The 144,179-nt window shown below is 35.1% G+C and overlaps 5 protein-coding genes, 1 non-coding gene and 2 pseudogenes across 6 annotated transcripts; 5 read left to right on the top strand and 3 right to left on the bottom strand.

Moving 5' to 3' along the window:
- Positions 1-16,884: 16,884 nt before the first annotated feature.
- Positions 16,885-16,957, bottom strand: TRNAR-ACG (transfer RNA arginine (anticodon ACG)). The gene has a single exon. It is a non-coding gene; the product is annotated as a tRNA-Arg (tRNA).
- A 5,861-nt stretch (positions 16,958-22,818) lies between these two features.
- Positions 22,819-36,704, top strand: LOC149495666 (UPF0481 protein At3g47200-like; annotated as a pseudogene).
- Positions 36,705-37,668: 964 nt separating this feature from the next.
- On the bottom strand, positions 37,669-40,491 carry LOC149495667 (mitochondrial fission 1 protein A-like). The gene is made up of 5 exons (XM_089723552.1): positions 40,332-40,491; positions 39,135-39,273; positions 38,786-38,907; positions 38,066-38,129; positions 37,669-37,949 (listed from the first exon to the last, which is right to left on the bottom strand). The coding sequence occupies exons 1-5, from the start codon at positions 40,422-40,424 to the stop codon at positions 37,867-37,869; spliced, it is 501 nt and encodes a 166-aa protein (XP_089579678.1). The 5' UTR covers positions 40,425-40,491; the 3' UTR covers positions 37,669-37,866.
- Positions 40,492-55,453: 14,962 nt separating this feature from the next.
- LOC105628631 (uncharacterized) lies at positions 55,454-60,678 on the top strand. The gene is made up of 8 exons (XM_012210073.4): positions 55,454-55,802; positions 55,910-55,998; positions 56,095-56,151; positions 56,268-56,330; positions 56,424-56,489; positions 57,675-57,761; positions 59,682-59,775; positions 59,962-60,678. Exons 1-8 carry the CDS (start codon positions 55,475-55,477, stop codon positions 60,471-60,473), a joined length of 1,296 nt encoding a protein of 431 aa, XP_012065463.3. The 5' UTR covers positions 55,454-55,474; the 3' UTR covers positions 60,474-60,678.
- A 520-nt stretch (positions 60,679-61,198) lies between these two features.
- Positions 61,199-62,638, top strand: LOC149495668 (F-box protein At4g18380-like; annotated as a pseudogene).
- Positions 62,639-109,692: 47,054 nt separating this feature from the next.
- Positions 109,693-113,911, bottom strand: LOC105628633 (cationic amino acid transporter 7, chloroplastic). The gene is made up of 5 exons (XM_012210075.3): positions 113,298-113,911; positions 112,984-113,203; positions 112,545-112,893; positions 112,207-112,441; positions 109,693-110,578 (listed from the first exon to the last, which is right to left on the bottom strand). The coding sequence occupies exons 1-5, from the start codon at positions 113,713-113,715 to the stop codon at positions 109,995-109,997; spliced, it is 1,806 nt and encodes a 601-aa protein (XP_012065465.2). The 5' UTR covers positions 113,716-113,911; the 3' UTR covers positions 109,693-109,994.
- A 2,743-nt stretch (positions 113,912-116,654) lies between these two features.
- LOC105628639 (acetylajmalan esterase 1-like) lies at positions 116,655-120,749 on the top strand. Its single transcript, XM_037635306.2, has 5 exons — positions 116,655-116,961; positions 118,299-118,511; positions 119,868-120,016; positions 120,099-120,387; positions 120,480-120,749. Exons 1-4 carry the CDS (start codon positions 116,688-116,690, stop codon positions 120,243-120,245), a joined length of 783 nt encoding a protein of 260 aa, XP_037491234.2. The 5' UTR covers positions 116,655-116,687; the 3' UTR covers positions 120,246-120,387; positions 120,480-120,749.
- Positions 120,750-135,514: 14,765 nt separating this feature from the next.
- LOC119369222 (acetylajmalan esterase 2-like) lies at positions 135,515-138,991 on the top strand. Its single transcript, XM_089723130.1, has 5 exons — positions 135,515-135,824; positions 137,162-137,374; positions 138,028-138,176; positions 138,259-138,532; positions 138,625-138,991. The coding sequence occupies exons 1-5, from the start codon at positions 135,551-135,553 to the stop codon at positions 138,843-138,845; spliced, it is 1,131 nt and encodes a 376-aa protein (XP_089579256.1). The 5' UTR covers positions 135,515-135,550; the 3' UTR covers positions 138,846-138,991.
- Positions 138,992-144,179: the final 5,188 nt, after the last annotated feature.

Here is a 144,179-nt window from a genome sequence, read left to right on the forward strand (position 1 = left end):
ACAAAGATCGACTCATTTAGTGTGAAGCGCCTTAGCCATTGGTCTTGCTTAAATATTGAATAAAAAAAAAGACATTGATCAGAGGAACGAGTACCATTTTCTCAGCGATTTCCCTAGAAGGATCAACAAAACCATGAATAAACCTTAGCACTTGTATTAGTTCATGCATACATAGAGGAGTTACATTTGTTATTGTTGATTTGTGCAGGTTATAAACAGTCACTTCATTCTTTATTGTTCACAAGCATAAGTTCCTGTGTTTACAGAATAATTTTTACTTTATTGAGTTTTCATTTATTAACCCAAGGGCAAGAGGCCCGAATAACTAACACGACAAATAATTTCGAAAGAAAAGTTTTGTTGTCTTTCATTGTTCATGTGTGCAGGAAGTAATAAAGACAGAATCAGTGAATTCATTAATTCAAAGAAAGCAGATATATTAAATAGCAGCTCAAAGCTCGAGCTCAAAAGAAGACAGAGAAAGTAATAACAACATTTATTGCAGTAAGGGCTACCATCAGATACCGATCCTTGCAAGAACTTAACGTCATCACGGAGCAAAAAACCAGTTCACATACTCAGGTGTCACAGTGTCCTACATCACTCCTTCACCTAGGTACCTGGTGTTTCGGTTTCTCCAACGGTCAGCCAAATTGGTCAGCAGATGCAGTGTTATTTGACCGCTCTCAAAGTTATGGATCCTGGGAACACGTTGAACTGTTCCATATTGACGGCTAATCCTGTCGGGAAAATAGGCCATGGAACGGTCTAGACTGGCGTACAATACATAGTTGAGGTTCATGCTTCCAGTAGTGACCAGTCTGATCCTCCACCAAGGACAGGTCCACCGAATAGTAGGGTTATCACCAAAATCGAAGCGTCTCCGAGACCGAGATTGAAAAACGGCAGGTCCATAAGTTGGAATCAAGCAAGTTGGAACCGGAGGAATCAGGCTTAATTTATCCAGAGCCCAGGCTTGCAATAGTAACGGACAACCGCGATGATGAACATTGAAGTCAGTAATGTGAAGGGCAATATCTCTGGCCCAACACATTGTTTCCCCCATGATCATCATGAAGACGGTACGATGGTACAATTGCATGTCACGAACAACAGCCAGAAGTCGAAAATCTCCGATTCCGGGTTGACGATTCTTCATGGCATACACATTCAGTAGCAAGAAGCAACAAGCTCGGATCCAAGGCAGATCTAGATCGATGGACAAAACTTTGTTCAAGAAAGGTTCCAAAGGTAGACCTTGATCCGTGTTTATCCCATCAGGGAGATAAACCGGACACAAGGCCGTAATCTCAGCTAAATCATACCTAGGACCCGAGGGCAAGGCCGGAGTTTCGTTTTGCTCAGGATGATGATCCATCAAGGCGCACATTTCCTCATAGGTCGGAGTCACCTCAGAGTCTTCAAACCGAAAAACCATGGTGTCCGGATTGAAATGAGAAATGAGCCAAGACAGGAAGCCATGGTTAGGTTTCAGGTCTTTGAAATATCTTAACCAGGCTAGTTGATCCAAAGGAGAAACTTGCCATAGGTCGCCAGAAATGGATTGGACGAAAGATGAGACTTGACTCTTGAAGGCCATGGAAGAAAATCACTTAAGAAATCGACGTGCTTGGAACACTGGATGGGAAGGAGGTATGAAGCGGAACTTATATTTATAGGAAAATGGAGAAACCGATGGGCGAAACATCACCATCACTCAATTTAATAATCATTGTCAGAGGTAGTTGAAAGGAAAATCCTGAATAGTCCATTCGGGTCGGTGAGCATTCAAACCTGCATTGATAAAAAAGAAGGACGACCCGTACAACAAGGAAGTCGAGTCTTTATGATTGCATTAATCGAGAAAGGGCAGTTGAGCCATTACGTCCGCATTCACTGAGTAGACCGCCCTATCAGGTAAGTACTACGCTATGCTCTCTGTTTGGAAAGTGATTCTTGATCATGTTCCATGTTAAGTTCATTACTTTATTTACTTTATTTTATTTTTATCTTATTTCATTTATTCATTTACAATAAGTCGATTTACTGACCGCTGATGAGGTGAACCATTCTTGTGAATAAATGGTACATCGCTATTTTGTATTTGGTATTGTGTTTGTGTTTTGTTTTTACAGGAACAAGACTTCACAGTTGCAAAACATAAACACACATGATAAAGTAAAAAAAAAAAAAAGAAAAAGAGAGAGAAAACCAAGTGTTGTAAAAAAATGTAAATAATATCATAAGATGATGATATAACTGTACAATCAAAAAAAAATATAATAAAAATAAAAATAAAAATAAATAAATAGAAAATTAATAAAAATTCAAAATGTTTAAAGTGTCCAAAAATGGAGGAGACGTGTAGCAGGACTACCGCCGCCTACGGCTAGGACCAGCGACAGTCGAAGGGGGTGGCGATGGTGGCCCGTCGTCAGAAGAAGAGCCATCCTCATCCTCATCAGAAGAGTCAAGCGGGATGCCCTCAACCTCTAGCCTCGTCCGAAGCCGCTCCACCTCCGCCTGAAGCCGGCTCACAGCACTGGACTGACGGGACTGATGCCTCCGTAGCCTCCCGTTCTCCAGCTCCTGCAAAGACAAGCAGGTGTAAGAAAGGTCATCAAAATAATAAGAAGCAAAAAGGTAAAAATATGTAAAATTCATACCAGCTCATGTCGCTCGGAGTAGAGCCGGCCGATGTAGGATCGGGCAAAGCCGAACCGCTGGCAGATCTCCTGGTATCTCTGAGCCGGCACCTGCAAACAATAAAAAATAATATATCCATTAAAAAGGATATTCAGGTAAAATACTTCTAACTTTGTACATTCGGCTTATGACTTACATGTGTAGTGTGCTCAGGATCCAGCTGTACCGGAGGAGGAGCCTGCCGCAGGTCTGCAGGAATAATGATGCCAGATCCCAGGCCAAGGCCAGGATCCAACACCACCTCCATACCTGGCGAAAACGGGACATCGCCCAGTACAACACCGACTGGTCCGGTCGGAGCTGCCACGCCACCCGCCTCAGCTGCTGCCTCAGCCCGGTAATGAGCTGCGGTCTTGTGTGTCTTCCGCTCCTGCATTCAGTTACAAAGAAAGTAATACCATCAGTAAGTTGAGACAAAAAGAGGAGTAGTGACAGTGAATGAAGATTGAAGGTCAGATGAGTTACCTGAATGTACTCGAGAACCTCTGGAAGTCGAGCCTGCATCCGAGAGGCAAAGTAAGCAGGAAAATCACCGGCGGACAGGAAATCGTTCGCCGAGAAACCTCTGTACTCTACCTCCAGGTCCTCTCGGGTCAAACCCTCCAGCAGACACATATGCCGGGGAGGGGCATGAGGCACTCTCCGTCGTGCTGGAGCTATCGGAGTGTCAAAAACCCGCTCTCCAAGGAAGTACCAGTTGGCCCAGTAGCCTCGCAGCAGCAGCCTCGACCGGGTATGCAACTCAGCCACCTCCCGGCCCGGATAGGTCCTCCAGGCCTCACAGTCCCATGGCTCTAAAGATAGCTGCAAAAATGATAAGAAATCAGCATTGATAGTATGTCAGAATGAAGAGAGAGACAAGCTACAGATTCAGAGATTCTTTCTGCTCTCACATCGGACAACTCCCGATCGTTAAGGAAGCTCCGCCAGTACTCCGGATCCTCGCCACTGGCATAAGTGTGATGGCAGTGGGCCAGGTAGCGAGGAATCCTCCTAGACTCGACGGGTGAGTCACCGCTAGGACTGCCAGGATAAATGCAGTACTCGTAAGCCCACACCTGTAGTAGAGACAGAAAATGACATCAGTTAATTGAACAGTTGAGAGTGATGGATATAAAAAGTCAAGAGAGAAAGTGTGTTACCTCCAAAGGCCGGATGAATAGCCAGTTCGACTCACCGCTACCACGGGTCCAGACATCCAGACCGTGATAGAGGTGAGCCAAACCAAGTGTGGCCCAGTCGAAGGATCCGACCTGGCTCAGATCCCGAAGACACGCCAGCACCGCGGGATCTCCCTTATTCTGGGAGGTGCACAGCAGCTGGGATGAAATGATATAGAATAAGAAGGACCGAGCAACCTGGTCCCTCTCCTCGCGAGTATACGCAGGGGCAGCAAGTCGGACATCCTTCGGCAACTCCCTCCAAGCCTCCAACCGGGTCCTAATCCTCTCGGCCCAGAACCGGAAGACCATCTCGTAGGACATACATCCCTGCACGGTGTACCGAGTCTGTAAAGTAACACCGAGCAAGGAGCGCACAAGCTGAGCTCCAATGGCAGCCGTCTGATATCGAGCATCTAGTGGAGGAACCGGGCCAGTGAAGCGTAAGCCGGTAATGGCAGCGTAATCCACGGGAGTGAGGGTCATCTCTCCAAACCCGAACACGAAAGTGTGCGTGCAGTCGTTCCACCGCTCCATCAGTGCATATCGCATAGCGGGAGGGAAACGAGGCTGTGTGCAGCGCAATCCAGCGGCATAGTCCCCGAAACCTGCAGCGACAACCCGTGCTCGCATAGGAGGGTCCAGCAGATCCCAGAAGGCAGAAGCATCAGTAGCCGATCCGCCTGAACGGGCCTTGCCCAGATTAACCTGTAAGAAAATTTCAATTTCAATAAATATAAGACTGATAATTGTTAATTTTCTTCTATGACAGGATAAATAAAAGACTCGAGTTTTGGTTGGAACCATAGCTACGTCACGCAGCTCCCAGTCGCGTCACGCGTCTACAAAGTCGCGCCACGCAGCTTTACCCAAATTACGCAATCAGAAGCATAGCTGCGTAGCGCACCCTAGCACCCGCGTCACGCCACCCTACAGTCGCGACACGCAACTGTTCAACATGTGTGGCCCCAGGAACAGATGCGTCACGCGACCACAAAGTCGCGCCACGCATCTCTCTAGCCGCGTCGCGCAACTGTTCAAGATCTCATTCATTAACGAACAGTCGCGTCACGCAACTGTTCTTCCTAAGAACAGCTGTGTGACGCAACTGTCAAAGGTACGCAGCAGTTTAATTTTAAATTTTTTACTACGATTATACTATTTTTGTGCAATTACAGGGCAAAATCAAACCATCTAGAGTTATCAACAATCAAAAGTTAACAAATCAAGGTCTAAACACAGCCAAGAAGAGATTAATCTTAAGGTTCAAGGCAAGTTAGGGTTTTTGGCGTCTCGAACAGCCGCATCACGCAACTGTTCTAGCAAGAACAGCTGCGTCACGCAACTGTTCATGGAAGAACAGCCACGCCACGCAACTCCTACCTGCGTGACGCGACTGCCGACGCAAGCGCAAACAATGAAAAATAATCCTATTACTACAGTTACAGATCAAAAGCAGTAAAAACAGAAAATTGAAGAAATTTTGTACTTACCTCGGATCGAAAGCCACGCATCTGACTCGTTTCGTACCGGACTGGAAATTCCAAACCCGGCAACGGAAGGAGCTGCAATGGTCGCGTCCCGGGGGTTAGCGGGTTCCGGCTCACCGGCACCGGCTCATCGTCAAACGTAGGAATATCAGGCAGGGCCCCGAGAATCTCCATCTCCGGAGTATAGGCAGAAGCAGGAATCTCTGAGATTTGAGACATCTTTTCGGTTGAACAGTTCAGAGAATTTCCAGTTGCTTAGGGTTTGTGAATAAGTGAAATTGAATCGACTGAGAAGGAAGCTACTTATAGTAAGACCAGATGGGTCGAAGCTCGTTCAACTGGGCCCGACAAGAGCAATGGGCCCATTATCCTTTTTGACCCCGACAGGCCCACAAGGCCCATTTCAAAAGCTCACGACGACCCGTTCCAGCGACATGACGTTGATGTACGGCTTGTATACGACTGCAAACTTTCATCAACTCACCGCACCGGGGTCAGGAGCATTAAATTGTCCATATTACCCTCAGGTAAATTCCTTTCTAAACACTATATCATAAAGGATATACTTGAAAATACAGGCAACAGCTTTTGTTAAGCCTTTCCTGCCAAAATTTTTGGTAAAAATTTTCACAAAAATAATAATAATGCGTTTGTAAAAAGTGAATGCTTTTGGTTCTAGGCTGGGATTCCGGACTGGGGGCAAAAGTATGACCTTCTGTCTTAATAAGAATTTCTGCTTGGGAACATGTGATGTTCCAATACTTTTCTAACAGAAAGTAAAGTCTGTTCGTACACGGACAATGCTCGTCTTTTTCTTGTGAACAATTTCTTTCAGGCCAACCGGTGATGGTTTTTCGAAGCCGATAGGTCCCGCTGATTAGTGATGGTGCATTGCGAAGCTAGTCAGGACAATTTCAAAACAGTGATGATGTATTACGAAGCTGTCTAAAATCTTCTTCCCCAGTCAATGATGTTGAGTTGCGAAGTTGACCAGGGTAAAACCGACATCTTTCGGGCCAATCAAACCGAGCCTCAAGGATGCCTTTTTCTAAACCGACTGGAGTCGACAAAGCCGACCAAACCGAGCTGAGTAGGTGGCCAGATCAAAGCTCTTCAAGCCGATCAAACCGAGCTTCGAAGACTTTGCCATCAAATCAACATCTTTCGAGCCGATCAAACCGAGCTTCGAGGATGCCCCCTTCAGATTCCATGGGAACCAACGAAGCCGATCAAACCGAGCTGAGAAGGTGACCAAACATTCAAAGTCCTTCAGGCCGATCAAACCGAGCCCCGAAGGTGTCTTCCAAGCCGATCAAACCGAGCTTTGAAGTCATTCACATGTTGGATGGAAACCGACGAAGCTGATCAAACCGAGCTTAGGAGGTGACCAGATGATCAATTCAACATCTTTCCAAGCCGATCAAACCGAGCTTCAGAGATGATTGCCTGATAGAAGGCGCGTCAATGGACCACTTTAACATTAATCGTTTATACAATTAATGATAAAGTGGGGGGGCAAACTGTTGACGCGTAATTTTATGCCTCCACCTGACCCGATGATGATATGAGGACAAAGGATGAGGCTTCACAATAAACCAGAGGTGTCTGAATCAAAAATCGAACCAAACCGCCCAAAGGAGCCTGACCCATGTTAGGGCTGCGTCACGTAGCTATCACCTGCGTGACTCCACTTTTAGCTGCGTCACGCAGCTCTAACGGGTCTGACACCCTTGGCGCGCCCCCGTGCAGTGGCCTGCACTGTTTGTATGGATACGCGGCAACTGTACGAAAAGTAAGTCGCATCACGAAGGCTTACGGGTGCGTCACGCAGCTCCTACCTGTGTGACGCGACTGTCCTGTCGCCCTAACCAGATAAATACTGCATTACACAGCAAAAACGAGACCTTTTTAGAGACTTTGAAAACTCTTCTTATTTTCTCTCAAAAAAGACTAAGGGATTGAGACAAAAAAAAAAAAAACGACTGTGGCTGGGGTTTTCCTCAAAGACTCCAGTAAGTAACCTTGAGGAAGATCAAGCTATTAGGCACATAGATTGAAAACTTAAAAAAAAAAGACATAAAAAAGAGTAAGAGAGAAAGAAGAGAAAAGAAAGGTTTTTATTGTTAAGATTGGACGTTGAATCTTTCTGGAATCGTGAAGCTTCATCCTTAGATCGGCCATATCGTATGCAATCCTCAAATCTGAGGGTTAGGTAATCATCTAAACCCTTTTGTTTGCACTTTTCTTTAACTAGTTATTTATTTGTGAAAATCCCATTTTTTTAGTATTTTAGTTAGTTTGGTTTTGATTAAACCACATTTCGCCCATATTTGAGTATTTCTGAATCATATTAAATCTATGTTAGCAAGAAAGAAACGTAAAAAAGAACAGTTTGAATGGTAGTTGTGGACCAGAGCAGCCGCGTCACGCAGCTACTACCTGCGTGACGCGACTGTTCATGTCCAAAAGTCTTTAATATGGATTGGACTACCTGCGTAACGCAGCTATTCGCAAACCCAGGATACTTTTGTATTTAATGTGATATTTCGGAAGAATAATCAATAAAACTGAGAATATTAATAAGTCGCGAATAGTTCTGTCACGCAGCTAGGAGTTCCGTCACGCGACTGTTCTTCATAGAACAGCCGCGTGACGCAACTGTTCCAATTTCCAGTAGCACAATAAGAGTTGCGCCACGCGAGTGTTCTTCATAGATTACCCGCGTGACGCGACTGTTCTAAAAGTTCTAGGATGAATGAAGGGAGTCGCGTCACGCGACTGTTCCTTATGGGACACCTGCGTGACACAACTGTCTCATGATTTCAGTGTATTTTACTTATTCCACCGTAATTTCATACAATTAAACAGATTTTAATTTTAACTCAGAAAATGATCAAACATGGGCAAATTAAGATTTAATCAAATCAAATCAACTAATTATTAATGATTTTGAGGTTTTAGGATTTACTTCTTTTTACTTATTGCTTATCATATTATCAAATTCGGTTTGTGGCCCGCCTTTAACCATAAGGCAAGAGCGGGTCTTTTCTTTTATTTTAGTACGTGTTATGGATGGTGGATGATATATCTTATTTGTTATGAATGCAATGGATGAAATTAATTGGGACGGTTAATTAATTTTCCACATAGGAGCTCGGTTCGATTTATTCGGGTTGGGTTTAAATAATTGGCTTTTCTAAAATAAAATCAAATTAGAAATCGTAGGTTAAAAGAGGCCGGTTTTTCCGGGCGTCGGCTTCCAACGGGCCGACGTACCCAATTCCCTTACCTAGAATCTCATAGGTTCGCCTGACCAGTTTTCTAAAACAAAAGGCCTTGAATAAAATGGGTTAAAAATGGAGTCACTTTTGTAAAATAAAATCAAAAACGGTCCCATTGCCGAAATAATGGGTGGCGACTAAAAAACAATTTATAAAACCGATTCATCGGCATCACACATCCAAAAGGGTTTTATCACTTTTTTTAATAAAGTATTCAATTACACCAAAGAAAAATCTTCGATCTTTCTCCGGGGGGAAAACAGCTTGTATTGTGGAGGCATGGTGAAGGAGAGAGGTGAAGAAATTTGGTGTTTGGTGAGTTTGGGTTGAGAGAAAAAGAGAGAAAACTGAAGAGATGGAGGAGGTGGCAAGGGCGTGCGATTTGGGAAATGAATGAAATGAGGGCGTGCTCTTTAAATAGAGGTGCGTTTTAATGCATAGTCTGAATGTGGCATGACCGTGCTACTCGGCACAATCAAGGCGATGGCGGGCACGGGCGTGTGCGCCTCTGACCTGCAGAAGAAAATTTTTGCTTACCTAGTACGGGCGTGCTGGAAGGCACGGTCAGGGCATGTGTATTGGTCCTCTTTGAGGCAGTGGCAGGTATGGGAGTGCGTATTGGCACGTTTCGGGCGTGCTCGCCTTTGACCTGCAAAAGAAAAAATTTTTTTTACTTACCTAGCACGGGCGTGCTAGCAGGCACGGTCAGGGCGTGTTCACTTCTGTCTCTTTGAGGCGGTGGCGGGCACGTGCGTGCATATTGGCACGTCTGGGGCGTGCGCGCCTCTAACATGCAGAAGAAAATTTTTTTTGCTTGCCTGGCACGGGCGTGCTCGAAACACGGTGCGGGTGTGCAAGGCTCTGACTTTCGAAACGATTTTCTCTTTTCTTGACGCACGGGCGTGTCATTGAGCATGGCTTTGGACATGCAACCTGCAAAAATCATGCCTTATATTAGCACGGGCATGCTATATAGCACGGTCAGGGCGTGCTAGCCCCTGACCTTCAAGAATGATTTCCACCTCTTTGAGGCATGGCCGTGCTGATGAGCATGGTCAGGGTGTGCTAAACTCTGACCTTTGAGAGTGATTTCCACCTCTTGAAAGCATGACCGTGTTGATGAGGACAGCTAGGTCGTGCTATCTCTTGGACCTCTACTTGTACCTGAAAGAATTTGACTGAAACAAAAGAATAATTATGGAGAAAATTTTGGGAAATTTATAATAAAAATAAATAAAATAAATTGAAATAAGAAGGTTCAGGAAAATAATATGGGTTGTCTCCCACAAGCGCTTTTGTTTAACGTCGTTAAGCTCGACGCAGTAAACCCGATTTAGGCAAAACAAGACTGATGGTGTTTTTGACTGGTTCAAAGTTTCCATTTTGGTAAACCTTTAAGCGTTGAGCATTGACTTTGAAACTCCAATCACCATCCACTATTTAAATGGCCCCATATGGAAAATTTTCTTTGATCGTGAATGTGCCAGACCATCTAGAGCGTAACTTACCTAGAAAGAGATGGAGTTTTGTGTTATAGAGTAATACCTATTAACCTACCTTTAGATTCCTTAGGATAATGTGCTTATCATGCTATTGTTTGGTGCAGTCTTTATAGATTTTGGCATTCTCATAAGCATGGAATCGCATTTCATCCATCATATTCAATTGAAGCAACCGTTTTTGACCAACTTCCTAAGCATTAAAGTTAAGAAATTGGATTGCCCAATATATGCCTTATGTTCCAACTCAATAGGAAGGTGACAAGCCTTACCATAGAGCATAGAACATCATCGAGTTTCTTAGACCAATCCTTCCTAGATTATCCAACTGTGGTCTCCAGAATCTTTTTGACTTTTCTATTAGTGACTTCCACTTGTCCACTTGTTTGAAGGTGATATGGAGTACCTATATGATGCATAACACCATATTTTTTCGCAAGTGTACAAAAATCGCAACAAGTAATATAGAATGAGTAGAATATCGTTTCTACAGGGATTGTATACCAAGTACCAAAATTATGTTAACCTATTATTATTTAAACGGCAATAAAGAGGAATTATTTTAAGAAATTTAAAATAAATAATTAAAAGAGAAAAGAAATAAATCAAGCAACAGTATTTGAAGAAAAGAAATCAAGAATTTAAAGCTACTGGGGATTTTGATTTCACTTAACTCTATCCAATTTATTTTACTAGTTCGTTAATCAATTTTAATTATTCAAGTCGGGGAAACAACCCTAAAATCACTAACAAGCTCTCCTGATGTTTTGTTAGCTATTTTAATCCAATCTAATTACCTATCTTCCAATAGCGCAATCAAATATGAATTAAATCATTAAGTTTTATGGTTTGTTTTGTGAATTCATAACCTAAGGTCATTAACTTATGAAACCCCCCCCCCCTCCCCATGAGTCAAACCATATAGCTTTCGCTTCAAATTATTATTCTCATATCATTTATTACCTTTTTCATATCAAAAACCCTTCTCCCGATAATGATTAATGAAATAAATCAATCCAGGGGAGAAACTCTGCCTGGAAGCATTAAGTTCAATAATAAATTATACTTTGAACAAAGAAAAACAAATCTAATATTATAAATTGGAAAAGAAATTAAGCTACATCAAATCTCTAGTATGAGAATTTAGTTTGACATAGTAATTAAATAAAACTCAATAATGCTTGAATAAAATTCCATAATCAATCAGAATAATAAAAGAATAAAACAAGTTTAAGAGTTTAGAGATAAAAACCAGGCAACAAATAATGTGGACAGCTTCCTTGAATCTTGGCACAAATCTTGAATGCTTGAACTCTTTGAGAGAGAGAGAAACAATAGAACAAGAATTATCAAAAACTGGAGATGTCTCTACAATGAATGGCTCCTCTCTTTATCTAGACTTCATAGGAGAAAATCCAACTTCGTTTAGGAAATAAAATCATTATTATGTAAGAAATCTTTTTGGAGATAGGAAACTGTTTAGGCTTTGGATTTCTTCTCAATTAGGACTTTTCCATCTTCCTAAATAGGATTAGATCTTGATTTGCACGTCAGGAAAATATCTGAGGTGGGCCCATGTAAGTTATAAAAACTGGCTGGCGTTCTCGATTTAAGACAGCACCTAATTTGTAGAACGGTCGTGCTGTTTTGCACGGTCTAGGCATGCCAAAGTTTGAGTTCTAAGGATGGTTCAGCACGAGCCGTGCTCAGCGACACGTCCATAGAAAAATATGTGGCACGGGCGTGCCCCATAGCACAGCTTGGGCGTGCTAGGCTCTGAGTCTCCAGGATGAAATGCATCACGGGCGTGCTTAAGTAAGCACGCCTTTAGGTTCTCTTAGGCACGGGCGTGCCAGATAGCACGGTATGGGTGTGCTAGGGTCTGAGTCTCCGCTTGAATTTTCTTGAATCTAGCATGGGTGTGCTGGATTGCACGGGAAGGGTGTGCTAGAGCCTGAGTGAGTTGGCTTTATTTTGTTCTTTTCTGTGCCAAAACCTACAAATTTTCTTAACTTCAAGTAAATTATGATTCAAGGAAGCTTTAAAAAAAACATAAATAAAATTAAATAAAACTAATTAAAGTAATTAAAACTACTAAAATTTCTAATGAAAACTATATTAAAAATACTATAAAAATAACACCTATCAAAGATCGTAAAGAGGAAGGGACTGGCGAAGAAGAATCCCAATGTTGCTTAACAAAAGCTAGAAACTCCAAATGAGAGAGCCATACAGCTTGAAATCGAAAAATGTTATGCCGAGGCTAGGGGGGAGCCTGTAACCGAACAAGATTTAAGTCAAGTTGGATGCAAAAAACTTTCTTTCCAATCCAACGAGCAAAGAACCCTATCAAGCCTAGCACCCTTAGCAGTTGAAGAGGATAGACCACGATTTCATGTGAAAGGAACCTCTTAAAATCCCAAATCAATCAAACTCTGGGTAAAAATCCACTCATTAAAATCCTTGATGCTTGCCACCGGAAAAGACATGTACCCATATTGCTCCTCCTCGAAAATAATGGCATTAAAGTTCCCCTTTAGCAAACATTTAGAAGAAGAGTCAATAGAAAGTAAGTTCAAATCCTGCTAAAGAATCTTCCTGAGATTAATCGAAGGACTGCCACAAACAATAACGAGCTTCCAAGGCTCCCTAGTACCCCATACAATTCTACAGACCAAAAATTGTGCATGGGTGTGGATCACTTCCACTCTAAAACCACGGTCATGCCACAACATCCAGATGCCGCCACTAAACCCGAATGCCTCAATTATTACCCAGTGATCAAAACCCAATGAAGAGCAAACTTGGTTCGCTTGGAAACCACCAGTCTTAGTTTCAAGCAAACAGGCTATATCCGGATTGAACTACTTCTGGTATTCCAAAAAAGCTCTTTTAAAAGAAGGGGAAATAGTCCCCTGGCAATTCCAATACAATAAAATCATAAAAACAAAAAGGCGAAATGAGGAGAGGCCCACAAAACCAAACACACAACGACACCTCAATTGATGGTCCCCTTCTCAGGAAGAGGTTGTCTTGCCGCTTGAAACACAAGAGCCGTAAAAGCATTCGGCTCCTGTTGCAATTGATTACTAGGTGCAGCTGGGACCACATCCATCCCCTCCTCATTCTCAATGGGATCCAAATCGAAGGAGGGAATATTCGGAGCAGGGAGACGAGGGACAGATGGATCTTGAAAATGAGCCAGTGAGAGCAACAGATTCCCATCCCCAAGTATACCAAGCTCGCCATCCTCTCTAGACACAACCCTTCTAATGTCCTCCAAATTATCCTTCCCTCCAAAATGACTACCACATGCTGAGATTCAGCATCTGCACGACGGGAAAGATGAGGTGAAACCTCATGGGCAATGGACCCCCCTTCTACCATGGTTGGAACTACCTGAGAAGTCGATTAACATGCTTACCAACTGCAATAGGTTGTGTATGGGTTAAAGAGATTCCCTGATTACGTCTCCCTTTATGGGTACTGTTCTTTGCATGGACAATAGTACGTGGACGTGCATGATTATCATGCGAGACAGGCTCACCATGTAATGCCCTATTCACTTCCTGTGGTCACATACTATGCTAGTTCTCAGTCCTGTCCTCAATAGTATCCAGAATATCAAAGCGAGATCTCGAGGCCATGGAGTCCCCCAATCCTGCAGGTCTGCCAGGGCCTCTCCTATTCACCCCAAACTTCCCTTTGCCAACCGATTGCATGTTATTTGGGCTTTTCTTTTGTTTAACTAGCATCCATTCCCCATAATCTTCCACCACCAACTGGATTAATGAGTTGCTTCTCTGGGGTAACAGGGATATTAGAGTGGGGAATATCTGTCACACCACCATCAGAGGTCATTGGTGGCTCTGCATTCTCAGCCAGCTGGCACTGATCTATAACATGACCATAACAACCACAAGAAAAAACATACTAAATAAAGTCCCTCATATGCAACCCTTCTAACTCGCCATTGAAAGCGAAATTTTGCAATAAGGGGTTTAATGAGATCAATTTCCACACACATGTGAGCAAATAGACCTCTACTTACCAAACTAGTGTTTGAATCCACCCGAATCGGGACCAAGCTTATTTACCACTTTCATTATAAAGGTAGTATCATAATATTCAACTGGAAGGCAAGGGAAGCGAACCCAAACCGTAAGCCTTTCCAATGCAGCAGTAAAAGGGTGAAAATCAGCATGCCACTTGCGGACAGATAAGTAATGCCCAGGAATCATCCAAGGCCCCCACATCGATTGGTGAAACCGAACGCCAAAGCATGATCAAAATCATCCGAAGATTTGAACTTGAACAAAAAAAAAAAAAAAGGTTCTCTAAGGCCAACACATCGATTGGTGAAACCGAACGCCAAAGTTCCTTAATACGCCTAGTCAAGAAATTGTATCCAATAGCTTTACCAATCAATTTAATTATTAAAGAGAAATGCCAAGGAAATCTAAGTCGTTGTTTCTCCTCCTTCAAAACCCATATAGTAAGACACAGAACATCATCATCATCCTCCCCATCCGCGTCAGAATCAAAAATAGCATCCTCAGGTTCCGCATCAGTGTCAGACTCTGTATCCTTTTCCATATCATTGCCTTGAGGTCCATTGAGAAGGGTATCTCTAAACGAAAGTGCACTACCTTGCTTTCTTATTCCTTGGGTCAGTTCCCACGTCAAGATCCTCCTCTTCATTCATTCCCGATCCATCCTTATGTTTCTTACGTACAATCCAATGAAGCTGGTCAGCCTCCTCTCGTGAGGAAGCAGAAACCCTATGAGAGAGAGCAGACATATACAATTTTTATTGAATAATATAAAAGTTTTTCTTTGACAATACTAAAAGTACTTTTGTTCTTAAAAAAAATAAAAGAAAAATTTATTGAATCCTGTTTCGAGATACCTGTACTACCATTTGAAAAAAGAAAAAGAAATTATGATAAAAATTAAGTATATTTAAAAGCAATTTGAAAAAAAATGATCAATCAAGTAACCTGTTATAATACCTTTCAAAAAAAAAAAAAAAGTAACCTACTATAGCAGGTTCATTTGCGATATGTCATTGAATGATAGAATCTGTATCTATACAAAAAAAACTAATTTCTCTATTGTAGTAAAACCCATTAATTAAGGTAGTATTCATCCTAGTGGTCAAGTATTTGCATACCTGTCTGCTCGTTTAATAAATAATAATTTGATCTTTTAACAAAATGTTGATAGATTTATAATGGTGGGAAGAAGGGCAAGTGTTATGTGGTTACCGGCCTATCAAACTATTACAAGTTTAGCCCTTTGCAGGCTCCAAAATGACCTTAGATTTAGGGAATTTTGAGCATCCTTCAAAAAATAATAAAACTGACTTTAAAAAAACTTTTATCAATATTTGTGGTGTGCAAAATAGTACTCCGTATAAAATTGAATTGAATCGAAATAAATCAAATAAACTAAGTTTTTCAAACAAAATAATTGAATTAAACTGGTTTGGACTAGTTCGGTTTTACTTTTTTTTTTTTTTACAATTTTAGATTTATTTTTTGAGCTTCATAAAAATCGAATCGAATTGAATCGGAAAAAATTTTAATTTTTATCCATAACAACTAAACCAAGTCAAAGTAAACTAATGTAATTCAATCAGTTCATTAGATTTAAGTGAAGTGGTACACTCAAAAATATAGTTCTCAAACCAAAAGTCAATACGTTGAATACGTGTGTATATTGTTGGAAAAAAAAAATAATAGATATAATTTACAATGACTTTAAACATGACTACTTGTTACTGGGTTATTAAACGAGGAATACTGAACAACATTCTTAAGTCAATCAATACGTTGATTGATTTTTAAAACTTTAAAAACTCTTCAACTTCCTTATATTATTTTTATGTGGGAGAACTTAAACTTATCATTAACTATATAACATATATTATTTACGTGCTGCCTCGATCTCTTTAGCCCATTACCATTCCAGCAGTCATGTGCTCATTAGCATCCCAGCATTCATATGCTTCCTTAGTCTCTGCTCCATTAAAATGCTTGTTCTGTTATTTTTGATTCCTTCACATGTTGACTTTATTGTCTACATTTAGATCTGCCCTTTTTGTTTCTAGCAATGAGGTGGAGTCATTTTATTCCTATGGGATTTTTCTTCCAATGGAGATTTCAGATTTACCGTCAATGATAGTAATTTTTCGGGCCAATTTCTTCAGATCGAGATTATGGGTGAGTTGAATGTGAAATTCTATCGTTTTGTTTTTACATTGTGCAATTTCTAGGATTTTGGTTGGAATCTTCATCCTCATTTCAACATGGCTTCTAGGAAATTTTTAAGTTTAACTTACTGTACTGCTTGTTTTGTCAACAAGAAATTGCATTCTCTTGGTTGTTTTATTGAGAATTTTTAAAATTCTTTTTTTTTTTTTGTCAAAGAATGCAAAATGTCGACATTTGATTTACATTTGTATTAATCATTGTTAACAAAATCTATATTTTTCTATTACCAAAAAAAAAAATAATGAAATTGATTAGCTCTGTGATATTAAAATTTGCTGCTTCATTTTGGAGATTGTTTGTGTTTTTTATATTTTGTTTTCCTTTTGTTTTTTGTACTGTGTATAACGGGCCGGATGTTGCTTAGAAATAGATGGAGGTGTGAAGGTTTTGTTTCACGTTAATTAGTACAAAAAAATGCAGGGTCTGAATGATAATTAAACCTCAACTTTCTAAAAAGAAAATATTCAATCAGACGACTCTGCTGGGGATCGAACCTAGAATCTCTAGTTCCGTAGACCAGCGCCTTATCCATTGGGCCACAGAGTCATATACTTTCGAATTAGTTATGCTCCATTCTGACCCATTTACTAAGAAATGAATTATAGCTCATATTTAAAATGCTATTATAGAAATATAAGCTATATGCTATGTATATTTACGCTCTGCTAGGATTAAACCAAGAATTTCTAGTTCTGTAGAACAGCGCCTTATCCATTGCGGCACAAAGTGATCTATTATTTTGCTTATAAACTAATATTATTATATATTAAAAAAAAAATTACATATTCACAGTGTTATTGGAAACAATAGACCAAACATTGTGACTTTGAAAATATAGTATTTGCAAATTGAGTCAAATCTCAAAAACTAACCATAGAAATTGTTGGTTTTTGGGGAAAAAAGTGAAGAGAGAGAATGAACAAGAAGGGAAATGAAGAGAAAGGCACAATTAATAAAAGGGCATTTTAGTCTTATTTTCTTTAAATTTAACAGTAAAAAATGAATATATTTGACAGAAGGACGAAATCAATATATGGGGATAAACTAATGTATTCTTAAAAAATATGAGACAAAATAGTTAATTTGGCATAATATCAAGACAAATTTATAATTTTCCTTTCTGTTATCGCAACTCTTATGGTTCTCTCACTATTACACAAACAATGTCTTTAACATTGTACAATTTTTAAAAACAAGTTTTTCTTGCTCATGATTGTTGAATACTCACCTATATATAAAGAAAGAAATGTAGTGGATACCCTTGATTTCAACTACACATACTCAAACCTGTTTAGAATTTAATCACATGTATTCATTTCAAAATCTTTTAAGTACTTATACTTGCCCCATAGAAAATCTTTGCATGCCAACTTAACGGGTTTAAAAATATAATAGGTTGGGTTGAGTTGGATCAAGACTTACTAGTAAATTTGGTTAAAAAATTGTAATTTTTTCCCGACTTCAAGATAATATCAAGCTGAGTCAAAAAGTCTTAATCCTATTAGTTATGGCGTATTGAAGACTTAAATTGAAAGATTTTCGGAGATTTTTACATATTCTACTAGAATTCTAGATAGAGTTTTATGGAATTAGTGATACTTTTTTTTATAGATTTTGATTGACTTTGATGGAATGACAATGATTTTTATATATCTAATGAAAATTAATTTGAAGACCTAATTGAACAAATTAAAAAGTTTTGGAGCCCAATGAAAACTAAAAAATAATGACGGACTAAAAAGCAAAATGCGTCATCTTCTCCAAAATTATTTCTTTTCTTTATTAAAAACTTACCGTCGCTGACAGTGAAAGACCTGCAATGGCTAACGTCGTCGATGGCCATCTTGCGCTACCATTAACTGCTATGTTAAACGGGTTCGGTAGTGGGTACACATTATTAGTAAAAAATTGTATTTTAAGTAAGTCTGAAATTTGGATAGTTAAAGATTCGCGAATATCCTACCCATTTAAGATGTACTTTCAATGGATTTTGGACAGATACAGGTAATAAATATTTAAATGGGTTCGAATACGGATACTTAAATATGTATTTAAATGGATTTAAAATGGATACGGATAATAAAATTTTAAACGGATACATATAAATGTAGTTTAAAATTCGTGAACACCCACCTCGCTTTCGTTCTATTAAGGGGTGTATTGGATTAAAACACTCTTAGATTTTAAAAGATTTTTGATATTTTTGAGATAGAGGATGAATTTGTGAATAACATCCAACGAAATCAATAATTTTATAGAATCTTTTTAAATCAGCAATTGTTTGAATACCATCAAATTTGTATTTTAACAAGTCATAATTGAACATTATCAGATTTATATGGATTTTATAAGAGTATATACTGAATAACACAAAATTTTAAAGGACTCCAAAAAAATCTAGATTTAATACCATTAGAATTTTAAAATCTTTTAAACTCTGACAAAGTCTTAATCTATAAATACACCCTTAGTGTTTCTGATTGACTAATAGATTATGATTTATTATTTATTTTTCCTTTATTTCTATTATTTTCCAATTCAAAAAATTAAAAGAAAAATCTTGTGGAGTTTTCTAACAAAAAACAGTATATTATTGTGGAAAGGAAAAGAAATATCTATCCAAAACCACTTTCACATCACAATTAATACAAATTAAAAAAAAAAAAAAACATTATATGTTCTAAAGAGTCTCTAATAAGTCAAGACTCTAGAGAAAAATTTTCGATCAAGAATTAGGCAATCTCTCTTAATTGTTTATGAAAAAAATTAAATTCCAATAAAAAGAATTCCTACTTAGTCTATGTAGATTTAATGTGGGAAAATATTTTTCTGTGTTTGATTCATCAATAGGGACACATATATATACACATACAAGATACTATAAACCTATTAAGAATCTAACTCCTAATAGAGTTCTATTTACAACTCCTAATAGAGTTCTATTTACAACTAATCCTTAACACTCCCCCTCAAGTTGGAGCATAGATATTAATCATGCCTAACTTGTTACAAAGATAGTCAACCCGGGGTCCGTTTAGAGCTTTTGTAAAGATATCCCCTAACTGTTCACTTGTTTTAACGTGTCCTGTAGAGATAACACCCTGTTGTATCTTTTCACGAATGAAATGACAATCAATCTCGATATGTTTTGTTCGTTCATGGAATACTGGATTTGATGCAATGTGAAGAGCAGCTTGATTATCACACCATAACTTTGCAGGCAAGGATGACTTGAAGCCAATTTCCTCTAACAACTGACGAATCCAAATTAATTCACAAGCAGATTGTGCCATAGCTCGATATTCTGATTCAGCACTCGATCGTGAGACTACATTTTGTTTCTTGCTCCTCCATGATATCAAGTTTCCACCTACAAAGACACAATATCCTGAAGTTGATCTTCTATCAACCTTCGAACCTGCCCAATCCGCATCTGAAAAACATTCAATGTTCAAATGCCTATGATTACTGTAAAGCAGGCCACGACCTGGATTACCTTTCAAGTAGCACAAAATCTATCCCAAAGCTTCCCAATGGATAACAGTAGGAGAAGACATAAACTGGCTCAAGACGCTCACAGAGTAAGCAATATCTGGACGTGTTACGGTAAGATAATTCAATTTGCCCACTAACCTTCTATACATCTCAGGATCATCAAATAGCTCACCACCAATTGAAAGTTGCATATTTGGAGTCATTGGAGCACTGCATGGCTTGGCACCCAACTTTCCGGTTTCCTTCAGTAAGTCAAGGACATACTTCCTTTGAGATAAGAAGATGCCTCTCTTACACCTAGATACTTCAATACCCAAAAAATACTTCAACAAGCCTAAGTCTTTTGTCTGGAACTGGGTCTGGAGAAATGATTTGAGTGATGTAATGCCGGCTGAATCACTCCCTGTAATAACAATGTCATCAACATAAACCACAAGTAGAATCAAACCAGTCTTAGTACTTCTGAAAAATATAGAATGATCAGAAGTACTCTTCTGCATGCCAAATTGATGTACCACATTGCAAAATCTACCAAACCAAGCTCGAGGACTCTGTTTTAGGCCATAAAGAGATTTTCGAAGTTTACACACTTTACCCGACTCCCCCTGAGCAACAAAGCCTGGTGGTTGCTCCATGTAAACTTCCTCCTGAAGATCCCCATGAAAAAAGGCATTCTTAACGTCCAGCTGATGTAAAGGCCAGTCAAAAGTAGCTGCTAATGAAATAAATAAACGAACAGAAGACAATTTGGCAACAGGAGAAAAAGTATCAGAATAATCAAGGCCATAGATCTGAGAATAACCCTTTGCAACTAATCGAGCCTTGAGACGAGCAACAGTCCCATCAGGATTCACTTTAACGGTGAAAACCCACTTACAACCAATAGCTTTCTTACCTGCCGGGAGAGGCACAAGATCCCAAGTACCATTAGTATCTAAGGCAGCCATCTCCTCTTTCATTGCTACACACCAACCAGGATGGGACAAGGCTTGGACAACAGTTTTAGGAATAGAGACAGAGTCTAAGTTACTTACAAAACAACGAGATGAAGAAGAAAGATGATCATAACTAACAAAACAGGAAATAGGGTAGGTACACTTGCGTTTACCTTTTCTAAGAGCAATGGGAAGGTCAAGGTCTGACTGGGGAGTGGATGGCACAGGCTCAGGTTGAGTGGAGAGAACCGGATCTTCTGTTGAAACGGCAGGTGGAGGAAGTGAGTCAAGAGTTCCTGGTCTCCTGGAATAAACCTGTTCAAAACGAGGGCGTGTAGATGCTGGTGCAGGAGCGGGAATAGGAGCAGCAGACACTGGAGTAGGAGCAGGAGCAAGGTCAGGAATACGAGCAGGAGCAGGAGAGTTATGAACTTGCTGGATAGCATAGACTAAAAGGTCATCATCCTCCCTCTCACTCTTATATATAGAAGAAGGAAAAAATGGAGTATTCTCAAAAAATGTGACATCTGCAGAAATAAGATAACGGTCAAGATCGGGAGAGAAACAACGATACCCTTTTTGATGCCGAGAATACCCAAGGAAAACACAACGAAGGGACTTTGGATCTAATTTGGAAACCTGTGGACGAACATCATGAACAAAATAAGTACAACCAAAAATACGAGGTTCAATGGGGAATAGAAGTTTAGAAGGAAACAAGACATTATAAGGAATTGCACCATTAAGCACAGAAGAAGGCATGCGATTAATCAAAAAACATGCAGTAGAGACAGCATCAGCCCAAAAATGTTTAGGGACTTTCATTTGGAATAAAAGTGCCCTAGCAACTTCAAGAAGATGTCGATTCTTTCTTTCTGCAACCCCATTTTGAGAAGGAGTATCAACACAAGATGTTTGATGGAGAATACCATTTTGTGACATATAAGATTGGAAGGAACTAGATAGGTATTCTTTAGCATTATCACTGTGCAATATGCGAATAGAAGTATTAAATTGAGTTTTAATTTCAGCACAAAAAGAACAGAAAATAGAGAATATCTCAGAACGAGTTTTCATTAAAAATAACCAAGTAACACGAGAATAATCATCCACAAAAGTTACAAAATACCGAAAGCCAGTTTTAGAAATAACAGGACATGGACCCCAAACATCAGAATGAACTAACTCAAAAGGGGATGAAACCCGTTTATTGACTCGAGGAACTAAAGGTAAACGATGATGTTTGGCAAATTGACAAGATTCACATTCTAAACTTGATACAGACTGAAACTGCGGACACAACTTCTTTAAAGTAGACAATGATGGATGACCCAAACGACAATGAACCTTAAGAGGAGATAGAGCACCAGCACAAGCTAGAGATAATGAAACGTGTTCATCCAGAAGATAAAGGCCACCAGACTCACGTCCTCTACCAATAATCCGCTTCGTCAAAAGATCCTGAAACACACAATATGTAGGATAAAATTTGACACAACAATTCAGCATACGAGTAATTTTGCTAACAGATAATAGATTAAACGAAAAACGAGGCAAACAAAAAACAGAAGACAATGGAAGAGATGGAATGGGATTGGCAGTGCCAATACATTTGACAGGAGATGTGGACCCATCAGCTAGAGTAACATGACGATTAAATTGTTTAGGTTCTTTTAATGAGGATAAGAGACTAGGGTTACCTGTCATGTGATCGGTGCAACCAGAATCAATGACCCACTCTGATGAGGTAGACATAAGACAAGAAGGAGGAGTACCTGAGTTGGCAGCAGCAGCAATTGAGGAATTAGTAGACTTAGAGGAACGGTATCTAGAGAGCTCAGCATACTCCGCAGCAGAAATTGTTACATTGTTGTCAGAAGAAGTAACTGCATAATCTTTATGTGCCATATTTACCCTTAGTGGCTTATTTATTAGTGTCTTGCAATACCGTTTAGTGTGACCAGGTTCATGACAATAATGACAGATAAGAATGCTTGTCTCTCGAGTGATTGGTCCATTACCACGGTTATTTCCTCCTCTTCCTCTGTTTCTTGGCTGTCTAGCTACCTGATTATGACTCACAAGAGCACTATTATCAGATGGGGAAGGTGTATGAGAACCTTCAGTACGGAGCAATCTAGCAAAAGTCTCCTGAAGAGAGGTAACATCACTGCCTGAAAGAACTTGTCATTTGGCAGTTTCAAAAACTGGAGCAAGGCCTGCAAGAAAACTCATTACAGCCATTTGTTCTCGCTGCGTTTGTTGAACCTTAACATCGGGACTAAAAGGCAATAAAACATTAAGTTCCTCGTAAATCTTTTTAAATTCCATGAAATAAGCTGTAAGGGTCATATCTCGCTGGTTAGCCCGATAAAATCCTTTGCAGACCTCATACATACGAGACAGATTACCTTTTCCCGAATACAAGAATTCAAGATATTCATTCTTTAACAAACTCACAATGATTGATTAATCCAACCACTTCACTGTCAATAGAATTGCGAATCAGTAGGAATAACTTAGCATCTTCCCTGAGCCAACGTTGCCTAGTGTCATCAGTTGGTGGATCATCAATTAAATGATCATCTTTTTTCAACGCTTCGCAAATAAACTCGAATTGTCTTACTCCAATCTAAATAATTAGTTCCTTTCAATTTATGTTCTGTGATCTTATTCATTGCTGGGATTAATTCAGTAATAGTAGTTTTAGAATCTGTAGTTGGAGGATCCATTATTAACAAAAACTAAACACCCTACCAGCAACCCAGAAAGAGATCCAAAAAAAAATAGCCTTTCAAAAGCAAACAGGAGCAAACAGTAACCTGAAAACGCCAAATTGACAAAAATTGAGAACGCCCCTACCAAAACTTCGCCGAATCGGAAAAACAACCACCTGAGTAGATTGCTGAAGTTGAAATGAAGCCAGGGAACTATTTCCGATCGCCGGAAATAGCCGGACGCGCCGCCACGCGCCGGCGCGTGGTACTGTAGCAGAAACACAAAAGCGGAGCGTGGGGCCCACGCGCAGGGAATCCGGTGACCGGATTTGGAGGGAACGCCGATCGGCAGCTGGGGAACCTTCTGAGGTAGGTGGTGAGACAAAACGGTGACCCTAGAACTGTCACCGAGACCGACAGCCGCTGGAATTTCAACGCAAACGGAAAAAAAAAAAAAAAAAAAGGTTTAACGAGCCAAAGGCTCTGATACCATGTAGATTTAATGTGGGAAAATATTTTTCTGTGTTTGATTCAACAATAGGGACACATATATATACACATACAAGATACTATAAACCTATTAAGAATCTAACTCCTAATAGAGTTCTATTTACAACTCCTAATAAAGTTCTATTTACAACTAATCCTTAACAGTCTACAAGTAACTATTCACAAATCTAGTTAATTAAAGCCATTGAGAAATGACAATTTATTCTTTATTTTTAAAAAATTGCAAGACATTATTAATATCAAATCAATCAAAATTCATATTATAATAATGAATATTGTTAATTTCACACTTGAGATTTATTTAATTTAACTGTTTGTGATAGCTGGCAGTTATTGATGGTCATGACTAATGGTTGTTAGCTAATAAATATTGGTTGGTTAGAAATTTTAATAATTGTTGTTGTTAAAATGTAAATGACTAATAAAGATATAAATATTTTATATGTTACCATGTCCAAAAGGTTTTGGCTGAGTGTATGAGAATAGCAGCTCACATGATCAATTGATTACTTCAAGCAAGACTAGAGTTTATCTCACTTTTTCAAAATATTTTAGTATATGATGCTCTCAATAAGTCACTTCAAAGTCTTTGGTTGTGTTTGCTACATGTTAATAACGAGAGAGTTATGTAGCAAGAAAGCAATAAGGTGTAACTTTGTGAGTTATAATAGTAAAAGAAAATTATGGAGACAATGTAATTGTACAAATAGTCTATGTACATCAAGGAATATCGTATATACATGATGCAACATCTTCTTTGTGGTCTCCATAGGAAGTAGCTCTTCAAGACTCAAAACAAAAGGATGAAAAGCCATAATAAAAGCTAGTTTTGAAAGAAGACCAATTCATATCATGGACACCTAGTGTCTATTGACCAAGAAGAAAAGGAAGCATCATAAAAGAGCTGCAAGCCCATGGCAAATTGGAGTGTATTAAAGAACTACTAAAGATGCACAACTGAGTCAACAAGAGATTGATGATAAATATGGAACAAAACAACAATTAAGGCTTTAAAAGGAATATTAAAGGAAAATCCAAATTTGCCAATGCTACTCTTGTTGAAGAAAAGGAACCAACAAACTTTAACAAAGTGGTCCAAAAGTTGAATAGAGAAAAGTTACAAGAGTTTCAATCATATTGAAGGAAAACGAATATAGGAGCTAGTATTAAATCCTAAAGGCGTACAAAGTATTTCATGTAAATGGGTATACAAAGTGAAGACTATAGCTGATGATTGTATTTCTTAGGAGATGATGAACAAGAGATTCATCAAACTAGAACAAATCTTTAACTGCAATCACAAATGAAGGAACATAATGAATTAAGCATTGCCTTGGATTACAGATTAAGTCCATGAAAGAAAGCTTATTTCTAGAAATATAAGTATGCAATAGATCTTGTAAAAGTTTGAAATGCTTGAATGCAAGACAATAATAACTCTAATGAAAGTTAATGTGAGGATGTGCTTAGTTGAAGGCAAAGATCTTGAAGATGTCATAATGTAAGGGAAGCTCATTGGATGTTTGATCTATATCACCTTAACTCGACCTGATATATCATATGTTGTCGTAGTAGTTAGTCAATTTATTAGAATCCTAAGAAGTCTCACTTATTATAAACAACATGAAGTATTCTAAGGTATGTGAAAGATGTATTATGTGAAGTAGTTGGTCATTGTGACGACGATTATACTGAAGATCATGATACAAGACACTCCACTATAAGATACGTATTTAATACAAGTTTAGGAGCAGTTTCTTCGTGCAGACTTTCTAGCATGGAAGTAGAATATTGAGCAGTGATAATGGCAGCTCAAAAATATTCATGGTTGATACTATTATTGAAACTTGAAAGATTTAAATCAATCCACATATTATACAATAGAGTTATATTATAATAATCAATCTACAATTCAACTGCTTGAGAATCATGCTTTTCATGTAAGAAGAAAACATGTGGAGAGCAAAATAGGTGGTGGGAGTATATTTGTGCGTATACAAGCATTGGAGTGAGAGGGAAGAATTAGTGTGTGAGGATAATAATACTTAAAGTTGTATGATTATAATTTGGTCCTTATGTATAAAAGTTATTTGCAACTGAGTCCATTTTTCTTGATTAGATCCAATACTATTTTTTATCTCCTCAAATTAGAAAATTAACTATCAAAATTTTCATTGGCTCAACACCTAGGAGGCTCAATAAATTGGAATAACATTGTGAGTTACATTACAGAAATGACCCTTCCATTTAAATAACACTTAGAAATAGGGAAATTTATTATTTAGTCCCTTAGGTTTTACAAAATTAACAACTAATCTAAGGTTTTGCCAAAATATCTAGCCAGTCCCTCAGGTTTAACTCCGTCTAATTAAAAGATCCTTCCGTCCGAAAAGTTGGTTTTTTTTGTTAATTATAGACTAAAAGACTAAAACACCCCTCCCTAGCTGACGTGGACCATAATGGAAAATTATTATCTAGTCCCTCAGGTTTTACATAATTATCTAACTAATCCCAAGTTTTGCGCAAATATCTAACTAGTCCCTCAGGTTTAACTCCGTCTAATTGAAAGGTCCTTCTATCCGAAAAGTAAGTTTTTTTCCGTTAATTGAAGACTAAAAGACTAAAATACCTCTCCCTAGCTGACGTGGACCAGTATGAAGCGATAAGGGAGGGAATTGTATAAACTAAAAGACTAAATAATAATTTTCCCTATAATTTTATGCACATGTAGAATTGTATAGACTAAGCTTAATTACACGAGTAGAAAAATTAGCTTTGCTAAATTTAAAAATGAAAATTGAAGAGTTTCATATAAAGTCGATGGAGACATAATCATTTTTCTCTCTTAAATGTACGGTTTAGTTTTAGATTATGAATATTTGCAAATCGAAAACCATTAAATATAATTATGTCTCTAAAATATTACTATCTTCATTCTATAATATTTGTCACATTTAGAATTTCATGTCTTTTAAAAAATTATTAAATTTGTATAAATTATAATAAATTATTGAATAAATTTTGACAATCTTACTCTTAATTTAATATTAATCTCTAAGAAAATCATTAAATTGAAGTAATAATTATTAATCATACACATTAATATTCTAAAAAAAAAGATATATTATTAAATTTAATATAAATAAGGATAAAATTGAAAAAAAATTAATTACTCATTAATATTATAAAAAAAAGATATTTGCGGAGAAAACACCGGCTCTAAAATAACAGTTATTTATAGATAAAAAATAATTATTATTGCCACCTATATTATTATAATTTCATAACTTTGAATATGAATATTAATATTTAATGCAAGGTTATCTGTGCAAAAGATAAACTAGGTATATCATTATGGTATGGAAGAAACAAAAGGGAAACAAACTAGGTATATCATTATCGCTTCATACTGGTCCACGTCAGCTAGAGAGGGGTGTTTTAGTTTTTTAGTCTTCAATTAACGGAAAAAAACTAAGTTTTCGGACGGAAGGACCTTTCAATTAGACGGAGTTAAACCTGAGGGACTAGTTAGATATTTGCGCAAAACTTGGGATTAGTTAGATAATTATGTAAAACCTGAGGGACTAGATAATAATTTTCCCTTATGGTCCACGTCAGCTAGGGAGGGGTGTTTTAGTCTTTTAGTCTATAATTAACGGAAAAAAACCAACTTCTTGGACGGAAGGACCTTTTAATTAGACGGAGTTAAACCTAAGGGACTAGCTAGATATTTTGGCAAAACCTTGGATTAGTTGGTTAATTTTGTAAAACCTGAGGAACTAAATAATAAATTACCCCTTAGAAATATGACTATTATCTAAATTTAAGTGGACGTGTGAGACCATTATTTAATTTATTCTTAAGTTAGTATAGATATATGAAAATAAAATTTATCAATCCATCAAATATATGTTATATACAATTGCAATTGAATTTATGAAATGAGTTCAATTAGCCAAAATAAAAAATATGAAATAAAATCACAAAATTCAAAATAAAATTAATCCATCAATTATCTTCTGCATGCTTTTTATATAAGTCTCGGTCTATGCAACTTGCACATAATTCAAAACTGTTTAGCATAATTTTTCAAGATAAAAATGAAACTAACGTTAATGATTGCACTTCTTCTGTTACCCAATTTGAAAAGACTTACTGCCAAATTATTATTGAGATATTTAAAATGTTTTCTATAGATAAAAAATATTGATATTTCTAATTGGCCAATTTAGATTTATTATTTATTTTTCCTTCATTGGTACTATTTTTTCATATTTATTTTCAATTTATAATTTAAAAGATTATAAAAAAATTCATAAGAGTGGATAATGACTCAAGTAATAAGACATGTTTAAACTCAAGCAACGGCTTTTATAAAATCAAGGGTTCAATAGTGAGAAAAACACTTATAGGAAATGGTAGCCACAAGCCTCGAATGATATTAGTCTCATATCCAAAAAGGTATGATAATACTTATGGAAAATCCAATTAATGTACAATACTATGAATTTAAGGCTTTGTTATTTTGAAAAATAATTTGTTACAAAAAAAATTTTCTAGATTTTTCGATGCTTGGGGTACTTAAGTAAATCAGTCAATGCTAAATATTTTTCTGGTCAAAGGAAACTAACCATTTTCAAGGAAAATGAATTCATGTTTTCAAGAAAGGAAAATATTTTTTAGAAATTAATAAACTTAATTTTTTTTTTGAACTGAGAAACTACTAAACTTATTATCACCTTAGACATATACATTAATGTATTAATCACCATTAGTCATCACAACCGGTCACCGATCACTATCGACCACCAACCACTATCGGCCCCCATACTTGTCACCAACAACTATGACAATTTATTTATTGTTTTTTGTACATTTTTCTCATATTTAATAATAAAATTTTAAGATATGGAATTCTTATAATTATAAATATATTTATGGTTTTATAAGTTAAAATTTTTAATATTTTTTTAACTAGTTTTCAATATTGCAACCAAATAATAGAAATGAGTTATTTGGAAAATATTTTTGCTGAAAAATATTTTTCAAAGAAAAATTATTTTATGAAAACAAATGGAACCTAAATCCTAACAAAAAAAATTCTCTTTCTTTGTAGAACATATAATTTATCTTGTCAACAAAAGTAATTATTTAGTATCTTTTTATTATGTTTTATAAATTTAAACCAAATATATAAAAAAAATAAAAAAAATGCCTTGAGGAATCTTCGTAGATAGAACAATGTATAATTGTGAAAAGAAACAAGAGATATCTATCCAAATTCACATCACAATCAATCCAAAGAAAAGAGAAGTGATAGAAGTTATTGTACGTATCAAGACCCTTAATTGTTTAATGAAAAATTAAAATCGAATAAAAAATTTCAACTTATTCTACCTGCAAAGATTCGTTCTTTTGTTTTTTTTTTAAAAATAATTTAATACATTTTTGTAATACCCCGAATTTTTATTTTCAAAACTTTTTGAATTTTTATTAAATCAAAAATCGCAAATTTTGACCTCGTGGGCTGCAAATATAATATAATCTCGATTCGAGCCCAAATTTTTGAATTGGGCCCAAGCCCAAAAGAGAACATGCAAAAATTTTCGATTTGAGAACAATTAAATTTTCCAGAAATAATATGAAACACCAGCGATTAATCTATTAAAAATATATATAAGTTAATTATTCTAAAATCAAATATCATTACTATTACTATTTTTATTATTATTGAGTAAATGAAGGGAATGTTTTCTAACCTAACTAAATAATTAAAATAAATCAAACCGAACTCGGTAATCAAAACGATTTTTCAAAAACCACACGAATAATCTGAAAACCAAATGAAAAACCTGCAAGCCGAACAAAAATCGAGCTAAATCGTTGAGTTCGACCAAACCAGTTCGAATCGAACCGGAATGGCCTAGAAGCCTCTCGACCTCACCTCTCTTCTTTTTCTCTCTTCTTCTTCGCGCGCGCAAGGAGCAGCACCGCTCCTCCTCCCTCTCCTTCGATCTCCGTCCTCCGGCCACCAAATCCGGCAATTGAATACTCTAAAAACATCTACTCAACGCAAGGAAGAAGATTCTTGCTTTGATTTGAACTGAAACTGCGTCTATTTTGAAGGGGAAGAGCTTGAAGTTTTGGCCACCGTAGTGACACCTTTCTCTGGCGATTCACGCCGTTTCAGGCAAGCCTTGGGCGCAAGGTGAGTACCAAATGACTCCTCTCTTCTTCCTCTTTCATTTGGTGGCCTCCTTGTTGACTGTAGTAGCCGGAATCGGAAAACCCAAAATGGGTATCACCGAACCTTTCCGGTCAATTTCAGGCCAAATAGTTCACACCCACTTTGATTTGAATACATATTAGTGATCCTCTCATTGAAAACGAATAAAATGATGTATTGTTTGTCAATTTTGGTGAAGATTTAACTTTTCCGGCAACCGTGCACGGCGGCGACGGCGGTGGTCCGGCGAGGCTACAAGAGGTAGAATGCTCTCCTCTTCGCGCGGATCACGGAAATGAAATCTGATTGTCGATCGGTACACTCTAAGACTCAAATCGCGATTTTTGGTATAAATCCCGAACTAAATAATTAACGAATTAATTGAGTATTTAAGTGAATTAACTTGAACATTGTCAAATATAGTTCTTGAATATTAGTTATAAGATTGATTGTGAAATAAGAATTCTAGCTAATAATTATATAAGCGAATTTACGGAATCTTAAGAAGTATAAATAGGAGGAATTATAATTTATGGTATAAACAGGTAATTAATGGTATTATAGAAATATGATTGTAGGTTCATATCAAGGGAAATTTAATTGATATTATTATTAGTATTATTATTATCATTAGTCTCATGATAAAATACTACTTAATGAACAGTATTCTTAATGATTATTATTATTAGTATTATAATTAGAATATTTATTGAAAAGGTATAAATTAGAATACATAAATAAATAAGAAAATAGTATATAGATATGTACAGTGTAGTTTGACAAGTTAGTTAAGTAACTAGAAACCAAAAACTAATAAATGAATGTGAAAACATTTTTTGAATTAGAATTCTTATTTAGAACTTTTTTATTATTTTAGATGCTTATAAGGTTCTGGAATATGAAGACAAAAGCTAAAAGCGTGCAGTAATAAAGATAGTCCTCTGAAGGACAATAAAGAACTGTGAGTAGTGTTAGATAACTAGTATCATCCGCCTGCATTCATGCATTCACGACTAAATGTTATCATGCATTATTTTATTAAATTGCCATATCGTGCTGCACTATTTGTTGATATTAAAAATTGCTTGATTACCTGTGATGTCATATTGCTGTGCCTTGTTTGTGTAGAATTAGGATGAAGTGGGTCACCATGGGTTTGTGAGACCGTTACTGTTATATGGATCCTGATTCTGATTACTGTTACCGTTATATACTGTTACTGTCATATGGATCCAGATTACCGTTAGCCGGGTAAATGGGAGATCGGCGCCCCCATGTGCACCTACCGTTACCGTTACCGTTAACCACAGGATAGCCTCTCGTCGTTGCGCACCTGATAGTCTAGTTTTGATTGCAGCCCGCAGGGTGGCCTCCTGTTGTGAGCGCCTGATGATCTAGATTAGATGGAGACTACCGGGTTGCCTCCTGTTGGTATGGAAAAGAAAAGAGAGAATGGAAAAAAAATGAGAGGGCTGGTCAAGTGAGGATTAGACCGGTCGGCCAGTATGGGGGATCGGCTCCCTGGTGCACACGTGAGAGGATGGGCCATGTGGGAGGACGGCTCATCAGGGGTTTCGGTGACTCCACTGACTAATTTCCACGTGATGTGATTATATGAAGGTGATAATACTTGTGATTGCTGTTGTATTGTCATTTGTGTGACAAACTGCATGATCATATAATTAAACGGTAACCGGATAAAAATATTTTAGCATTTGTGTGATTGTGTGGGGTGAGAGGGTTATCTAACCCTACTCATTGAGTTTGGCGCTCACCCCTGCCTACTATTTTTTTTTTTCAAGTAATCGAAAGAAAGGAAAGCCCTATGGAGTTGAGACACTTATTGTAGAAGACTGTTAATGATAGAAATAACTATGTAAATATAAAGATAGAGTTCCGCAATTGTATTCCAGTTGGGTTGTAAATAAATAATAAAAATCCATATTAAATATATGAACTGTATTTTGGATGCATATGTATAATAAGTTAATGGGCCTGAATCCATAATTATAAATAGAATGTGAGATTTAAATAAGTTAGGCTTACTACGGGCTTCGAGGGCCTTAAGTCCACCCAGGTCCTAGTGTCGGTCCGACCCATGGAAATGGGTCGTGACAATTTTAAATAAATCCAAACTTATGATAATACAACGTATTAACAATTTCATACTTGAGATTTATTTAGTTTTTTTTTTTTTTTAATTCATTATATGCTTTTATGAGTCGAAATAACATTGCGGTCTATATAACAGGATAGCTCTCTCCTTGGCTCATTAAATTGATGAAAATAATTGCGGTCGAGAATACCTCACTCTCTACATAAGTGAAAAGATCAACTAGACCACCACCTGATTGGCTATTTAGTTTATTTATTTGCAATAACTAGTAGACTTTGAACAAATATTCGATTTAATTTCTCATATTTGCCCTTATTGATAGTTTTTGAGTGTTTTTATAATCTTATAATGGGAGTTTATTGTGCTATCTCTTCCTTTTTATAATATGAATTATTTTTACTTTTGATTGAAAACCTCATATATTAAAATTTAAAATTTAGTAATGGTGTTATTTAATTAACATGATTAAATTAAATTAACGCCAAAGGACACAAAATTTTAACTAACAAGCTATATACGCAGAATGAATATAAAATTAGTAAGCTAATTAGTTTCAAATTAAATAATCAAATTAAACTATATATATTTAATTAGTGATGAACAATAAATCTTTGTATGTGTGAACAAACTCAAGTTATTAAATGAAAAAATATTTTTAAATATGGGGGGAATATCTTAATATTGTAAGGGTATTTTAGTAATATTGTCATAGGCAATTAATTCTCTTTACAAACATGCAAATAGTCAAATAGACAAATCAACATGTTTTTATATTTACTTTTATTTCTCTCTTATTTATTTTATTCTCATCTTCCATTCATTTTAAGAATCAGCATAAAAAAATATATTATTTTTCCTTTTCAATTTATTAAAAAAGAATATATATGAACAAAGGTATATAAGGAATTGTACTGCCCACTCTACGCATGTATATTAATTTCTTTTTTTTTATTGAAAAATTATAAAATAGAATTTCTGCAATTTTATTTTTAGGAAAAAAGGTATCTGGTTCTGGTTGGCGTAAGTGAAAACGAAATACGGAATTCATTTGCATATAAAATTCATTTGCAACTTATAAAATTTTTCAAAGTAAAATTTAATTAATTAAATACTTATTGAATAGTTAAAAAATATAAAAATTATAGTTCTAAAAGTTATAATAACCACATATCAAATTAATATTTTAAACATAAAAATTGAAAATACCAAAACATTATTGTTGTTAGTGCAGAGAAGTGTGCAATATTACTAAAATTCATATTTTCAAGGGCACAATAAGTCCATCGAAAAATCGAATGTGATACAAGATTTTTTTATAAAGTACAAAGATATATTTATACATTTAGCCTATTTTCTATATTAAACAAGAGTTAATTGCTTGGCCAAATGTATGAATTGATACTTGAATTTTATAAGAAAAATCTAATATTATCCATAATTTTCATGTCAATTCATTGAATTTCTCAATTACTAAAATTATATATATTGAATACTTAACTCATTAAACGTTAATAATTAGAGTAATTAAATGTAAAAATCATTGTTTAATAATCTTTATTAAAAGATATATAACCACTCACCCAAAACAATATCTTACCTGATAATCGGATAATAGTAAATTGGAGTTTAATATATGTTATTTAAGTTGAAATATTCTAATAATTATAATTTTAATAAATCGAAGATCCATCGAGTAAACTTAAAAATTAAGAGTATCATTAGGTTTTTCTTACAAAGTCCATACATTAACCTATATAATGAAACTTAATTATTATCTGCTTATTATATGTAATAGTTAAGGATTAAAGATGCTTAATGATAAGTTGTTTCAGGTAAATTATTAAGCTCAAATATTGCATTATCTTTAAGGACATGTTGGCTAGATTATGCATAACAAAAGCGAAAAGAAACTTGATAATTAATTAATCCACATAAACTTACCTTTATTACTTTAGAGTTGTTCAGATAATCAAAATATAGACTAAAATAAACATGTTTGTAATATAAGAATAGAGTCCTTCTACATGGGACCATTTGTGCCTGACACAAATTTAAACTCAATAAACAAAATTAATAATGTAACTTTACACATTTACATTTTCTCTCCTGATCACATTTCCCTATTACTAATAGAAAAAACTTACATAGACTGAGCCTATGTCCTAGTTATGAACCAAACAGATGAAATTAAAAATTTTTAAAAAGTGTTCCGATTTTATTTATTTTTTTTTTTTCAAGTGTCCGGTTAGAAATACATTGTTTCGATAAGAATCCTTAATTTTATTGGTTTGATATATAAGTGAGGTCATGGACCTAGTTTGGATAAGTTTTTTCCTTAAGTAATAGGGTCAATATTATCCTTTCAATTGAAATTTTTATGTTTTGTCAAAATTAACTTCGAGTGAAAAGATCTAATATTATATTTTTTTTGAGTTTTAATTTTATTATTCAAAAGGATATGAATTCATTTGTTCGTGTTAAAAGATCAACGAACTCTATTGGCTACTAATAGTAAAATTCTATGTCTAGTCTATATATTTATTTGTAATTCTTGATATTATTATTAATGAATTACATTTTCAAAAAAAAAAAAAAATCATAGAAAAACAAGCATAAAGCTAGTCTTCCACATCAATGACACTAACTAGGAACTACTTCTAAATATTTGTGCTAAAATCATCCTTGATTCATATTATTAACTCTTGAAAATGGAGTCTTTACCAAATACTTAAAGACAATATCATTTATTAAAATAATATTTTATTACACTACTATAATCCTTACAAACTCTACAGCATACACCTAACAACATTTGGATTGAAATAAAATATAATTAGTGTATAAGAAAAACAATAAATTTTATTAAAATTTTGTATTAATGAATTTGTATATGCTAAATACATCCTAACAGAAATTAAAATAATATTCTCACTACAATATTAAAACTAGCAACTCATGAACTCGTTACACATAAATATAAATTGCTGGAGATATAAGCAATTATTGCTTAATATTCGTTTAATATATTTTGATTATCCATTATTTTAATTTTCTCTTTTTCGGACAGATGGAAAACACAAGTCACGTTTGCTTAATATTAACGAGTTAGCAACAAAAATAAGACATAACTTGGAAATTTTGCATCCTTTATCAGATGAATGTTGCATCTATAGAGTGCCTGATCGACTGCGTCAATTAAACGACAAAGCGTACACACCTCGTGTAGTCTCTGTTGGACCATTTCACCGGGCCCAAAAAAATTTAGAAGCAATGGAAGAACACAAGTTTAGATACTTGCAAAATTTTCTTCAACTTAGCGAGGTACGTTTAGAAGACTATTAAATTTATTGGAGAAAATGAAGATAGATTACGAAATTGTTATGTAGAAAATATCAGTTCAGTAATGATTTTGAGGAGATGATATTGCTGGATTCAATCTTCATTATTATGATTTTACTAAAGTTTTCATTTGTAGAATTGCGAAATAAAAGTGATCGCATATATAATAAACCATGGATGATTCGGAATATAAAGTTCGATTTCTTGTTGCTTGAGAATTCATTCTTGAAGACTTATTTATGATATCTAATATGCATACCCACCTCGGAGAAATTTCTAATCTAAAGCTCGTCTACGAATTATTCAAAGATAGATGGGATTCATGGGCAATGGATTATATTTTGGAGATAAAAAATTCTTCTTCTAATCAGATAAAACACATACTTGATTTGATAAGAAAGTGTCAAAAGCCACTGGAGCTATTGCAGCCACATAAGGACATAAAAATGCTAGTAATACCAAGTATAATAGAGCTCTACCAAGCTGGAGTTAAGTTTCCAGCGAATTCAAGCAAAAATATTCACGACATAAAATTTACAAATGAGATTTTGGAAATTCCTCAATTTCGAATACAGAAAGTTTATTGAGAAATCTACAAAATGTAATTGCTTAGATAATTATGTTGATGACTATATTGCCCTGATGGCTAAACTTGTGAATGCTTCAAAGGATGTGGAAACACCTGTCAAAAATGGAATTACAGAAAATGGATTGCAGGGAAATGAAGCCTTGGCAATTCTTTTTCCTAACATTGACAAAGAAAATATTATCTTCCCAAATAAGTTCTATTTTCTTGCTTTAATTGAAGATTTGAATGTCTATTGCAAAACTTCTTGGCATAAATGGAAGGCAAATTTGAAACAATACTCCATGGGCTGGAATTTCTGATATTGGAGCTGTTATTCTACTTTTACTTACTGTTATACAAACAGTGTGTTCTTTACTACAGGTTTGAAAACATAAATATTAGTTGTAATATTTATAATTTGCTAAATTTTTTTAATTATAAGTAATATAATTGGCATGCATGTATCTGAAACGGAAATCAAATTAAAATTAAACTTCTCTTTGAGTTCTAATCTCTTTATTGTAATATATTGAGGTTAGAGCTTTTCTTTTACTCTATATGACTTTATGATCATCCTAGAGTGGTGAGTTATTCTAACTTCATATTTTGAGGTAGTGATGATCTACATGCTTAAGGTGTACGGTGGAGCAGGAATCAAACTCAGGGGGCAAAAAAATCTTTTCAAAAATTTAGAGGGCCAAATAAAAATAATAATTTCTTCAAGCCAAAGATTAAAAAAAAAAAAAAATTCGGGGCAAAAATAAAAAAGTTGGAACCATCTTCAGAGATGGTTTCCCAGTTGAAACTTAAATTTGGCTGCTGAGGCAAGAATTTCTCGGGCCAATTAATAATTGTTATTGATATACAGAAATTGCCATCCAAAATGAAACTTACGCTCCACCAAATATATAAATTCACCCTTGTACACAAACTATGTAACTTTAACTTCAAACTTTGTGAATGACCTATCATGTATTGAACTTGCAAATTTTAACAACATTACACACTCTTCTGCACTAACTCTTGAAACAATAAATTTTACATTTTTTTAACTATTTAATAAGTGTTTAATTGATCTAATTTTATAAATTGGAATATTCATAAAACGATTTTGCAAGTTGAAGTTTTTAATAAATTGTATTTTATAAGTTGAAACATTTGATAAGTCAAACTAGAAATTGAGAGAGTCATAAGGTTAAAATAACAAAACTCAAAAGTAAATTTATATATTCAACTATCACAAAACTTCTGTCTTTTTAAAGCTTTGCATGCAAAGTTCTCATATGCATATGTGAATTCAATGTTAAAGAGCTCTCCAAAGGGATATATATACAAACAAATACATAAAATCTCAAGAGGAACAGTACGCACTTGTAACCATTTAAAGAAGAAACTCTGTTAATTCTGGGAGCAAAACTGCAAAAATATATACACAATGCAAAGAACAAAAGAACAATGTATTCAACAAATATTTTTTTCTGACTTCCACATCAAGGATGTGCTTAGTGCACTGCTTCTGCACATTGGAGGAATTGAAAGGAATAGTCAGTTACCTTCGTGCCAAAGCTGCAGCAAGCCCGCCAGCAACCAGTCCCACAGCTGTAGCAGCAATGCCTATACCAATCAAACCATCTGTGCAAAAACAACAAATGCAGAGGGAAAACCATTTAATTGTCTTCAAAAGAACACATCATCGTAATTATTTTGGGTAGGGAGGAAGGGGTAAGTGACTGATTGTTTTTTGTTACCTTTTCTAATCTGGCCTTCAATTGCTTTCTTAAGGTAGTGCGCCTGTCTCCACTCAGGTTCAGCCTTAAAAAAAAAAAAAAAAATACCACGCCATTGTAATACAACTAAATATAGAATGATGTCATGAGTTGGACATTACATTCAGAAGTTCGAGTTCTCAGTGATCATGTAGCTTCAGGGAAAATTATCGTTTTACAGCAAATACATTTTATCAAATGCATCAACATACAACACATTGCTCAGTTGGAAGCTCATGAGCCTAGTCATACTTCACCACAGACAATGAAGCCTCAATATTGACTTAACTCATAACTCACTTCTTTATGGGCGTAAGTTCAGTGTATTTCTATATAATAACTTGTAATATATTTATAGAATAGAATAATACTCTAGTATTATTTAATTATTCAATCGTAACATTATTATTTACTTTACTACAATTTATTATTATTTTTTTACCTCTTCCTCCAAGTACAGGAGAACCTCAAGGAGTTGAGGGTTTCCTTTTACCAACTGGGGCCTCCACCACCCTATGGTAATTGTCTACAACGTCATAAGTATTTCTTTTTACTACAGGACACTTAAGAGCCACAAATCACTGGAAACAGAACATATGTTTTTTAAATAAACCAAAAGACAATTGTATGCAATATAAGGAAGCAGCCACCGATAACTTAATGATAAGTAAGTTAAAAGATTAATGAATGAGGACACCATACCCTCAAACATTCTTCCACCAGCTTCCTGCTCTTTGTATAGTCGCTGCTCCTATAATAGCCAACAGCTAGAAGATAAAGCTTCTCTCTTAATTTCAGAGGGCTGCCAGTGCTGTCAAGAGAAGCTGCAAATGCGAATCAGTTGCAAGTCCTATTAACACTTTGTGGCAATATAACCATAATAGATAATCCAGATGAGTACACAAGTTTGCAGATTAGTAGTTCACCGGCACTTGGCCAAACACACATCTTTAACTAGTAAATGAAAGCAAAAACTTTGTATGTTTGCATGCCGAGAGAGAGAGAGAGAGAGAAGGGAGTGGGAGAGATGAGTATGAATTTATATATTTACATTCAAGCATTGCTATGCCACGTTGTACATCTTCTGGTTGTCTAGAGTGCACAAGAGCCCACGATAAACGCATGATGCATTCATTCTTCAACACATCATTGGAACCCTTTTGAGCTTCAAGAACCTCTTGCTCACAGCCCTGTGGATAACAAGTTAAAAAAGAAACATATCGAATATCACACAACTATCACTAAAGACTGGGCACACAAAGCAACCAAATGCAGAAAAGAAAATAAATATGATTTCTTGACAATAAGCAAAGCAACAGAGCTCATTTAGCAAAAGGAAAGAACTCCAGAACCATAAAGAGCAGCTTCTAAGTGCATATAGACAAAAGCACACAGGGCACCAAGGGTTTCCAGAACAAATTCAATAAAATTCAGAAACTATGATAAAAAAGAGACAAAGGAAATCATTTATGGCTATTTCATGAAGACATCACAAGTAAATGATATTGTCTTTTGAAAGTAAAAAGACAATAGAGAAAATTAAAAATTACATCAATCACAGCACAAATTAAAAAATTCATCTACAAAATAATATAGAGGTCAGTATAGAGTTGTGCAATTGAGAAATACAAGAAAACTAAGGAATTCAAATATAATCATATGAGCAAAAACATGAAATAGCAACACAGAACCTTCAAAAGTCTACAACTATGTATCTATACATTCAATTCCTTCACTTTAACAAAAGTTGTGAACAGAAAATCTAGCATCAATTATCAATAATTCTTCAGAAACTAAAAAAGAAAACAAGAATCAATAGCTCCTACACAGTCAACCGCATATTCATTCCAAAAAAATTATAAGGCATTTTATCCTACAGCATCAAACGAAAGAAACTACCATTGGATGATTCTCAGTTAGGAAAAAAATATATATATGTAGAAAGCTTATTTTCATAGCCTCTAAACCTCATGTAACCAGACAGCAAAATTGCTAAAATCCCTTATGGTGTAATTCTCACAACCATCATATAAAAAACGCCAACGATGGGTTAATTAAATCAAAGATAAATCCTAAAATAACAACTGCTAACTAATAATAAAGGAATATGCAATTTGACCGAAACCCTAATTGCAATCATCAGTAAAACTTATATTCTGTATATATGTTGCATACCAAACAGAGAAATTTAATTTGATAAAAAAATATATAATTCTCAAACATTGAGGAGAGCAAGCAAAGAACTTACAGCGATGATGTCCCGGTCGCACCAAGGGATCTGATCGGTGCCGTTGATGAAGTCGGCAACGGACTCGAAGAATTTGCCTATTTTTGCTTCCATGGTATCAGTATGCTCCGTTTCTCTCTTTTTCGTAATTCCAAAGCAACTAGCGAATACTTCTATACAGGACCCGATAAAATAAATTAAAATTTACTGAAACCAGGTAAACTTTGTGCCAGTCGGGTCAATTTCGGATCCAGTAGCGGGTCAAAAGAAATTGACAAATGTCGGTAGATTGGCCAGTTGGTTTGCTGTTTTTTCTTCGAATAAAATTCAATTTGGCATCCGCTTGTTTTGTGTGATTAAAAAGATCATATTTGATATTTTTTTTGGCCAATTAACGTTCAAAAATATGCGATACATGTTGTTACTCTTTAAACATATTCGTTAAAATAATTATTTATACTTTATTTTGTTATATATTTTTTTATTAATATTTACAAAGAGTATATAAAAATTTAATATTTTTAGTTATAATTATTATATGTACAAAAATAGGTGCAAAACATTATCATACATATCTAGTATTTATTCTATGAATTTATTTAAAATAGGCCTAATGACAAAAAAAAAAAAAAATAAATAAACTTTGGTCTTTTTAACAAATTTAGCCAATTCTTTTAATTATTACAATCGACACCGCGAAGTAATGTTTTTAATGATTGTGGCCTCTCATCAATCGTTACTCCTCCCTTTCATTAGCATTGATATTAACACTATGAAGATCACTAGTTTCTTATACATTATTAACATATTGAGGCACCTCATGCAATTGTTCAATATTTACTTCATGAATATTAACAACAACATTCTCACCTTCTCTGTGTTCATCCAGACTCTCCATGTACAAACTAATTTCTCTATTCCTTTTACCACATTCAGCAAATTTAAAACATCACAGTCATTTGCTATTAATCGTATAGACCTAGGACCTGTAGAATTAGGGACCTTATAAGCCATTTTTACAAAATCTGTGTATCCAAGATAACTTATCGGCATTACAATTATAAAAAAGAAAAAAAAAAACACTTACTTGCCTAGTATTTGTGTTGGGTTCGTGGACTTCTTGGTGGCTATGACTTGTTTCATCTTAGTTGTTGCTTCTGTTAATAATATCCTGATTTGTAGGACTTCAATTTTGATTTGATTTATCTATTTCTTTAACTGTTTACCATATCTCTAGGCTATGTGGTAGCTCTATTTTTCTGCAATTTGTTTTTGTAAGACTTGTATAAAGCCATAGCTTCTATTCTTGAATAAATGAGACTTTGAACTCTCAGTCTCTTTGTGCTGTTTAATTAGAGCTTGAGAGCATAACAAATCGGTACCAAAACCCTATCATGGGGCCTGATTGTGAGAAAGAAAAAAAAAAAAGGGAAATCGACAGTTTCTTAAGAAGAGAAAGAGTGAGAAGAGAGAATTGAAGTATGGCAGCTGAAAATAACTTCGTTCTGCAATACCTAAGTTTGATGGCCACTACGATCGTTAGTCCATGCTTATGGAAAATTTTCTTTGCTCAAAGGAGTATTGGAGCTTGGTAGAGACTGGAGTTCCTGCTGCAACAGAAGGAGTGGAGCTTACTGACGCACAACATAAATCAATTGTAGGCCAGAAGCTGAAAGACATGAAGGTCAAAAATTATTTGTTCCAAGCCATTGATCGAACCATTATGGAAACAATTCTCAATAGAGACATTGCCAAACACATCTGGGACTCTATGAAGCAGAAGTACCAGGGTTCCACAAGAGTTAAAAGAGCACAGCTCCAAGCTCTTCGTAAGGAGTTTGAGATTCTCCAGATGAAAGAGGGTGAAAGTATTGATGTGTACTTTGCTCAAACACTCACAATAGCAAACAAGATGAAGATTCATAGTGAAAATAGGTAGCAAGTGGTGATCATTGAAAAGATTCTGAGATCAATGACCTCAAAGTTTGACTATATTGTGTGTTCAATTGAGGAGTCTAATAACTTGACACCTTTACTATTGATGAGTTGCAGAGTAGCTTATTGGTACATGAGCGAAGGATGAACGGGCATAGAGAAGATCAGTAAGCATTAAAGGTAACCTATGATGTTAGAATAGGAGGAAGAGGAGGCAGTCGAGCTCGTGGAATTTTTCGAGGAAGAAGCTAAGGAAGAGGAAGACAAACATTCAACAAGGCTCTTGTTGCGTGTTATAAGTGTCATCAATTAGGGCATTTTCAATATGAGTGTCCTAGTTTAGGAAAGGAAGCTAATTATACTGAATTAAATGAAGAACAAGAGATGTTGCTGATGGCTCATGTGGATCTTCACAAATCTAAGAGAGAAGTAGTGTGGTTCTTGGACTCGGGTTGCAGCAACCATATGATTGGAAATAAGCAATGGTTTCTCCATCTAGATGAGACTTTCAGACAGGTTGTCAATTTGGGAATGTCACGCCCCGACTCTAATCACTATAAACATCATATGGTCTGCCTGGAGCTGGCTGTGTCAAAACTGGAGCCTCAGTAAGCATCCTCTGGTGATTAGAGTCGGGCGTGACAGGGAAATAATAGCAAAATGGCAGTAATAGGGAAAAGAAGCATCAAGCTACGAGTCAACAGATCAAGTCAGGTGATTACTGAAGTATTTTATTGTCCTGAGCTTAAAAATAATTTACTTAGCATTGGCCAACTGCAAGAACGAAATCTAACTATTCTAATACAACATGGAGTATGCAAGATTTATCATCATAAACGAGGATTGATTATGCTGACTCAAATGTCTGCTAATCGAATGTTTATTCCCCTTACTGAAATGGAAACACAAGTGCAAGCTCAAGCCCCTGCTCCTGCATGCTTTAAGATGACATCCGAAGATCAAATAGACTTGTGGCAGCGTAGATTTGGGCACTTAAATTTCAAGGGCTTGAGAAACTTGTCCTAGAAGAAGATGGTGAAAAATATGCCCCCTCTCAATGCTTCCCCTAAAGTACGCACAATATGTATGATAGGCAAGCAACATTGGGAGGCTATTCCTAAGAAGAATTTGTGGAGAGCTATTCAGAACCTGCAACTTGTACATGCCGACATCTGTGGTCCCATCACAACCAAATCAAACAGTCATAAAAGGTACATAATCACATTCATTGATGATTATAGCAGAAAACTATGGACTTATCCTTTGAATCTTAAGTCAGAAGCATTTATTGTGTTCAAAAACTTTAGAAGTTCGGTAGAGAAAGAAATTGGAAATGTTATATGTTGTCTTCAAACTGACAAAGGTGGGGAGTTTACCTCACTGGAATTTAATGAGTATTGCATCTCAAATGGTATTGCTAGGCAACTCATTGCGGCCTATACCCCACAATAAAATGGGGTTACAGAGCAAAAGAACCGGATGGTCATGAACATGATACGATGCATGTTGACAGAGACGTCTGTCCCTAAAGAATTCTGGCCAGAAGCAGTCAACTGGACTGTTCACTTGCTCAATCGATGCCCTACTCTCGCTGTGAAGGATAAAACCCCAGAGGAAGCCTGGTGTGGCTTCAAACCCTCAGTGAAGCACTTTAAAGTGTTTGGTTGCATCGGACATTTGCACATTTCAGACAAGAAGAGGTAGAAGCTTGACGATAAAAGTCTCCAGTGTGTCTTCCTGGGCGTAAGCAAGGAATCTAAAAACTATAGAATGTATGATCCTATGTTAAAATAAATAATTATAAGCAGGGATGTTATGTTTTGAAGAGGATAAGACGTGGGATTTGAATAAAACATTAAAGAAGCTTGTTGTGTGATTCTTGATTGGGGAGATGAAGATAAGCTGTAAGGGTATGAAGAAGAAGAAGAAGAATAGGTTGAAGATGGTGCTACTGGTTCGTTATCAAGTGAAGCTACTACATCTGGTTCTTCTTCAAGTGAAGAAGCTGCACACAACCTACAAGTTCTGTTCAAGGGAAGATAAGAAGGGCACCAACTTGGATGGAAGAATATGTAAGTGGGGCAGAATTTTCTGAACAAGAAGAGAATAATTTGATGATGTGTACTGCCTCTAGTGATCCTATGTCTTTTGAAGAAGCTATTAAGAGCTCAAAGTAGAAAGAAGCAATGGACTTAGAAATCAAAGCCATTGAGAAGAATGGGACTTGGGAATTGACTACACCTCCAATTGGAGTAAAAAGGATAGGAGTGAAATGGGTATTTAAGACCAAGCTAAATGAGAATGGAGAAGTGGATAAATACAAAGCAAGGCATGTGGCCTAAGGGTACTCAGAGCAGTTTGGGATAGACTACACTGAAGTTTTTGCACCTATTGCTCGTTGGGATACCATTCGAATGATTTTAGCTCTTGTTGCTACCAAAAGTTGGACTGTGTACCAGCTTGATGTAAAGAGTGCTTTCTTGCATGGAGACTTGAACGAGGCAGTGTTTGTCGAGCAACCTCGAGGCTATAAAGTGAAGGGAGAAGAGGACAAGGTTTATAAACTCAAGAAAGCCCTATACGGATGATAGTGATTTTCGCAAGTATACGAAATCGTAGTAGGTAATATAGAGTGAGTAGAGTATCGTCTCCACAGGGATTGTATATCAAATACCAAAATTATGTTAACCTATTATTATTTAAACGGCAATAAAGGAGAATTATTGTAAGAAAAATAAATACTTAAAAGAGAACAAAAATAAATCAAGCAACAGTATTTGAAGGAAAGAAATCAAAGATTTAAAACTACTAAGGATTTTGATTTCACTTAACTCTATCCAATTTATTTTATTAGTTTGTTAATCAACTTTAATTGTTCAAGTCGGGGAAACAACCCTAAAATCACTAACAAGCTCTCCTGATGTTTTGTTAGCTATTTTAATCCAATCTAATTACCTATCTTCCAATAGCGTAATCAAACATGAATTAAATCATTAAGTTTTGTGGTTTGTTTTGTGAATTCATAATTTAAGGTCCTTAACTTATAAAAACCCCCATGAGTCAAATCATATATCTTCTGCATCAAGTTATTATTCTCATGTAATTTATTACCTTTTTCATATCAAAAACCCTTCTCCCGATAGTGATTAATGAAATAAATCAATCCAGGGGAAAAACTCTGCCTGGAAGCATTAAGTTCAATAATAAATTAAACTTTGAACAAAGAAAAACAAATCTAATATTATAAATTGAAAAAGAATTCAAGGTACATCAAATCCTTAGTATGATGATTTAGTTCGACATAGTAATTAAATAAAACTGAATAATACTTGAATAAAATTTCATAATCAATGTGAATAATGAAAAGTAAAACAATATTAAGAGTTTAGAGATAAAAACTAGGCATCAGATAATGTGGACGACTTCCTTGAATCTTGACACGAATCTTGAATGCTTGAAATCTTTGAGAGAGAAAAGAAACAATGGAACAAAAATTGTCAAAGACCGGAGATCTCCCTTACAATGAATGACCCCTCTCTTTATATAGACTTCTTGGGAGAAAATCTGACTCCGTTTAGGAAATAGAATCCTTATTAAGTAAGAAATCTTTTTAGAGATATGAAACTATTTAGGCTTTGGATTTCTTCTCAATTAGGACTTTCCCATCTTCCTAAATAGGATTAGATCTTGATTTGCACGTCAGGAAAATATCTGAGGTGGGCCATGTAAGTTATTGAAACTAGCTGGCGTTTTTAATTCAAGACAACATCAAATTCGTTGCACGGGCGTGCTCTTTTGCATGGTCTGGGCATGCCAGAGCTTGAGTTTTATGGATGGTTCGGCATGGGCTGTGCTGTGCAACACGTCCAGAGAAGAATTCGTGGCACGGGCGTGCCCCATAGCACGGCTAGGGCGTGCTATGCTCTGACTTTCCAAGATGAAATGTATCACGGGCATGCTTAAGCAAGCGCGCCCTGAGGTCCTTTCAGGCACGGGCATGCCAGATAGCACGGTTTAGCCGTGCTAGAGTCTGAGTCTCCACTTGATTTCCCTTAAGTTCAGCATGGGCGTGCAAATGTGCACGGGCAGGGCCTGAGTGTTTTGCTTTATTTTGCTCTTTTCTATGCCAAGACTTTGCAAATTTCTTTAAGATCAATTGGATTATGATTCAAGGAAGCTTTGAGCAAAAACATAAATAAAACTAAATAAAAATTAATTAAAGTAATTAAAACTACTAAAATTCCTAATAAAAACTATATTAAAATTACTATAAGAATAACACCTATCAAAATTCCCCAAACTTAAACCATTGCTTGTCCTCAAGCAACAAAACTAAAAGCACAAGAAAAACACAGGCTAAACAAACTTAACAAAGCTAGCTTAATATGATTGGAGATAATTATTCACAATTTCAAAAGTATAAAAAATCATTAACATGTGAATAAATCAAGTTTTTCCCATGCTAATTATATTCTAGCAAAAATTCAATTTTCGATGAAACGCATTCCTTAATTTAAACATAAGTTAATAAGATTTTCAACATCAATAATTATTCTACCTATGATAAGTAGAATATGAGTTTTCACAAAAGATTATTTAACCCTTAATTAAGATGTTTTAACAATATAGCTTTAACATTCCCACAGGCAAAATTAGTCATCCCTTCTCCACAATCGAAATGCATACAATTTAAAAGGATCAAAAGGTCTTTATTTCGTTTGCAATGGGGTGTTAGGGGTATAATTTTAGCTAACCAAAGGAAAAGGATAAGAAGATAGACAAAGAGCACAAAAAATGTATGATATCAAGATTTTCATTGTATCAAAACAAAATTTGCTTTGTAAAGGGAGATTAATTCTTGAAGTTCTTCACTAGCTCAAAATTAGAGATATTTTGGCTAGGTCTTTTCACAGTACTTTGATAATTTCTCTTTGCTTTAATTCCCCAAACTTGAATTTTTGATTGATTGCTTCTTCTATGGGGTGTTTCTCTTTGAGTTTTCTAATTGGTCCATTTGCTAGTATTAATGAAATTTTCTCCCTTTTTGTTGCCATGTTTTAATAAAAATCAAATCCTTCAATTATACATTATTGCACTTCGGGGAGGAATTTAAATTGGTTTAATGGCTAGGTTTAATAAGGGTGAACAATAAAATTTGGATATAGGCTTCAAATTGGTTGCAAAAGTCATATTTTAATTTAGTTGGCCTAAGCTAAATAAGGGGTTCAACAAGGAATGCCTAAATCATCTCTTTCTAAATGTAAGCATTTAAAAATTCCTCCCTCTTTTAGGCTTGGAGAGGTGGGCTTGGGCCCAACGCTTACTTATAAGTAAGTTTCTTCTAATCAGTTCATTTTCACTTATCTCAAACCCTAAGCTATCTGAGAATTCTCTGAACTTTCAACCAAAGACAATGTCTCAACTTCCAGAAATTCCTTCCTCCACCTACACACCGGAGATGAACACGTTGGGAGCGATCCCGGATATCCCGAGCTTCGAGCGCGAGCCGATGCCGGTCAGCCGGAATCCGCTGACTTCTGGGATGCGACCACTGCAGCTTCTTCCGTTGCCGGGCACCGAATTCCCGGTCCGCTACGAGACTAGCCAGATGCGCGGCTTTCAGACTGAGGTAGGCGATTTTTTCCTCAAAATTTTTTGCTTTTTCAATTGCGCATTGCGAATTTGGTTGAATTTGTAGTCTGTATGTGCGTTGGCAGTTGCGCCACGCAGGAAGGAGTTGCGTGACGCAATTGTTCCTGCGTGAACATTTGCGTGACACAGCTGTTCGAGACGTCAGTGAACCCTACCTTTTGAACTTAGGTGAATTCGTCTTTCGCATGTGTTTATTACTTGATTTGTTGATGAATAATTGATGCTATCCCCATGCGACATACTTTTGCCCTGAAAAACATATAGAAATAACACAAATACAATGAAATTGAACATAGGTTTAGTTCCTGCGTACCTTCGACAGTTGCGTCACGCAACTGTTATGTGGAAGAATAGTTCCGTGACGCGGCTGTTCATCAGCGAGGCAAGGCCTTGGATAGTTGCGTGGCGCAGCTATGGAGGTGCATGGCACAATTATGGAGATGCGTGGCGCATCTGTTCTTAGGACACAATATTTTGAACAGTTGCGTGGCGCCGCTGTTGAGGTGCGTGGCGCAGCTACTGAGGTGTGTGACGCAGCTATTCTTCAGGATGCACAACTTAGGCAAGCTGCGTGACGCAGCTGTGTAGACGCGTGACGCAGCTGTGTAGATGCGTGACGCAGCTGTGTAGATGCGTGACGCAGCTATGGTTTGGCCCGAGGCTTGAATTTTAATTTTTTTCTGAGTAATTCTTTAATGAATGTTTTTCTGTGCTTGCAGGTGCCAGCTCAGAGGTATCAGGAGCTGTGCCAGAGGTTCGGGTTCGCTCGGTCTTTCATCGCCCAGCTCTATTCTGAGCGTCACGAGAGGGTATGAAGCTCTTTACCTTTTCTGCTTCTCTTTCTTTATAAATTACAAATTTCTGCTTTTACAGGATCTGGAGATTGGGAGGCTGCGGAGGCACCAGTCTTGCCAGTCCGGTGCTATGGCCCGACTCCAAATGGAGGTGGATCAGCTTCGGACTATATTGGAGGTGGAGGGGATCCCGTTAGACTTCTCTGAGAAGGATGATGATGGTTCCTCTTTCGATGACGCACCGCCATCTCCACCCCCTTAGGCAGCTGCTGGTCCGAGCCGGAGGCATCGGTAGCCCTGCTTCTGTTTTAGCCACTTTTAAACATTTTGAACATTCTGTAGTTTGTAGGATTAATGTACAACTTTATTAATTTTATACTATTATTTACACTTTTACAGTATTTTGCTTTCATTACAGTATCATTTATGTGTTTATTTCTTACAATTTGTGAAATTTGATTCCTGCATAAACAAAACACGAAAATGCAAAATAGCGATGCCCCCCTTATTTACAAGAGCGGTCCACTTTGTTAGTGATCAACGAACCAATTTTATTGTAAATGAATAAATGGAATGAAATAAAATAATAAAAACAAAATAAGGAACTTAAAATGAAATACGACAAAAATCAATCAGAAACAGAAGTGGATCGTAGTACTTACCTGACAGAGCGTTTAATGCGCTCATAAAGACTCAACCTCCTTATCGTACAAGCTGTCCTTCTTATTAATACAGGCTTAAATGTCCAACTACCGGAGCAAACTATGTATAAATGCTCATCCAACCACCATGGGCAGTAAACATCAGGTCAAATAATGATGGTGCTCCGTTCATTAAACTCTTTACACTTCTATAAATGGAGGCTTCGCTTTACGTCTTCTTCACTTCCAGCATTCAAAACAAATCCTTTTCTTAGACAATCCTTTTCCATGGCTTTCAGAAACCAAGTTTCATCCTTCGTCCAATCCATCCCTGACGACCTATGGCAGATTCCCCCTATGGACCAACTCGCCTGGCTGAAATATTTCAAAGACCTAAAACCCGACCATGGCTTCTTGTCTTGGCTCGTCACACATTTCAATCCTAACACCATGGTTTTCCGGTTTGAAGACTCTGAAGTAACTCCGACTTATGAGGAAATGTGTGCTGTGATGGATCATCATCTTGAACAAGATGAAACTCCGGCTTTGCCCCCAGGCCCTAGGTATGATCTAGCCGAGATTGTGGCCCTGTGTCCGGTTTACCTTCCTGACGGCATAAACACGGATCAAGGTCTTCCTTTGGAGCCTTTTCTGAGTAGGGTTCTGTCCATGGATATAGATCCTTCTTGGATTCGAGCTTATTATTTTCTTCTGTTGAACATGTATGCCATGAAGAACCGCCAACCTGGAATTGGAGATTTCCGACTTTTGACAGTTGTTCGTGACATGCAAATGTATCATCATACTGTCTTCATGATGATCATGGGAGAGACGATGTGCTGGGTCAGGGATATTGCCCTTCACATCACCAACTTCAATGTTCACCATCGTGGTTGTCCGATGTTGTTGCAAGCCTGGGCTTTAGACAAGTTAAGCCTGATTCTTCCAGTCCCAGCTCGTTTGATTCCAACCTATGACCCTGCCAACTTTCGGTCTCGGTCTCGAGGACACTTCGATTTTGGGGATAACCCAACAATCCGGTGGACTTGTCCTTGGTGGAGGATCAGACTGGTCACTAATGGAAGCATGAACCTCAACTATGTGTTGTACGCCAGTCTAGATCATTCCATGGCCTATTTCCCAGACAGGATCAGCTGTCAGTATGGAATGATACAACGCGTTCCCAGAATTCACAACTTTGAAAGTGGTCTCATGACGCCAAGTTTTTTGATTCATATGGCTGACCACTAGCGAAACCGAAACACCAGGTATCTAAGTGAAGGAGTGATGCAGGACACTGTGACACCTGAGTACGTCAACTGGTTTTACACCCCATGATGATGCTAGGTTCTGCGAAGATTGGCGTCTGATGATAGACCCTACTAGAATAAAATGCTGTTGTTATTTCTTCTTTGCACTGTCCTGTATTTCAGAGCCATAAGTTCCTAATTAATGTGTCTCCTTTCTTTTAGTTAATGACTCCGGTGGTTCTGTCTTTATTTAATTCCCGTTTTCTGCACACATGGACAACAAAAGACAATAAATCTTTTCCTTCGGAATTATTTGTTGTGTTAGTTATTTGGGCCCCTGCCCCTGGGTTAATAAATAAATGTTCATACAAATGAATTATTATTTAAAGATAGAAGCTTGCATTTGGCAACAAAAGAGGGGGTGACTATTTTTATTACCTGCACAGATCAAACAAGAACAGCGTATGTAACTTCTTTATGTATGCATGAACCTACATGAGTACTAAGGTTTTATTCATGGTTTTTTTTTTTATTATTGATCTTTCCAGGGAAATAATTGAGAAAATGGTATTCGTTCTCCTGATCAATGTTTTAAGAGAATTCATCACTTAGGTAGGATCAACAGCCAGAACATTTTCAAAATAGGTGAGTCAATCTTGATCAGATAAGCAGAGAGGAAGGTCTTCCATTCTTTAACCATATCCCCGAGACAGAAGGAAGGAAAATTTTGAAATTCAGACCCTTTATTAATCTTACTTCTTTTCAACATTATACAGAAGTAAAGAAAACTTATTTTAATACAATGGTCATTTATTCTAACTATTCATTTACCTATTCTCCTTCAAGTCAAGTTGATGGCATTGAGCAACCATTCACAAATCTGTCACAATCGCATGGCATAGATTTCACATTTAACCTAAACACCACGCGTTGATCCCGAAAGTTTTATTTTTATTATTATTTATTTTTATTATGCTCTAACTTTTGCCTAGGCCGCCCTTCCGGGTTTTCAACCTAGCGAGCTCATTTCTTGCCTAAGCCGCCCTTTCGGGTTTTCAACTTAGCTCTTTTTTTTTTTTATCGAAATCATCATTTCAGACATAGAATCTTTTCATTTGGTCCTGATTGACAATCCGGTTGATAGGCTTCCCTTCCATGGTGATTAATTTAGCGGCACCTTTAGCTAATAGCTTCTGAATTCTGAATGGCCCATGCCAGTTGGGTTTTAATTTCCCACCAGGATGATTCTGGGCTTCATGATCCAACAATCTGATCAGTACCAAATCTCTGTTCTTTAAAGCCCTTGGATGTACCCGTTTGTTGTAGAAACGAGCAATCCTTCCTTTTCTCATCTGATCCTGGAATCGTGCGTTCAGTCTTCTTCCATCCAAAAGCACCAGATCTTAATACCTTTTCTTGACCCATTCTTCCTCGGTCAGACCAGCTTCTACTAGAACTCTGAGAGACTTCTTTTCGAGCTCTATCGGTAACACTGCCTCCATCCCATATACAAGTTCAAAGGGAGAAGCTCCATTTACTGACTTGAAGGTAGTGCGATGCCCCCAGAGCGCGAAAGGAAGTTTCTCGGCCCAGCTTCTATACTTTTCACACATCTTTGACAGGATTCTTTTAATCTCCTTATTCGCGGCTTCTACTGCACTGTTAGCTTGAGGGCGATAAGGAGAAGAATGGTGATGCTCAACCTTATATCTATAAAGCAACTGACCAACATCTGCTTGAAAATGAGAACCATTATCTGTAACTATGTGATGGGGGACACCATAGCGACAGAAAATGTTCTGTTCAATGAATCTAGCCACATGTTTGGCGGTTAAAGTCTTGTAAGATTGAGCCTCGATCCACCTAGAGAAATAGCCCACTGCAACCAATATATACTGATGACAGTTCGATGCTGCTGGCGTGATTTTGCCGATAATATCTATGCCCCATGCCGAAAAAGGCCAAGAGAGAGTCGTCAAATGGAGTTCAACAGCAGGCAAATGGCTCTTATTATCATGGTACTGGCAAGCTTTGCAATGACGCACATAATTGACGCAATCACCTTCCATCTGCATCCAAAAATAACCTTGCCTCATGACTTTTCTGGCTAAGCTCATGCCGCTTAAATGAGTACCGCAAACTCCCTCATGGATTTTCTTCATTATTTCTTCCCCCTCCTTCTTACTCACGCATCTTAGCAACATTCCGTCCCAAGCTCTCCTATAAAGTTCACCATCAGCCAGGACATAATTCAGAGCCATTTTTCTTAAGACTGAACGGTCTTCTTTTGTCGCATCATCAGAAAAGGTTCCGTCTTTCATATACCGCAGGATATCCGTAAACCAGGGTTCTTCCTCCGACTCCACCTGATTCACAAAATGTTCTTCGTAGCACGGGATATTTGCTGCGGTAATGATAAATGGCTTCTTTGGTACTTTACTTAAATCCTGCCAAGCTGATGCTAAGTTTGCCAAGGCGTCCGGAATTCTATTATAGGTTCTTCCTATGTCAGTGAAGGTGATCTTATCAAAGAGTGCTACCTTCTTCAACAAGTACTCGACATAGGGTTTCAACCTCTCTTCTTCTACTTTCCATCTCCCATTGGCGTGTTCGATAACCAATAACGAATCTCCTATTACCTCGACTTCCCTAGCACCGGATGCGAGAAAAGCCTCCATTCCCATGATGCACGCTTCATACTTAGCCATATGTGAATACTCAAATTTTGAGGCTCAAAAAGCCAGTTTTCCTGGACTGCAAACAGTCCGGCCGGACCGGAAGCCATTTTGGACATTTACCGAAAGTATGCCAATATGGTACTTGAAACGTCCGAAAAAATTACGAGGATCACAGAACTGGTCCCGGAATATTTTTTGGAGGTCAGGAACTCCCGGAAAAGCCTCCGGAACAAAAAAATAGCAAGTCCGACGGCCACGGCGGCTGCCGCCCACCTCAGCGACAGGTGCCGCCCTCTAGCCCGATTTTTGCCTACAAATACAGCCCCGACACTCCGTTTTTACTCACTCAGTCTGTGTTGATGGACGCTCCTTCTCCCCTACGCTCCTTGCGATTCTTTTCTGCTTTTTTTGCATTTAGCATAGGCTTTTATTATTTTGTTGTTGTGATACTTGGTCACTTAAATTAAATTCTAAATTAATATTCCCCAAACGAGGAGCTTAATTTGGAGTTTTCAAGCTGAAGCTAATAAGCGGCCATCGATTAAATCAGGTACATAAACGAAACTCTGCCTATTTAATTTTAGCACTTCATGCATGCTTCTCTTCTACTCCTAATTCTACAACTGCATAAATGCATTCACGTCATCATTAGGCAAATAAACTGCCTCAATTAAATAAGTTTAGGCTAAAATGCCCGCTTAATTAATAATCGTGGTATTAAAGCCTAAATCCGACAATATTGGCTAAAACCTAGCTAATTAATAGCTATGGTGTAATCGCCTTTATTTCAAACAGTCCGGCTTAAGTCCAATTAATCAATAATTGTGGCTAAACAGCCTTAATTAAACACGTTTTTTCTTGGCAATAAATTGCCTACATTGCAAATCAATTAATCACTTTTGGCAAACAGATTGCCTATAAGTAGATTAATTCTTTTTAACGACAAATCGCTTAAATCGAAATTTTGGCTAAAAGCCTTCAAATAATTACTTTTGGCAAATAAATTGCCTTAAATCAATCAATTTTGGCGACAATCGGCCAATCATCAATTTTTGGCAATAAATTGCCTAAATCAATATTTTGGCTTTAAAGCCTTCAAATAATCAAATTTTGGCGACAATCGCCTAAATCACATCAATTTTTGGCAATAATTGCCTAAATCAATCTTTTTGGCTAAAAGCCTTAAATTAACATTTTTGGCAACAAATGCCTGAAACAATCAAATCAATCAATTCTTTGGCAAAATGCCTAAACAAAATGCACAAAGCATACACACACTCATGCATTAAGCATACCCATTCAAAGCCCTTTTAAAAAAGGCCTATCGAACTACGTTGACTTTAATCTTCCATTCAAATGGAAGTACGTAGGCACGTTCGGGATTTAACCCCCGGCGGCAAGTCGAAATCACATAAACATTTTCATTGGTCCAATTACATCATCTTCCTTGCAAAATATTCATTCGTTGGTTAGTTCATCAGCATGACATAGTTTCGGGATCCACCTCAGGTTCGTAGACCATGCCTTAAACATTGGGATAATTAATCTAGAGATTAGGTTAATTAAAATTGGAGTCACTTAGGGTTTTTTCCTAATTTACCCTAAAATAATTAAACAAGGTGGCGACTCATACATTCACGTGCATTTCTGCCCTTAGTCATATGCATTTGTATGCCTATGTTTTCGGGGGGAGGGGTTCACACCATATTATTGGTGATTGGAAATAATAATCTCTTGCACATCGTTGTGACCTCGCCATTAGGTGCTTCTATAACAATACCAGCTCCGGCTCCATTTCTGTTGGCTGATCCATCAAAGTACAACTTCCAAGCCCCTGTTTCAACACACAGCAAGTGTTCATCTGGAAACTCCAATTCCCATGATTCGTCATCTACAATGGGATTCTCTGCCAGGAATTCTGCCACTATCCAACCTTTGACCGTTTTCTTCGTTACAAACTCTGCATCACACTAGACATCTGAATTAACCATTTCGATACTAATATCTATAATTTTTAAGATTTTTAGTTTTTACGTGCAAATAACTTTTTAATAAATGTTTAATTGATATAATTTTATAAGTTAAATTATTTAATAAAATAAATTTAAAAATTAAAATATTTAATAAATATAATATTATAAGTTGAATTATTTGATAAATTAAAATAAAATTGAGACTGCCGTAAAGTTAACGTCCGGACGAATTCATCAATTGATGATTGGGTCTCCAGAATTCACATCTCTATTTCGCTATTTTCTTCGCAACCTATTCCTCTTTGGTACTGGAACAACGCGCCTCGAAAACCAACGGGCCACCTACTCTCATCGTCGCCAAGACGCTAACCACTCACCGACACTACCAGCCTTTCTTCCATTTCTGAACATAATAATGACAACCCGAATTGCTCCTGGAGTTGGAGCGAATTTACTTGGCCAACACTCGGCGGAGAGGAACCAAGACGCTACCGCATACGTCGGCAATCTTGATCCTCAAGTGGCTGAGGAATTGCTTTGGGAGTTATTTGTTCAAGCAGGCCCTGTTGGTAACATCTTCAATCCTTTTTCTTTACACTTTTCTCCTTTCTGTTATTGTTAGTTTTATTTTTCATTAGTTTAATAGCATTCCTAATTTTATCCTCTGTATTTGTAGTTAATGTATATGTTCCAAAGGATAGAGTAACAAATCTCCACCAAGGATATGGATTTGTAGAATTCAGGAGTGAAGAAGATGCTGACTATGTAAGTTTATACCAAGTGGGCATTGTCTGTCTTTTCTTTTTTGTTTTTATTTAGTTTGGAAGGACTTCTTCAACTGTAAATTTGATTAATATGCAGGCAATTAAGGTTTTGAATATGATTAAGCTTTATGGGAAGCCAATTCGTGTAAATAAGGTACAAAAGATTTGAGCTCATTAGCTTTGATTGTTTGGTTTGTTACTTGGTTGTGAGGATTTTAAGCTATGTCAGCTTATAGTGACTTTCATTTTTGTATCTTTTTTTGGTTTTAGGCATCGCAAGATAAAAAGAGTTTGGACGTAGGAGCAAATCTATTCATCGGAAACTTGGACCCTGTAAGTTGGTTTAATTTTGTCAAAAGAATACTGGATTGTGGCGGATATTTTTGTTACTGTTGATTTTGAAACTAACAATTTTACATCTTCCAGGATGTCGATGAGAAACTTCTGCATGATACTTTTAGTGCCTTTGGAGTTATAGTTACCAATCCCAAGGTTATTCCCCTGAACTTTCTCTCAGTTGCATCTGATTTGATATTGCATTATTAGTTTGAATTTGTGTCTCGGAACTTTGTATAAAAGTGCAAAGAGTTACATGCATCCTGTCTGATCCATAATATTTATCTGTCTGGTTTTTTGAAGTTTGAAATGACCAATTGATCATTGTTGATGAGTATTGCTAGTGAAAAGAAGTCCTATGAAATTTGAAATTTGACAAATATGGGTGCTTGTAATCCTCCTCATCCTCCAGCTAAAGAAATGGAAGGAGTGCATGTCTCTGTTTGTGGGGGGTTGAGGCTCTTGTTTTTTGCCGTGACATGAAAACTAAAGAAATTTTGTTTTAAATGGTTTGGTGTTCTTGTTGGTGCGCCTAGTAAACCTTTTGGGCTTCCTTGGAAGCTCCATGGTTTGAATGCGAGCTTTTGGACTGTCATGAGAGCATGGCTGATGTTGCTGACCTTAGTAGTTGTATAGAATTCATGGATAGACTTTACATAAATCAAATTTTAGTGGATTCAGGTATCTCAGTCCGTGTTTATCTTATATTAGCCTTATTTTTGGCCTAGATACTATTATCTAAAGAATAGGCTTACCATCCTTTTATAAGAATGCTCGCTTGGGAATACGAACTCAAGAAGCATTCTGATTCTTGAACTACATGATAGTTGCCTTACACATTAATGCAGTTTTCTACTCATCTTTTTTAAGGCAGATGGAGCCATTAATTTTGTGATTCTGTTATTTTAGTGTTAGAAATTGTGGGGTATTTTATATTTAAATCGGTTCTGATGTTTAATTTTTCACATTTAACAACTATGGTGGAAGTGGTATGGTTATTTTGATTTAATAGACGGCTAAGGTCACCAATGTGGGGTAATTATATATTATGGAATTATCCATTTAATAAAAAATATTAAAAAATATTCACTGAGTCACCCTAAGCCCACTAATGTGGGATGCTTCGTGCACAGCGAGCTGGCTTTGTGGGTACTATAAATTGCAGGTTCAAATTTAAGTTATTTTTCTCTCATTTCTTTGAAACATCAAGGAGTGGGTTGTTTACACAGGCATGTGATTGATAAAAACTTTTTTTCTTCTGATTATTTTTGTTGCTAATTTCATCAAAATGTGAAGAATACTTGCTTTTGTCTTCTGATGCTTTGCACTTATATTTTTCAGATAATGAGAGATCCTGAGACTGGAAATTCCCGTGGTTTTGGCTTCATTAGCTATGATTCTTTTGAGGCATCTGATGCGGCAATTGAGGTACCCTCTTTCCATTTGCATTTATATTCTCAAATTTGCTAGAGAAATATTATTAGTTTCTGGAGTTAAAGAATCCAGAAAAATAGTATTGGTTCATTTGATTATAAGTACTTCAATTGCTTAGAAATAGAGAGTTAATTATACCTGTTTATTAGGGGTTTGCACTATAAGTTAAAAGCAATTCCTCATGGGCATCAAAATATCATCAAATCATTTCATCTAGGACATAGATGCTTAGGGAGTTTATACTATCAGGTTAAAATTCAATTTCTGATGTACATCAAATTATTTCATCTAGGATAGATGCTTAATTTGGCCCCTCATCTTTCTTGCAATTTCAATTATCGTAAATTAAACTTTGACTAATGATGAACTTATCCCAGTTTGTGAGAAAAAAATAAAGTAATTTCTGTATTTTCAAAGTAATAAAAGGCATTTAAAATGAAAAAAGAAAATGTGGATCCCAAAACCAAAAGCTTTCCATATGCTATGCTTTCTCCATTATCCAGAACCAAACACCAAACTGCAGCTCTCTTCATAATCATCTTTACACCCTTAGATGCAGAATCTTGAACCAAAATCTAATTGATACCACACGTGCCAATGGAATTGGAAAAATCAAGAGTATAAAGTCTCTGAAAATGAATAAAGGTGGAAAAAAATCCCGCAAAAAGTTACCGTAAAAGAAGAGGGCATGAGATTGAGAAACTTGGACAAATCAGGAGTAGTCTATTGAGTAAGAAGTGCAGTAGGTTGATTGTTTGAATCAGTTTTTGATATGAAGTTGAGAAGTGGAGTAGCATCAAATTGGCGAAGCATGTTCACTTTGTGCAACAAGAGAGTAGAGCCATAATCATTTGGGATTTTGAGTAAGAGATTTATCTGTTTTGGGTTCTGGTGGAGTTGGGGGATTTTGATAGTTCAAATATAGGATTGTGATGGAGGTGGGGGATTTTAATAGTTGAAATCTAGGATTGTGGTGGACGTGGTTGACAAGGATCGAGTATGAGATGAACAGAAGTAGCTGGAAAACCGACATCGTCCTTCATTTGTCTATGGTTTTAGTTTTCTTTCCATTTTAAAAATAATATCAAAAAATTACAAAAAAGTAATGTTTTATTATTTTTGGCAAACAATAGTGCTAAACTCATCCTAAATTGAAAGTTTATACTAACTTTTTCCATAACTTAATTTTGAACCTTGTGGGAGATCATGAAAAAGTTGAAGGCCCTTATCCTTTCATCTAATCTGGTTTGAGTATTTCAAAAACCTGAGTTTGTTTGGTTTGGAAGTAAAAGTTTCTGGTTTGGCTTCAGGAAAGAAAAGAAAAAACATAAAGTTCAAGGTGGTTTGTGATCAAGTCAGCATTCTGGCCATCATGCCAAAAAAGAAAAACATATAAAGAGTTGGCTCTTTTTTTACTTTTATTTTTATTTTTTTATGGGGTTGTGTTCAATAGTTTTAGATTGTGACGCTGTCTAAATCTTCTCTTTGAGGCAGCGCCACCAAGTGGTCCCTCTTTTTCTTTTTGCCATCTGCTCTGCTTCTAGCTCTTCATTCCCGGCAAGACTCCTTTCCCCCTTTCTATAAGTTCTTCTTCAGTTCTACTTCTGATGTGTTCTTTCCCTCTCCTTCTCCACCACCCCCATCTTTTTTGTCCTGATCCATAACCTCTGCCCATTAGACCCAAAAGCTAAATTAAAATCCACTGGACTGAAACAGACCTCTAAGGCTAAGTTTGGTTATGCTTGGTTAATCTAATTACCGCTGTTCGATTCAATTTTAAATTTAGGATAACAGGGGACTTTTGGTTAAGTTTAAAATGGTTGGATAGTTAATACCTTGTCTCATTATTTAAGTGATTACTGTGACTTGGTTTGTCCTTACTGTAGCATGTATAAATTTTCTGGATTTTAACAGGCAATGAATGGTCAATATCTTTGCAACCGTCAGATTACTGTTTCGTATGCATATAAGAAAGACACGAAAGGGGAACGACATGGTACCCCAGCAGGTGAGGCTTTTTGTAGACTGACTTATTGCCCTGTATATTCTTATGCTACTTATTTTCAAACCTCTTACTACGAGGTTCCTTATCTGGTCAAACTATATTGTGATAGTTATTTTGATCTGAAATACAGCAGTAAAGTTTGCCTATTTTCATATTTTTAATAGAAGTGGTTTAATTATTATGATACAGAGAGAGTTTTGGCTGCAAGCAATCCTAGTGCCCAAAAGAGCAGGCCTCACACTCTGTTTGCTAGTGGGCCTCCAACGCTTCCAAGCATTGGTCAGGCCAATGGAGCAGTCGGTGCACCAGTGCCTCCACGCCCATTTGCAAATGGTGGTATTCCTCCAGCCCCAATTCCAGCACTCCGCCCACCACCCCCACCAAATGCAGCTTTCCCACCAATGCAGGTAGCTGGACAACCTGCTTGGCCCGGTCAAGGTCAACCACCACAGCCAGGTCAAGCCATGCCACCCCCGGTTATGCCTCCAGCTCAAATGCAGTTCAGGCCATCGCCACCAAACATGCCACCGCCCCCTTCCCAGGTAGCTCAAGCCCCTCTCCCAAGGCCTCCACCACCGGTAATGGGAATGGGAGTCCCACAATTATGGCGGCAGCCACCACCTCCACAGCAGTTGCCTGGGGGACCCTTTATGCAACAAATGTTGATGCAGCCACCTCCCCCGCCACCACCACAAAGTTGAAGATTAGAGTAACTATTCTCAATTAACTGATATGAAGAGGCGTCTCGGTTTTGGAAAATCAACTTGACATCATGTAAAATGAGCGGGTAGTCTAATAGAAGTTACAGAGGATCGAATTAATCTCTCCTTGCTTTCCTGTATTTCTCAACTACTAAATGTGTAGCAAATATCGTTTACTAAATGTTTTTAGAAGTGTTTTTTCTTATATCCTAATAATTAAGTAGAAATTAGAAAGTAGGTCTAATGAATAGGCAATACTATTGTTTTTTTTTGTGTTGAAGGGAAAAGCACATCAATCAAAAAATTATAATGACCTAATTAATCAGGATTCACTGAGGTAGCCCTACAAAGAAGGCAAAGTGCATAAAGCGCTCTCTCCTGAATGGATTTAATATTTCACGATTTATCTTGGGTACATGAAACTTTTTTCTTAGTGTATATTAAAAATAAAATATTTCTTAAATAAGAGGGTAAAATTTTAAATGAAATAAAATTAATATTTATTATTTGTTTTCTGATTTCTAAATCTTAGTTGGAGTTTATTTTTAAAAAAAAATCATAAAAATTCTGAACTGAAATTCACCAATTAAGTGACTGACTATCTCTAGATTAATATTAATCATTTTTTTTTGAACAATTAATATATCATATGTTGTAACGTGTTTCCTGCAAGTCGGCATATATGTATAATATCATACAGTAGGGATCCGAAAGAAAAAAAAAAATGCTGAAATAAAAGAGCAATAAATAAAGAGGCCCACCTCGTACTAAAGAAGAAAAGCCAGTGTTCTATGAACAATGTTTTTATTATGATATGCTTATTGCGTTCAGAATATGTTTATAAAAAAAAAATTATGAAGTTTTTCTTAAACAATGAAGGGAAAAGAAGCTCAGAAACTTCTGCTCTTAACTCAATCACGTCTTTAGTTTTGGTGAAACCCGTGCATTTTTCTTGTCCTCTTTCCCTTTTGCTTTTTAAACTCTCATTATCTTCAAAAGCTAATTTCGTCCCTTCAACCATACAAACAAAATCCATACCAAAACCCCATTAATGAATCCTTTAGAAGAAGAAGATTACTTTGATCTTATAGACTCTTCTTCTCATTATCTTCAACAAACTAAGAGATGCTAAGTCTCTAACTCTTTGCCTTTCAATCTCCAAACGCTTTGCTTCTCTTATCCTTCAAACAAACACCATTTTTCTCTCAATCCCTCCTCGCATACCCATTAACTCAAAATCAAACCATACACTATTTCCCTTCAATCTTTTCAAGATTTTCTTAAGTAAGTTCATTTGAAAATCTCTCCAATTCTTTCAACATATCAAACCAACTCCTAAAAATTCAATTTCAAACTCTTCTAATAGTATCTAATATTACTCCCCTATTGAAGTTTTGAAGGAACTCAAAGAGATTAGATCTTTGCATATACAGGGTCCTTGTCACGAAGGTAGTAATTCATTGCTTAAATGGAAAGCAAAAATTGGTAGCAGGATCAAGAATTGTGTTGTTCTTGGAGCTACTTCATTTCAAGAATGTAAAGGTCATTAAAAAGAAAATACAGTTGAGCAAGTTTTGACTGAAGAAGAGCTTAAGTTGCGCGTTGTCTGGAGAATTTCTTGCTTGATTGATGCGTTTGCAAGGCAATGGCTATTGAAGAAACTTTTAATAGAACATTATGCACTTGAAAATGTGATAATAAGTGATGTTAATAAGCACGCAATGGCTTTTGTAGGGAAAGATGAGATTTTTGATATGAGAAATGAAATGATTTCACTAGAAATATTAGAATCATCATTGGAAAGGAGCCCAGTACCTGATTTATGTATGAAGGTATGGTATTTGCCTGTGTTAGAGTTACCGGAAACAGGTTACATGAAGGAGGCAACCCTTGTTGTTGTTAGACCTGTTGATGGCGTGCTTAGAAATGGAAGTGATGATTATGATGTTGATGATGATGATGGTGGTGAATTGTTCTTTGAGGGGGAAGAACATGAAAAGAGCATTTGATGAAGCTGTGAGGATGATGATGAAGATGAAAAATAGCTACGTGTTGACGATGAATTCCGATAAGTATGTGAAGTTCGTAAATTAATTTGCAATTTAGCATTTTTTTTTTCATTCAAACTGTTGCTGCTTGAATAAATGAATAAGATATTTTTTTTTTGGTAACAATGAATAAGATATTTATTTCTTGCAAAATGATTTATAATATTAAAAATTCATTTAGTTTAGAATTCTACATATCTTTTTATTATGGATAGTAAAACTCTTATTCTAGAGAGGCAAGATATTTCTATTAGGTGGTGAGGAGGAATGGAAATGTAGAAGTTCACACTCTAGCACAAGTTGCCTATCGTTTTGTCTGCTTCCAGGTTGAGATCAAATTCCCCGTGTTTGCGGATTTTTATTCCTTGAGTTAATACAATGAGTTTTTCTCTTTCAAAAAAATAAAAAATTAAAGCAAATTAATAACTTAATAAAATTAATAAATTCTACGTTCGAATTAGTAAAGTTATATATTCAAAGTGGTTTCAATAGTTAATTTAAACATAAAAATTCATTTATAAACGAATTTTTTAAATCAACACTTATTGGAGCATGAGAAGCCATCTTATTGTTGTTGGTTGGAATCTTGGTTGACTGACTGGACCCTTGAAATCCGAATTTGTTAAAGCTTCCAGCACGGTTCCCATACTTGTTGTCTTCTATAATTTTATCCTCGGTGGTGGTCCCCACCTAATAAACTTCTATAAACTCAATTAGTGACATATAATACAGCTTCTCACGGAAAACTAGTAAAGTCGCCTTTATAATTCTCACGGAAAACTAGTAAAGTCGCCTTTATAAAGATCTTGATCTATTCCTTAGTATTCGGACGGTTCCTCATTTGCATGACCTTTGCTCTCCATCTAGCCATATAATCTTTGAAGGTCTCATCTTGTTTTTAGACAGTTGCTTCCAAATCTCTCAAATTAACACTTATTTGGAGATTGTAAGCATATTCCTTGAGGAAAATCATGGTAAGCTCATTCTAATCTCTTTTTACTTTCTTTTTGAAATTGTAATAGCAAGTTTGGGTAGAACCAGTTAAGGAAATCGGGAACATTTTTAAAATTTCCTTTGACGGCAGACTTGGCATGTAATGCCTCAAAATTTTTTAATCTTAAAATGATAATATTTTATCAGGTCATGAATGGTGCTGCAGAGAAGGGGGATAATATTTTATTTAGACTCGAGGAAGATATTGAATATAATTAATTATGGATGGGCAGTGATTTACCGGGCTATGAATAGTACCATCGGTATGTGAATAGTACCTCCGGTCCGGGAATCGGTATTATTTTGGTTCGAAAAAATTACTATTTGTGTTTTATATTTTATTTAATATTTTTGGAGTATGCATACATGATTTTTATGGGTGGAGAGTAAGTAATGAATATTTTTGGAGAATTTAAATAATTAGTGAATAGTGAATTATGGTGTTATATTAATTAAGAAAATTTGAGGAATTATTTTTATGGAGTAAATTTAAGAATTTTGCGGAGATAAATAATATTTTGAAGAAATTTAATTGGAGAATATTTGTAACCATTAGATTAGATTACTATTGACTCAATCCTAGCCATCCAATTATGAAAAAAAGACCAAAATACCCTTTGATCACTTTATAAGGTCAACTCCAATTATTGAGCAACCACTTTTTTTATTCTTCTTCTTCTCTTCAACGCCAACTTCCTCTTCTTCTTCTCTTCTTTGTTTTTCTTCACTTCTTACTTGTTAAATCCACCAAATTGAACCCACCAAACTTGATTTAAGTAATTAATCTTAAAAAATTAAGCTTGAGAAGTGATTTGTGGTGATTATTTTCAAGAAAATTGGAGATTCTCTACTTAAGCCAAAGGTTGGGGAAACCTTTACCATGGAGTAAAAGCAAAGTTAGAGCTCAGAAAGCTTTAATTTAAGCTTGCTAAAGCTTATTTTTAAGGTAAATTTTCATATACACTTTTACCTTGTTTAAATTTTTGATTTTGTGAAATTTATACTACTTTGTGAAAATTAGGAATTTTATATGAAATGATTTGATTATTGAACTTTGGTGGTATAAATGTGTTCTTGGGAGATTTCTAAGCTTGCCTATATGTTGAATTGATGAGAAAAACATTTTCTTCTAAAATCTTCCAAGAGTGGCAGAACCTATTGATGAATAAGGCCTTAAGTTTTTTTGTTATTCTTTGTTGGTTTATACTTTTAAGATGATATTTGATGAGTATTTAGTATATGATAGAAATCTCTACCTTGTATTTGATTTAAGTAAGCTGAAATTGGGAAAGAGTGTTATTGGGTGTGATTAAGGACTATTTTTCGATCCTTTTTATTTTCCATTGGTGTCTGAGTCCTTCATGAAAGTTTTAGGTCTACTTCTTAGCTTTCCAAGCTATCCCCTTGTGTCCAATTTGGATATATATAGCTCAACTTATGGCTAAAACACCCAAACTGATTCTGTTATGACAGGCCACATGCATCATGAATTGAGTGCCCATTTTGACCACTATAATGACGAGATTATGTTGTAAGTTCTTCATGAGAGTTGTTGTTCTAAATAGAGTTCCATCCAAATCTATTGATAAGATTCCATATAAGATGTGGGCCAACATGCTTATGTGAAGCGTTTGGGATCTAATAAGCTATGAGCTAAATCAGATAAATGTAAGTTTGTGGGATATCAAAAAGAAATTATTGGATACTATTTCTACCATCCTGTTGAGAGAAAAATGTTTATCTCAAAACATGTTACCTTTTGAGAAAAGGAATTTATCCTTAGAGGAAGCAATGAGAGCCAGATAAAACTTATTAAATTCAAGAACCTCAAACATACATTAAAAATGGAACTAGAACAAAAGATTGTTCCATTAGATGAATAATCAAAATACATTGGTTAAAGAACCACTGTGTAAATCTATTAGGATGAGCCATACTCCTACAAAGGTTGGATCTTCTTACGGAGACTATAAATCTAAGAAATATAAGGAAGAAATGTTTGACATTTTACTTGCAATTGCAACATATTATGATTATGAAATTTGTCATATTAATGTCAAAACTGCATTCTTAAATGGAAATTTATTTATGGATGTGTATATTGTACAACCTGATGATTTTAAATCAAAAGAATTTCCTAATATAGTATGCAAACTACAAAAGTCTATTGATAGACTCAAGCAAGCCTTTGCGGAATGGGAACATCCGTTTTAATGAAAAATAATCAAACAATTTGATTTCATTAAAAATCTGGGTGAATGTTGTGTGTATAAGAAGTTCAGTGGGAGCGGAATTGTATATTCTTATCTTGTATGTTCATAACATATTAATAATAGAAAATTACATTCCACTATTCTAAAAGTTTGGTCATCTAAGAACTTCTCCATTAGAGAAGCAGCTTATATACTTGGTATTAAAATCCATAAACATAGATCTGATAGGCTGCTATGATTATTTGAATCCACATATGTTGAAAAAGTGCAAAAATAGTGTCGCATGAACGAATCCAAAAGAGGATACCTACCTATATATCAATCTAATTCGAATGAAAGTTACTAAACTACTATTAAAACTATCCTTAAGTATTTTAAAAAATAAGTAAGGATACTTTTCTGTTATGGAGAAACTAATGAACTAAGACTTCATGGATACATTGATGCCATAGGATTAAACAGATGAATAATTGACTTTAGTGCAAGTGGGAGATTGTTAGTTATATGCCCTTTGGCTAATTTGATTGGTTATATTTTGGATATAATATTTCATGTAATGAATATTTCATTATTAATAAAAGGCATTTATTTATCTTTTATATTTTATTGATTGAATCTTGGTAAAAGATAAAGTCCATGAGACAATACTATTTTGCAAATTAAATTATAATGCGGTTATAATTATGAGTTTTATTTTGCATTAAAACAATGTCTCTAAATATTCTTATTCTCCTCATTATTGGACGATGATTCGAGCTGCTGAGACTAGTACATATTTATTTTCTTTCCTTAGAGAAGCAACTATTCTCATAAGCTGAGATATATGTGATATCTAGAACTAACATGTAGGTGTTTGTTATTTAAACAAATCTACTGAATTGACCTGCATGAGAATTCCATATGGAGAGTTATCTATGTCTATGGAATACTTGAGTGATAGCTCTGTAAGTTATCCTTTGACTTGAACTTACTAAGCTATCTTGTATGAGAATGATTATGTTTTGATTATTCGTTCACATTATTCATTCATGAATAAAAAGCAATGACTAAGTGGACATAGTAGGAACTGTATGGAGATACTTGTGTAATTAAGAGAGGATTCATTACCCTAGGTGAATTAAGGAAAATGTTCTAATTGTTCTCCATTAGTATTGATTAAGAAACCCTTGCACGATGAAGAATGAAATCACTATAAGAAATTTGACAATTACCAACGGACTTTACCGACTAAATGTATTATACCGATGAATTACCTACGGATTTAAATTTCATTGGCAATTAAGAGCACCAAATATTCGCGCTAATTTTTTATTTTTACCGATGGATTAGTGACCAATTAACGACGGAATTACCGACGGATTTATAATTTTGTACGTAAAAAAATCGCAAATATTTGCCCCTACCATTAATAATTTACTGACGGATCACCAATCAATTACCCACAGATTATCGACAAAACATATTCCGTCTCTAGTAGGTATTTACCATCGAATTACCAACCAACTATCGGTAGAATTAAAAAAAAAAAAGTTAAATTTAGGCAAATAAATGGGCAGTAAATTGCCAAATCTACCGACAAACTATAGGAATTAGTGACGTAAATTCCGTCGGTAAATTTTAAATATTTTTGCACCATAAATAGGCTGCAAAATAAATAAGTTAGCTACGAAAATTTTCAATTTAGCGACGAAATTTTCGTCGGTAATTGCCTCTACAATATAAATTCATATATTTTTCTCCCTCCTTCATTTTTTCCTATCATCTTATTTCTACTTCTTTTTTCTTTCTTCTTCTTCTTCTTATTCTTCATGTTCACTTTTCTTTTTTTTTTTTTTTCCTTCTTCTTATTCTTCTTCTACTCCTTTTGCTTTTTTTTGTCTTCTCCTCCATGTTCTTATTTTTTCTTCTCTTCTCTTTTTGCTTCAGTCTTATACTTTTTTCCTCTTCTTCTTTTTCTAGTTATATTTTTCTCTATTTCTTCTCCTTCACCTTCTTTTTTTTTCCTTCATCTTCAATTTTTTTCTTCACCTATATTTTCATTTTTCTAGCAGTATTTTTCTCTATTTCTTCTCCTTCACCTTCTTTTTTTTCCCTTCATCTTCAACTTTTTTCTTCACCTCTATTTTCATTTTTCAACTTCTCTTTCATCGTCTTTTTTCTTCATGTCCCTTTTTCCTTCTCCTCTTCTCTACTTTTTCTTGCTTCATTTTTTTCTTCTTCCTTTGTTTTAGTGTTTATAATTATTTTTCTTTAACTACCTTAATTGTTAATCAAATTTAAATGGTATAATTATTAGGATGTAATAAATTTAATTGATTGATAATTATTTATGAAACAATAAAAAAAATTCAAAAATAATATAATTTAAAATTTTTTATTTTTTAAAAGCGTTTTCAAATTACCAACGGCTTAGCGACCATTTACCGATGAAAATTACCGACGGAATACAACCATATTGTAGATGGTCAAAATTTGCACCTAATGGCTTAGTGTTTGAGCATAAGTTTTGATCAAGATTCTCGATCGCCTCGATTTTTGGACACATGGTCCGTGGTTGAGATAATATGCGTCTGAAAAAGTAAAAATGGTTAAACACGTGTATTATCTCAAGCACAGACCATTCGTCCGAAAATCGGGACAATTGGAAATCCCGATCAAAACTTATTTTAAAAATATTTTATCATCACTGAGCCATTAGGGGTAAAATTTGAGCATCTATAGTTTGCCTCCACTTCAATGATATTTTACTTTTGAGCAAGAGGTCATCAAAGTGTAAAGTATATGCGTAGGTAAAAAAAATACTTACCTGGTAGTTGCTGAAATGCCGAGTCTGGTTGAGACAAGGCGGTTGTCCTTTGATTGGATTTGCGTTCTTTAAACGGCTTGGATGGATAAAGTGCGCCATTTTGGCGGCTTTACTGATGTGAGGTGCCATTTCGGCAATTTTGATTTAAATGCTCCACCTTGGGAGTTTGTCACCGAGGACATGTAATGCAGATGAACTGCGCCATAGTGATTATCGGTGACTTCAACGGATGTGTGCCTTCTTTGAAGGCTTAGGTGCTCCACCTGGGACAACTTAGTTCTAAACTGCTCCACTATGGGAGGTTGTCTTTTGGACGGGTGCCTCAGGGGATTTGGGTGCCTCATGAGACGTAGGATGCCTCAGGGGACTTTGGGTGCCTTACGGGACTTTAGACTTAGGGTGCCTCAGGTGACTTTAGGTGCCTCGAGGACTTTAGGCTTGAAATGCTCCACTTTAGGAGGTACATGCAAAAGCAATTTTTGCTGACAGGAAAACAAGTCTTTGGCCGGTGGTTAGAATTGTAAATTTCGTGATTAGGCCTGAAAAAGCGTGCACGTGTGCAGTGTGGTTTTGCATAAAATTGATTCTGAATAGGAATGCATGAGTTTACGTAAGTTCATGTGAATTTGTGTGTTTTTTAACTGCTTTTATTGAAAACCGTGATGTGGCATGCAAAACGAGGAAACTTACCTGTGGCCAGCAGTGTGTTGCCCCTACTTAGGTAGTGTACCATTGGCGGGTTGGAGACTAAGCATGAGAGATGGCCGCAACAAGTGGGCCATTAGGCCATTCTAGGCCAAAAGACCAAAGTCGGGCCCATAGGCCCACTCAACTTTATAGAAAAGGTGAAAGTGTCAATCTAACTTTCAAAACTATCTTATTCTCGTTTCTCTCAACCAAAACTTATAGCTGCAAAGAACGTCGGGGATTGGCTTCTTGGAGACCTGGTGATCGATCCTGTGACTCGACCTATGAGCCATAGTATGAAATTATGGGAGTTTATCCCTAACGCAGGGACCTCTATCAATCTGTGACACAATTTACCCTGCCACCTTTACTGGAGCACATCTGAGGTAATTCGAAACTCTTTTCCTTATTTTTCTGCATTATAAAACTAAAAACATGCAACTAATAGGTTAAAAATAAAAAATTAGGTAGAAATTTAACCTTCAGCGTATTTTTAGGATGTAGCGTGCTGTTGTGACGTGCGCCACTGCATGTGGAATGCACTGCAGCAACTGTGTCGTGAGCCATTTCTCTAGCTATGTGACTGGGCTGTTATGCTATGGCATGGAATAAATTTATTAAGAGGATATAGCCAAAATTTTTACTCTTCACGTTTTTCCATCTTAAATATTTTTGGAGTAAATATCCTTGGTGGCTATTAAATGAAATTCTGCAAAAAGAAGTTTCTGATCTAAAAAGCAGTTTCTCATTTAACACAACTGTCTGTTTCTGATACGGCTGGCTATTTCTACTGTAAAAGTTACACTTTTTTCTAAACTAAATCTTTCATCTCCAAACCTTGCATGTGTGAATATTAAAAGTGGTCTGACAGCCCTTTTAATTACAACCCGTGCATTGTCTCTTTAGTTTAAAAATGTCAGGAACTTCATTGTACATTAAAGCAATAATCTTAATATTAATTTCTAAGAGATTATCATCTTTTCATATAAAAACCCTTTCCTCTTGTAAAAAGAATGGGTTTTACAAAGAGTATGAGTCCATTGTTCAAAATTTAAATCTCTTAAAGCTCTCTCTTCAATCCCCTTATTTCTTTTCATCTTTTTGCTTCAAGAAAAAATTTTAAGAGAAAAGAAAATCTAATAACAGGATTTTTTGAAGAACAGTTCTGATCTTTAAATTCATTTTCTAAATCTGTGTTTTGTTTTTCCTGTGCTTATATTTGCACTTATTTCTGTTTATATAGATTCTGTAATCTGTTATAGACAGACTCTTTGTAACACCCACCGGCCAATCCCGGAGAACCAAACGGCGGATGCCACAATCGGTGCCGGAGCACCGTCTTATATCACTTATTAAAGCTAGATCACAAATTAGAAGTGGTTAAATTTTCATAAGGAGGCAAGTAATTAACATTTTGTTTTTTTTTTTATATAGAAATAATGTTTAAGGAATTTCCTACGAAAATTTCGCAAGAGTTTCCCCTAAAAATTAACTTGCCACACAAAGAAAATATACACACTTCCAATTTTCTCCAAGCCCCCAAAACTCCACTTCAACACAAAATACCACAAGCACTTCTAAATATCCATCAACATACGCATATTATTCGAAATACATTCTTTTCAAGGAATCTATAATCATCATACACCAAAATATAATAAGATGTCATTTCCTTAAATAATCATAACTCTTAATACATTATAAACTTATTACATCCAACCTTCACAACACAATATTTATATACATGCCAAAAATAACCATTTACAAAATATCCTACCCAAAATGTGATATCTACTCTGATGCTCCTCCTCTAGTCTTGAAGAACACCCTCCGCTCCTAACCAGCGCGTGATAAAAATCAACGCGCTGAGTGGAAGACTCAGTGGTGCTAAATAACCAACAATTTAATTAACAAGAATAGCCAAGGTAAATCTTAAATTACTCAACTATATAAATACCGAAATCGCATTCATTTAATTCAAATACTTAATGCATCATTTACTCAACATAGTTGGAGCATGATTTAATGCATCACTAACATGTCTAAACCATGAATTCTACTTAACAATTCACAAAACTCAAAAACCACAACTTACTTACTTTAATGGTAACTTCACTTCTCTTTGCTTTTAATCACCAATCTCAACTTTTACTACTTAATTCTTAAGCATTAAGTCCTATTCTATGGTTTAATTAGGTAGTTTGGTGGTAAATTTGGAAGTAAGAAAATGAAGAAAATGAAAGAAGAAGGAAGAAGATGGAAATGGCGTGGAGAAGAGAAGAGAAGAAAGAAAACAATGTTGTGGTGTTACTTTAAGGTGCCAAAGTCAAATTTGACTTCCAAATTTCATGCCAAATGTGTGGCTAAGATTAAGTCCTAAGTAATCTCATCCAATGGCTCTAAATATTCCTCAAATAAATCTCTTCTACTTCTTATTTTACTCCACCAATTAATTAAATGAACTCCACTAAAATAATTCCTCATTTATTTCTTAATATACCACACTAGAAATATTATGCATTTAATCCATAAACTCTCCAATAATATTAATGAAATATTTTCTACCCGCCTAAATCATGCAAACATGCTCCAAAAATAGTAAATAAAATATTAAATATACATAGTAATTTTTTTCGGACTAAAATAATACCAAGTCCCGGACCGATGGTACTATTCACAGACCGGTAAATCACTATTACCGATACTAAAAGAAAATCAGTCTTTTACACTCTTTAATTGAAAAACTTTTGTGTAATAGCTTAGGTGAAAAGCTATGGTGGAATAGGTTATCAAGCGACCTTCTCCTTGTGTGAGATTCTAATGTCTTGATGTGAGTTTATGTTCTCTGCAAAAATAGAAAGGATTGAGGTTGACTAAAACCTTTGGAAAATCTAGTGGGACAAAGTTTAGATCTACGTGTTGATCTATTTCCTTGTATTATTGGTTTGTCTCTTACCCTTGAAAAGAGATAACATAGTGGAGGATCTCAAGATAAGTCTTGGGGAGTGGATGTAGGCGAGTTAGTGCCGAACCACTATAAATCTCTGTGTTTATCTTCTTTTATTTTTTGAGCTGCTTGATTATATTCTATTTATACAACTATTAATCTGTTCAGAAATGCAAAGTTGTTAATGAGTTTCTGATTCAAAATGTGAATAAGTCTTAATTTCTATGGAACATCAAAACTTTGGATTTCTCTATTGTGTTTATACCAAGATCCAATCTGCATTTTGACATTCAGTATAAATCACAATATATGTAATAATCAGTTTTTCTAATCTTGCTTAAAGCTTTATAGACCTGTTCTTCATAGAATCTTTTTAAAATAGTAACAAGCTTTGTAAAGCTATTCTAATCTGTGAATATGGTACTTGAAACGTCCGGAAAATTACGAGGATCGCAGAACTGGTCCCGGAATATTTTTTGGAGGTACGGAACTCCCGAAAAAGCCCTTGGAACGAAAGAATAGCAAGTCCGCCGGCCACGGCGGCGGTGGCGACCGTCGGACGCTGCGGCGGCAGCCGCGGGCAAGGGCGGCGGCGATGGCCGCCCTCCAGCTCGGTTTTTCCCTATCAATACAGCCCCGGTGCGACCTTTTTACTCACTCAGTCTGTGTTGACAGACGCTCTCTTCTCCCCTATGCTCCTTGCGGTTCTTTTATTGCTTTTTCTGCATTTAGTGTAGATTTTTATTCTGCTGTTGTGATACTTGGTCACTTCAATTAAATTAATTTTAATTAATATTCCCCAAACGAGGAGCTTAATCTGAAATTTTCAAGCTGAAGCTAAGAAGCGGCCGCCGATTAACTCAGGTAATAACGAAACCCTGTCTATTTAATTTCAGCATTTCATGCATATTCTCTTCTACTCCTAATTCTACAACTGCATTCACACCATCGTCATCATTTTGGCAAATAAATTGCCTTAAGTGAATAAGTTTAGGCTAAGATGCCCGGTTAACCAATAATCGTGGTATTCATGCCAAACTTCGAACATACTGGCTAAAAAGCCTAGTCAATTAATGACTATGGTATAATCGCCTTTATTGTGAACAGTCCGGCTTAAGTCCAATTAATCAATAATTGTGGCTAAAAGCCTTAATCAATCACGTTTTTTTGGCAACAAATTGCCTATAGTTTAATCAATCACAATTTGACAACAAGTTGCCTAAATTACACATCAATTTTTGGCAAAATGCCTTGAATTAATCAATCTTTTGGCTAAAAGCCTTAAATCAATCATTTTGGCGACAATCGCCCAATCAACACTTTTGGCAAACAAATTGCCTAAATCAACCCATTTTGGCTAAAAGCCTTCAAATAATCACTTTTGGCAAACAAATTGCTTAAATTGCCTAAATCACATCAACTTTTGGCCTAAATTGCCTAAATCAATCTTTTTGGCTAAAAGCCTTAAATCAACACTTTTGGCAACAAATGCCTAAAACAACAAATCAATCAAACTTTGGCAAAATGCCTAAACAAAATGCACAAAGCATACACACACTCATGCATTAAGCATACCCATTCAAAGCCCTTTTAAAAAAGGCCTATCGAACTACGTCGACTTTGATCTTCCATTCAAACGGAAGTATGTAGGCACGTTTGGGATTTAACCCCGAGCGGCAAGTCGAAATCACTTAAACATTTCATTGGTCCAATTACATCATTTACCTTGCAAAGCATTCATTCATTGGTTAGTTCATCAGCATGACATAGTCTCGGGATCCACCTCGGGTTCGTAGATTGTGCCTTAAACATTGGGATAATTAATCTAGTAATTAGGTTAATTAAAATTGGAGTCAACTTAGGGTTTTTTCCTAGTTTACCCAAAATAATTAAACAAGGTGGCGACTCACACATTCACGTGCATTTCTGCCCTTAGTCATATTCATTATATGCCTATATTTTTGGGGGAGGGGTTCACAGTTTGGCGACTCTGCTGGGGAATTCATGTAATCGTTTTACATAAAGTGGACTACAATTGTTGTGTAAACTAACCGGCGCTTCTTCAGGGTATTATTTTACTATGCTTTGTTTTGTAGGGTACCCAGCAAAGATTAAGTGTTCTTTCTTTAAGAATGCTTAATAAGGAGAATTTGGACCTAATTGAATTTTACTTTAAATCACTTAAATTTTTTATTTATTTGCACGAATTGAGAATCTTTTTTCTCCATTGCATAAAAAACGAGTTTCAAATGAATTTCTTCTCTCTCTGTTCAAACTTCTGAGTCTGGATAGCAAGTAGCGCTGATCGGCAGGTCTCCTTGATTATGTCAACGGACAGCCAAAGCGTCCTCCCTGTTACCGCAAACCATCCCTAATCCTTTTGGGGGTGGCCCATGAGTATGCGTACTGTTGGACCCACGCGAAACTCTTTGTTTCACATGTGGTTAGGTATATCCTTACTCAAGGTTCAAGGGTCCCTTAATAAGCCAATTCTCTATTTGTGTCATAGCCTATAGAACCTATCCTTTAGGGCTGTATGCACCCAATGATGTGAATCATATCATTAAGACGGATTATGACGTGTTGTTGTGTGCATTCACGACATATCATAAACATTAAGAACATTAAAAAGAACACAAAGTATTCTTTTTAGTCGTGCACAGTTGGACAAAGAGTCGATCTACCTCACATCAGCTACCCTGATACACAATACTACCCACTATACCCTAATCCGATTACCCTTATACTTACAGGGACCCACTGTTCGAGTGCCTATCCAAGTTCCAGTCACACCTACAGTGCTATCACCAACCTCACCGGCTTCACCAACCTCACCAACTTCAACTGCACCAATGGCATCACTTGCTGACATTCAAAATCTCGTGGAACAATTGGAAGCCAGAATGGAGGCTAGAATGAATGAGGCATTAGCTGCCCAGAGAACTGCCCTAATAGCTGAACTAGGAATTGGTAATGGAAATGGGGCTTCCGCTGGGGGAAGTGGACCTGCTACCTCCAATCAGGGACCTGCTGCTAAATCGACAAACCCTGCCCTTAACCTGGATGACATGCCCTCCAGAACTGCTTCTGAGCTGGAAGCTCAGAAAATGAGAGAAAAACTGAAATTGTTGGAAAGGTCTATTACTGCCCTTAAGACACACAAGGAAGTAGTGGACATGGACTCCTTATCCTTGTTCCCCGAAGCGAGACTGCCAACAAAGTTCAAGAAGCCCAACATGGACAAGTTTGATGGAACCACTTGTCCCAAAACGCACCTAAAAATGTATGTGGGTGCCCTCAACCCGTTTGGACTGAACATCGAGCTCCTTGCTCAATTGTTTCAACAATCACTCACCGGTGCTGCTTTGAGGTGGTTTGTCAGCCTGGATCGGTCTAAAATGAAGACCTGGGAAGACATCTGCAATGCGTTTAATACGCAATACCACTATAATATGGAGGTTGATGTTACTCGGAGGGAACTGGAAACCACCAAACAAAAGAACAACGAACCCTTTTCCTCGTTCCTTACGAGGTGGAGGGCCAAGGCCGCCCAAATGATCAACCGGCCTTCTGAGCAAGAACAGGTGGACATAATTATAAAGAACCTGCTGCCTGTCTACCAGCAACAATTGCAAACTCAGTACCTACCGACGTTCCAGTCGCTCATTGCCACTGCTACGAAAGTAGAGGATTTAATTCAAATGGAGCAACTGAAAGAAGACTCGAGAACCTCAAAATATAAGAAGCCTAGCCAAGCTAGCAAAGTCCACGAAGTAGCAAGCATCACCCCCACGAACCCTTTACGTGTGGGAAACATGAGAAATGGCAGTCAGTCGAGAAGGACATATACTGATCTCGAGATGCCAATCCTTTTGGTATTCCGAGAGGCTGTCAAGGCAAACTACATCAAGCCCTTGGAAGCAAGGCCGCCACCCAATCCATTACCAAGGAACTACAGAGCCGACGAATACTGTGAGTACCATCAGGGTAACGGGCACAAGACTGAAGCGTGCTGGACGCTTAAGAACCACATCCAAGACGTGGTGGACAACGGTTCAATTATTCCAAGGAGTAAGCCAAACATTAGCACTAATCCCTTACCAAATCACGGGGTAAACGCTATTGTTGCTGATCAGGAATTGATCAATCCTTTCGAACTATTCCTAGAAATGAATGACATCTATGTCCTGGACCTGAATGACTTATCTAAAGAGGTCGATGCAATAACCAGGAGCGGGAGACAGTATGAACCATTAGTCCTGGACAAGGTCCAAATAAGCCCTACCAGAGGGCAGAGGAGCCAAAGGAAGACATGGTACTCTCGCAGTTAAAAAAGACACAAGCTAGGGTATCGATTTGGGAACTCTTGGCATCATCCTTTCCTCATCGCCAAGCTCTTTGCAAGGCTTTGAGCCAACTTCAAACATCGGTGGAGGTTAGCCCTGAAGTGCTGGTATCCACCCTCACCCAATCATCAAAGATGCAAAGCATCGGGTTTTCCGACGATGACTTGCCCAAGCAAGGAAGCAGTCACAATGATTCACTTTATGTTACTATTCAGACCAGAGAAAAGACTGTGCCCATGGTTCTCATTGACAATGGGTCAGTATTGAATGTCTACCCACTAAGGGTAGCTAGCTATTTGGGATTGGAGGAAGCAGATTTCAGTCCATCAGACCAGATAGTCAAAGCCTATGACAGCACCCAGAGGGAAGCGTTGGGGGTTGCCACGTTGAAATTAGCAATTGGGCCAGCTGTGATGGAGGTCCCATTCCAAGTAATTAATGTGCCTACCAGTTTCAACCTACTTCTGGGTCGACCATGGATACATCATACTAAGGCAGTACCCTCTTCCCTGCACCAAAAGGTCAAGTTTCCTTACGAGGGCAAAGTTATCACTATTCAGGGGGATGACAATAGCCAACTGAAGAAGACAAAGGGTCAGCCTCTCTTTGAGGGCAACCCTGAGAATGCCAACCTACCCCTCTCGAGATTTCAATATGACACTGTGCAGTTCATAGAAGGAAAAACTGCAAACTCTCGAATTCTCTTTGATTTCGAGACGGTGCAAATAAACTGCATGGTTCCTTTAATGCTGAAGATGTCCTACCTGCCGAGAATGGTTATGGCAAGGTCCGGAAAGACATACCCCGCACTACAAGCTTGGAAGTGTCCAGTGAACCAAGGGACCTTTGGGCTGGGTTATGAACCCACTGATGAAGACCTTGCTGAAAGGACCAGGAGAAGAAAGAAGGAGAGTATACAGATGCGGCCTTACCATTTGACTTTGAATGGTTATTTCTGTAAATCGGGAGAAACAATTCCTTATTGTGGCTTCCAGGAACCATTCAACTTCCCGACAGCTAAGAAAATGCTGCCCGGGCTGGAAATATTTGCTGATACCTGGGATAACAAGCCAGAAGCAATAATTGAACTAGAAGTGGAAGACTTCATACAGCCCTGTCTCTTTGATGAGGTTTCGGTCATCATTAGAAATGATTGGAACCAAGACCTGTTGAGCCTGATCAAGCCGAACAAAGGGCCTCTCACCAACTGGTATGCCTAGGAGGAGCGCGCCGCTGATAAACCCCCTCTCGAGTCAAACCTAGAGTCAAAGTCTATGATCGAGTCCTGTACTAAGTATGAGTCTGACCCCGAGTCTGAAACCGAGTCAGAGTCCAATTCCAGTTCTGAGTCGTCTGTGTCGGATTTAGAAAATCCAGACTTCAAATTTGATGTAATTTTTGAGGACAATTCCGTCCTAATCAATAAGAGCTTGCAAATTATTGGCTACCCCGCATGTCTATCTTTCCAAGCATTTTCAAACAAAAATAATGAAAATCAAATAAACGAAATAAAAAATGAAAAAGAAAAAATATTAATTGGCAAAGAAGAAAATGAACATACATACATTGCATCTGACTGTGTGAACAGGGAACAGGTCATTGAATGCTTGAAGAAGTTTGCCGATTGCTTCATGTGGAAGGCAAGTGACATCACGAGAATTGACCCGGCAATAGCGGTGCACAAGATTCCAGTATACCCTGAGGCTAAGCCGGTAAAACAGAAGCTAAGAAGGCTGAAAACAGAATGGTCCTTGAAAATCAAGGAGGAAGTAGCCAAGCAACTGGAGAGTAAGTTCATAGAACCCATTGCCTACCCGACATGGTTAGCGAATATTGTGCCGGTGCCGAAGAAAGATGGCAAAGTCAGAATGTGTGTGGATTATCGGGATTTGAATAAAGCATGTCCGAAGGACGACTTCCCCCTACCGCATATTGACTTGTTGGTGGACCGAATGGCTGGACACGAGATGGTCTCCTTGACTGATCTTGCTGTCGGATACAATCAAATAATGATGCATTTGCCAGACAAAGAGAAAACGGCATTCATCACGGAGTGGGGAACCTACTGCTACAGGGTTATGCCTTTTGGGCTCAAAAATGCCGGGGCAACCTATCAAAGAATGGCAACGACCATCTTCCATGACATGATTCACAAAGAAGTAGAAGTGTATGTGGACGATATGGTTGTTAAATAAAAAACAGCTGAAGAACACACAACAGCACTTGAGAAGTTCTTCCTTAGACCTCGAAAGTACAATTTAAAGCTCAACCCGGCGAAATGTCTGTTTGGAGCTACATCCGGAGTATTTCTGGGGCATATGGTCAGTCGGAAGGGCATAGAGATTGACCCTTCAAAAGCCAAAGCCATTCTGGAAATGCTAGCACCGAAGACGGAAAAAGAAGTTCGGGGTTTCCTGGGAAGGCTACAGTACATCAGCCGGTTCATCAATCAATTGGCCAATACTTGTGGTCCGATTTTCAAATTACTCAGGAATGGAGTAGCCATCAAATGGAATGAGGATTGTAAGAAAGCTTTCGACCAAATCAAGCAATATCTGTTATCCCCGCCAGTTTTACAGCCACCAAGGCTAGGAAAGCCTTTGTTATTGTACCTATCAGTGACAGAAGAAGCGATGGGTGCAATGCTATCTCAACAAGCAGGAGACACCAGGGTAGAAAATGCCGTGTATTACCTCAGCAAAAGAATGCTAGACTACAAGCTAAAAGACAATAAGATAGAGAAGTTGTGTCTGGCTCTAGTTTGGGCTTGTACAAAGCTGCAGCACTACCTCTCGTCCTACACCACATACGTTATTTCTGAATCGAACCCCTTGAAATTCCTTATGGAGAGGCCGGTTCTTGACAGTAAGATGGCTAAGTGGGTGTCGGTGCTCGCCGCCTATAATTTAAAATTTGTACAACAAAAGGCAGTAAAAGGCGGAGCCTTGGCTGATCAATTAGCAGAATTACTGGTCGAAGACCAAATGCCAGAGGTAGAATTTCCTGATGAAGACTTGTTGAGCTTGGAAAGTGAAGTCTGGGAAATGTACTTCGATGGAGCTTCAAACTACCATGGAAATGGGGTTGGAGTCGTATTCAAAACTCCTTGTGGAGAATACGTCCCAATGGCAGTCAAATTAGATTTCGACTGCACCAATAATAAAGCCGAGTACGAAGCTTGCATAAAGGGGTTAGAAGCAGCCCTGGAAAAGGAAATAAAGGTCCTCAAGGTTTTCAGGGATTCCAATTTAATAGTCTCCCAAGCTTTGAGAAAATGGAAAATTAAGGAAGAGCGTTTGGTTCCTTACCTACAACGCTTGGACGAATTGGCTCAGCAATTTGAGGATTTATCCTTCCATTACTTGCCGCGAGCCAAAAATCAGTTTGCTGATGCTCTGGCTACTTTGGCCTCCATGGTTAATGTAGGGGGAGACCAAGTCATTCGACCTCTGACAGTTCGGCTGCAGAAACAGCCAGCACATATCATGAACTTGGTGGACGACAAGCCCTGGTATTGGGATATACAGAATTATCTTCAGAATGAAGCCTACCCGGAGGGATCCACCAAGACTGATCAACGGACATTGAGACAGTTAGCATCTGGATATTTCCTTACTGGGGGAGTTCTGTATAAAAGAAGTTGGAATGGCCTGCACCTAAGGTGCGTTGATGAGGGAGAAGCTCAAACCATCATGGATTCCTTACATAATAGGGAGTCCGGTCAATTTGAATCCTATTGCTTCACCATGGCCTTTCGCAACTTGGGGCATAGACGTGTTCGGAAAGATCCACCCAAAGGCTTCCAATGGTCACCAATTTATCCTGGTCGCTGTTCATTATTTCACTAAGTGGATTGAGGCAGCCTCCTATTCAGTCTTGAATGCCAAGAAGGCAGCACAGTTCGTTCGTACTAACATCCTTTGTCGGTACGGAACGCCATTCGAGATTATTACTGATAACGGGTCCCACTTTCAAAGTGAATTTTCTGACCTGCTGAAGCAAAAGAAGATTCAGCATCACAAGTCTTCACCCTATCGGCCACAAACAAATGGGGCTGTGGAGGCTGCAAATAAGGCTATAAAGGTCATTCTACAAAAGACAGTTCAAAAGCATAAAGCTTGGCACGAACAATTACCAAATGCCTTATGGGGATACAGGACTTCAATCAGAACGCCTACTAGGGCAACCCCGTACTCCTTAGTGTATGGTATGGAAGCAGTGTTGCCTATTGAGCTGGAAGTTCAGTCGGCGAGGATTATCCAGGAAAGCCAGATCAGCGAAGCAGATTGGGCTAAGAATTATCATTTGCAACTCTTGGGTATGGACGAAAAATGATTGCAAGCGATCCACCAAACTCAAGTTTACCAGAGAAAAATGGCGCGGCATTTTAATAAGAAGGTCAAAGATCGAAAACTGGAAGAAGGTTGTTTGGTCCTGAAGGAAATTAGACAGCCAATCATAGACCCACGTGGGAAGTTTCGTCCTCATTGGGCTGGAACCTATGTGTTGAAGAAAATATTGTCTAGCGGAGCCGTCATTTTGACTGATTTGGATGGTTTGGAATTCACGAATCCATGTAATTTAGGTCAGTTAAAAGATATTTTGTATAATAAGCATTGCATAATGTAAAAAGAGCTACATTAGACCTGATTCTCCTCGGGAAAAAAGGAAATTGTGTATCGGAGATATGTAGGCAGCCCTCATTGGGCGCGGTCTAAACATTAATGAAAAAATCATTTCATCATTCATTCTTCTTTGCCAAAAAAAAAAAGGAAAGAAAAGAAAAAAAAGTGAGAAAAACCCGCTAAGTCGAAAACCCGAAAGGGCGGCTTAGGCAAAAGTCAGGCCCCGCTAAGTTCAAAACCCGAAAAGGGCGGCTTAGGCAAAAATGGGTAGCTCGCTAAGTTGAAAACCCGAAAGGGCGGCTTAGGCAAAAATTAGAGCTTGAATAAATAAAGTTGGAAAATGCTTGGAAAGCTTAAAAGTCGAATGACATTCCCAATTAAAGCAATAAAGTCAAACAGTCCGAAGTCAAGCAGAAAGCAAAAGAGTCCAAGAAAAATAAATAAATAATGAAGTCTAAGTCCAAGTCCAAAAAAAAAAAAAAAACGAAACATACATCCAAAGCCAAAGAACAAAATCCAAAATCCAAAGTCAAAGCCCCAAATAAAGAGTAAAAAAAAAAGTCAAAATAAGGGAAAAACAACAAAAGTCCAAAAGCCTATAAGAGTCTAGGTGTCCCGTCGCCTCCGTGGGGCAATATCCTCCGAGTCATCCCTAGCCGCTGAACTCTCTCCAACCTCGCCTATCCGAGGAGCCAACACAATCTCCTCATCAGTCCCAACCTCATCATCAGCGTCAGCCTGAGCCCAACCTTCAAGTACACTCAGGATTAGGTCCGATACTCAGGAGAAGTCTGAACACTGACAGGATGAGGTAAAGGCTTAACCATGTGATGGTCTCTAACCCAAGCCCTAAGGACGGCTCGGGTAACACCCGGAGTGATGGCTGAATCAGCTGAAATGCCATCCACAATCGGAACAGTCTGGTCTATCCCCATCTGCCTCAAAACGCGCGAAGCATAGTACCACGTGCAATGTGTAAGGCCTAGCAGGTAAACTTGGGTGTGGCAGAAGCTAACCTGGATGAAGCGGGTGATGTCATACCAGGAAATGTACCACAGTACCTCCGCATACGATACTGAGTAATGGATCAGCCAAGAGGTCCATGCATCAGTAGATGGATGAGTGATCAGGATCCTCCGCATACGATACTGAGAGGGGTTGTAAGGCAAGAAAGTAGGAGCACAACCACTTGGAGGTTTTCCTTTAACCAAACCTGAGTAATGGATCCTTTCTATTACAAAGGAACGAACCGAAAGAAAGAAGAAAAAAGGAAGAGGAAAAGGGGAAATACCTGGAGAATAATCGGAGAGACCGTCCAGTCATCGAAGCCTAAAGCAGCTCTGTCAAGGCTCCTGATAGTCTCTCCCAACACAATGCCGCCGATGCAACCCATATCCTCCATCTGCCGAATCATGGGGCAGAGTCGCAAATCCCCAAAGCCTAGGTCCTTGTTGAACAAGAAACCAGCTAATAAGCAGAAAACCAAGGCCCGCATTCTCAGCCTCATCTGGTCTGGGTCGTCTGAGTGAACCTCTGAAAATTCGTCAATCAGGGGCAGCAGAATTGCTTTCTGGTCACCAACAATCATGGCCCTAGCTTGTGGCCGGCTGAACTGAAACAGGCTTTCAAACGACCGAACATACCCAATTTTGACCTCATGCTTGACTAAAGGGGCATTGGGATCGCACCCTATAATAGCGCAAAATTCCTCAAAAAGAGAGCACATCTCCTCCATCATGGCCCCGAACCGAAAAACGTGGGCCTCTGGGTCCCAAAGTCTGATGCAGGCCCGTAGAAAATCCCTGTCAATTACCACTCCCCTAAGGGTAACGATAGGAGAAAGACCGTACCTCCCTAAGTTGATCTTTTCGACTTTTGGAGAAACTCTTAGTCCAGCTGTGCATGCTAATAAAACAGTAAGTGCAGAAACATAAAAAAAAAAAATTCACATTTTGGCCCCTAAGGCCCAAAAATTCTCAATTTCGCCCCAAAGGCCCAAAAATGCCCAATTTGGCCACAAAGGCCCAGAAGTTCACATTTTGGCCCCTAAGGCCCAGAAGTTCACATTTTGGCCCCTAAGACCCAAAAATTCTCAATTTGGCCCCAAAGGCCCAAAAATGCCCAATTTGGCCACAAAGGCCCAGAAGTTCACATTTTGGCCCCTAAGGCCTAAAAATTCCCAATTTGGCCCCAAAGGCCCAAAAATTCACAATTTGGCCACAAAGGCCCAAAAGTTCACATTTTGGCCCCTAAGGCCCAAAAATTCACATTTTGGCCCCTAAGGCCCAAAAAAAAAGAAGAAGAAGAAGAAACTTCAGCTATTTATAAGGAAATAGCCAAAAGGCGGGTCTTCTGGACGCGTCCGATTTTCGCCTTCAAAATTTGTTTTTCAGACAACCACCGACGCCCATAAATCACTTTTATGGTTGCCGGTGGGGGGCAACTGTGAATACTCAAATTTTGTGGCCCAAAAAGCATGTTTTCCCGGACTGCAAACAGTCCGGTCGGGCCGGAGGCCATTCGGAAAGTTCACCGAAAGTATGCCAATATGGTACTTGAAACGTCCGAAAAATTATGAGGATCGCAGAACTGGTCCCGGAATATTTTTTGGAGGTACGAAACTCCCGAAAAGCCCTTGGAACGAAAGAATAGCAAGTCCGCCAGCCACGGCGGCGGCGCCCGCCGCCCACGGTGGTGGCGGTCACCGCCGGCACGGTGGAGGTAGCCGCCGGCCACGGCGGCAGTGGCCGCCCTCCAGCCCGGTTTTTCCCTATAAATACAGCCCCGGTGCGACCATTTTACTCACTCAGTCTGTGTTGACGGACGCTCTCTTCTCCCCTACGCTCCTTGTGATTCTTTTATTACTTTTTCTGCATTTAGTGTAGGCTTTTATTCTGCTGTTGTGATACTTGGTCACTTAAATTAAATTAATTTTAATTAATATTCCCCAAACGAGGAGCTTAATCTGGAATTTTCAAGCTGAAGCTAAGAAGCGGCCGCCTATTAACTCAAGTAATAATGAAACCCTGTCTATTTAATTTCAGCATTTCATGCATATTCTCTTCTACTCCTAATTCTACAACTGCATTCACGCCATCATCATCATTTTGGCAAATAAATTGCCTTAAGTGAATAAGTTTAGGCTAAGATGCCCGGTTAACCAATAATCGTGGTATTCATGCCAAACTTCGAACATACTGGCTAAAATGCCAAACTTCGAACATACTGGCTAAAAAGCCTAATCAATTAATGACTATGGCATAATCGCCTTTATTTTGAACAGTCCGGCTTAAGTCCAATTAATCAATAATTGTGGCTAAAAGCCTTAATCAATCACTTTTTTTTGCAACAAATTGCCTACAGTTTAATCAATCACAATTTGGCAACAAGTTGCCTAAATTACACATCAATTTTTGGCAAAATGCCTTGAATTAATCAATCTTTTGGCTAAAAGCCTTAAATCAATCATTTTGGCGACAATCGCCCAATCAATACTTTTGGCAAACAAATTGCCTAAATCAACCCATTTTGGCTAAAAGCCTTCAAATAATCACTTTTGGCAAACAAATTGCCTAAATTGCCTAAATCACATCAACTTTTGGCCTAAATTGCCTAAATCAATCTTTTTGGCTAAAAGCCTTAAATCAACACTTTTGGCAACAAATGCCTAAAACAACAAATCAATCAAACTTTGGCAAAATGCCTAAACAAAATGCACAAAGCATACACACACTCATGCATTAAGCATACCCATTCAAAGCCCTTTAAAAAAGGCCTATCGAACTACGTCGACTTTGATCTTCCATTCAAACGGAAGTACGTAGGCACGTTTGGGATTTAACTCCGAGCGGCAAGTCGAAATCACTTAAACATTTCATTAGTCCAATTACATGATTTACCTTGCAAAGCATTCATTCATTGGTTAGTTCATCAGCATGACATAGTCTCGGGATCCACCTCGGGTTCATAGATTGTGCCTTAAACATTGGGATAATTAATTTAGTAATTAGGTTAATTAAAATTGGAGTCAACTTAGGGTTTTTTCCTAGTTTACCCTAAAATAATTAAACAAGGTGGCGACTCACACATTCATGTGCATTTCTGCCCTTAGTCATATTCATTATATGCCTATATTTTTGGGGGAGGGGTTCACATAATCGCAATAGTTTTTCTTCACAGAGTCTTTCTAAACTTTCTTACGCTTTGTGAAGTTGTTCTAATCGCAATAGTTGTTCTTCAAAGCGCCTTTCTAAACTTGCTTAAGCTTTGTGAACTAGTTCTAAATGCAATAACTATTCTTCACAGAGTTATTCTAAACTTGCATAAGCTTTGTGAAGCAGTTCTAAATACAATAGCTATTCTTCACAGAGACTTTCTATATTTTCAATAAGATTTGTGAGGTGGTTCTAAACTTGATGAATTTCTCTCACAAACACTTTATATTCCGCTGTAATAGAATTCTAATTTTTATTTTTGAAAGTTCAATTTTTAGAAAACCCAATTCACCCCCCTCTTGGATTGTGTCATACATAAATGGGACCCACAATCTGGTATTAGAGCTCTTGGCTCTTAACTTTTTGAAGCTTAACAGCTTGAGAGAAAAGATCACATGGCAGTCCCACTTCCTCTTACATGTTTAGAAGGTCAATCTGTTTCTAGACCACCTCTGTTCAATAGTTCTAATTACTCTTATTGGAAAACTAGAACGAAAAACTTTATAAAATCAGTTGATATAAATTGTTGGAGGAATGCTATAACTGGTTCTCGTATTCCTATGAAAACTGTTGAAAATGTAACAGTTCTAAAAACAGAAGAAGAATATATCGATGCTGATTAGAATGACATTTCTATAAATGCAAAAACCATCAATATTCTTCACTATGCATTAGATCCAACAGAATACAACAAAGTATATGGATGTAAGTCTGCATCAGAAGTCTGGGAAAAACTTAGAGTTACCTATAAGGGTATTGACTGAGTGAAGGAATCCAGAATCAATATCTTTTGAAGAGAATATGAAATGTTTAGTATGAAAGAAGGAGAGAGTATAGCTGAACTAAATTCCAGATTTACAAATATAGTTAATCCTTTGAGAACTCATGAAAGTAAATTTCAAGAAGATGAGCTTGTTAAGAAAATCATTAGAATTCTACCTAAAAAATGGGATTCTATAGGAACTGTAATGAACTATAAAGAGAATCCAGTAACCAATGATTATTTGATGGGAGCTCTTGTTTCAGAAGAGATGAAATCTTCTTTGATTGTAGAAAATAAGAAAAAGAAAGGACTAGCTTTGAAAATAGTTTCTAGTGAAGAAAGTTCTTCTGATCTGGATGGTGATGATATAGCACTTGTTGCTAAGAGATTCAAGAAGTTCTATAAAAAGGTGGAAGGCCATAGAAAAAGCTTATCAAAAAGAACTTTTCACCTAAAAATAGCAACTTGCCTAAGAAAGAACCTCCTAAAGTGGTTTGTTATGAGTGCAACAAGCCCGGTCATATCAAGCCTAAATGTCCGAAGCTGAAAAAGAAGTCAAAGAAAGAAAAACTGAAGCAGGCATTTGTAGCTATTTGGAGTGACTCAGACGATTCTAATTTTGAAAGTCAAAGTGACCAGGAGGAAATTGCGAATATCTATTTAATGGCCATTATCAATTCTGACTCCAAGGAAATCAGCACTCCGACTTCAACACAGAAAGTTGAAAGTAGTGAAGCAGATGCAACAGGCCAAAAACGTTATGAAAGCAATGTAAGCATCTCTGAACTTGAATTTGAAAGTGATCTTCTAGATACATATAATAACCTTTCACTGAATTTGAAAAGCTTGTTAAAAAGCATAAAGTTCTAAAGAAAGACTTTAGAAAATTGGAAACTTAATGTAATCATTTGAAAGATGCTTTTTATTAAGAAGTTACATGTAAAGATCTTATCATAGAGATTAAATATCTTAAAGATTGTAATGAGAAATTTTCTGAAAATCTGAAAAACATTAAAGAAAAATGTAAAAATCTAAATTCTGAAAATGAATCTCTGAAAACCAAGATTAGAATTCTAAAGTCAATTTCAGAATCGCTTTCTAAAGAAAAGACAAGTTCTAGCTATGATAACATTTCAAGACAAAATCATGTTTCTAAATAGAAAAATGCTATTTCTAATGTTGTGACTTTAGAACATCAGAAGCACTTTGAAATATCAAGAAGTCTCAACAGTAAGAAAAATCATAGTAAGATAAATATAAAAGGATCTACACCTGTCACCACTAACTCTTCAGGACCTAATACAAGTTGGGTACCTAAATCTGTGTGATCTTTTCAGATGTGCCTAAGGAGTGAGCTAAAAACAGAAATATGGTACATGGATAGCGCTTGCTATAGGCATATGACTGGTGATAGAAAGAAATTCACTAGATTAGAAAAGAAAAAAGGGAGGTACAGTGAGCTTTGGAGACAAAGCAAAAGGTAAAATCATTAGTATTGGTGTAGTAGGTTCTAATCCTTCAATAGAAGACGTATGCTTAGCAGAAGGATTACGTTATAACTTGTTAAGTGTCAGTTATGTTTGTGATAAAACTAGAAGAGTGATCTTTAAACCCTCTTATTATGAAGTTCAAAACATGCATGATAACAAAACTTTATTTGTAGGAAAAAGGTTTGGGAATATATACCTAGTAGATCTTTCTGATATGCATAACCTAGACATATGCCTAGTTTCTGTTGACAATTCTAGTTGGTTATGGTATAAAAGACTTGGACATGCAAGCATGCACCTTATTTCTAAATTGTCAAAAAGATGTTTGGTTCGTGGTTTGCCAAAGCTAAATTTTGAAAAAGATCACATTTGTGATGCTTGTCAATTGGGCAAACAAACTAAAACATCTATCAAATCTAAGGGCATGGTTTTTACTTCTCGACCTATAGAATTGCTACACCTTAATTTATTTGGACCTGTTATACCTTCTAGTCTTGGAGGTAAATTCTATGAATTTTCTATTGTAAATGATTACTCTAGACTCACCTGGACACTCTTCCTTACAAATAAGGATGAGTCATATGACATGTTTATTCATCTTTCCAAGAGAATACAGAATGAGAAAGGATACAACATCTCTGTGATTAGAAGTGATCATGGAAGAGAATTTGAGAATCAGAACTTCGATGCTTTTTACAAAGAATTATGAATCTTCCATAACTTCTAAGCACCTAGAATACCCCAGCAGAATGGAGTAGTGGAACGCAAGAATAGAACACTTCAGAAAATGGCCAGAACCATGCTGAGTGATTCTAAGTTACCAAAGTATTTCTGAGCAAAAGCTGTTAACATTGCCTGTTATATTCTAAACAAGGCTTTGGTAAGATCTAAACTGAAAAAGACTCCATATGAGCTATACAAAATTAGAAAGCCAAATATTGGTTATTTTCACATCTTTGGGTGTAAATGTTTTATTCTAGATAACAAGAAAAATCACCTTACCAAATTCGATGTTAAATCTTATAAAGGAATTTTTCTAGGATATTCTAGTAATAGTAAAGCATACAGGGTGTTTAATAAGAAAACTCTAGTTGTAGAAGAATCTATCCATATTGTGTTTGATGAATCTGATTCTACTTTTAGAATTTTGGAAAATGATGATGTTGTAGATTTCAATCAAGAAAAGCAAAATGAAAAATTAGAACGGCTAGAACAGCCAGAAAGTGAGCAGAATGTTGAAAATCAGGCTGAAACAGAAAATGAACATGAAGACCAGAACGTAACTAAAAGTCAAATGCCGAAAACAGAAAATTAGAATTCTAAATTACCAAAAGAGTACCGATTCCACAAGTATCATCCTCAAGAGGACATCATGGACAACCCTTCAGAAAGGATGATGACCAGAGCTCAATTTAAGAGATATTTTGGTAATGTTGCTTTTGTTTCTCAATTAGAACTTAAGAATTTAGAAGATGCTCAAAAGAATGAAAGTTGGATTCTTGCTATGCAAGAAGAACTAAATCAGTTTGAGATAAACCAAGTTTGGAAACTTATTTCTAGACCTAAAAACCATTCTGTTATTGGAACAAAATGGGTGTCTAGAAATAAGCTTGATGAACAAGGTAATATTGTGAGAAACAATGTAAGATTAGTGGCTCAAGGTTACAACCAAGAAGAGGACATCGATTTTAATAAGACCTTTGCTCCGGTTGCTGGACTTGAGGCCATTAGAATGCTTTGTGCATATGCACGTTTTAAAAACTTCATGTTCTATCAAATGGATATGAAAAGTGCTTTTCTAAATGGTTTTCTAAATGAAGAAGTGTATGAAGAACAACCACCTAGTTTTGAAGTTTATGATAAACCAAATCATGTTTACAAACTTACTAAAGCTTTTTATGGTTTAAAACAAGCTCCTAGAGCTTGGTATGAAAGATTAAGTAAGTTTTTGTTACAAAATGGTTTTCTAGACGAAAGATTGATACTACACTTTTTATTAAGAATAAAGCACATGATATTCTAGTTGTACAAATCTATGTTGATAACATAATCTTTGGTTCTACTAATGACCTTCTTTGTAAGGAATTTTCTAAGATTAAGCAGGGTGAGTTTGAAACGAGTATGATGGGAGAACAGTTCTGATCCTTAAATCCATTTTTTAAATCTGTGTTCTATTCTTCCTGTGCTTACATTTGCATTTCTCTCTCTATATATAGATTCTATAATCTGTTGTAGACAAGCTCTTTAATTGAAAAACTTTTGTGTAATAGCTTAGGTGAAAAGCTATGGTCGAATAGGTTATCAAGAAACCTTCTCCTTGTATGAGATTCTAATGTCTTGATGTGAGTTTCTGTTCTCTCCAAAAACAAAAAGGGTTAAGGTTGACCAGAACGTTTGGAAAATCTAGTGGGACAAAAGTTAGATCTAGGTGTTGATCTATTTCCTTGTATTGTTGGTTTGTCTCTTACCCTTGGAAAGAGATAATGTGGCTCCCGTATATGTATGGCACAACCCAAGAGGGGGGGTGAATTGGGTTTTCTAAAAACTGATACAAATTTTAGAAATTCTAAAAAAAATATAGAATTCTAAGTGCAGCGGAAAACACAAAGAACTTTGTGAGAATAGAATATAGATTAGAATCACCTCACAATGTTCTAATTATAAAAGATAGAAAGTCTATGCAAAGTGCAGCTATTGATTAGAACAGCTTCACACTGACTTATTCAATATCAAAGCTTCTTTACGAAGGAAAGTTATTGAGATTAGAACTTCCTCATAAAGTTTGAAAAATCATATAAAGCTATGTGAAAGACAGTTATTAAATTCAGAACTTCTTCACAGAGCCTTAATCAAATATCAGAACGACTTTATGATGGAAAGCTATCAAGATTAGAACTTCCTCATAAAGTTTAGAAAATTAATTAGAAACCCAATCAGTGAAATATACTGTGAATAGAACAACAGTTAGAACATGGTATATTCACTTATTAGAGAGTTCTAATGTTCAGAAGAGATAAGACTTATTACCGTTTTAGAACATCTGAATCATTAACAATTTTACCGTTTCTAAAAATTAAACGAAGGTGTTATAAAGACAGTATCAAGCAAACTTCTAAAATAAAAAGATCAACACAGAGATTTATAGTGGTTCGGCACTAACTCGCCTACATCCACTCCCCAAGACGCATCTTGAGATACTCAACTATGTTATCTCTTTTAAAGGGTAAGAGACAAACCAACAGTACAAGGCAATAGATCAACACCTAGATCTTCCCCTTTGTCCCACTAGATTTTCCAAAGGTTCTAGTTAACCTCAACCCTTTTTGTTTTTGGCAGAGTACATAAACTCAATTCAAGACATTAACATTCCACACATGGAGAAGGTCGCTTGATAACCTCTATCTCAATAGCTTCTAACCTAAGCTATTACACACAAAAGTTTAACAAATAAAAAGCCTGTCTACTATAAATTACAGAATCTAAATAGACAGAAAGAAACACACATATAAGCACAGGAAAAACAGTTTATCAGATTAGAAGATCAATTAGAACACAGAACCATTTTTCAAAAGTAATTGTAAAAATTCTTTTCACTTTAAAGATAAAAATGTTAAGTGTAGAGATGAAAAGAAAAATGGGGGTAGAGAGTAAGTTTTGAGAGATAAAGATTTGATCAACGAGAGAATGCTCTTAAAACGAAAACTCTTACTTCACCATAGCTTAAGACGTGAAAGCTCCTATATATAGAGAGCATCGTGTCCCTTGCATTTGGAAAGTGGATATTTCATTTGAAATCAGAATATCTTCTTTCCTTATTTAGAAGATATGAAAATCTTTGTTACCAAAAATTTATTTTATCCTTTTTGGTAAGAAAATAAAACACAATTTTGCTTTCCTTTAAATAAAAGATTTTCGGCAGCATTATTTGGAAAAATACTTTTACGGAAGGATGCTCTTACTAAAAACGAAAAAGATTCACCTTCGTTTTTAAGGTAAGCAAATAAATTTAAGTACTTTAGATCTTTCAAAATATATTTCCGAAAAGTGTATGATTTTATTACCAAAAACATTAGAGAAGTAATCTCTTTAGTTTTAGGAAATTAAATCATTTCGATTTAAGGAATATTCTTCGAAAACAAATAAAAGAATTTATTTTGAAAAAATCTAATTTCTGAAAAATATTTTTGAGAGAAAAATTAATTTATGTGCTCATATATGGATTTTCTCTCTATCCTACAAAATATCCTAAATACCTAGCTACTAGGGTCTTCGGATTATCTTCACACTCAATGTAGGACTTGCCTTGTACGATTTCTTTCCATACAATTCTGCATAAAATATTATTAGCACAAATAGCAAAATTTAAATTTATTCGTTTTGTATTAATCATCAAAATCCGAGATTAGAAATTGACCCTTGAGCCAACAGATAACATAGTGGAGGATCTCAAGATGAGTCTTGGGGAGTCGATGTAGGCGAGTTAGTGCTGCACCACTATAAATCTCTGTGTTTATCTTCTTTTATTTTCTGAAATTCTGCTTTATTATATTCTATTTACACAACTGTCAATCTATTCAGAAATGCAAAGTTGTTAATGAGTTTCTGATTCTAAACGTGAATAAGCCTTATCTATGTGGAACATCAGAACTCTGGATTTCTCTATTGTGTTTATACCAAGATCCAATTTGCATTTTGACATTCAGTATAAATCACAATATATGTAATCAGTTTTTCTAATCTTGCTTAAGGCTTTGTGAACTTGTTCTAAAATGCAATAACTATTCTTCACAGAATCTTTTTAAAATAGCAATAAGCTTTGTGAAGCTGTTCTAATCGCAATAGTTTTTCTTCACAGAGTTTTTCTTCACAGAGTCTTTCTAAACTTGCTTAAGCTGTTCTAATCGCAATAGTTATTCTTCACAGAGTGTTTCTAAACTTACTTAAGCTTTGTGAAGTAATTCTAAATGCAATAATTATTCTTCACAATGTTATTCTAAAATTGCTTAAGCTTTGTGAAGCTGTTCTAATCACAATAGTTGTTCCTCACAGAGTTTTTCTAAACTTCCTTAAGCTTTTTGAAGTAGCTCTAAATGCAATAACTATCCTTCACGGATTTATTCTAAAATTTCTTAAGCTTTGTGAAGCAATTCTAAATACAACATCTATTCTTCACAGAGACTTTTTATATTTTCAACAAGCTTTGTGAGGTGGTTCTAAACCTAATGACCTTCTCTCACAAACGCTTTCTATTCTGCTGCAACAGAATTCTGATTTTTATTTTTGAAAGTTAAATTTTTAGAAAACCCAATTTACCCTCCCTCTTGGGTTGTGCCATACATAAATGGGACCCATAAATGCCTATACAGTTGGTGAGTGGTTTGACCGGTTGCATGTCCGAGTCCAGGACCGTATCTAGGAGGCGAGCTTTGGTCGCTTCGTCGACAAACTACCACAAGTGCAAGGGCAAACCCTTCCCTCTAACATCTTGGTGCCTATGGAATGGTGGATGGACACCATTTATACCTTCCACATGACGTTTTACAAGATGACTATCACTCCGATGGACTTCGTTGTCATCATCGGACTTCCTTTGGAAGGGAGATCAGTTGTATTTGATGACCAATTGAGGCTTCTACATCAATCAGGTTTGCGGGTGAGAACTTAGAGCAACTATCGGGATGGAGCCCATCATTTCTGATAAGAGGGTCAGCTACAAGAGCATCATCTCACATTATAAGGAGATGCCTCGAGAGCGCATGGAGGAGTTGGACGTGGACATGGTGGCTTGGGCTTTCCTCTTCTATCTGTTGTTGACCACCTTATTCACAAACCATGGTAACGATGCAGATTTGGTGCTGCTATCACCTTTATAGTATTTAGATGCAACTAGGCAGTATAACTAGGGAGCTGCTACCTTATCGTATCTATACTATAGGATGGATCTCCACATTTAAGGAGCGCACCTGAAGATTGGCTACAGGCGCATCATCAAGGGACGAAATTATATTCTCTTCGATGATTCTTCCTCTTTTCTGCTTTCTTCGTGCTCTTTTTACTTATTTATTGACTTTCTCTTTATTCTTAGCATAAATCTAGGCATATGAGCACTAAGTCCTCCCTAAGCCGAGCTTGTATGGCTTTGACACTGATACTAACATGAGGACTCTCCATCGAGACCGAGCTTGGAGATTCAGCCAGAGCTATGCCCATACTACTTCAAACACATCGGCATTCAGGAAAATACTGAATGGCCTGTTCTGAGATCGGGTGAGTTGCTACTTCACACTGCCTTTATTTTTATTCTCTTTCTTCTTTTTTTTCTTTCTTTTCTTTTTTTTTTCTTTCTTCTTTTTCTTTTTCTCTTTCTATCTTTTTTCCTGATTTTTTTCTTTTTTTTTTCATCTATCTTCTTTGTTTTCTTCTTTTTTTTTTTGTTTTTAGTAATTTTTGTAGATAGTGAAGTACGTATAGGGACAGATAGCTGAGTACCCCGACTTTGTCCAAGCGGCTATTGGGTACCAACAGAGGAGGCTTCTCCTGTCTGGTCTGTTCTATAACATGTACTACCTTAGAGAGAGGGTGTACGAATGGGATCTTGGTCCAGACAGGAAGAGGGTGCCTCATGACGTGTCGTATTATTTGTTGTCCACCCGGTCTACCAGGCTAGGCAAGACATCGCGGTTGCACGCAAAGGATTGGCAACTACTAATCACCTGGCAGCTTTCATGCTTAGTGTCGATGCCTTATTCATGTGGACTTAGCTTCTGGTAGATGTCCATCCACCATCCGAGTTTAACCCTTTTGCTGAGGTGGAGGATCTAGATAGAGACCAGGGCGGTGCCCTAGCTCGGGTAAGTTTTATTTCCTTTATCTATTTTTAGTTTTGCCCCAATTTTTATTTTTGTTTATCAACTGATTTTACTTTGCTCTTATAGCGGCAACAGCACGACAAGCATGTGAGGAGGGGTTCTGATTTTGAGGCTTCAGATATGGCTGTCGTTATTAGCAAGCCGGAGCATGGCTCAAGTGCCTCCTTCTCATTCATCTCAGAGCGCATGAGGCGGGAAGCACAAGGTATGCTGGAGACCCATCTTGTAAGCCCCTACCGGATGATTCCGCTAGGCTGCACCCACATAAGTATTCTCTTCTCTTCCTCTGACAACTATTTTTTTTTTTTTTTGTATTATGTTGCACTCTTATTGGTTGCTTCTGTCTTATAATGCAGGTGCCTATTGCCGATTATAATGAGGTGTGTCAATTATATGAGGCGGCACACCTCAAGTTAGCTATGACAAGGCTCTCAGACGAGTACATATCTCCAAGTATAAAAAAATAACAACACAGGGAAAAATATGCAATGCATATGTTGCATTTGTCTTATCTTATAGTGTAGGTCCCACCTTTTTGGAGGAGAAAACACTAAGGCAAGGGTCATTTCGGTCATTTTGGACCATCTTACAAGAGGAAGACCAAGCGGGAAAATGCAAAAGCGGTGTATCGCCCGTGCTTTATGCGTTAGAAAGTCAGAAGTATTTGGTGCAAAATGTACGGCCAGTTCACTAGCTGTGAATTCTGCTCCAGCAAGTTAGAAAGTTCAAAGCAAAATGCACACCCGACACAACAGCCGCGAGAACCTTGTTCGAATGTATGATGGACCATGAATTTGGTATGGTGAATGCAAAGCACGAGAAAGCAAACCCGGCGCACCGGCTGTATGTTTTCCCAGCTAGCAGCTGAAAGTGGGAGAATAGGTCAAAGATTTATTTTTCAAGACAAATATGCAGATCCTGATAGATCCTCTCTGTACTCTAAAAGAAGGAAGAAGGGACACAGATGGCATCAAGCAAGGCTAGGGAAAAATAAAGATTAAGAGGGCACAAAAGTTGGTTCCAACTCTAGGAATTGCTCTATAATTAGTAATTGAAACAAGGTTTCTTTCTTGGTTTTCTCTCGTGGACAAGGATGGTTCTAGAGCTTCCAACTCCTTTTAATCTTTTGATTTGTAAATTGATTATTTGTAGTGAGTAGTTCCCTTAGCTAGTGTTGGGTGAAAAACCATTTGAGTAATAACTATGTAATTAATTCCCGTCATTTCTATTTATTAGATGCTTTCCTGATTCTTATATGCGTGTGCTTAATGCTTATGAATATGATAGAGCTCCATATTTGTACGAAAGGAAATGAGAGGAACCTAGGAGATAGATTTAGGAATAAGCTATTCCTTTGAGGAACTAGGGAGAATCACAGAGATTAATGGGTTGGAATCATCATTACACCATGAAAGTAAGTGTTCTTATGATTCCGGAACGTTTATGTTGCTTGGAAGAGAGCATAAATATAAATGGACTCCTCCCCCTTCAAGATGCATTCATTAATAGATTGAAAGAGGAAATTTGAGATCATAATGTTGTTCAATGGTATTGATCCCAACACTAGTGCCTTCCTTACTTGATAAACAAAGATTTAGATTATTTCTTTTTATTTTCAACCAAAAGTATTAGCCTGTTTTGCATTTTAATTAGTTAGAACAAAAAGGTTTTTATCTAATTTCTAGACAATACATTTGGATTCAAAACTAACACTCAGTCCCCCCATCCCTGAGGATGATATCTTTAAATATACTACTTGCACGATCTGTACACTTGCAAAATTGCAAACAATGTATCTACCAAGCACACCCACAGCATAAGATATATCAGGTCTAGTGCATACTTGTGCATACATTAAACTCCCCACCGCACTAGAATAAGGGATTTTAACCATAGATTGCTTCTCAATTTTATTCTTGGGACATTGATTCTTACTAAACTTGTCTCCTTATGTCATTGGCGCATGCTAAGGCTTATAATTCTCCATAATGAAATGTTTTTGTACTCTATCTATGTAAGACCTTTGTGAAAGTCCCAAAATTTAGACCTATCTCTAATGATTTCAATCCCAAGAACAAAAGATGCCTCACCTAGGTCTTTGATATCAAAAGTTTTGGACAACAAAAGTTTAATCTCATGCAATAACCTCATGCAAGCAAAATATCATCAACATATAAAACAAGGAAAATAAATTTCCTTCCACTAACCTTATGATATATGCATTGATCAATCTTATTTTCAATAAAATCAAGGTCAGTCATAACTTTATCAAATTCAAATGTCATCGCCTAAAAGTCTAATTTAGACCATAAATAGATCTATTTAACTTACACACCATATGTTCTTTATCAGGAATCACAAATCCCTTAGGTTGCACCACAAAAACTTTTTCATCTAAGTTTCCATTCAAAAAAGCAGTTTTCACATACTTTTGATGAAGTTCTAAATCAAAATGTATAACCAAAGCCATAATAATTCTAAAAGAATCTTTGTAGGAAACAGGAGAAAACATTTCATTAAAGTCAATACCTTCTCTTTAGGTAAAACCATTAGCTACCAATCTAACCTTAAATCTATCTATTTTTTCATTTGAATCCTTTTTGGTTTTATACACCCACTTACAACCAATAGGTTTAAAACCACTTGGTAATTCAACAAGCTCTCACACCTTATTTTTACACATTGACTCCATTTTATATCAATCATTGCCTTTTGTTGTGTATCACTTTGTGAACTAACTATTGCTTCACCATAATTAAGTGGATCCACCACTTGCCCAACATCATAATCATTCTCCCCCAAATAGACTATATAATCATTAGATATGGCAGATCTTCTTTGCCTAGTTGATCATCTAACAAGCTCTTCTTCTATTTGTTGAGGTGCATGTTCCTCCACTTGAGGAACTTCTACTTGTTGGTTTTCTTCTAATCTCTAATCTCAAGTTGATAAACAATTTTTTCATGTGCCAAAGGAATAGAAACATGATCATTTGATGGAGTCAAATGTAATAATTCTCATCACAAACATCAAATTCTAGGAACTTAGCATTAATGGATTCAGCAATAATCCAGCAATTTTTGTGTCATGATGAGGATAATAAAACCTATAACCTTTTGACTTATCTGGATAACTTATGAAGTAACAACGAATGGTTTTGGGATCAGTTTTCTTTTCTAAGGGATTATATATTTTAACCTCTCTAGGAAAACTCCAAGCACGAAGATGATTAAGATTAGGCTTAAGGTTGGTCCACAACTCAAAAGGTGTTTTAGGAACAGATTTAATGGGCGCTCTATTTAATATATAAAGGGAAGTCTTAAGAGCTTCACCTCAAAGGTATTAAGGTAAATTGCTCCTAGCCATCATGGATCTAACCATATCCATAAGAGTGTGATTACATCTCTCTGCCATACCATTTTCTTCAGGCATTCCAGGAATTTTATATTGGGCAACAATCCCACACTATTGTAAGTACTTAGCAAATGGTCCCATTTGTTGTCCTACTTCCCCATGTTTCCCATAATACTCACCACCACGGTCAGATCTCACAATCTTGATTCTTTTATCTAGTTGATTCTCAACTTAAAATTTAAAATTTTAAACATATCAAGTGCCTCATATTTTTCTTTAATAAGGTAGACATATCCAAAATGAGAAAAATCATCAATAAAGGTTATAAAATATGAATGACCAGACAAGGTAGAAGACAAAATTTACTTCTAAAATAATCAACACAATCTTCAAAATCTATTTTGCTAAGTGGATGTAAAAAATTATCTTTTACAAGTTTTTCATCTCTTTCTTTAGAAATATGACCTAAACGTTTATGCCACAACATGAAATACTTTTCTTTTGCTAAACGGCATTTACAAATCTCTTTATCAACATGCATAGAAAAATTTTCAATTTGGGATAAAGACAATTTATAAAGATTATCACAAATATATGCATGCCCCACAATAGAAGAATTAAAAGACACATCAATTTTTTCAAAACCAATATTTAGAAAATAACCTTCCAAATCAAATTTCTTAACTGAAATCAAATTTCATTGCGTAGGTACATAGAAAATATTTTTAAAATAAGACTGAAACCAAAATCTAAAACTAAGGCAACTTCTCCTACGAATTCAACTTTGACTTTATGCCCATCCCCTACGACTAAAAATCTTTCAGGTTCACTTGGCTTCCATTTATTTTTGAACCCCACAAGGTATTGCAAATATAAACAAATGCTCCAGTATAAATCCACCAAGAATTAAGAGGAACATTGACTAAATGAGATTCAAAACAAACGTAAGCAAAAGTGTTACCTTTCATATTTTTTTACTAGATCTTATATTTTGTGCAGTCATGTCTCCTATGACCCTTCTTCTTGCAAAACCAACATTTTTCTTCTTTCCTTACATTAGCTTTAACACTAAGATTGTGAGACTTACCATTTTTTTTTTGGGACCTTTATTATAGTTATTAACCCCCCTTTTCCTCCGATGAATATTTTGGATAGAAGGTTTAGGTTGGGAAACAACTAAAGCAGTTGCTTCTTCCACCAAGTTTTCAACACCTTTTTTCCTTAAGTTGTTTTTCCTCTTCTTGAGAACATTTAATTATAAGCTCACAAATGGACCATATTTCGCTCACAAATGGACCATTTTTCTTTCACAACATTATAAGCAGTTTTTAGCAGACTGAATTGAGAGGGCAAAGTATTAAGAACTTGGTGAACAATGAACTCATCAGGGAGGATAATTTTCATAACAATAAGTCGTTTTTGGTAAGTAAGCATTTTATAGATGTACTTTCTTACCCCACCTACCCCTTCATATTTCATACCCATAAGTTTCCCCATAAGCTCTCCAGATTCAGCTTTATTAGTTTCTAGGTCTAAATTGCCTATGGCATCAAAAAAAAGTTTTAGCATTATCGCTATCAGGAACAGAACCCAAGATATGCACAACTACATACCCTTCTTAATAGCCATCACAGTAAGGCGGTTAGCTCTTGACTCAATCTTGTGGGTATCCTTTTGCTTGGTAGTACTAGTTTCTAAGGGTATAGGAGGCTCAGGCTCATACAAGGCAATATCTAAATCACTCATTCATAAAGATAAGTCCAATATCTAATTTCCATTACTTATAGTTGGCTCCAATTAAAACCTCAATACTATCAAATTGGTTGTTGACAGCAAAAGTAATTGTTCAAGAGATTATCCTAACAAATATAAGAGAAAATAAAATAATGGATAGTTTGAATGCAAGAATAAGCTTTATTCTGACGAGAGTCCAGGTGTATGATTATAAAATCTCATTTGAGTAGGTAATACAACATACAAATAGGTCTTTCCAATATTGGAGTAACATATATAGAAAACATAGACTCTCAAGAAATAAAATATATCCCTTTTGGGTAGATGTATTTTTAATCTATGAATTCTCTGTAATATTATATTCCATTAAACCTTAATTTATTATATATACCAATCCCCTTTGTGTAGATTAATATATAAAAAAATCAAAAAATTTCGTCTTACATACATCATGTAATGAAAATCCATAAATCTCTATGAATAACTCACTTTGGTATAGATATTCATATTAATATACAAATTTTTTAGCAAGACGATATTTTATTGCCAAAAAACAATTTTTTTTAAAAAAACCATATCTCCAAGATATATACATAGGTTGTAAATTGAAAAGGAAGCAATACAACATTTATGCTTTGATAATAAAATCAAAACAAATTGAAGAACCAATAATTCAAGAATTCCATAATCAATTCAAAACACCCAAGCATTAGATTATCGATTCAATCACATATGCAATCCACAAATCATAATCGAATTTCAATTTATATATATTACACTCTGATACAACATGTTAGAATTTAAGTGGCCAAGATACTCATATATAAATTGAAATTACATAAAATAGAATAACTTATAGGTTCTCTTGTCTACATCCATTGACACCATCTTGATCCCAAATGCTAGGTTGAACTAAATACAAACAGCCACACAATTATCCGTGGAACAGCTAAGTGTTTTCTCTCCATGTCTACAAACTCACAATGGGTTGAGAATAATTTTGTCTTTCTACACGTAGACTAGAGAGAGGGGACATAATCTATATATAGGAAACTATTAGAGTCTCCCATAATAACTGTAAATGCTCAATTTTTGTTCCTCAATGGCGCAGTAATAATTCAATTTATATAAAATTGAATCGGGACTTCCCATCGCTCTGATTCTCGAATCGATGGTCTGTGGTTAAGATAATGGAGTTATTTCACCATTTTTACTTTTTCAGATTTTTGGTGTTTCACTGTGAAACCGGGATCGAGAAGCGCTTCAGGTCTGCTTGGCACACTTTCTAGTGTACCACCTCATTTTACATGCCACCCAGTCTGATTTGACAAAAAATGGATCCGACTTGATTTTGGGGCCCACCGGTGGCACTTGCCACCGAAGCCCTAAGATTAGGGCAACATTCTTCCATTTGACTATAAATTGGGCATTGGGATTTGTGCTAAAGGAGGAATTTTTTATTAACTAAGGGAAACTCTATTATTTTGAAAACTTTACCTTAGTCGAAGTAAAACTTGTGTTTCTACTTTGATTCTCGGTTTCATTCAATCATCTTTGATAAAAACTCCCCGATTGTTGATCAACAAAATCCATAAATACTCACATTAAATCTCAAACTCGGATTTTTGGTTCAAGAATAAAACTTTTGGGATTTCTTTGATTCATTTTCCCAAAATCTTTGGAATCTTTCAAGTAAAGGTAATCCCTGAGAGCCCTAAAACTTATTCTTTGTTTTTTTATTTTTATTTTCGTGTGAAAACACCTTTTCTTTATTAGTTGGGAGAGAAATCTATGAACAACTAGAAGGCTTTTGACTGTGTCAGAAGTGACGCACGCCACTAAGCAAGGGTCGCACCCCCCTATGTGTGGCGCATGCCACTTCTCCTACAGTCAGAATGCCCAGAATCATGTTCTGTATCTTCTAATCAAGGCAAGGTCCGAGCATCACACATAATGGTGCATGCCACTTCTCTAGTGACGCACAGACCTTCATTTCAGAAGCCTAGAAACGTGAAAGTGATGAAATAAAGGCTCAAACCTTCGTTTTGTGACACCTTGATCTAGATAAGGTCCAAGTACCACTACATGTAGCGCATGCCATTTCTCATCTAGCGCACGCCATTTCTCTAGTAATACACAGACCTTCGTTTCAAAGGTCCATAACACTAAAAATCAATAAATGATCCTAAATCAGTATTCCATTAGTCAAGCACCAAACATTATTGTTCTAGATTGTGATTTGACCTATAATGGATGGAATAAACATAAACTAGCAAGAAATGGGTAGTGACGAGTGTATTTGTTCATCAACCATGATGAACATCAAGGCTTTGAACTCAAACCTTGTTTAATCCTTTAAGTTATTGCTTTTAATTTATTGCTCTTTACTTTTATGAACCTTTAAGATTCAACCTTTTACATTTATGCATTTGTATTTATTGCTTTGTGATTATTATTGGGCTAACCCACTAAATTTTAGCTTATGAACATGAACATGCATCATGTTATCATTAATTGAATAAATGTATTGTGATTCTATGAATGTTTATTTATTTCTATGTTTACTATTCATTGATGATATTTATTATTTTTTATTATTATACTGAGCTTTATGTAGGGTCCCATAATGGATTCCATTAATTAAGTTGTTTATAATATTGTTGGGTTTGGAAAAGTTTAAGGGGATTAAGGGGTAGAATGTACATTAGGAGATGAGTTGTAATTATTTTCTCCTTTCCCCCTTATTTGGATGTTTATTTTGTACTTTTACATTTAATTATGTATTTATTTGACATGTTTTCTAAAATTGCATTAAAATGTATTTTACATCTCAATTAGAATTAATTCTATTAGTAATCATTGTAAATTAATGCACACTGTGGAGGCTCATTTAACCGAGCGGTTCGGGTGCCTAATACCTTCCTGATACTGTACCTAACTTCCTTGCCCAGTCTTTGGTTTAAAACTGAGTTAGTCGATTCCAAAAAATTGATTAATTTGATAATTTTCCCTAAAGAGGGCAGCGACTCTAAAATAAAACTCTAAAGTAAGAGACTTTTAATCTGAGGATCAACAAATGGGTCTAATAACGAAAATCACTTTTTCTAAAATAAAGTCAACCAACCCGTTCTATTTTCCTTTAGAGAAAATATGGCATCCTCAATAACCGTAATAGAATATACAATCCTAATATAAGTTAGAATTTTAACCACACTTAAGCCAAATACATCTAACCGGCCCATCAATACTTTAACGATGGCTCCTTAATAATAGATTTTAAATTAGACCTTTTAAATTATAAAGTTTAATCCAAATATTTTATAAAATCAAATAAAATATAATCAATAAGTCTAAAGAAATAAATTTTTAACACGGATATGTCCCTTGGGTAACCATAGGTCGCTTATAATGCACACGGGTTTCTAGACTAACTATACCCACATGCAGGAGGCATTGCTAATGCTGGCCAAAAAACCAGGCCCAAGCAAGAATCCCGAATTGGCAAAGATATGAATAATTATCATATAGCTAGAATTGATGCCAAAATGGCCATTTAAACTCCCACGGCCAGTAAATATTGCATATATTTAGGTTACTTTTGGGTGTTTTTATATTTCTTCTAGAAGGTGCACTTTACTTTTATAGGAGCAACTATGTTGTAATTGATACAAACAAATCGAATAGTTTCACTGCATTTAAGTTACCTTATGTCTCTTTTTTTTTTTTTCAACCCTTAATCAATATATATATATATATATAGTAAGCTTTTTTTTTTTCTAAGAAGTTGACAAGTGGCACTTATTAAATGAATTTGCTTCCCTTGCTCTTACCACGTAAGATTTCTGTTGATGATACATGTGATTATAATGCCATATAAGACTCTTAAATTTTAATAGTATCACATAGAATTTAATTATTAGTTATATTGTTATATAAATATTGATATTAATTATCATTCAGTTATCATAATTAATACATATTAGTAAATAATTATAATTATTATAATGTTGTAACCTATCTTTCTCAATTAAAATTACACAATATTCGCCTTAATTGTCATTCAATAATCATATTGATATGTATTAAATAATTAAATTATTATAATATTATAATCTATTTTTTAATTAACAATTATCATAATTTTGATGTTGATTATCATATTAATATATACTATAACTTATCTTTTAAATTAATATTATTATAATATTGACATTGAATATCATTATAATCAATTCTAGTTATCATTTATTATTATGAATGAAAAAATTTATATTTAAAAGAATGATAGAGAAGGTTAATGGTGAAAATATTTATTAATATTTTATTAATAATGAATATCCAAACGTTTCAATATTTATTTATCTTAAAATTGCAATATATAGTTTTTTTATTAGTTTTAATGATAATATATTGAATTGCCATTAATTGCTCATTAATAGACTATAAATAGAGAGCTCTCTTTGAGGTTTGGTAAGATCATTTTTTTTATAATTTCAATAATTCAAATACAATTTCTTTTCGACATTGATATATTTTTTTGTCTAAAAATTTCTATTACTCCATCAAATTAGAAAAAATTTGATAAATCATAAGAGAAAACGGTTTATAAGAAATTATCATTAAGAATTATATATATACGTCTATGATTGAATTTCTATTGTCCATTTTATTATATTTCTTTTATTATTTTTAATATCGTTTAAGAAAGTTTATTATTCAAAAATAAATTAAAACCAATGATTTTTAATACATATTTCCTTTTTTTTCAATTTTATTATAGATATTAATTTTTATATAATTAGTCTAATATTTTGAATTTGAATAGATGTTCTCAATTTAAATAATTTTTCAATAAAATTAACAAATATAAAATAAAAAAATTTAAATTATATATTTTTTCTTAATTAAATTTTATATTTTAAAATATTATCACAGTATCTCTAAAATTATAAAAAAAGATATTTAATGTGCATAGCATAGACATGATATTAGTTTTTATATTTCTCTCGTGTCTCTTTTATTTTTGTTTTTTCCTCCTAAATTCTTCTATTTTCATATTTATCTATTTATCCAAAGCATTCATGATAAATACAAATCCAACGAAGCCATAATAATTTTATACCGAACAAAGAGTACCAGCTAATGTATTAGTTTTTTTACCTACCCAAAGCACGCTAATGCCTCAGCTAAGAAAAGATATACAATATGTAATAATACTTTGATAATTTGAATCACCATCATGATTGTCGTCTAGCGCATTATATGATTTTTTTAAAATAATTGTTCATTTAAAAAAGAAATCATAATGTTATTTCATTTGATATGATATTAAATAACTAACTTTAATAAAAAAAAGAAAAAAAAAACAGAACTTAAGAAAATAAAAGAAAAGAAAAAAAAAAGAAAATTCAAGAAAAAATATACAGTAACAGGATAACGGATGTCAGTGTAATGAGTACAGAGTTAGAGGTCCTAGTCCCAGTCTTAGTCCCAGTCCTAGTCCCCCAGTCCTAGTCCCATGCTAAGCAGAGACAAATGGGACCATACTTAGCTAAGACCTTATGGAAATTACAGATCCAATTGACCAATGCACCAGACAAAAAGGATTTAATTAAGATATGGAACCAACATCCAGCCCCATATTTCTTTCTTGCCATATCTATTTTGTCTTCAACTTAAAACGGCAACTTAGTCATGGCCTACTATTTTTCTTGTCTTCTCTCTCCACTTTTTTATTATTTTTTAATCTTTTAAAACTCTTTTCATCCTTTTAAACTCTAATAGCTGCTTTTGGTACTTTAAGCTTTTTTTAATATTTGGGTCAACAGCTGTCACATGATTATACACAACAGAATTACGTAATGTTATAAAGAAAATTAATTCAAGTAAAAAATATTAAAAAATAATTAAAAAAATATGGATATAATTTAATGTGAAATATTATACCTCCTATCTATGAATACTAATTGTCCCAGAATCCCATTTGACCAAATCGTATCCACAGAGTAGGTATACGCGGTGCAATTATCCAGTTCAAGTGCTTTTCAAAGCCGATTTTAGTTTCAAATCAAATTATAAAAGCAGAATATTTACTTTAATTTTCCGGCTCTCTTAATTTTTATTTTAATTCATCTAACTCTTCAACATATAAAATTATATTTATTAAATATTTTTAATTTATAAATTTATTTTATTTAACACTTAATTAATTAAATACATATTAAATACTTAAAAAATGTGATAATTATTGTTTGAAAAATTATATAAAACAACACAATAAAATAATATTTTATATATAAAAATGAAAATTCTAAGAATTATTATTGTTATTATTCCAAAATATGTGCAATATTATCAAATTTCATAATTAAAAATATGATAAATCTCTCATTCATTCTTAATTACATTATTGTCAAATTGCAAACAAATGGAGCTCCAATTTAATTTTTTAAATTTGAACCGAGCTTTTAAGTTCAAACTTGAATATATTTTTATTGTAGGAGAGTTGAATTTGATAGTTATTAACTCGGATAATACTAATCTTAAGTGATCCTGTGTCAGCCTAATATGTCAATCATACATGTTATATTCATAAAATATATCATGCATTACAAGTAATATATTGTATAATATCTATAATCCATCAGAAAGAATCTCTTCAATCATTTCCATGAACATGAATTTATTACACCTCAAAAATTTTTAAGTAGACTCAATCTATCGCATTAACTATAAGCTCATTCAATAAAATAAAGTAATAATTTGTTTTTTTAGCTTATTTAACTTAATTGTTTCACGTTTCTGGTTTAATTAGAAATAGGAAATATAATTACGTTGATTGAAAAAATATTAAGGTGAAACGGAAAATATTAAATTATTAATATGACTTTATTTTATTAAATGAGCATGTAACTAACGTAATGAATTGAATCTACTTAAGAATTCACCGTTAGGCCCTGATAGTTATCACATATCTAAGACTGACGGTGGCCAATCAAACGGAGAACGATGTAGCTTCGCTCCAATATTTTGGCTATAATCGAAACTACATATGGAATTTTTTTTGGTGAATGTAACTGCAGTTGAACTTTGAAACCGTATATCTAAAACTTGGTATATTAAAATATGCAAAAACAGGCGAAATTTGAGTGCGAGATAGGACAAGTACATACAGTGGCCGGACAAAGGCCTTGAGGTGGCCTGCACAAGACCCCACAGCTAGAAATCTCCATAGGTGCGGCCACTGCACGTGTTATGCGGCCAGAGCGTCATTTTTTGCCTTATCTCAGCTTGAAAAAGTGTATGGCTTTCATCTTTCAACATCTACAGTTTTTTATTTTATTAAAAAATTTTATTTTCTCTTAAACTAATATCTATATACAATTTTATTTGCATCTTTCAACCTACGCACTAATTTAGTCAGCAAATGGGGCCTCCAAATGAAATAATTTTTTTTGAAAGGAATTCAACTGTACCATTTAGAGGTGTGAAAATGGACCGTGATACGGAAATATCATCCTCAAAAATGAAAATTAAATGAATTAAGATTGAATTTATATAGATTTCTGCCATAAAAGGATGATTTGTGAATAGTATAAGTTTAAACCAATTATGTGGTTGATTCGTGTAAATCATCTTATCCATTTATTTAAAGACAAAAATAAAATTTATATATATATATATATATATATAAAGCATATTATACCGTTATATATGTCGTAATTTTTATCCGTATACAATCATTTAATTAAATTTGATTAAATTTTTTTATTTATATATATATGACTCATTTAATTAAACAGATTATATATATTATTTTATATCACTTATTTAATTTTTATATCATATTCATGATTAAATATTTAATATTTAACATAATTATTACAAGAGTCGCGTTCAGATTGTGCCCCTTATTAGACAGGCTTGTGTCAAATCCAACATGTCCATCTTTTGTTTTTGACACCCTAAATTACCACCGTGTTTTGTATCATGCTTCTTTCTCTGTTCCATGTAATGCATTATAATCATACTTTTCACTGTAAAATATTTTACTTTTAATGTCATACAATTATTTTAGTTAACGAACTTTGATGAGCTTTTCTCCCATCAAAATAAAAAAAAAAATTAATGATAAAATTAACAATTAAAATTTAGAGATTTTAATTAAACTAAATATAAAATTTGGTAGGAATCTATATACAATTTATGTGGAAATCTATTATCTAGATTAAGTGTATAGATAGTCCATATACCAAACCAATCAAAAATTTTTTTTAAATAATATTACTAAATTTTTTTTATATGGTTAGAAATATCCTCAATTAGATATTATTTATAATTAATTTAATATATAAATAACCAATAAATCAAATATAAATAAGTCTTTCTTAAAAAAAAAATATCGATATTTCTTTCATTTATTATCTCAAAGAAAAAAAAAAGGGGGAAGAAAGAGCCTTATCTAATAATCACTGAAACAAAAGTTGGATATTTGAATACTGTAATAATGTAAAGCTCACTGTTGAAAATGGTTTGACCTAGGTGCAGATTCTGGACGCTCCATGGAAATAAAGAATGGGAGGTGACTACTTACCAGTCAAAGTTTCTTTTTCAATCAACTTCATCTCATGATACCCAACTTTATCCACTGTGTATAGATAATTACCAATTTTATTATTATTTTATTTAATTAATTATTGCATACCCAATTCTTACCAAAGTCGTGCCTAAGCATCTTATCCTTCTCCTGTTCTCCAAGTGACATCATATCAGCCTCTTACATTACAATAAATGCTTTTTCTCTATTCTTGATTTATACTCCATTTTCCTTTTTTTTTAAATAATTTTTTTTTATTATTCCAAATATCTATCACATATATAGCATTATTCTAATCCCCTTTTTAGATTTTCTTATGTTTCTATATTCACATAATCTTTTTGGTGTGAGAGTTAAAAAAATAGGAATCTTTCTCCAAGTAAAGTAAAAATGAAATTCCCTAAATAAAAAATTAGGACAATGAAAATGACACAGAACCAAACAATAAGATTATAAATTCAAAGAGAATTCTTTCTCTCTTTCTATTATCAATTAGTTTCTAAAAGTAATCTGGTCATTTATAGAAGTTGAAAAATTAATAATTTAAACATAATTGGAAACAAAGTAATCAGGCACTCGAGAAAAAAACAAATTTTTTCCTATAAAAAGATTATGACTTAATGAATTGCTTAGCCTTGGCAAGTGAGCTAACACTTCTAACTAGGAATGTCAAAATGCATCAAACTGAACCGTAATTTACTTGATGCGGAAATAAAACGGGTTAGAATTAAATCTAAATAGGTTCGTGTCATAAATATGCAACTTTTATATGATATGAATTTAAACATATCATATCACGGATTGACTTCCGCAACCCTTCTAATCCTTTTAACCAAAGGTAAAATGGTTATGCACATATATACATGCAGGCTATATGAATTATAAGTGTTACGTGTTGGGTTTTCTAAGTTGTATACAACCCATTTAATTAAATCGATTGCAGTTTTTTACTTGCGCAAACCTTTTAATCGGTTTAATTAAGAGTAGAATGGTATATCACGCACACATATATATGCAGGTTATATGGATTGTAAATATTACGTGTCAAGTTTTCTAACTTGTATGAAACCCATTTAATAAAACCGATTGCAGTTTTTGATCAATTTATGACCCTTTTAATTAAATAGATTCTATGTTTCGTATTTGATTCACTCGTTTAATTTTCTTGTCGCATTCTTATTTAAATATTTGACATTATTATTAAATAGATCGCGTTTGTGTTAGCAGTAATCGTGTTGAGCGTTAAGTGAGTTCATGTTGAATCCAACACGTCAATTTATTTTGAGATGAGTAAAAAATAATAAAAATAGTTATCATACCATATTAATCATATTAAAAGTTTTGTGAATGTTTTAATTCTTTACATGAATAATTAATTTTAATTGAATAACCAACGAAATAATTGCATATCATCTATGAAAATACTAAACATTTATCAGCTTTCAACATCTTATAAAAAGAAAATAGAGTTTTCTCAATTTGGCTGCGGTCCACATGACAATTAATGTAAATGTTCATAATGGAAATGACTATATAGTATCAACCTTTCAATAATTATCTATTGAAACCAAAGCATACAACTCTAAAAGTGGTTGATGTATCACATGACTTTGTACAAAAGGGTTACAACTCACAACCTAAGTCTGCTTCCATTTACCATCTGCACAAGTTGCCACTTCTTAAAACTTGCAGTGTCCATTCTTTTAAAAAGAAAAGAAAGATTGCATCGTCTAAATTGTATTCTATACCTTCTTCCACTATATCCATCAACCACTCAAAAAGTAGAAAAGTCATTACAAAAATATAGGGGCAAAACGAAACTTTTTTTTTTTTTTTTTATACTCTGACACAAGCTGCTGGGTCTTCAAGATCACTCTCTCCTGATTCCTTCTTAATCATCTCGGAATTCTTTTGACTCAAATACCCTTGTGCTTCGGCATCAGAGCTAGCATGAACACTGTAAAAGACATATACAAGCACAGCAAGAGCCGAAAAAAAGGCGAACCGCAAGTAGGATGGGCCATCGAGAGACCCCAGCAAAAATATGTTCAAAAAGATGGATACACAAGGTATCCATGGCATTAAAGGAACACCCCAGAATTCAGGCTTTCTAGCTTGTGGAACTATGCAATGAAATACTTGTACCATTGCAATCGCTGTCGCTGCGCAGGCGCCGAGCATAAAGGCTTTTGAGTTCCCTTGAGGCATGAAATGCCAAATGAGGGTGAATAATAAAGAGGTGAAAGAAAATGAGCAGAGAAAAGATAATGTAGGCCATGGATTGGTTGTCCCTATCACGATGTATCGTCTGTAAATAACAGCATTGGCCACCATGTAGAAAACAAAGAGGGTGCCTATTGATACGAGGTTGAGGAGGACATTTAGATCAGTGAAGAGGGCAATTGCAGCTGTGAAGATACCTGAAACGGAAATAACATTCAATATTATAAGGTTTACTGTTTGTCCTGTTAAAACAATAAATACAAATTTATCTACTAGACTTGGCATCAGAGCCATTAAACACCCATATCAATAAAGTAGAAAGCAAACTCATTTCACCAATTGAAATAATTCCTAAAATGAAATTCTTTTTTATTAATTGTATAATATTTGAATTCACAATTTTTATAATTTTGTTCCAACAAAAAAACTTCAAAAATAATTGGTTTTGGGAGGTGATGAGATGCCTTTTAGCACTATTACATGTTCTATCCTATACGAGGGATTAAAAATATAGACGAAAAGAAAAAGGCTCCCACCATGCTGATCATGTGTTTATGCATTTCTTTTATCACCTCCACCTCCACACTTTTTTCTCAGCCGCATGCCTGACCAGCTGACCTCTAAACATATTATATATAATTTACACATAAATGACCTTTCCCTTATCTTTATCACGTGACAAGATATTCTTCTAGACTTTGTAGAATAACGTGTCTCAGTCAGTTAAATACGTCCATATATAATCATATATACATATAATTTCCCCTCATTCGATGTTATCATCAATAGTAGTAAAATAAATAAAAATATTATGAAAGAAAAATTATATAAACAAGAAAAAGACGAAAGAAAGCATTTTGCTGACCCAATATATTCTTCCCTTTTAGCTTTCTACGAAACAAAGCCATTTCAGTTACTAAATGGCATATGGCTGAAATTGGACGGCTCCAAAAACAATAGGACAAAACACAACGTCTCACAAATCACAATGTTTGCCAATTAGGGACAGTTTTTTTACGTACTTTGCTCAATAATTCTCACAAAGTGCACAATTTTTGTCTTCAAGCAATCGCTATGATATGTGCTTAGACAGTATCAAACAATTGCATAACAACGTTTTTAGTACTTCTCTACTTGTACCATAATTAACTACAACCACTAATTTTTGTCTGATGAGACATGATGTAAAATAATCAAAATGCATTCACCGACTGAGTTTAGAAAAAGGAAAAAATTACACTCTTTTCTATTAGATGAAAACCTAAGAAGCATCTCCTCAAAAATAAATAATAAAAATAAAAATAAAATAAAAAAAACAAAACTAAGAAGCACACGCCATACTTGTTGAACACTCTTGACACATATCATAACGTCTGTAAATGCTTGAGGAACATTTTTAGAGATTTTGACAGATGTAGGATAAGATTAAAGGCTAAAAAACACCTCACATTGAAATTCCTATCAGATAGGACCGAAGCAATGCTTAAGCTTTTTCTCACTATGTATAGAACATATTAGAAGCCATGTGAGGCCTATAATTTTTCATTTATGAGAAAAAGACTGGTCGAGTGTTGCAATCTTACTCTCAATCAAAAACAGCTATCTATCAAATTCATCCGTTGGATTGATCCAACGGCTGAAGCCAAAAAACATCAGAAATCGAAACCGAAACAGTTCAAATGGGTCCCATTCCTCAACGACCTCCCTCAAGCAACAAAATCGAAACGCATATCGAGCCCACTGAAAAACCTCCATCGATAACCGTTAATCCTCAATAAGAACAAACTATATTAATATTAATTATTAATGATATAAAAACACGTACCCAGAAATGCGGAGGCGTTAACTGGCGTTGAAGTTCTGGGGTGGACCCTAGCGAACCATTCAGGGACTACGCTCGACCGTCCGATCACGCACATGTATCGCGCTTGGCCCAACATCGAAACCAATAATGATGTTAGAATCCCAAAACTGGCCCCCACTCCTATCACGTTCGACACCCATTCCCAGCCGTCCGATTTTCCTCTAAAAGCCGCTGAAAACGGTGCCTCCGCATCGATCTGCATGATCACCATCGCACCATATTATTCTTTAAATACCATTTCATTTTCGCTATAAATTATCATCATTTAATTATTCAATTAATTATTAATTAGTAGTTACCAGGTCATAAGGAAGAAGTTTGGACATTGAAGCGGCCATTAGGCAGTAAAGAATGGTAACTAAAGCAACAGAGCCAGATACTCCGATAGGAATATCCTTAACCGGGTTATGGACTTCTTCAGCGAGAGTGGAAACTGCGTCGTATCCAATATAACTCAAATAGACCATCGCGGCTCCATTAAACACACCCGGAGCTCCAAAAGGGAAGAACCCAGATGGGTTTTGCGGGTTTGCCGGTTCTGTAAAGTTTTTCCAATCCCCTTTCCAAAATCCCACAAGGATTACAAATGCAATGAACAGAATATGCAGAGCTGTCAATACCATATTCACCACCGAACTCTCTCTTGTGCTATAAAGAGAAAATATTATATTTAATTTAATATCTTAACAAGATAAGGAAGAGATATGGGTATGAGAAATGAAATAAAGTGGGTAATACCTGTAGCAAATAATGAAAGTAATGGCTAAGACGACAAGCACAGCAACCATATCAATTTCATTAAAGCCATTGGGAAGGGCATGGACCACTAGCCTCCATTTTGATGTGGACAGGCCAATTGCAGTACCTAAATAGGCGGTGAAGCCTCTAGCAACAGCTGCGTTTGACATCACGTAGTCCATTATGAGATTCGCTCCGGTTAAAAAGGCAGCGAACTCACCTGTTATCAGAAATTATGTACGTGTTGTTAATTATTATGGGCAAAATAATTATTTATGGCTTTTATTAACGGCGGCGGAATTGATAAAACAGACCAAAGGTTACTCGGAGATAGCTGAAAGCGCCGCCGGCAACAGGCATGTCCACAGCAAACTCAGTGTAGCAGAAAGCAGAGAGAAGAGCGCAAAGACCAGCAATGGCGTATGATACAACAACAGCAGGGCCAGCATAAAGGCGGCTGGCTCTACCAGTGGTAACAAAAACACCGGCTCCAACCATACCACCTATGCCAAAACCGACGAGGTCATACCATCGAAGAGTTTTCTGCATTTCCGGACCGGAACGGGCTTTTACTCGGCTCATTTCTTCATATGAAGTGGAAACTGAACCAGCACGGCGGGCAAAGCGAGTTGGGGTCTGAGAAAAGGCTCGAAGGTAGGACATAAAACTAGAGAAGGAAGTGGCATGATTCTCCATACTATCTGTTTCTTTAATCTCTATGGCTATAGCCATGGCTATGGAGAGAGAGACAGAGTTGGGTCTAATATAAAAAGAAATAAATGATGCACAAATGGGTTATGATACTCATACTGATACTGGCGGTGAATAAAAGGCCACCACTTTGTATAATGGGAGAAACGGAGAGAGGGTATTAGAAATGGATAAAGCTTTTGCCAGTAACTTCTTCTTTTATATACATGTCAATCAATTCTCACTGACTTGTGATGCTAAGCCAGTAGTAGTAGGTTGGCTTTGACTAGGGTTATTATTGGAAATAAGAATATTTGGCCCTCGTGTCTACGCATGCACACTTCTTTCTTTCAGAAGTGCCTTTAGTGTGTTTAGCTCATTAGCTGGGCATGGCACCGGTTACGTTTCAACAATTAGGCAACGCCTCAGTTCGGTTTGAATAGAAATCAAACTAGAATCAAATCAAACTGTAAATGAGCCAAAATCAGATCTGAACCATCAATTTAAAATTTTGAACTAAAATCAACTATTTTCGAGCTGAGAGTTCATGTAAATGTTAAAATATGAATCTAAATTAGCCTAGAACCGATATGTCTAATTCAATTCAATTCAAACCGAACATCTTTTATTTTTTCTTTTCAAAAATTTATAATCACTTAACATATATACACATGGTATATGCTTCTAAAAGTCGGCTAAATCATTAAAAAAAATTCTAAATTTGAGAGTAATTTTAATTGTATTATAAATTCAACTTTCTCCTCTAGTACCCTGAATTTCAACTTTAATTACAATAGTATACTAATTTCAAATTGTACTTAGCATTAAAAAAATAATGTTTTATTCATTAATTTAGGTATAGTTTAATGAATAAACATTAAATAATCATATCCAATATTAAAATAAAAATAATATATTCATATTAAAAATAAAATACTTTTTATATATTTATAAAACATTAACTACAAATTCCCTAAAAAATAAAATTATGTCGTAACGAATAAAACCTATTTTTATAAGAAATTTAACTTAAGTATAATTCAATAAATCCTAACTAAAACTTCATGCCTAAAAAATGGCAAAACAAAAATCTAAACTAGTATTCTATGCTTATAATTAACTAAAATTTATTATTTTACTTGGTGTGAATTTAAAAAAAAATTTCTTAACCAATATTAGTTAGGGTGTTGGTAAAGAGTGAGTTTTTGGTTAATCTGTATTAGTTAGTGTGTCGTTAAATAGTGAATTTTTGGTTAATCTAATGAAAATAATATTTTATTCATTAAATTGGGTACATTTTGAAATTAGGATGCTATTGTAACTAAAATTAAAGTTTAAGGTATTAGTAGAAGAAAGCTGAATTATAGTACAATTAAAACTACCTGCAAAATGAAGTTTTTTTAATGATTAGCCCTAAAAGTCTAAATAAATTTTTAGCAGATGATACACTTTAACTAAAAAGTTAAGAATCCAAAAAAAAAAAAAAAATTGATAAAAAAAGTGAAGTATGTAATTTAAAATTGTATTATTTGATAAAAATCGGAGTTTAACGTTTTTTCTTTTAATTTTTTTACTTCGTTTAGAATTATATTATTTGAAGCAATTTTTTTCAAATTTGTCTAACAATTTATTAAATTAACATTTAGATAAAATAAAATGAATATTTATTAGATTATTTTGAATTTGTTTGTGAAATTAATTAATTTTATTTCTTATATGAATATGAATATTCTAAAAGTAATTCAAAATAAATTTTACTAGTATTATTTTAAATTCAAATTAATTTTTTGGAAAGAAAGACATAACCGTAGAATCGATTTTTTATTTCCTTTGAAAAATAAATATACATATCGCATGAAACCATGATTAGAATAGTTAGTTCATATAAATCAGGTCGGAATCGACAGGAATCGAAGCTGAACTAAAATCGACAATTCAAGGCCGATTCAAGTTCTATATTTTAAATTTTTTGAACTTCTAGTTCCGTGAATTGAAATCGACAGTTTAATGAATTGGTTATGCCTATCGATAATAACTGAACCAAAACCAAAATGCATTATAGATGAACTCAAATTGAATTGGAATTTTCAGTTTAAATTTTTGAATCAAAACTGGTAGTTCATAGGCAGATAAAGGTTCATGCTAATGTCAACAAATAATTTAAACCATCTCGAACCACTGTTTTGGTTCGAACGAATTTTCAAAAAATTATGTAAAAAAATTTTTAATCGCAAAATTTTTCCTCTAGCTAAACTCTAAGTAAGCCTGCTATTAAATGATAAACATGACTTTAAAAAGCTAAAAGCCCACAAAAGTGAAAGTAGCGAAAAAAACGTGCAATACTTAATTCAAAATTATACTTTCTTTTTTTGTCTATTCCAAATTCTTATCTTGTTTCTTATTTTATAAGTGAATAATATTTTAAGTTTACTATTTTACCATTATTTAATATGCTTCTTTGCCAATAAATATAATAGTCAAACTGCAATATTGTCATTAATTAGATCTTGATGCAAACAAAATTAACATATCAACCTTTAAGCTTCTAATAAAACTCTATTTAATCAAATGTTTGTTTTATTTAATAACAATTTAATTGTTACGGATTTTAACATAAGGATATATTAGGAAAAAAATAAAGCAAAAGTTATAGTTCATTTATGGAAGACTAAAATTATATCAACATAAGAGAAGGCAAAGATATAAAAGGATTGCATAAAAATAAACAAAAATGTTCATCTATATACAACAGAAGACTGAAAATAAAAAGATTCAATATTTAGGTTCATTTTTGGACCAAACTAATGAAAATAGAAATTTTTAAAAATTATTTCTATTTTATCTTTTTTCTACAATAAATAGTAATACCTAGTTTTAATTAAAAAAAAAACACTTTTTTTTATTATTTTAATCCGCGGACTCGTAGACCCAATTTAGGCAAGTCATTCTCCTCCATTTAAAGTCCCGCTCATTTGGAGAATTGCAATATTCTCTCGAGCTAGCTTAGGTTAGCTATGGCTTATGCCAAACTTAATTTTGAATTGGTTTTCTTCTTTTTGTTTCATCTTCCAGTTCTTCCTAGCATATTTGTCGCAAGCCCTCTTAAGGAAAACCAACATAGATGTGCGTTTGACGCAATTTTTCAATTAGGTGATTCAACATCAGACACAGACAATTTGATTCAAGAGGATCCTTCATCATCATGTATTCGGTTTCCTTATGGCGAAACATTTTTCAAGAAACCAACAGGGCGATGCTCAGATGAATTGTTGATCATTGATTATATTAGTAAGTTAGCTAATATCTCACATTTTTCTTTACATGTTTTATTTTTCTTAAACAAAATATTGATAAATGAGAATAAAGAAACTCAAGGTTTCTTGATAGTTGAACCATAATATTTTTGAGAGGAGAAAAACAACAAAAACCCTAAAGAAAATTGGAGTATCTTTTGAGAAAATTTTTTCATGAAATTTGGAAAATAGAGTTTTAATTTTATGTCTGTAAAATTTAGAAAACAAGTTTAAATTGTTTTCTATAGTTTCCTTTATAACTTGTTTGTTTAGAAAGATAATCTTTTCAGGCTTTATAGATAATCATTTTTTCCCCATTTTTAATTTGTTTCAAATAATGATGATTATCATGGTACATGGTGCTATCTTTTTTTTTTTTAGTCAGCAAAATCAATTTATTTTTTAATATACCTGGAAAAACATAATTTGTGATCTTCTCAACATTCATTGTGATTCTGTTAGAGATGAAATTATGATATTTATACTTTTTTAAATTAAAAAGTTCTATTATTTAGAATTTTTATTTGGTAATTTCCTATTTATTTTTGGTAGGAGATCTGCCATTTAATAGTCTTTCTATTTAGTAGTCCTCTAATTTAGTAGTTTCCTCTTTTATTTTTGGTACGAGATGTATATTTATTTGTCTTTCTATTTAGTAATCTTCCTATTTTATTTTATTTCAAAAAATAAATTATTTAATATAAATCAAATATAATTAAAAAATAATTAAGTATTTAATCTAAATCAAATATAATTAAAGAATAATCAAATAAAAAATAATCAAATCTTTTTCTAATTCTATAATTTTATTTAGGAAGAAGGCTCAAATTTCACCTTGAATATACAAGAAGCACATATTTCACCTTTCTTGAGAAATTCATCATGAACTTGGGCACAAAACTAGAAAACACCTGTATTTTATCTTCGTCAACGAGCGTGTCCTTCAAACTCAGCCAAAAGAGAGTGAGATTATTGATAAATTATAGAGCACAAAATTTACAATAAAATAAATAGAAATTCAACAATGGCTGAAGTTCAACAATAACAGAGATTCAACAAAATCTTCAACTCATTAAAATTATAACAAAACCAAAACTAAATCCCAAAGTTAAGCGGAAGAAAAATTCCTTTGATTAAGATCTTCCGACTAAATTGAATTAATTAAAAAAAAAAAAACATCATTAGAGAACCCCAATGGATAAAAGAAGTTGTAAACTGATTTTTTTATTTAATGAGTTTTAAATCAAATTATAATTATTTTTTATTTTTTTTTATTTGATGATATATTTGACCTTTCTTATTTGATTTTCATTTAATTACAAATTCTTACAGCACGTTCAGCTGGTGTTCCTTTTCTTGATGCGTATTTAACTCCAAATGTTACCTTCAGTCATGGAGCGAATTTTGCTGTTTCTGGTTCAACTGCTTTACCTGTATCTGTTCTAGCCGAAAAGAAAATTATAGCTCCAATCACAAATAGTTCTCTAAGTGTACAGCTAGATTGGATGTTCTCATACTTTAAAGGAAGATGTCGCAATGGTGAAGGTCAGTGATAATATATATATATATATATATATATATATATATATATATATATATATATATATATATAAAATTATATCTCTATGTTTTAACCAAATCAACTACTCTACCCTTATAATTTAGAAAATGCACTACTATATACCAATGGTTTAAGTCTCTTACATTGGTATATATTTCCATTTAATTTTTACATTTTCAGACATTAAAACCCTATGAAATGACAATGTTAACCCAAAGTAAAAAACAAAATAAAAAAAACACCTCAGTTAGTAGGGCAATGACAATACGAATTACCTCTCACCATTGTCGACCGTTTTGAAAGAAAAAAGAAAATCTAGATAAAACGCAAGAAATTTCCATGGATTAGAGGAAGCAGTTGATAGTGAAAGGGGTATTCTTGACATATAGTTCATTCTCTCTCATTAGACTGTCAAATATTGTATTGACTTGCTCTTTGAAAATTAAAAAAATGGATGGAAGCACATGTTAGTGTAATGAAACCAAATCATGGGTAGAGTATTTAATTTGATTAAAACATAGAGGTACCATTATATTTTTTCAACACACACACACATATATATTGTTGTGGGGTCCCTCCAACATGTGGGACCCACACACATTTGAAAAAGAAAAAGAAAATAAACACGTTTTTTGTTTGTTGGACAAAGAAAGAAAGAAAAAAAAATGGAGAAGGAGATTCAAACATGTAGGACCCACACACGTTTGAATGAAGAAAAAAAAGAGAGAAAAACACGTGTTGTTTAAAAGTTCAAAGAAAGCTCACCTACAAAAATGAAAATGGATGCGTTAATTGCGCAGACGCATTGATTAACGCATCCACTTCTCCTATAGATAGAAGCAATATACATAGGTGTAGAAAATTTTAGGAAAGGGTTCCTAAAATTGGAAAAGAGAGAAAATAGTGAGGATTGTAATTTTGGGGTGTTTTTGTTAAACACTTAGAGTACCACTATTTTTGTAATCTCTTTTGTACCTATTATTTTTAGTAGAAGAATTATTCGTAGTTTTTTGTCCCGTGGACGTAGCCCATAACAGTTGAAGGGTGAACCACGTAAATCTCAGTATTCTTATTTTTCATCTGGCATTGACGGTAATTATTTAATTTTTACCGTGGTTATTATTTCTGGTGGATTCGATCGTCAATATCCAATACGAAAGTATTGGAGGTATATATGGTAATAGTAATTTTATTTTACTTTTACTACCGTTATTTTTTCTGCGGGCCCCATTCGAAATCAGTTATAATCCCAACATATATATATACCAATATATATATATATATATATATATATATCACCAAAAATATTTCAAAATAATTAATTTGTAATTTGTTCACAGACTGTGCTCATAAACTTAAATCCTCTCTCTTCATTGTTGGAGAAGTTGGAAGTAATGACTATACCTATGCATTACTTCAAGATAAAACCATTGAGGAGGTCAAGGCAATGGTGCCTGAGGTTAAACAAGCAATAAATGATGTACTTAAGGTGTGTTCTTACTTAATAAAAACAATAATTTATATATTTATACAATCTTAAAAATATTAAAATAATCTTTTCTTCCCTGCAGAAAATAATTGATTATGGTGGTAGACGAGTGGTTGTTCCTGGACATTTTCCAAATGGCTGTTTACCAATCTATCTTACCAGATTCAAAACCAATGATACTACTGCTTATGATGAATTTCAATGTCTTAAAGAACTAAACAACCTTTAACTAAACAACCTTTCAGTTTATCACAATCAGCTGCTCCAACAAACCATTGAAGGCTTGAAGAAAGAATACTCTAATGTATCTATAGAATATGGCGATTACTATAGTGCATATCAATGGATTTTGCGCCATGCTTCATCTCTTGGTGAGAATTCCATTCCCATATTTGAATCGTATTCGTAAAGTTTAACGAATATTGTTAGGATTTCTAAACATAAATAATTAATTTATATGCAGGGTTTGATGTAAAATCTTTACAAAAAGCATGTTGCGGAGTTGGAGGTGATTATAATTTTGATCTGCAGAGGACGTGTGGTGCTAGTGATGTGACAGTGTGTGCTGAACCGTAGAAATATGTCAATTGGGATGGAGTACATTTCATAGAAGAAGCATATAAGCATATTGCAACACTGCTTATTCATGAAATGAACATTAAGGGTCAATGTAATTCTTATTAATTATTGACTTGATATTTACTTATATTGAATAACTATAATTTTATTGGTAGAGATTATGTTGCGCAACTCTTTTCTATCATTAGCATTATCATATATGTATTGGACTAGAAAAATTGAGAAGGATTCCACTGTTAAACTATAATTAATCAGTCCAAAGACTTGAGAATAGGAAGAGAAACCTTCGGGAATTTATTGTTAATATTATTATTCAATTAATTGAGAATAGGAAGTTTAGTATTTAGAATATGTTAAAGGCGTAACTTAACAAATGTTAGAAATAAGGTTTAAAATTAAACAAAATGTCAGAAAAGTTTAGAATTTAGCATAATATCAATTTTGGTAAAAAAAAAAAACAGAAGTAATACCAAAAGTAACCTTAAAAAAGAAAGGCTTCTAAGATTCAATCATGATGATTGGCGATAGTGACCAATGACTGGCTTCCAACAACCGATTTCTGATGACTGATTTCTGGTGACGAGAGCAATGACGACGACAGCAACATGATGGCGATAAAGGCGACGATATAACCAGTGATGACAACAACGATAATGACAGAATTGATGACGATAGCAACGACGATGGTAATAAAGGTGACAATAAAAGGTTAAAAGAGTAAATGAATAATGAAAATGACATTATTTTAATATTTAAGGTCAAACTAATATTTTTTTTAAAAAATAAAGTTTCAAATATGACATTTATTACAATATTCCTATGCTAAATTATGCTAATGGTGAGAAATTCCAAGCATTGGATGTAACATCCTAGGCCTAATCCAATTTGGCCTAACCTAATTTTGTTTATAAGCTAGAGCCTTACCTTTAAACGAGTCTTGTTAGTCTAAGGCTTGGTAATCCTTATATACAATACAAAAAATCGCTAAATTGCGATCGACAAATCGATCGCAAAATATAAGAAATTAGTTTCTAAATGGACTCTGTGACCGATTTGCGATAGACATGAATTGGTCGCAAAAGTGTTCGTTACAAATAATTTTGTGACCGAATGACTAAGCGGTCGCAAATTAGTGACCGATTAGTTGATCACAAAATTATCAATATCGGCCGCTAATTTTCGTCATGTTTTCCTTTTGAAAGCTTATCCCAAATTGGTCACAAAAAGTGTTAGTCACAATTATGAAACGCGGTCGCAAATCGGCCGTAAATTCTGAAAGTGATTGGTTGGTGATCTATCACAAATTTAAAATTAACGGTTATAGTTTGGTTGCAGTTCGATCGCCAGTTGATCGCAAAATATAATTACAGGCAAAAAAAAAATAATTTAATAATTTAAAAGCCATAATTTTTTTCACCTGTCAAAAGTCGACATATATATGCATCACAATCACAAGCATCATCATAAAGATCACAACACGATAACAATGTAAGAATGAAATAATGTAATGTACTATACAAAATATGAAAAATCACAAAAAGCTAAAAAGGTCCGAAATCAAATCTACAAGGTCGGTCCTCTGCATGATCCAGTGTCGTAGCATCGCAGGAGTATCTATTGGATGTATCGTTGTGTCTGTAGGAGTGACCAAGGTATCGTCTGCAGTATCGGGATCTAGAGGAGACGATAGTGGCTGATGCAGAGCTATAGAAACATGTGGATCTATAGCTGACGGAGGATCAGAAGAAGAAATATCAGCACCATGATGACCGGATATCCACATGACATGCTCTCTAAGCTCTGCAAGCTGTCTCTCCTACTCATCAACACGAGCCCATAGTACACTAATCTCCTTAGCACTGTGGTTGGGCTGTGGTCGTGAGGAGGCTGCAGAAGCGTCAGATGCTGAGCCGCAGTAAAACTATGATGCTTGAGACCCGATGCCATATACTCTCCTCTTCTTTTCACCCCCTATGGCCTCCAGATAAAGTCCTAGCTCACTAATTCTTGACTCAACTTTAGATCCAGCCTGAGAAGAAACAACACGCTCACAAGTTGTACTGTAGTTCTCCTGAAAACAACAAATTATTAATCAATGCAATTGCAAGCTTTATTATATTGAACTGGTACACATAAGAGAAGACTAGAAAGTAAATGTAAATATTCTTCATTGTTACTTATATTGGCTCTCAACGCACGTATGTTGAAAAATGTATTTCCATCGTGGTCCTTTGTGTGAGTGTAAGTGAACACTTCCATTGGTGTGGGCTCACGACCATATTTTTTAGCCTGTAATGAATTTTTATGCATGATATATTAATATGGTGTCATTTCATTAAACATCAGTTTTGTAACTGTAATTAGTTGACTCACTAATAATCGAGATATCTCTATACAAGATATTGACCCGCCTGTGTATCGAGAAGGTCCTGCTCCATCACCGCCAGTCTCACTGCGCCTGTTTCATGCAAATATCTCACACTTTCTCTTGAATACAGGATCCTCTCAAGCCTTCTGCCAGCTCTCCCATATCTCTTGAGAATTGCACTGCTGCTTCTTACCACTTTTTTGCATCCAATAGGTGAAGTCAACATACCGTAGAGCACACAATTTATCCAAGGCACTTTTAGCACAGCCGTAATAGCCTCTTCCCATACGAAATGCGTCTGCAAAAATGGAAAATAAAATTTCAATAAAGATTAAGTGAAGGCCCATAGATTCAGATTATTAATTACATTGAATGAAGATAAAATTTGAACCAAATTGTACCTGAAACTCTTCCCAATAAAAGTCTCTCGCCTCTTGTGGTACGACATCCCATGTGTATCCATCTTTATCCAGATGTAGTTTGATTATCCTTATAATTTTCCTTAATGCTCGAGAGGATGGATATATGCTGAGAAAAAAAAAAAATATAAGTGTAATATAAGTAGACAAAAGCATCAAAATCTGAACAAAACCAAGTTCAAGGGAAAAAGTAAATAAGTACTTACTGTCCCGCTACCAAACTGAGCTTGTTACGTGGCTCTGATGAAGCTGCAAAAGAAGTGACAAAAGCTATCAATACAAATAAATAATTAATATATAACTGAAATGACAGCAAATGACATTTATGATTACCTGGTGCAGTAGGTGATTGTGAAGCTGGTGAAGACTTTGCTGGTCTAGGAAGTGGGGTAGAAGAGGAAGGAATAGCAGGAAGTGATGGCGGCATAAGAGGCTGAGCAGAGGATGAAGCCCCAGACGTACCTGAAGATGAAGGAGGAGGGATAGTGCCTCCTCGTCCACATGTACTGTGTCCTCGGCCACAACCTCCACGTGGACCACTGTCGGACGCGTCTGAATCAACCGCTCTACCTCTAACCATCTGTACTATAGATAACAGAACCTACATATGTATGTATACAATTACATGAATTGTAGAACATGTGGTAAATATGTATGAAGAAAGTGAATAGCTTTAAAATTCTTCATTAATAATATTATATATACATCTATTAATTTATTAACCATAATACAAAATGCATTAATTATTTATGTCTTCTTCATCATCTGCTTCCTCTTCCTCTTCTTCTTCTTCCTCTTCCTCTTCTTCTTCTTCTTCTTCTTCCTCTTCTTGGTCTTCGTCTTCTGAGTTACCCATGATGATTTGATCTTCTTCCTCTTCATCATCTGATGCTCTTATTTCAACATAAGTTCCTTTCATCATCCAGTCTATCCGTTAAATCTTCAACAACTTGCATCGGTTGCGTATCAACTACAATTTCTTGAAATGACTCAGATATTGTAAGTAAAGTAGATTGTTTGGTTTCAACTACATGAACAACTGCTCTGGGCTTGATTTTACATATTGCCATCCAATTGCAACGATCTCATTTCAATGATGGATATGGAATATAGTACACCTGCTTAGCTTGCATCACCAACACAAAAAGTTCGTACTTTGTATATCTTCTTCTATGATTAATATCTACAAGATTATACTTAGGATGAACCTTCATGCCAATGTTTGGCTTAGGATAAAACCATTCACATTTGAATAAGATTGTGCACTTGATTGGTAGGGATGGATATTTTAAATGCAAAACCTCAGACCATTTGCCATAAAAATCATTTGACTCATCACTGTAGTTTGATCCCTTTATGCAAACACCATTGTTCATTGTCTTGAGCCGCTTGTATCTCTGCATCAGTCAATCGCCTTTTTTTTTTTTTTTTACCAATCGTATGCCAAGGATAGGTGAAAATTGTTAGATTCCCTTCCAACTCAGATTCTATTCGATCTCCTCCGTCATCATTACGTGGCAATCTCCGATGCTTTGTGTAAACATGTGGTTCAAAGTAGTGTGAGCAGAAGGTGGAAGCTTCTTGCACCAAATATGCATTGCAAATTGATCCCTCGACCTTTCCCTTATCGCGGATGTTCTTTTTAATTTTCTGCAGGTGTCTGTAATTGTACAAAGATAATATGTAAATATGAGTTAAAATAACATTGTAATGATTAGAGTGGGATGTTAGTGATTCACCTCTCAAATGGATACATCCATCTATATTGTATCGGTCCTGTTATACGACATTCATAGGGCAATTAAACCGGCAGATGCTCCATAGAATCAAAGAAGCCGGGAGAAAAAATTCGCTCCAATTCACATATCACTACTGGAATTTCTTGCGCTAATTGGTCTATATCATTGCATCCGATAACAGTCATTGTCAATTCCTTGAAAAAGAGACTCAATTCTGTCATTGCTTCCCAAATTTTCCTTAGCAACAATTCTCAGAATGCCACAGAAATCAATCTTTGCAAGAAAACATGACAGTCATGGCTTTTCATGCCAGTATTTCCTTATGTCGACACATCTACCCATATTTGAACAATGTCCATCTGGAAACCTCAATGATCGGACCCCATTCACATAATACTTGCCTTCAGGTTTTATCTAAAGAATAACATGCCTTTGGAAACTTTCCAATAAGTACAGATTGCTCGAGTTCTGGTCGACGACAAATTTCCTTCATGTCTGCTCTCGCTTTTGCATTATCCCTGGATTTCCCCTTAATGTTCATGACAGTGTTGAACAGATTTCAAACACATTTTTTTCTATGTGCATCACATCAAGGTTATGACGAATAAGAAGTGAACTCCAGTATGGCAAATCCCAGAAGATGCTTCGCTTTTTCCATCTGTTATTCCTGCCAATTCTACCATTTACCTCTTCTGCACCTAACTCTGTAACTTTCATAAGGCCCAGATCTTCAATTTCTTATAATATTTCAGCTCCAGACTTCACAGGTGGAGGGGGATTAGAAATAGTCATGTTCTTTTTAAAGCATTGTCGATTTCTTCTCCAAGGGTGAGATTCTGGTAAGAATTTGCAATGACAATCAAACCAACATTGTTTACCTCCATTTTTTAGTGTAAATGCATTAGTGTTTTTCATGCAATGAGGACAAGCCAATTTACCTACCGTACTCCACCCAGATAACATTCCAAATGCTGGAAAATCACTGATGGTCCAAAGCAAAGCAGCTCGCATTATGAAATTATGATTCGCCGAAATATCAAATGTTTCAACCCCATACTCCCATAAATAATTAAGTTCGTCAATCAAAGGTTGCAGAAACACATCAATTTTGTATTTCAGATTATTAAGGCCAAGTACAATAACACACAAAACATGTATTCTTCTTTCATACACATTGAGGGTGGTAGATTATATGGTGTGATGATGACAGGCCATGATGAATATTGTTGTCCTGATTAGCTAAATGACTGAAACCCATCAGTACAAAGCTCCAATCTCACATTTCTTGTATCAATAGCAAACACATGATGATTGTTATCAAAGTGTTTCTAGGCTTCAGAGTCTGACGGATGAGTCATTATACAATCTTCATATTCATGCAAAGCATGCCATCTCATGTGTTCAGCTGTCGCCTTAGATGCATATAACCTTTGAAGGCGAGGAACAAGAGGGAAATAATACATCTTATTGAAAGCCTTTTCTTTTTGTACTCTACCAGTCCCTTGACCCTACTGTTGATATCTTGGAAGATTACAAAACTTGCATTCTCTTAATTCGGAGTCAACACTCCAGTATATCATACAATTATTTCGACAACAATCAATCTTTTCCATGGGTAGTCCTAATCCCGAACTAATTTTTTTGTCCGGTAAAAATTATCCACAATTGAATGACCTTCAGGCAATATTTCTTTTGATAACTGTACAAAATCATCGTAACACCTTTCTGAAAATTGGTGCTCCGCTTTCATATGCAGTAATCGTGCCACTACAGATAGAACTAAATGATTCTTGTATCCAAGCCACAATTCACTATTAGCTGCACTTATCATATCAAACAGTTGTTGTGGTGCATAGTTTGACGATTCCTACAAATTGTCCCAATTGAATTATGCTTTACCCGCATCGACTACCATATCATTGCATCGATTACCATACCCAAATTGCAAAAGCTGACTTTCTGAACTTACAAAAATAGAGTGGCTTGACCCACTGGAAACTCGAGGTTCAACATGATGTATCCATTCGTGATAATTTTCCATGAACCCATTTTTGCATAAATGAAGTTTAATTGTATCGATATCTAAGCGGGCTCCATTTTGACACTTCTTTTGATTGCTTGGACACCTCAAATTAGTACCATTCATACAGTTGGGATTACCAAATGCAAACTCTATAAATGATTCCAATCATTGCAAGAATTCTTTTCTTAATATCTCATTGACCTTGTACCCCCAGTACATCCAATCTCAATTAGTTCGCATTTTTTTACGTAATTAACACTCTGTTTATAAAGGGCAAATTATATGTAAGTGCATTAGTCCTAAATCATCCTTAAAATAGACCAAAAGTAATGTTCCATTTACATTTCTAACTTACTAAGGTTATTTCTATGTATATATATGTAAACTTAGTATAATATTAGTAAGTGTAGGATTCCTCATATTCAGTTTTTAAAAAAATTTCGACAGCATTTCGGCATAACATAATCAAATCTCAAGTCAAAACACACTCACATAAACACTACTATATAATCCCAACATTCTCCAAAGTCAAAATGGCCACTACTAGGCCTTTAACTCAAACGCATGATTCATGTGATTTCCAATCAAATGAAAACACAAATGAACATAAAGTAATTTCAAAAAAATAAATTTCAATACATCATCGCAAATTAGATTTTTTAAATTTGATTAGTATAAATTTTGATTACTATTAAATTACTCTCATTAATTTTTTTGTTACAAATTATAATTATTTCAATACTATAACTTATTTCAATGCTATAACTAGTGTTATAAATTATAGTCACTAATGTTTTTTTTTTTGTTATAAATTACAATTATAGAAAATCAATCTATTGAGGAGACAATCACATGAAATGAGAGTAACCCATGAAAAAAAAAAAAAAAATCATCCTTGAAAGCACAACCTCATCTCTTAACAATCGTTTTTTCATATATTTATACAGTCTCTTCTTCTTTTAGATTGGATTAAAATTGGAATCATTTTTTTATGATTTCAATTTACTTAACAGTCAAAATTCTCGAATTAATTTTGATCTAAATTTTTATAATTCTATTCCAGTATAAATTTCAATTTGCTTTTTCTATGGCTCCTTGAATTTTTCTACTTGCTTTACTTGCTAGTATTAATGGAATTTACTCCCTTTTACTGCTATGTCTTAATAAAAATCAAATCCTTCAATTATACATTATTGCATTCAGGGTAAGAATTGAAATTGGTTTAATGGCTAGGTTTAATAAGGGTGAACAAGAAAATTTTATGGTTTATAGGCTTCAAATTGATTGGAAAAGTCATATTTTTAACTTAGATGGCCTAGACTAAATATGAAGTTCAACAAAGAATACCTATATCATCTCTTTCTAAATGTAAGCATTTAAAATTTTGCCTCAAAGGGAATTCTAATTTGTTCTAGGAATGCTAAAGTTAAATAACTTTAGATTAAAACATGCCTATATATCATAAATTTCATAAAAATTAGAGTTTATAATCTTAGAAACAAATAGTTAAACCAAAGAATCATGTTAAGTCAAAAATTAAAATTTAAGCTAAAAATAATTAACTTCGAAGAACAACTAAATTTATCACAGTTTAATGAATTATGATAAAGTTTGCTCACAATTATTCCAACCATATTAAAAAAAATAAAAAAAAAATTAAAATAAAAATAATAAAAGAAATTAAAATCTGAACGAAAATTTTCCTTCCCCCAACTTAATCTAGCACATTGTCCCCAATATGTGCAAAAATAAGACCACTTCCCCAAACTTATCATATATTATCAAAACAAGGTATAAAAATAAAATAGAGTTTAGAACATCTTACCACCATTGTATTGAAAAATACAATAAAAGACAAGGAAATAAAGGGCATGGTTCCAATGGCTAAATTCTGAAAATAGAAAAGAACAACATAACACAATAATAATAATAATAATAATAATATAGACATAATTGTTAAGGAAAAAAGAAAAAAAACATTGAAAAAAAAATGGAAAGGAAAATTCCTATAAAAGCAAATAATTAAAAAAAAAGTGAACGTACATAAAGAAAAAAAAAAAGAAAAGAAAAGAAAAGAAAAGAAAGAAAGAAAGAACAGGTAGAGTAGGGCAAAAAAAAAAAAGAAAAAGAAAAAAGATATAAAAAAAAAGAATGAGTACGTCAAAATAAAAGAGAAGGAAAAAAAAAAGAAGAAAAAGGAAAAAAAAAAAGTAAAACGAAAAAAAAAGTGAAAAAAAAAAAGAACTTACGTGAAAATAAAAGAGAAAGAAAAAAAAAAACAAAAAAAAAACATTGATGTGGGCACGTGGTCTAATGCATAAAAGGACAAAAAAAAAACATTCAAAAAAAAAAAAAAATCTGCAGCATGGCCAGGGGGTGCTGGATAGCACGGCTTAGGGGTGCTAGAGTGTGACTATAGGTATATTTTTCTCTGGAGACAGCACGGGGGTCCTGGGTAGCACGCCCTGCCCGTGCTAGAGCCTGATTTTGGCACTTTTAATCAGTTTTTAAGCCCCTTCAATCCTTTTTTGACCTGCAATATGAGTATAAAACACCAAAATAAAAAGAGAATAATGGTTTAAAGATGGGGAAACAAAATGAAAAATAATAATAATAATAAAATAAAATAAAATTGCAAAGGAAAAGAAAGAAAATGATAGGTTGCCTCCCATTAGCGTTTTGTTTAAAGTCTTTAGACTCGACTTTTGAGAAGTTTATCAAATAACGGCTGTCGCCTATAGTATGTATCATGTAATATCACACATGGGTCTTGGTTGAAAATGCCCTCAAGATTGGCTAGTTTAAGAAAATTTATGCTCGTCTTATCAACAACATCTCGCTTTGAATGATGAACTTGGGGAAAGAACTGTACTAAATCATGGAGAACACAATTTATTAAAGGTGGTATCATTGGAAAGAAAGGATCTTCCGGTGGTGTATGTATAAAAACCATTAAAATCAATAGTCTCGATTTTTTCTTCATCCACCAATATTGCTTGCTGCTTGTGTTCATTTAAAATCTCACCCAATACCCCTTCTAGCTGTACCTCACCTTTTTCATGGTCATTAATAATCATGTCTGGAAATAAGAAAGTGAGATTTAATTCATCTTCAAAGGAGTTGCATTCTTCACATATAGGCTTTACTTCTTCTAAAGGTGCAATTTCCCATGAAGTTTCCTCATAATTTTCCTTGCACTCATCATCTTGATATCCATTAATTGCCATGGTTATCAGTTTCGCTAATTGTACCTCAAAATTCTTTATTGTCGCTTATTGGATCTTAAAACTCTAGCGAGTTTCATTCATAAATTCTATGTGAGATTTAGTAAGGGCAACAATCAAATCCTTTAAATTCTTTTGCTTCTCTTCTTCATATTCAAAATTTAGAGAGTATTGGTGATTCCAACCCTGCAGTGAAGGATCCCAATGCCAACTGTACTCAAAATCAACCATATCATTTAACATGTAAAGTACATCTTCATAGCTACTTTCCAGAAGGTAAATATTAGTTGCCAAAAATCCATTATCTACCCAATTTCTAGTTTCTTCATCTAATCCACAGCAGAATATGTAAGTGAGATATTTATTTATAAAATTATGATAAGGAAATCTCTCCAACAATTTATTAAATCTTGCCCAAGCGGCATAAAATGGCTCCGAATGTTGTTGAATAAAACTTTCGACGACTTGCTTATGAAACATCTCAAAATACTTTGCAAGAAAATAATAAAAATAAAATTGATAAAAAAACTACAAATAATATAAAGAAATATTTCAATTAACCAAAAAAAAAAGTCTAAATTAATATTAAGTTAATTAGTATTGATATTAGTAACGCCAATTTCCCGGCAACGACGCCAAAAACTTGACAGTGATTTTCGCAAGTGTACGAAATTGCAACAAGTAATATAGAATGAGTAGAGTATCGTATCCACAGGGATTGTATACCAAGTACCAAAATTATGTTAACCTATTATTATTTAAATGGCAATAAGGGAAATTATTTTTAAGAAATTAAATTAAACAAATAAAATAGAACAAAAAGAAATCAAGCAAGAATATTTGACGAAAAGATATCAAGGATTTAAAGTTACTAGGGATTTTGAATTTACTTAATTCTATCCAATTTATTTTATTAGTTATCAATTTTAATTGTTCAAGTAGGGGAAACAACCCTAAAATCACTACAAAGCTCTCCCGATGTATTGTTAGCTATTTTAACCCGGTCTAAGTACCTATCTTACAATAGCGCAATCAAACATGAATTAAATCATTAAGTTTTATGGTTTGTTTTGTGAATTCATAACTTAAGGTCATTAACTTATAAAAACCCCCATGAGTCAAACCATATAGCTTCCGCATCAAGTTATTAGTCTCATGTAATTTATTATCATTTTCATATGAAAATTCCTTCTCCCGATAGTGATTAATGAAACAAATCAATCCAGGGGAGAAACTCTGTCTGGAAGCAATAAGTTCAATAATAAATTATATCATGAACAAGGAAAAACAAATCTAATATTATAAATTGGAATCAAATTAAGCTACATCAAATCCCTAGTATAAGAGTTTTAGTTCAACATAGTAATTAAATAAAACTCAATTAAACTTTTAAATATTCTCATAATCAACATGAATATTGAAAATAAAACAAGAAAAGAGTTTAGAAATAAAAACTAGTTAATGATTGGCTTGGGTGGCTTCCTTGAATCTTGACACAAATCTTGAATACTTGAAGTCTTGGAGAGAGAGAGAAAACAATAAAACAAAAGATGGAATATACAATGAATCATTCCCTTGACTATGGCTCGTCTCTCTATTTATATAGACTTTCTGGAATATCTTTGTGTTTGTTTAGGAAAGTGAATCTTTATTGAGTAAGGAATCTTTTAGAGATAAGAAACTGTTTAGGCTTTGTATTTCTTCCCAATTAGGACTCTCCCAGTGCCTAGATAAGAAATAAGCTGGTTTTCTATAAAAATCCTGTAAAATTCCTTAAGATAAAGTAAAATATGATTTAAGGAAGCTTTACACAAAAACATAAATAAAACTAAATAAAAGCTAATTAAAGTAATTAAAAAAACTAAAAATCCTAATAAAACTATATTAAAAATACTATAAAAATACCAACTATCAATTATTGTGGGAGATGAAGAGAATAAAGGAGAGTCGAAGAAGAAAGAACAAGCTCACGAAACATGGCAAGATGAGGAGTTCTTTGCCAAGAAGGTGACCGGTAAGAAAGCCGAGTCTGAGGCACTCCTTTTTAAGAAACTTGAGAAGAAGGACAAGAAAATAGAGAAGCTCCACATCTTCATGAAATCCAAGGCGAAGGATCAATATGTAGATATCAATGATGACAAAGATGAAGAGCTTGATTTGAAGAGCGTTGTTACTCTAATATATAAGATGGTTAAAGTCTCCAAATATGATGGCACGGGCGATCCTAAGGTTCATGTCATGTAGTAAAGGCCACCATGGAGTTGGCGAGTTTGCTGTCCAAGGAAATCTTAAGAATGTTCGCCATGTCTCTATCTGGGTCAGCCTAGACATGCTATTACAATTTGGAAAAGAAAGTGAGAAGAGATTGGAATCAACTTACCACCTCTGAAAGAGTATGCATACAACCTCCGGATGAGTGTCAACTTGAGGGATCTTGAGACCACAGTGTAGGAGAGTGATGATACCTTTTTTGACAATATGGCTAGATGGAGAGATAAAGTCACTCAAATGAGGAATAGACCAGACACCAAAGAGCAAATCAAGATTTTTATAAAGGGTACCCTGCTAGATTTCAGAGAAAAGATAATACTACATGCCGTTGATTGATTTCCCTTAGGTCTATGAGGTGGTGTTGACCATGATTTCAGTATCAAATTTTAAGAAATTCTGCTACGGTTCCAACAGCTTGAGAATCAATTCGATCAGATGTCGTTTGGGCATCGAACGGATTCCCGAAAGCCTGAAAATCCCAAAAATAAGGTCCAGGGCAAGGCAGTAATTTGCCCTGTTCGGAGCTGACCTGCCCCTGGCCGGCATTGATCAACCCTAGATTGGTACCGATCTGGTGCCTGCCCAGCACCTCAATCGGTATTGATTTTCAGGTGCTCAGTACTGCCGTGTCTTTTATCCAGCAGCCCCTTCGCCTATAAAAGGCACTCTCCCCCTCATTTTGAAGCACCTCTTGTTGCTTGATTGAATGGTTCTCAAGCATCAATGACTCTCATTCTCCCACGTGAACGATTCTAAGGCCTTATAGTCCAACTTTGCTCTTCTTCCTTATTTGATCCAAAGCCCGATTTAGATCTCAAAAGTCGATCATTTCGACTTTCCCTCACAATTTAGTCTTTCTTAGACTAAAGCTATTAGTCGATTAATTTATTTTTAATTAATTTAGGAATTAATCAATAATCCATTAATTAACAATGTTAGAAGACTATAATAGGGTCCTTGTGCCCATCCCTCGCTCTTTTGGAGGAAGACTCGACTTCTTTTGTATAACCACTCAAACTCAAAGCTTTGTCAACTAAAGCCCAGTTTGTCCAGCACCTATAAACTGTAAAGCCTGCTCTGTCTGGAACATTGCATACTTTAAGCTTTGTTCGTCCGGCAGAAGCAATAAATCCAGTTTTCAAACCAAGCCCCAGTCCGCCTGGCACCCCTTAAGCCCACTTTACAAGTGGCGCCACCAAACCCTATCATCTTAATTGATGATAGAGATTTGTGCACCTTGATCCTCACACAAACGAGGTACGAAGGTATATCTAGGATTTCAGCCTAGGTAGTGGGCTCCTGACTAAACTAGTCAATCGAAATTTAGGAAAATGTGTCACACAATCTAGAATCCTCGATAAATGAGGCAGAGTTGAGCTCCCCTCTGAATACACATTTGTTTCAATTATTTATGCTTTTAATTAGTTGTCTATAATTGCCATGCATTATAAGTATATTCATGCATCGATAATCTGACATTCATGCAAAACCACTATTTTGATATCTTGATTATTACCTAAACCATTGATTCATTCGTAAGAGCTGAAAACCTAGTTTCCGAACCCAATGATTCGAGGCTAGTGCATTTAATTCTTTTGGCACACTAAAATGGAGTCAATTACGAGGTTTTTACCTTATATTTTCCTCAGAAACAAAAACAAATTAAGGTGTCGACTTTAAATACCTCACATACTATCAAAGCGCTTCAAAGAGCTAACCCGACACACATAAGGACTAAACTGAGCCATAAACTGATAATCAACATAATCTGACCAATAAAAAAGGAACCGCAAGGAGTTCCTCCCAGTTTCCTTGACGAACTGACTAATGGGCCCATTTGGATTGACTCCATCCTTCAGATCTTTTTCATGACGCTGGGGAGGGGGCTCACAATTGGCGATTCCATTGAGCACTTAAACATTTTTTTGAAACTAAAAAATATAGTAAGAGGACTATTGAGTAGGCTTCAAATTTTTAGTTTAGGTTTAATTAAGAAATCACCTTTGCATAAATTTAGATGGATCATTTGGGATCCTTTTCCGTCATTAGAATTTAGCAAATTGAATCACTATTATCACTTAGGGGCAATCTTCCTAAGTAAAGTAAAGGCCCAAGCCCCTATCGACCATATATACACTCGAAGAGAGTTTCCATAAAGGCAAAAAATGCCTAAGTAAAGTAAAGGGCCAAGCCCCTATTGATCATACATAAACTTGCCACTATTAGTCATGCATAAACTCGAAGAGAGTTCCATAAAGGCAAAAAATGCCTAAGTAAAGTAAAAGGCCGAGCCCCTATCAGTCATACATAAACTCAAAGAGAGTTCCATAAAGGTAGAAAATGCCTAATTAAAGTAAAGGGCCTAGCCCCTATGAGTCATACTTCTCTCGAAGAGAGTTCCATAAAGGCAGAAAATGCCTAAGTAAAGTAAAGGGCCCAACCCCTATCAATCATACTTATCTCGAAGAGAGTTCCATAAAGGAAAAAAGATGCCTAAGTAAAGTAAAGGGCTGAGCCCCCAAAATAGTCACACAGTAGAATCTTGATAAAAATCACGGAGGCAGAAAAAAGAAAAAATTATATCAAAAGAAGAGAAGGCAAAGATATAAAAAGATTGCATAAAAATAAACAAAAATGTTCATCTATATACAACAAAAGACTAAAAATAAAAAGATTCAATATTTAGGTTCATTTATGGACCAACCTAATGAAAATAGAAACTTTTAGAAATTATTTCCATTTATCTTTTTTCTACAATAAATAGTAATACCTACTTTTAATAAAAAAACATTTTTTATTAATTTAATCCGCGGTGGACCCATAGCCCAATTTTGGCAAGTCATTCTCCTCCATTTAAAGTCCTGCTCATTTGGAGAATTGCAATATTCTCTCGAGCTAGCTTAGGTTAGCTATGGCTTATGCCAAAATTAATTTTGAATTGGTTTTCTTCTTTTTGTTTCATCTTCTATTTCTTCCTAGCATATTTGTCGCAAGCCCTCTTAAGGAAAACCAATATATATGTGCGTTTGATGCAATTTTTCAATTAGGCGATTCAACATCAGACACAGGCAATTTGATTCAAGAGGATCCTTCATCATCATGTGTTCGGTTTCCTTATGGCGAAACATTTTTCAAGAAACCAACAGGGCGATGCTCAGATGGATTGTTGATCATTGATTATATTGGTAAGTTAGCTAATATCTCACTTTTTTCTTTACATGTTCTATTTTTCTGAAACAAAATATTGATAAATGAGAATAAAGAAACTCAAGGTTTCTTGATAGTTGAACCATAATATTTTTGAGAGGAGAAAAACAACAAAAACCCTAAAGAAAATTGGAGTATCTTTTGAGAAAATTTTTTCATGAAATTTGGAAAATAGAGTTTTAATTTTATGTCTGTAAAATTTAGAAAACAAGTTTAAATTGTTTTCTATAGTTTCCTTTATAACTTGTTTGTTTAGAAAGATAATCTTTTCAGGCTTTATAGATAATCATTTTTTCCCCATTTTTAATTTGTTTCAAATAATGATGATTATCATGGTACATGGTGCTATCTTTTTTTTTTTTAGTCAGCAAAATCAATTTATTTTTTAATATACCTGGAAAAACATAATTTGTGATCTTCTCAACATTCATTGTGATTCTGTTAGAGATGAAATTATGATATTTATACTTTTTTAAATTAAAAAGTTCTATTATTTAGAATTTTTATTTGGTAATTTCCTATTTATTTTTGGTAGGAGATCTGCCATTTAATAGTCTTTCTATTTAGTAGTCCTCTAATTTAGTAGTTTCCTCTTTTATTTTTGGTACGAGATGTATATTTATTTGTCTTTCTATTTAGTAATCTTCCTATTTTATTTTATTTCAAAAAATAAATTATTTAATATAAATCAAATATAATTAAAAAATAATTAAGTATTTAATCTAAATCAAATATAATTAAAGAATAATCAAATAAAAAATAATCAAATCTTTTTCTAATTCTATAATTTTATTTAGGAAGAAGGCTCAAATTTCACCTTGAATATACAAGAAGCACATATTTCACCTTTCTTGAGAAATTCATCATGAACTTGGGCACAAAACTAGAAAACACCTGTATTTTATCTTCGTCAACGAGCGTGTCCTTCAAACTCAGCCAAAAGAGAGTGAGATTATTGATAAATTATAGAGCACAAAATTTACAATAAAATAAATAGAAATTCAACAATGGCTGAAGTTCAACAATAACAGAGATTCAACAAAATCTTCAACTCATTAAAATTATAACAAAACCAAAACTAAATCCCAAAGTTAAGCGGAAGAAAAATTCCTTTGATTAAGATCTTCCGACTAAATTGAATTAATTAAAAAAAAAAAAACATCATTAGAGAACCCCAATGGATAAAAGAAGTTGTAAACTGATTTTTTTATTTAATGAGTTTTAAATCAAATTATAATTATTTTTTATTTTTTTTTATTTGATGATATATTTGACCTTTCTTATTTGATTTTCATTTAATTACAAATTCTTACAGCACGTTCAGCTGGTGTTCCTTTTCTTGATGCGTATTTAACTCCAAATGTTACCTTCAGTCATGGAGCGAATTTTGCTGTTTCTGGTTCAACTGCTTTACCTGTATCTGTTCTAGCCGAAAAGAAAATTATAGCTCCAATCACAAATAGTTCTCTAAGTGTACAGCTAGATTGGATGTTCTCATACTTTAAAGGAAGATGTCGCAATGGTGAAGGTCAGTGATAATATATATATATATATATATATATATATATATATAAAATTATATCTCTATGTTTTAACCAAATCAACTACTCTACCCTTATAATTTAGAAAATGCACTACTATATACCAATGGTTTAAGTCTCTTACATTGGTATATATTTCCATTTAATTTTTACATTTTCAGACATTAAAACCCTATGAAATGACAATGTTAACCCAAAGTAAAAAACAAAATAAAAAAAACACCTCAGTTAGGAGGGCAATGACAACACGAATTACTTCTGACCGTTGTCGACCATTTTTGAAAGAAGAAAGAAAATCCATATAAAACGCAAGAAATTTCCATGGATTACAGGATGCAGTTGATAGTGAAAGGGGTATTCTTGACATATATTTCATTCTCTCTCATTAGACTGTCAAATATTGTATTGACTTGCTCTTTGAAAATGCAAAAAATTGGTGGAAACACATGTTAGTGTAACGAAACCAAACCATGGGTAGAGTAGTTAATTTCATTAAAACATAGGGGTACGATTATATTTTTTCAACACACACACACACACACACACACACACACACACACATATATATATATATATATATATATATATATATATATCACCAAAAATATTTCAAAATAATTAATTTGTAATTTGTTCACAGACTGTGCTCATAAACTTAAATCCTCTCTCTTCATTGTTGGAGAAATTGGAAGTAATGACTATACCTATGCATTACTTCAAGATAAAACCATTGAGGAGGTCAAGGCAATGGTGCCTGAGGTTGTCCAAGCAATAAATGATGTACTTAAGGTGTGTTCTTACTTAATAAAAACAATAATTTATATATTTATACAATCTTAAAAATATTAAAATAATTTTTTCTTCCCTGCAGAAAATAATTGATTATGGTGGTAGACGAGTGGTTGTTCCTGGACATTTTCCAAATGGCTGTTTACCAATCTATCTTACCAGATTCAAAACCAATGATACTACTGCTTATGATGAATTTCAATGTCTTAAAGAACTAAACAACCTTTCAATTTATCACAATCAGCTACTCCAGCAAACCATTGAAGGCTTGAAGAAAGAATACTCTAATGTATCTATAGAATATGGCGATTACTATAGTGCATATCAATGGATTTTGCGCCATGCTTCATCTCTTGGTGAGAATTCTATTCCCATATTTGAATCGTATTTGTAAAGTTTAACGAATATTGTTAGGATTTCTAAACATAAATAATTAATTTATATGCAGGGTTTGATGTAAAATCTTTACAAAAAGCATGTTGCGGAGTTGGAGGTGATTATAATTTTGATCTGCAGAGGATGTGTGGTGCTAGTGATGTGACAGTGTGTGCTGAACCGCAAAAATATGTCAATTGGGATGGAGTACATTTCACAGAAGAAGCATATAAGCATATTGCAACACTGCTTATTCATGAAATGAACATTAAGGGTCAATGTAATTCTTATTAATTATTGACTTGATATTTACTTATATTGAATAACTATAATTTTATTGGCAGAGATTATGTTGCGCAACTCTTTTCTATCATTAGCATTATCATATATGTATTGGACTAGAAAAATTGAGAAGGATTCCACTGTTGAACTATAATTAATCAGTCCAAAGACTTGAGAATAGGAAGAGAAACCATCGGGAATTTATTGTTAATATTATTATTCAATTAATTGAGAATAGGAACTTTAGTATTTAGAATATGTTAAAGGCGCAACTTAACAAATGTTAGAAATAATGTTTGAAATTAAAGAAAATGTTAGAAAAGTTTAGAATTTAGCATAGTATCAATTTTGGTAAAAAAAAAAAAATGAAGTAATACCAAAAGTAACCTTAAAAAAGAAAGGCTTCTAAGATTCAATCATGATGATTGGCGATAGCGATCAGTGACTGGCTTCCAACAACCGATTTCCGATGACTGATTTCCAGTGATGAGAGCAATGACGACGGCAGCAACATGATGGCAACAAAGGCGACGGGAGCAATAGCGACGATATAACTAGCGATGACAACAACGATAATGATAGAACCGATGACGATAGCAACGATGATGGTAATAAAGGCGACAATAAATGGTTAAAAGAGTAAATGAATAATGAAAATGACATTATTTTAATATTTAAGGTCAAACCAATATTTTTTAAAATAAGGTTTCAAAGTATGACATTTATTACAATATTCCTATGCTAAATTATGCTAATGGCGAGAAATTCCAAGCATTGGGTGTCACATCCTAGGCCTAATCCAATTTGACCTAAACTCATTTTGTTTATAAGCTAGAGCCTTACCTTTAAACGCATCTTGCTAGTCTAAGGCTTGGTCATCCTTATATACACTACAAAAAATCGCTAAATTGCGATCGACAAATCGGTTGCAAAATATAAGAAATCGATCGCTAAATGGACTCAGCCACCGATTTCTTTGTGACCGATTTGTCGATCGCAATTTAGCGAACGATTTGCGATAGACATGAATTGGTCGTAAAAGTGTTCGTCACAAATAATTTTGCGACCGAATGACTAAGCGGTCACAAATTAGTGACCGATTAGTTGGTCACAAAATTATAAATATCGGTCGCTAATTTTCGTCGTATTTTCCTTCTGAAAGCTTATCCCAAATTGGTCACAAAAATTGTTAGTCGTAATTATGAAACGTGGTCGAAAATCGGTCGCAAATTTAAATTTAACGGTTATAATTTGATTGCAGTTCGGTCGCCAGTTGGTCGCATAATGTAATTACAGGCTAAAAAAATAATTTAATAATATTAAAAGCCATAATTTTTTCCCCTGTCAAAAGTTGACATATATAGACATCACAATCACAAGCATCATCATCAGGATCACAACACGATAACAATGTAAAAATGAAATTGTAAATGTAATGTACTATGCAAAATATGAAAAAATCACAGAAAGCTAAAAGGGTCCGAAATCAAATTACGAGGTTGGTCCTCTACACGATCCAGTGTCGTAGCGTCGCAGGAGTATCTGTTGGATGTATCGTTGTGTTTGTAGGAGTGACCAAGGTATTGTCTGCAGTATCGGGATCTAGAGGAGACGATAATGGCTAATGCAGAGCTGTAGAAACATGTGGATCTATAGCCGATGGAGGATCAGAAGAAGAAGTACCAGCACCATGATGACCGGATATCCGCATGACATGCTCTCTAAGCTCTGCAAGCTGTCTCTCTTGCTCATCAACACGAGCGCGTAATGCACAAATCTCCTCAGCACTGTGGTTGGGCTGTGGTCGTGAGGAGGTTGCAGAAGCGTCAGATGCTGAGCCGCAGTAAAACTATGATGCCTAAGACCCGATGCCATATACTCTCCTCTTCTTTTCGCCCCTTATGGCCTCCAGATAAAGTGCTAGCTCACCAATTCTCGACTCAGCTTCAGATCTAGCCTGAGAAGAAACAACAAGCTCATAAGTTGTACAGTAGTTCTCCTGAAAACAACAAATTAATTAATCAATGTAGTTGCAAGCTTTATTATATTGAACTCGTACACGTAAGAGAAGACTAGAAAGTAAATGTAAATATTCTTCATTGTTACTTATATTGACACCCAACGCACGTCTGTCGAAAAATATATTTCCATCGTGGTCCTTTGTGTGAGTGTAAGTGAACACCTCCATTGGTGTGGGCTCACGACCATATTTTTCAGCCTGTAATGAATTTTTATGCATGATATATTAAGATGGTGTCATTTCATTAAACATCAGTTTTGTAACTGTAACTAGTTGACTCACTAATAATCGAGATATCTCTATACAAGATATTGATCCGCCTGTGTATCGAGAAGGTCCTGCTCCATCACTGCTAGTCTCACTATGCCTGTTTAATGCAAATATCTCACACTTTCTCTTGAATGCAGGATCCTCTCAAGCATTTTGCCAGCTCTCCCATATCTCTTGAGACATGCACTACTACTTCTTACCACTTTTTCGCATCCTATAGGTGAAGTCAGCATACCGTAGAGCGCACAATTTCTCCAAGGCATTATTAGCATAGCCATCATAGCCTCTTCCCATACGAAATGCGTCTGCAAAAATGAAAATTAAAATTTCAATAAAGATTAAGTGAAGGCCATAGATTCAGATTATTAATTACATTAAATGAGGATAAAACTTGAACCAAATTGTACCTGAAACTCTTCTTAATAAAAGTCTCTCGCCTCTTGTGGTACGACATCCCATGTGTATCCATCTTTATCTAGACGAAAGCATCAAAATCTAAACAAAACCAAGTTCAAGGGAAAAAGTAAATACGTACTCACTGTCTCGCTACCAAACTGAGCTTGTTACGTGGCTCTGATGAAGCTGCAAAAGAAGTGACAACTGCTATCAATACAGATAGATGATTAATATATAACTGAAATGACAGTAAATGACATTTATGATTACCTAGTGCAGTAGGTGACTGTGAAGTTGGTGAAGACTTTACTGGTCTAGAAAGTGGGGCAGAAGAGGAAGGAGTAGAAGGAAGTGATTGCGGCACGAGAGGTTGAGCAGAGGATGAAGCCCCGGACTTATCTGAAGAAGAAGGAGGAGGGATAGTCCCTCCTCGTCCACATGTACTGTGTCCTCGGCCACAACCTCCATGTGGACCACTGCCGGACGCATCTAAATCAACCGCTCTGCTTCTAGCCATCTTTACTATAGATAACAGAACCTACATATGTATGTATACAATTATATGAATTGTAGAACATGTGGTAAATATGTATGAAGAAAGTGAATAGCGTTAGAATTCTTCATTAATAATATTATATATACATCTATTAATTTATTATCCATAATACGAATGCATTATGTATTTCTGTCTTCATCACCATATGCTTCTTCTTCTTCTTCTTCTTCTTCTTTTTCTTCTTCTTCCTCTTCTTGATCTTCGTCTTCTGAGGTACCCGTGATGATTTGATCTTCTTCCTCTTCATCATCTGATGCTCCTATTTCAACATAAGTTCCTTTCATCATCCAGTCTATCCGTTAAATCTTCAACAACTTGCATCGGTTGCGTATCAACCGCAATTTCTTAAAATGACTCAGATATTGCAAGTAAAGTAGATTGTTTGGTTTCAACTACATGAACAACTACTCTGGGCTTGATTTTACATACTGCCATCCAATTGCAACTATCTCATTTCAATGATGGATATGGAATATAGTACACCCGTGCAGCTTGCATTGCCAACACAAAAGGTTTGTACTTTGTATATCTTCTTCTATGATTAATATCTACAAGATTATACTTAGGATGAACCTTCATGTTAATGTTTGGCCTAGGATCAAACCATTCACTTTTGAATAAGGTTGTGCACTTGATTGGTAGGGATGGATATTCTAAATCCAAAACCTCAGCCAATTTGCCATAAAAATCATTTGACTCATCACTGTAGTTTGATCCCTTGATACAAACACCACTGTTCATTGTCTTGAGCCGCTCGTATCTCTGCATCAGTCAATCGTCTTTTTTTTTTTACCAATCATACGCTCAGGATAGGTGAAAATTGTTACATTCCCTTCTAACTTAGATTCTATTCGATCTCCTCCGTCATCGTTACGTGGCACTCTCTGATGCTTTCTGTAAACATGTGGTTCAAAGTAGTGTGAAAGAAGGTGGAAGCTTCTTGCACCAAATAGGCATTGCAAATTGATCCCTCGACCTTTGCCTTATCGCGCATGTTCTTTTTAATTTTCTGCAGGTGTCTGTAATTGTACAAAGCTAATATGTAAATATGAGTTGAAATAACATTGTAATGCTTAGAGTGGGATGTTAGTGATTCACCAGTTGGCTCAAGGATCAATTTCTAAACTCGGATTTTGATGATTAATACAAAACAAATAAATTTAAATTCTGTTATTTGTGCTAATTTTATTTTATGCAGAATGTGTATGGAAAGAAATCGTACAAGGCAAGTCCTACATTGAGTGTGAAGATATTCGAAGAATCTAGTAACTAGGTATTTAGGATACTTTGTAGGATAGAGAGAAAATCCATATATAAGCACAAAAATTATTTTTCTCTCTCAAAAATATTTTTTCTGAAAATTAGATTTCTTCAAAATAATTTCCATCGTAAAAATATTTTATTTTTCGAAAATATTCTTTAAATCAAAATGATTTATTTTCCTAAAATTAAAGAGATATCTTCTCTAATGTTTTTGGTAATAAAATCATACACTTTTCGGAAATGTATTTTGAAAGATCTAAAGTATTTAAATCTTTTTTTCTTACCTTAAAAACGAAGGGGAATCTTTTTCGTTTTTAGTAAGAGCATCCTTCCACAAAAATATTTTTCAAAATAATGTTGCCGAAAATCTTTTGGTTAAAGGAAAGTAAAAAATCGTGTTTTATTCTCTTACCAAAAAGGATAATATAAAACTTTTGGTAACAAAGATTTTCATATATTCTAAATAAGGAAAGAAAATATTCTGATTTCAAAATAAAATCTCTTTGCGAAGGCGACAGCTTCTTAACTCGCTATATAAAGGAGCTTTCATGTCGTAAACATTGGTGAAGTAAGAGTTTTTGTTTTAAGAGCATTCTCTCATTGAACAAATCTTTATCTCTCAAAACTTACTCTCTACCCCCATTTTTTTTTCATCTCTACACTTAACGTTTTCAATATTTAAAGTGAAAAGAATTTTTACAAGTACTTTTGAAAAACAGTTCTGTGTTCTAATCAATCTTCTAATCTGATAAAACTGTTTTTCCTATGCTTATATGGGCGTTTCTTTCTGTCTATTTAGATTTTGTAATCTATAGTAGACAAGCTCTTTATTTGTTAAACT

The sequence above is a fragment of the Jatropha curcas genome, chromosome 6 (assembly GCF_041381405.1).
Source record: "Jatropha curcas cultivar XTBG-Jc1 chromosome 6, XTBG_Jcur_1.0, whole genome shotgun sequence".
Taxonomy (NCBI): Eukaryota; Viridiplantae; Streptophyta; class Magnoliopsida; order Malpighiales; family Euphorbiaceae; genus Jatropha; species Jatropha curcas.

Coding starts and splice junctions, on each gene's coding strand:
- LOC105628633 (XM_012210075.3), bottom strand. CDS start 113,715: ATGGCTATAGCCATAGAGATTAAAGAAACAGATAGTATGGAGAATCAT. Junction 112,442..112,544: donor AACTTCTTCCTTATGACCTG/GTAACTACTAAT, acceptor GTGATCATGCAG/ATCGATGCGGAGGCACCGTT. Junction 110,579..112,206: donor TAACGCCTCCGCATTTCTGG/GTACGTGTTTTT, acceptor TTTCCGTTTCAG/GTATCTTCACAGCTGCAATT.
- LOC105628639 (XM_037635306.2), top strand. CDS start 116,688: ATGGCTTATGCCAAACTTAATTTTGAATTGGTTTTCTTCTTTTTGTTT. Junction 118,512..119,867: donor AAGATGTCGCAATGGTGAAG/GTCAGTGATAAT, acceptor ATTTGTTCACAG/ACTGTGCTCATAAACTTAAA. Junction 120,017..120,098: donor CAATAAATGATGTACTTAAG/GTGTGTTCTTAC, acceptor TCTTCCCTGCAG/AAAATAATTGATTATGGTGG.
- LOC105628631 (XM_012210073.4), top strand. CDS start 55,475: ATGATTGGGTCTCCAGAATTCACATCTCTATTTCGCTATTTTCTTCGC. Junction 56,152..56,267: donor AGCCAATTCGTGTAAATAAG/GTACAAAAGATT, acceptor TTTTGGTTTTAG/GCATCGCAAGATAAAAAGAG. Junction 59,776..59,961: donor ACGACATGGTACCCCAGCAG/GTGAGGCTTTTT, acceptor ATTATGATACAG/AGAGAGTTTTGGCTGCAAGC.
- LOC149495667 (XM_089723552.1), bottom strand. CDS start 40,424: ATGGAAGCAAAAATAGGCAAATTCTTCGAGTCCGTTGCCGACTTCATC. Junction 38,908..39,134: donor TGGCATAGCAATGCTTGAAT/GTAAATATATAA, acceptor TCGCATTTGCAG/CTTCTCTTGACAGCACTGGC. Junction 37,950..38,065: donor TGAAGGCCAGATTAGAAAAG/GTAACAAAAAAC, acceptor GTTTTTGCACAG/ATGGTTTGATTGGTATAGGC.
- LOC119369222 (XM_089723130.1), top strand. CDS start 135,551: ATGGCTTATGCCAAAATTAATTTTGAATTGGTTTTCTTCTTTTTGTTT. Junction 137,375..138,027: donor AAGATGTCGCAATGGTGAAG/GTCAGTGATAAT, acceptor ATTTGTTCACAG/ACTGTGCTCATAAACTTAAA. Junction 138,177..138,258: donor CAATAAATGATGTACTTAAG/GTGTGTTCTTAC, acceptor TCTTCCCTGCAG/AAAATAATTGATTATGGTGG.